The following is a 144,179-nucleotide window of genomic DNA, read 5'->3' as shown; positions in this document are numbered from 1 at the left end:
ATGTAAAAGGTCAGAATTGAGGAATAGGGAAACATGAAGGGGGGTTGCCAGGGAAGAATTTGCAAGCAAGCATGACCTCTTTGAAACAGGTGAAATTACTACTACTGAGTCAGTAAGAGACAAACCACTCCATCACTGAGAGAGAGGAGTTTCCCATCTTTTGTTAAATCACATTAAGAGGTAATTTGTGAGCCTGGGCAAGTTTCTTGGCAAATCAGAGACCACAGCACTGGCATCCCAGTTTGCCCGACATTGCTGGCCAATCAGAGGCTGGTAGCTGTGAGATAGCCTCCACTAGGTATTAAGCTAATATGGCAACACTTATATTATCTCCCTAACATAAGACACTAGGCATGAATATTGCAACATTTAAGAACCCAACAGACATTTATTACAACTAATGATCATGTACAAACATTGCATTCATCAGACGCATGAGTATCTGGGCTAACATTGAGCAACAACAGAGAAGAATGCTTCCAGTAAAGAGTCAGGGTTCAAGATATGATATGAAATCTTTATACTCTCAAGTCAAATGTATGATGCAGTATTATTATCATTGGCATGTCTCTTAAAGATCTACTAATATACTCTCCATGCAACATAGCACAATATCCCCCTATTTCCAAAGATAAAAATTTATCCTGAACAAAACTGCATGATTGTACATAGGTAAGTATTGTCAATTCAATAATTATACAATCAGCTAAACAGAGTTTATAAGGTGGGATGTTCTTTGGCGGGTTTGTGTGGACCTGATGGGCCGAATAGCCTGCTTCCATGTGTAACGATGCTATGATTTTTTATGATAATTGCACAACCATCTGGAGAGGTATTTTTTGTTCTGTGTTGCACTTATTTAGCAACTTGGTTGTTGTGCTGATGATTGCTGTCAGTCAACATGTCAGCAGAGTCAGCTTCATCCTTATTCACTTCATGCATGAGTGGTGTGCTGTCTGCTAGCCTGACATGGCTCATATTCCTCATAGAACCTTGATCAGTAATTACTTTGCATCACCTGGGCAGATTGCATATTCTACAAACATTTGCTAGTATCCAAGTATTTATATTTTATTTCTAACTCTCACCAATTGCACTGATTTGATAGTTCTCTACCATCATATAAGTCTTTAATACTCCTCTTTATGAAGAAGAATGCCTATGTCCCAGAATTGCGAGACAATTAGTTGCTGAAAGAGTTAATTCACACTTTCCTCCTGAGCATAATCAACTCTGGGAATGGTAGTCTCTTCTCCATTAGTATTGCATGAAAATGTGGCATAGTGCTATGAAACTCCTGCTTTGCTGCTTGACATTTAATGATAATAGCATGTCCTATATGCTTTGCTGGAACATATAGGCATGGATAAGGGAGTGATAATATGATACTTGGTCCCAGTGTTCTGTAATGGTTTGTCTATGTATTGTAATTTATAGTCAAACACTTTCAGATCCTGAACACGAATAAACTGGAATTAGTGTTCATTGTGTCAATGGCAGTTGCGCTCATTCTGTTGTTAAATTTTCAAAACATGGGAAATATATAGAAGCAATTCATTACATCCTTGTGATGTTCCCTGTGCAATGAACAGTTCTACTAAGATTATTGTCCAATGAGTGGATGAAATATCATGAGGATGTAAAGCTCCCTTTGCTGCTACCTTGCATGTATGAAGAAGCATCATGTCAATTATCAAAGTTAATGGTTAATACCAGAGCGCTCTTTATTGGATTAGTTGGCTGTTGCAGATGACAAGATTTTTGAGTCAAAGACAATAGATTTATCATCTTGCAAAAGACAGGTAACTTGGTCTTTTTGTGATGCATCCGCTTCAAGAATCATGTCTTTCCTGTTGTCATAATATTGAGGTAGGCAACATTTTGCTTACAGAACCTGCTTGGAAGAATTGAAGATGTATTGGTGATCATTTTGTCACACATAGAGGACATCCTTCTTTGGAAAATCTCTCAGAGGAAGTCCGTGATGTTGGGAATACATGGTTGGAGGAAATTATAAAATATAAGGCAATGTGCAGTTTTTTTTAGCTTGCAGGGCTGGCACTTGTTTAATATTCTCTATTTTACCAATATCAGGATAAACTCCATGGGCAAAGTAAACAGACGAAAATAAGATTATTTGGCAGACGTTGATTTGCCACTTTGTGTTGTTCAATACTAATGCTTATTAGTATGCTATTGTAACCAGTAGGTGAAGAATGTGGTCACGCTTTTGCCTTTTTCCACAATATCATCAGCTACGCAAATAAAATCAGGTACATTCTTAATAATCTTCTCCATGTGCTATTGAAATATGTCTTAGCTAATTAATTATTCAATTGGCAACCATTAGAAATGGTACTTTTAAAAATAGCGTCCTACATGTTTCAGCTCTTGGCATTCTTCTGGTAAATGGACAAACAATTATCAATGTTACACATCTAGCTTGGAAAAGAATCTTGCTCTGGAAGATTTAGGATTTAATCTTCTCAATATAAGTTTTTTGTAAGGTTTTGTTTTAAATACAAGATTGAAGCTCTTGGATCTAAGCATACACTTCTGGTGTAACCTTTCTTTAAAATGCACAAGTTGAAGCTATACCATTATATGGTTGACGTCTGAATTACATGATTTCACTTTTCATTAAATTCTCCTAACTGTATACATTGTATTTCCTTCAAGAATTAATCAATTGGAACGGCTTTATCTTTACAATATAATATTGCACCACCCTTCAAATTGCCTATCACAAGAATGTCGGCATTTGAGACTGTTGATTGATTCAATTGTATCACTTAAAGTCCATTCTGCTGCAATATGTGGGTTTGTGTGACAAAATTTGTGTAATTTACATATATATTGGATTTTGATTTTGAAATGCAGGCTGATGGATGTCGGTAAGTTCTATGATGCTTGGTTTTTTTTTAAGAGGTCAGAAAGTCAATTCAGAACAGTGATCTAAAGAAAGCAGACAAGCACAGATGAGTGATTGAAAGTTCAAAATTTTAGTTCAGAAGTACCTAAAATTCTGCTTAGAATATTTTAATGTGGAGCTTGGACAAAGTATTTAAGTTGTTAGACCAAAAAAAAAGGCTTAGTCATTCAGAATTGTGAGATAAATGACAGCAGACTCAGAAAGCATTATAAAATTCAGTCTACAGTACAAAATAAAGAAACTAGAAAAATCATTTAAGTAATGATTTTATATAACTGAGATAGGAGTGATATTTCTCTCGGATTGATTCTCTTTAAAGTGTCCTATCACCATGGTAGCCAACTGAATAGGTTACAAATATGGTCAATTAAGCCATATTTCATTCTAGGATCGGGCTTGTCAAGTATTACCAACAACAGGGATCATAACATTTGAATGTCTTGAACTGTGAATATACCAAAACTTTGTGCAGAGTGGTAATCCTGCCACTGTTAGACCATTAGTATCTACCAGGCAGAAGATTTCCTGACATCAAGTTGACCTTGTATATTGTGTATTGGCACTGCAGTGTGGTAATGCAAGTGCATGGAACTGATGACCAGTTATATGCTGTGAGATGGTCTCTCATAGAGAGGAGGTGTGTCAGGGGTATCAGAGGCTAGGGCAGGGAGTTCGCTTTCAGAAGCCATCACTTATCCTACCATTGAAGACTCTGGTTGCAGGCAGGTGGAGCAATTGCAGCACACTCCCCTGACATGGCAGGCAGGTCATTTGGTTTCCTATTCGGGAAGCTAGACACTTTTCTCAATCGCCAGGGAGGCAAAAATCAGGGTGATACTGAGTTGATGCCCTTAAGCAGTCATTAATTTATCACTTAAGGGCCTTAATTACTGGCAGGTCAAGTCATCCATGGACCTTATCCGCCAGAGCCTGAAGGGACTGAGTTTTTCTCCAGGGCCAAAATATCCAATTATTCCTCTTGGTTGGAACCTCTCTCTCCACATCCAGAAATTGGAAAGTCACCCTTTCAATGTCAGACATTCTGACAACACAGCAATGATTATAGAATCAAAGAAACTGTCATTATGCATTTGATAATTAGCATGCCTGTGGATAATGTCAATGAATGGAGGGGGGGGGGGGGGGAACATGCTGCTGACGATGTGAGTTAATCTCTGAGAACTCCAGAGAGCATGGTGTGAGGGTGTAGACAGAAGCTATTGCTGCTCTTATGCTGCATTACAACAGGTTGGATAGAATCAAACAATGTCCATCCTACAGAGCTAGACCACTGATGAAATGGATGCACCATCACTAGTGAAGGTATTCTCATTGTTCCTCAATGCTTTGGGAGGGTTCACACATTGATGATTCACCAGCTTTTCAAGATTTAACTGGTTCAAATTCTGAGTTGATTTTCAGTCCAATAGCACTGGATATGTGACCTTCCTGATCTGTTTTCCCTTGTCTTCTATATGAATGTTCTTGGAATCTTCCATGTGAATATGCTTGGCATTACAAACTTAGTGCAATGGAATTTATATTGACAGAGCACTATTTTCAATTTATAGGAAAATATAAGCCCAATCAAGAGATTGGGTAGAAAGGGAAAATAAGATGCCCTTTATTAAACCTGCCAGGCTTCCTATTTATTGATTTAAATGCTTCTGCACAAGTCATGCAATTAGCTCCTCAGGATTATTGTCCAGGCAATGAAGATGAAAATCTACCCTGTATGCATACTATGCTAATTAGATAAAATTCAAGCAAATCCATTTTATGTGACAGGAAGGAAAGACAAGCTTATGTGATGTTACTACAAGATTTAATAATTACAGTGAAGTTTTTGATGGCTGACGACTCTAAGAGGTATTTGCTGTTCATTAGCCTGAATAAATAATTAGCAATTTGATCGGAAATACAAAAGAAATTGTAAAAACAATTGTCAAAATTAATTTTATAGCATCTTTAATCAAAGTAATTGAAAAAGTTTTTTTTTCAAAAAATAGGTTTGGCACTTGCTAGGTAGCTCTCCAATCTGAAAAAAGTGCAACAAAAAGTGCAAGGATTTAACATTTTGTAATTTTGGTTTAAAACATATCAGTTTAAACAAAATTACATAACCTCGATAGACTATTATGTTTGACCCCAACAAAAGCACATATTATTAGAATTGCATTGTTGATTAGAGATCCATAAAAGGAATGTAAAATATTAGCTGTCTCCAAATAATTCTGATGAAAGCACTTATTTTAATGTGTAAGCAAGTGGCTGAGCAATAATTAAATTACTGTGATTATAGTAACCAATAATTGTTTTAATTTAGACTAAGAGGAGAAACCAGTTCCAAAAACTGAAAGTGGATTTGAGTAATTAACCTTAAAGTTGTCCTTAATGTAAAATATTGGTTGAAAAATCTGGCACCATAGTGCCTGGTTTCTCAGTGCTATGAGAGCTAATTGTGTCTAAAATGGAAGCACATGTGAACATTATGTGCTAGCAATACAGGGCATGACTTTAGTGACACTGTTTGAGGACTGTTGTGGTGCAGTGATAGTGTCTGTACTTTGGAGGCAGAAGGTCCAGGTTCAAGTTTCATCAGCTCCAGAGGTGTGTGATAACATCTTTGAACTGGTTTATTAGAAAATATCAGGTGATATTGTTAGCTTGCACACAAGTAGTGTCAATCAAATCCAAGTAGTCAGATCATCATTTCAACCAGTGGACAATGCTGATTTGATGTCAGTGCTGCCATTTGGAGCTCAGAACTCCAACTAAGACTCACTCCTAACCTCACATAACTGATCATGTATTCAGCAGCAGAAAGGACCCCTCACCATACCACTCTTTAAATCAATCATCAACTGCTGTCAGGTTAGTTGTTTGTTACATTTATACACTGCAATTATGTAATGGTTGATGTATCCTGGAATGGTTTACAGTTGCTGAAGTCTGGGGTGGGGTGGTCCAGAACTAGTGGGCATAGGTTTCAGGTGAGAGGGGAAGGATTTAAAATGGGTCTAAGGGGCAACGTTTTCATGCAGAGGGTGGTACGTGTATGGAATGAGCTGCCAGAGGAAGTGGTGGAGGCTGATACAATTACAACATTTAAAAGGCATCTGGTTGGATATATGAATAGATGGATATGGGCCAAGTGCTCGCAAATAGGTCTAGATTAACTTAGGATGTGTGGTTGGCATGGAGGGGTTGGACCAAAGGGTCTGTTTCCATGCTGTACATCTCTATGACTCTGGTCTTGTCAATGACATGGGCTGCCTTCAGCATAGCTTACCCATTCTCCCCTACTCTCAGCTCTCATTATCACTTAGTTAGCTTCCCTTCTCTCTCTGGGCTCCATCTTCATCCCCTACCATGTCTTCAGCATAAATATCAGATTTTCTGAACTGCTATCTGTTCTGATGAAGAGTCACTGGATTTGAACATTAATACTGTTTTCTCCCCACAGATGCTGCCAGACCTGCTGAGTTTTGCTGGTAATTACTGTTTGTGTACCCAATAAGATATTCACAAAGAAGAATCATCATGAACAAAACTGTACCACTTTCATCAGTCTCTGCACATGCAATTGTCCATTGTTTTTAAAGTGTTTGGATCTTTTAATGACACGTGTATGGGTTGTTGAGTTTTTCTGGTATCTGCTCATTCCTGAAGTTATATTCCTGCCTGAGGCAATGCCATTCCTATAGTGAGTGTTTGATCAGATGCCTGTCTTTCAGATCCAATGTCTGTGCTGGGTTAATGATGTCTGAAGCATGTTGAGCCATTATTATTGGTTTCTTGAATCATGTGAAATCTGCTTCTAGCTCCGTTCCCCAATATCATTGCACACCATTATCAGTGAGCTTGCATAGATAATCACACACTGATACAAATAAGGAAAAATAATCTGCTAAGTTCAAAAATGCAACAAATCTTTGCAATGCTTTCATACCAGTTGCCCAATGAATCTCTGCTACAGCTCTCCTTTGTCAAGATCTGGCTCTGAGTTGTGATGTTGAACACATATTGTTCATAAGTGACAATAATATGGGGTTCAAAGTGTATCTTAAAAGCCATAAACATTACTGTAGATGCCTTCTCAGTGAGATCTCAGCTGCAATACAACTTGGTAAAAAATAGAAGAAAACTTCATTTCTATTCCATATTTCCTTTTTTTATTTCCATAGCTGCAGCGAATGGAACGTTCACGGCCATTCAGCTTCACTCTGTAATTCAAGGTTGCTGATTGTGGTTTCAATTCTTCCTTGCTGTTTTGTTTACAATAGTCTCTAGCTCTGAGAATTCACTCAAATTCAGCTTCACACTGCTGACATCATGTTTCAAATGATACGTTTAATAATTGCAGCAGACTAAAATGAAGCAAGTTAGAATACTGGTAGAGAACACATGATTACAAACTAGGTTGTACACATTTCTCCAAACAGTGATTATAGTGATGACCTGTTATGTAGCTAGTGCCTTACATAAATATTGACTTCTCCACCTCCTGGTACTGCCTGGCTTGCAGTGTTCTTACAGCCTCCTGCTTGTCTACCTTGGATTCCAGCATCTGCAGGTCTTTTTGTCTCTTCACATGATAGAATAGGCAATATTTGTAATGTCTCTCTGTTTGCCATCCATTGTTGAACTAACAGAGGTCAGCGAGGCCCTATCTCCCTGTCTTTTGTTAGAAAAGCAACAGTGTGAGAATGCAACATTAGAAGAATTGTTATTATCTTCGAAGACCCCTCCCACCCCAGTTATACTCTCCTTCATCCTCTTCAGTTAGCAGAAGGTACAAAAGTTTGAAAACGCATGCTAACAGATTCAAGAACAGCATCCTCCCTGCTCTAATCACAGACTTTAGAACAGAGCTCACATAGGCAAGAGTTGGTTTTTCCCTGCACCTTCTCTGTAGCCATAACACTATATTCCGCATTCTGTTCCATTACCCTGAAGTACTTGTGTAAGGTGTGATTTGCCTGGGTAGCATGTAAACAATATGTTTCACTATATCTCAGTATGTGACAATAATAAATCAAATCAAATCAGGATGCTACTGCCATTGACACAACACTTTAAAGGTCAGACATAAATTACACCACTACCAAAAGGAATATCCCTTCATCATCAGAAGTGGGAATTTTCCTGATGACTGTGTAATGTCCAGCATTATTCACTACTCATCAGATATGCAGCAGTGCAGCTCAGCTGATGTTCAGAAGGACCTCCATAATATCCAAATATGGAGTGATAAGTAGCAAATAACATTCACAGCACAGAAGTGTCAGACAATGACCATCTCGAACAAGAGACTATCTGATCATTATCACTTGACATTCAATGTTATTAACATAATTGGATTCCCCATTATCAACATCCTGGAAACTGAACTATATAAATATCATTGCACAAGACCAGGTGAGAAGCTACTAATTCTGTAGCAAGTATCTAACCTTCTATATCCCCATTGCCAGTCCATCACCTTCAAGACATAAGTCATGACTGTAACGGAATACTCTCCATTTTGCCAGGATTGGTGCAACTCCAATTATACTTAAGAATTTTGAAAACATCCAGGACAAAACAACCCAGTTGACAAGCACCACATCCACCATTTTAACCATAAAGTCCATTCACCACTGATGTACCAAGGCGAAATGTGTAACATCTGCAAGAAGCACTGCATTACCTACCAAGACTTTTTTTGACAGCACCTTCCAAATCTGTCACAACTATCACTGGAAGGACAAGGGCAAAAAATACATAGGAACACGATTAGCTGCAAGTTCCATTCCAAGCCACACTCCATTCTGACTTGGAAATATGTCACCATTTCCTTTACTGTTACTGGATCAAAATCCTGGGACTCCTTTCCTAATAGCACTGTGATGTCCTATGGTTCAAAAGAGCAGCTCAGTACCACCTCCTCCAGGGCAATGAGAGATGGATAATAAATTGTGGTCTAGTCAGTGATACTTGCAACCTATGAACAATTTTTCAGAAGAGATTTTTAGGATCCCCTTTACCAAAGTGTTCCTTTTTGTTTTCCTTAAGAGTTGATCACCCATACCCATCAGCCTTTATCCTTTGGCCACCCCTGCAAATCGTACATTTTAATCTGCTGCAGTAGAACTCATATGTGACCTCACTTCCTGGTTGGTTAGCACATACTAACCTTGTCTCTCACTCTGGCTGCAGGCTACCTTTCTCTCAGCATGTGCAGATCCTGCTTCTAAGCTAACCTTTAAAATATGTGTAACTTCAGTATCTGAGTTAGTGGCTGCAAGTGTAACAACTACTGATGGTGTTTCTTTTTATCATCTTCCTACTCATTCATCTTTTGCTGCTCCATCACTGCCTGGCCAAGTTGCAGTTTTTGTGCACTTGAAAAACAAAAGACAGAGCATTAAGAATTTGGTGAGAGGACGTAGAAATTCAATTACTCTCTGCCAAATGCAACATAACCGCTGTCATATTGTGTCACCCTTGTGTGTTTTCTAAGTCGGTACAGATACTTTTGGAATTAACCTGCTACAGAGATGGTATTACATAACTCTGGTGCAGATAGAACCTGAACCCAAGCCTCCTCAGAGGTAGGGACATTACCACTGTGCCAAAACAGCCCACCAAATAGCAGGAACCTTCCCATCAAATGGCAGAATACATTGAAAATCTTTTAATCACCATTTTCAGACACAGCCACTGCACCACAAAAGCCCACAAGTTGTAGAATGACTGCTAGTAGCTGTTACAGACAAGCTACACCTCCTCGCAAAAGCTGTAGCTTCAAGAAGCTTTGTCTAGTTTATACAGGTTTTCTCAACTTTGTGTCTCCTGTTCAAATGTGCACTCACTCAGTTGTCTATTTAGGGCCATCAAACCATGAAGTAAAACTATTAAAAAAGTGTTCTCTGTTATCTATGAGGAAATGATCAATGCAGGTTTTTCATTGAATGGCATTGATTCTGCTCTGCATTCTGCAGACTTAACTATGCAAGTAAGACAAGACAGTCAATATTGTCTTGCTTCCACCAAGATAAATCACATTAATTCTGCTAAATGTCCGATGGATTAATGCATAGACAAGTGATGAAACATATTCAATGAGAGAAGAAATTTCAAATGGTTGGCATCTTAGAATTAATTTAGTAAATGATCTTTCTAGGTGATAATGCAGTATTGTTAATAAAGTATATTTTAGGATGTGCTTCATTAATCCTAACACAGCCACCTGAATATTGTAATGGAAGGCAATTTTCCAGTTGTGCCCATTAACTATTCCATTATCATCAAGATGTCTCAACATTAACTTGAACTGATGACGGAAGTAGCTCTATCAAAATTAGAATCTAAATCTAACAAGCTTCTTGATTTGCCATTTCTTCAGGAAGCCATCAACATTAATCTGTGTACTATCTGTTCATCACTCCATTTGGGAAATATGATCCCAAAACAGCTGGCACTGACCAATGAGCACCGCACGAAAAATACTTTCAGTAACTCTGAGCTTTCAGTTTCCTGTTATCTCAAAGTGTAATATAGGAAGGGAGTGATGATTCAGCCACTGACTTAAGTGCTCTTCAAAATGAAAGTTTACTTTTTAACTTTAACAGCACAACTCATCAGACAATTCTGCAAGCTAGATTTGACTTGGGTTAACTGTACTGTACTTCCCAAATTTGACAAAAATACTTTTATTTGGAATTTTCCCCATTGTTTTAGTCTTCTCCTCACATCTGCAATCAGTCACAGTTTAGGACAAGTACTCCTCTAACACAGAATTATTCATATGCTTTCAAAACATTATAAATACACCTATCATTACACACCAATGTATAGCATATAATTTCAGGACTCAATTTTAACATTCAAAGTGGACGATAAAGTAGTGGTTGCCAAGCAGTTACCTGTTTGATGTCATGCCTGGTTTCCTGTGCCAATGGAAGCCAATGGAATGAAAGATGGGTTGATGCATATAGCAGGTTCGAAAAGTGTGGTGCTGGAAAAGCACAGCAGGTGCAGCATACGAGGAGTAGGAGAGTCGACGTTTCGAGCATAAGCTCTTCATCAGTATATAGCGGGTTGCCAAACCTTATCTGAAAACTTCTGTGGAGAGAAAGCAAAGTTGACGTTATGGATCTAGTGACCCTTCTCTCTTCACAGATGCTGCCAGAACTACTGAGTTTTTCTAGCATTTTCTGTTTGATTTCCAGCATCTGCAGTTCTTTTTTGTTCTTTAACTGGCAGCTGACTGGCCAAGTTGAAATTGTATATTATTGTCAATAAAACAGTCCACCTGTCCATACAATGGGCAATATAAGTTTACAATGTACATCAAAAGGAAAATTAAGCTCCTGTACATTTTCCTTCCTTTTAACTTATATAGTGTACAAATTGGGCAGAGCCTTAAGTTTCCACCCACTCATGCCATTATTATACATTCAGGCTGTGAAAAATTCAAATGCCACCTCTAGGCAGCGCAAAGAGCGAATCAACATTATTCAGAACCAATGGAAAGCTGCAGTCAGTCTCGAAGATGGCACTGCAGGATGTATACAAATCACAGAGAGGCAGGACAATTCCAGACAGCTGTTAAATAGCAGCATTGAGTGAAATAGTTTGGAAGTTAGATTGAACAGTATTTCTGCCCAAACTGAAATATTGTGACCAACTCCATGCTGGATTTGTTACCCTTGAGTCATTCCCTTCAGAATAATTTTTCTATTTTCACTTTATTTATCAATGTCAAATTGAGTACGTTTTTATATTTCAACATTGCATACTTCGATGTGTCAGTATGGGATTAGTTTCATGTCTTACCATCTCTGCTGCCTGGTGCTGTTCATGAATGATGGATTGTTTAAATATCACTCTCCAATACTGGAAGAATGATGGATTAATTCTGCATATCAAAGTCTCTCACACGGTACAATAGCATGAAATGATGTCACTGTGCATGGAATGAAATGAGGTGAGCAGCACCTGAGTGAACATGTCCTGAAACATGTTGCAACCAGCTGACTACACCGGCCCCATCGGTATACATTATTGGCCATTTTGGTGATGAAAGTAACTACTTCATATTATTCATGATCTAATAAGAAAGTCATACAAGATCTGGCTTATCATGTTACAGAATAGAATAGAATCCTTACAGCGTGGTAACAGGCCATAAGACCCAACAAGTCCACACTGATCCTCCAAAGAGTATCCTACCTAGACCCATTTCCCCTTCCCTAGTACGTAGTCTACACATCCCTGAACACTATGGACAATTTAGCTTGGCCAACTCACCTAACATGCATATCTTTGGACTGTGGGAGGAAACTGGAGTATCTGGAGGAAACCCACGCAGACACAGGGAGAATGTGCAAACTCCACACAGATAGTCGCCTGAGGTTGGAATCGAACCCGGCTCATTGGTCTGTGAGGCAGCAGTGCTAGTCACCGAGTCAGCATTTGTATGCTGGTAACTTTTGTATTGCAAAAATATACTTCATTCATTAAAAATTTATCTATAAGTACATACAGAAAGGTTCTCATGTTGTCATATAGAACCTTTCCAACAAGTTAAAAAAAACACAATAATACGTTGTAATTTTGCATCTCACAGAGCTAACGTGTAGTTGAAAATAACAACGGCATTTTCAACTCATGCAGGAAGAAAATATTTACACTTTGAGGCAACGAGGGAGGCTGACAACTAAATGGATCTTGGTATAATCTACCAACTTTTATGAGTCCTTCAGAACAGTCTTGGACCTTGGAATGTACCAGTTTACAGCACTTGGTCAAGGTCAACTCTTTAAGCTGAAAGATCAACAGGTTTTGGCCAGACCAAAGAAGTTGATGGTCTTTCTGGTGCAGTCAATATTTGTCTCGGTGTGCATCCCAGGGAACAGCCTGTTGAGTACATTATGTAGTTGACTGGGACAAACCTTGACAAAATCCAAGCATTTGTCCTCCAAGCGACACTTGGTTTGATTGCCCAAGTCCTTTGGAATTCATTTGTATAGAAGCACTAGTCATTTAGTGTTGCTGCACTTGGTAATCTCTTGCTTTCATGCCTCAGTTGCATTCTGTAGAAGCTTTACCCATATAAAGCAGATTGAAGTTGCTCTTGCTGATTTCTCACAGCATAAATGTTCCAATGATCTCTGTTTTCAGACTTGCTTGCCATGCCTTTTGTGTTTACTTTGCCATCGTGTGACAACTGTTCCCAACTTAAATCCACTGACTTCCCAGAGACACAAAATGACTTTTAGTAGGCATGACGTTCTGCTTGAGAATACTTCTTATCCTTGTTGATAAAGACAGAAGAACAGTACTTAAAAAATAAAGAAGACAGCATAGCCCAAGTCCAGTAGTCCATGTAAGTCTTACGATCCATACCATTTCTACATTGAATTGAATTGAATTGATTTATTATCATGTGTACTGAGGCAGAGTGAAAGGTTTTGTCTTGTGAGCAATACAGGCAGATCACAGAGTTAAGTAGCATAGATAAGTCAATAATAGGTAAACAGCGGCAAAAACAAAAAACACAGGTACAGGCGAATACAAAGAGTTTGTGAGTCCATTCAGTATTCTAACAACAGTAGGGTAGAAACTGTCTCAAAACTGGCTGGTGTGTGTGTTCAGGCTTCTGTACCTTCTCCCTGATGGTAGAGGTTGTAGAAAAACATTGCCAGGGTGGAATGGATCTTTGAGAATGCTGGTGGCCTTTCCTTGACAGCGGACCTGGTAGATGGATTCTCTAAATGGGAGGTTGGCTTTTGAGATTGTCCAGGCCGAGTTCACCACTCTCTGTAACTGTCTGCGATCTTGAATAGTACAGTTGCCATACCAAGTAGTGATATATCCAGACAGAATGCACTCAATGAGGAGTGACTGCTGCAGAGTCCTAGTGGAGATGAAATCCCATCTTCACATTGAGAATACCTTCTATTGTATTGTATGGCATTACCACTATGCAAAATGGGACTTTGAATAGAGCTAGTAATTCAAGTCTGGGCAGCTGTGGCCCAGCATCAGCAGCAACATTGTACTCTAACATAAACCTCATGTTCTAGCATATCTTCCTCTTTACTATTACCATCAGGCCTGGTACAAGGAAGACTGCAGGAAGATACGCTTGACCCAGCGCCAGACATATCTAACCATGAGATGTCAACCTAGTAAAGCTACAAAACAGATTATTTGCATGTCAAACAGCATTAACAGCAAGTGATAGGAAGGCAATTCCATAATGAACAGACCAGATCTAAGTCCTGCCACATCTAGTCTTAAATGAGCTAGACAATTAAACAACTCACTAGAGAAGTCTCCATGGACTTCCCATTCATCAAAGATTGAGGAGGCCAGGACGTCAGCACAAAAGATAAGACCAAACAACTTAATAACAATCTTCAGCCAGAAGTGCCACGTAAATGACCCATCTTTGCCTCAATTCTTCATTTGAGAGTTATCAGACTGCAGTCAGAGCAAAAGAACATACAAAGTTGTCATTTGCTGTGCCCAATAGGGAGGCTTTATTCACAAACACTGCTCCCTGTAAGAATCTAAAACATGTTTGACCAAGCCCTCAAACCTGGTTGATGACTCACCAGTCTTACTGACCAGTGCTCATGTCAATCATTCATTGTCCCAACATAGTATATTCCAACTATAATACATAGCAGCCTCCTCCACAGATCCCCAATATCACAGATGCCAGTCTTCAGCTAATTCAATTCATTCCACATGACATCAAGAAATATCACATGGCATTGGATAATGCAAAGGGTATGGGCTCTGACAACATTTCAGCAATAGTACTGAAGATTTGTACTCCAGAACTTGACATGCCCTTAATCAGGCTGTTGCAGTATAGATACAATGCTGGCAACAAACATAAAAGATGTGAAATTGCCCAGGTACATCCTGAACATGCAAAGCAGAACAAATCCAACCTAGCTGATTACTGCCCCATCAGTCTAGTCTCAAGGATCTGTAAAGTGCTAGAAGGGATCGTAAAAAGTGTTCGTAAGTAGCATTTGCATTGTTCAAGAATGTGTGATGGAATACTCCCCGCTTGCCCATATGAATGCAGTTTGACATTAATCTGGACAAAGCAGCTCCCTTGATTGGCACTATGCCCATAAGCATTCACTTCTTGTGCCACTGATGCACAGTAGGCAAGAAGGAGGCTGGAAGAACACAGTAAGCCAGGCAGCATCAGGAAGTGGAGAAGTCAACATTTCAGGTGGAACATTTCTTCAGGACTGTGTCAACGTTTTGGGTGTAACCCTTCTTCAGGACAGTAGCAGCAGTGTGGACGATCTACAAAAAACTCATCAATGCTCCTTTCACTGCACCTTTCATACCCATTACCATCCAGAAGGGCAAGGGCAGCAGATATATGGGAACAGCATTACCTGCAAAAGCCACTGTTCATCTCAACTTAAAAATACACTGACATTTCTTCAGTGTCACTGAGTCAGGTCCTGGAACTCCCCCCATTATGGTCTGTCTACACCAAATGGCTTGCTGGGGTTCAACAAGGCAGTCCACTTGCCTGAAGGTATTAGATGGGATGCCAATCAAGGAGGCCGCTTTGTCCTGGGTGGTGTCAAGCTTCTTGGGTGTTGCTGGAGCTGCACCCACCCAAACTACAGGGAAATACTCCACCTTGATCACACTCCTGACTTGCACCTTATAAACAATTGTATTTGCTGCCTTATCTTTGGAGTTGGAAATTCAAGGCCTTTGCTGTTATTGGAAATGCTGAAAGAAGTATTTTAACTCAGACAATAACATAGTAATTGCAAATTTGACCTCCTCTCCAGCATTTAGACCAGTTTAAGGATTTTGGGAAGACAGGATACTTTTATTGAAAATACAGTATCATTTCTAATTAAGGAAAGTTAATAACTTGTATCTATATGTCTTATAAAAGAATACCAACTTCAGGAGTACCAGAATAGTAGGAGATAAATACATCATAAATGACAAAAGAGGTCACTTTAAATAAAGTACAACAATTTGACTTGCTATGATGAGGTCTTCTTTAATGTGGAGGAGCTGGTGTTAGACTGGTTGGACAAAATTGAAAATCAACTACGCAAAAGTGAGTACTACAGATGCTGGAGATTAGACCTGAGAGTGTAATGCTGGAAAACCACAGTAGGTCAGGTAACATCCGAGGAGCAGGAAAATCGATGCTTTGGGCATAAGCTCTTCATCAGGAATTGTCAAACAATTTTACTTGTAAGCACTAGCTTTCGGAGCACTGCTCCTTCATCGGGTGATTGTGGAGTATCGGGCCATAAGACAAAGAATTTAACACAAAAGAATAGAGTGTCATGCAACTGAAATGACATATTGAACAAACCTGGATTGTGGTTGAGTCTTTCACCTTTTAGAATGGGTTGCAGGTTTCGATTCACTAATATGTAAATCCCAGGACTTCTGGGATTTACATATTAATGAACTGAAACCTGCAACCCATTCTAAAGGATGAAAGACTTAATAACAGTCCAGGTTTGTTCAATATATCATTTAAGTTGCATGACACTGTATTCTTTTGCGTTAAATTCTTTGTCTTATGGTCCGATACTCCACAACCACCTGATGAAGGGACAGTGCTCCGAAAGCTAATGCTTATAAATAAACCTGTTGGACTATAACCTGGTGTTATGATTTTTAACTGAGCTGTTCTTTGTCCTTCTCTAATCTTTGATTCTACTTGAATTACAATGAGGATTGCAACAAAGACTACAATTAGTGTGGTAACTATTTTGTCATCCTTTGTCTCGGGAGCCACCTTTTATGTGCTTCTGTGGCCAACCTATACAAGGTTATCAGCTGTTCCAAGATTCAAAATCTAATATCTCACACCCTAGTTCCAGTATCATATCTTGCTTCTATTTTATTTTAAAATGTCAATTCACACACTTCATATTTCAGGCTTGCCATCTCACTGGTTAGGTAAAGAAACAAATGCTTGAAGCATTAGAATCATCGCTACAGGAATTCCTACAAGAGGCTGCAATTTACTGCTTCACTGACATTTTGAGCTGTTGATAAATGAGATGGGCCATTTTTATACTAAATATGACTATATCGTATATATTTGTTTTCTCTTCATCAGTTCTTGTCCTTTCGTTGGCATTATAAATACTGCATTTGTTGCCTATTTTTCATTGTCTTGTAAAGGTGGTGGCAAGCTACCTTCCTAAATTCCTGGTAGTGTTTATTGTGATGACTCTCCCACAATGTGGAGCAATGTTAAGTTAAAAAGAAACACAGGACTTCAAGTCAGCAATTCAGTAATGTATTTGTTTGATCAAATAAAGATGTTGTGCATCTTTGTCAATTGCGTTGTAACCAGAGATGAAATACTCAGTACCCACCCAGATAAGTGCATACAGAACAATATTCAAGAATCTCAATTCTATTCAAGGCCAAGTTATTGACTCATTTCATATCCCTAACACTGGATTTTATATCAATCCCTTCAGTACTGATGTTGTGATTTGTGTCAACTACAGGACATAATGCATCCATTCAGCAAACTTGCATACGCAACAACTTCCTCTTGCTGACTTTAAAATTATTTGTAAGACACCTCAAAATGAAAGAACATTTTGATTTATATATATATATGAATCTTTCTTTAATTACTAATGAGTGATCTGATAATTACAGCACAGAAGAAGACATTTGGCCCATCAAGTTCACAGTAGCCTTTAGGTTATAAGACACAGGAGCAGAAGTAGGCCATTCATCCCATTGAGTCTGCTTTGCCATTCAATTTGATCATGACTGATAATCTTCAAATATACTTTGCTGATTATTCCCCATAACAATTCATTCCCTTTAAAATCCACCTATCTCAGCTTTGAATATGCTTAATGACCCAACCTGAACAGAGCTCTGTGTAAAAGAATTTCACAGATTCACTATTTTCTGAGAGAAGAAATTCCTCTTCATTTTCAGTCCTAAATGTGTAACATATTATTCTGAGATTACACTCTCTAGTCTCAGATTCTTCTATAAGGGGAAACAAACTTTCAAGTCTACCCTGTCAAGTCCATTAAGAATCCTGTGTGTTTCAATAAGTTCACCTTGCATTCTTCTACATTACAACAAGTACAGGCCCAATCTACTCAAGCTCTCTTCATAAAACAATACCTCCATGTCTGGTGTCAGACTACTGATAGTCTGTGGTCTGCCTAGTGCATTGTACAATTCTAGCAAATCCTCCTTACTTTTGTATTCCATTCCATTTGAAATAAAGGCCAGCATTCAATTTGCCTTCCCTATTACCTGTTAACCTTGGATGTTACCTTTTTGGGATTTACGAATGAGGGACTACCAAATACCCATGAACCATAACTTTCTGCAATCTTCCTCTATTTAAATACTACTCTATTTTTCCTAGCAATGTACATAACTTCACAGTTCCCTACATTATAATCGACCTGCCATGTTTTTGCCCACTTAACCTGCCTATATCCCTTAGCGGACTCATTGTGTCATCCACACCACTTGCCTTCTCACCTATTTTTGTGTTTACAAACCCAGTTATTTCCTTATCAAAGTCAATTATATATTAAATAATTGTGGACCCAGCTTTGGTGGCTATGGCAAACCATAGGTTACCATATGGAAAATATCCTCCTCATCCCAATTCTCTGATTTCTACTAGTCAGCCAGTCCTTTGTTCAAGCTAATATACAAACTCCAACACCATGGGCTCTTATCCTAAGTAACTTAACATGTGGTACCTTATCAAATGCCTTTTGAAAATCCAAGTATTCTACATACACTACATCTCCCTTATCTACCCTGCTTTTAACTCCTCAAAGACTTCTAATAAATCTTTCATATATGAGTTCTCCCTTATGAATCAGCCATGCTGATTCCATTTAATAATTTTATGTATTTGTCAATGTTCTGCTACTGCGTCCTTTATAGTAGATGAACAGATGCTATTCTATGTAAAGAAATTCTGCAAATTTCATGTTCCCACTCTGACTATAAATTTATTTCCCTAATATCTATCAAGATACTTACACTCTCCTCATAAACACCATAATGGAATTTCCATCACTATAAAATCTACAGTGGTCCAAAGGAACCCCCCCCCTCCCCGACCTTGTCACAACACCTCTTTTGCCTCCTGTGTTTCTCCAAGTCAAGTTAAATTGGTTGGAGATGCTCTAGAAATTTATTCCAATGTATAAATGGAGTTTTAGGGGACAATTGGAATTATTCCTTTAAATTTGATTCTAAGGTTTACTGATTATATGATACACTTGCATTTTTAAAAAAGATCTTTGCAATTAAAGGGAGATGTGTGAATGCAATTTCTGGATGCAATGTCTGTAAGAGCATTCATTGAGCAAAAGCTAACAGCAATCTTTCTCTCACCAGATTGATTGCATCAGGATCCCATATAATCTAGACTGTTCTGCTTCTAGTGTCTGTTATGCTTATAGTACACTAAGGTCCAATTCTTCTGTCACAACATAGGTTACAAGGCATAATATACAACAACTAATCTTTTCATCCTCACTATGGAGTATTGGATGTAACCCTCGTTTGGAGTGAGTTTACGAAGGTAGTATATTTTCAGCAGACAGCAGAATTCAAGGCACATGACAATTTATTCATGCATGTACCAGTACAATGCTGGGAGAGGCCAAACCCCTTAATCTTCAGCTCAGATCAGAAGAAAAGTCAATGATGCTCTAATTTTAAACACAAGTACATTGTCTTTTACACATTTTTCTTATAACATTAGCTTGGTGGCACATACTCCTGCCCCCTGTTCACTATTGGTTAATTGGTGCTGGGTTGTTCAACTGTGATTGGGTTTAGAGTCATCGAGTCATAGAGATATACAGCATGGAAACAGACCTTCAGTCCAACTCGTCCATGCCGACCAGATATCCTAACCTAATCTAGTCACATTTGCACTTGGCCTATAGCCCTCTAAACCCTTCCTATTCAAATACTGATCCAAATGCCTTTTAAATGCTATAATCGTACCAGCCTCCACCACTTCCTCTGGCAGTCCATACACCTCCTACCCTCTGCATGAAAAGGTTGCCCCTTGCAACTCTTTTATATCTTTCCCCTCTCACCTTAAACCTATACCCTCTAGTTTTGGATTCCTCTACCCTGGGGAAAAGAACTTGGCTATTTACTCTATCCATGCCCCTCGTGATTTTATAAAACTCCACAAGGTCACCTCTCAGCCTCCGACACTGCAAGGAAAACAGCCCCAGCCTAATCAGCTTCTCCCTATAGCTCAAATCCCCCAACCCTGGCAACATCCTTGTAAATCTTTTCAGAACACTTTCAAGTTTCACAATATCCTTACAGTAGGAAGGAGACCAGAACTGCATGCAATATTCCAAAAGTAACCTAACCAATGTCCTGTACAGCCACTACATGACCTCCCAACTCCTTTATGCAATGCTCTGTCCAATAAAGGAAAGCATACAAACACCTTCTTCACTATCCTATCTACCTACGACTCTACTTTCAACCTGTACTCGAAGGTTGTTTTGTACAACAACACTCCCGTTGACCTTATCATTAAATGTATAAGTCCTGCTCTGATTTGCCTTTCCAAAATGCAGCACCTTGGATTTATCTAAATTAAACTTCATCTGCCACTTCTCAGCCCATTGGCCCATCTGATCAAGATCCCATTGTATTCTGAGGTAACCTTCTTCACTGTCCACTACACCTCCAATTTTGGTGCCATCTGCAAACTTACTAACTATACCTCCTACGTTCGCATTTATATAAATCATTTATATAAAGGACAGAAAGTAGTGGGCTCAGCACCATTCCTTGCAACACACCAGTGGCCTCAGGCATCCAGTCTGAAAAGCAACCCTCCACCACCACCTTCCGTCTTCTACCTTCGAGCTAGTTCTGTATCCAAATGGCTAGTTCTCCCTGTATTCCGTGAGATCTAACCTTGCTAACAAGTCTCCCATGAGGAACCTTGTTGAATGCCTTGCTGAAGTCCATATATATCACATCTACTGCTCTGCCCTCATAAATCCTCTTTGTTACTTCTTCAAAAAACTCAATCGAGTTCCTGAGACATTATTTCACATGCACAAAGCCATGCTGACTATCCCTATCTCTCAACTATGATGTCCATGTCTGCTATTTCGCACAAGACTGTAACACCATTCCAATTCTCTTAGTCACTGTCCTTGATAAGAGATAGGAAGGCCTCTCTCCATTACTTGTAATTAGTTTTTAAACCTTTTCTTCTAATGTTTTGTTTCGTGCTTTAAATGTATATGTGTGTACGTGTGTGTGTTAAATCTATGGAAACTATATCTATGATTATCTTGATGAATCTTAATTAAAACCTTGTGGTATTTTAACAGATTGTTTAGAAAAAACTTAAGAGAAATAAATCATTGGTATGAAATGTTCTTATCTTTAGGATAGCAAAGGATGTTGCACATACAATCTTATTTCAACAGATAGCTGTTGTTTTTAGCGCTGAGAACACAAGCCTTTCCCACTCTAATTCCTGTTAAACATACTGCAAAGCTTGTTGGGACTTTCATTGACCATTTTTGCTGTACTGTCATGGACAGCCCTAACAACCCTCAAATCTGTTCAAGTGCCAGAATGGGTTTTTAAAGTATCCGTAATTGTCTCAAACACCTAAGTGGACAGCTCATTGATTAGTTGTATCTCTACTCAGATTCTAACTGTAGTGTGCAACGTCATCATCAGCGATGGCAGAAAGTAAGACAGTGAGCAAGCCTGATTTTCAAGGATGCATCCTTCCATTCACCCTGATTCCTTTTCATAGCCATTTGTTGCAGAAATCTATTTCATTTCATCTATTTCTGAGAGATGACCAGTGTGATACGTGCTATATTGGATTAGATTAGATTTAAATTAGATTACATTACAGTGTGGAAACAGGCCCTTCGGCCCAACAAGTCCACACCGACCCGCCGAAGCGCAACCCACCCATATCCCTACATTTACCCCCTACCTAACACTATGGGCAATTTAGCATGGCCAATTCACCTGACCTGCACATCTTTGGACTGTGGGAGGAAACCGGAGCACCCGGAGGAAACCCATGCAGACACGGGGAGAACGTGCAAACTCCACACAGTCAGTCGCCTGAGGCGGGAATTGAACCCGGGTCTCCGGCGCTGTGAGGCAGCAGTGCTAACCACTGTGCCACCGTGCCACCCACTAGTTGCCTCAACACTATGGAAGCCAACAGTAATACAGAAAAATAAGCTTCTTTGCCTTTTCTCCAACGTGGACACATCAGATTGGTGTGAAATCACATCAAATACAGGGAGAGCTAGCCATTTGGATACAAAATTGGATGAATGGTGGGAGACAGAGGGAAGTGGCGCAAGGTTGCTTCATGGACTGGAGGCCTGTGACCAAAGGTGTGCCACAAGGCTTGGTGCTGAATCCACTGCCTGTTGTCATTTATATAAATGATTTGAATGTGAATATAGGAGGTGTAGTTAGCAAATTTGCAGATGCCACCAAAAATGGTGATGTAATGGACAGCAAAGATTACTTCAGAGTACAACAGGACATTGCTCAGATGGGCCAAAGGGCCGAGGAGTGGCAGGTGAAGTTTACTTTAGATAAATGTGAGGTGTTGCATTTTAGTAGACCAAATAAGGGCAGGACTTATACACTTAATGGTAAGATCCTGGGGAGCGTTGCTAATCAAACAGACTTGGAGTGCAAGTTCATAGTATCTTGAAAGTGGAGTCACTGGTACACAAGGTGGTGAAGAAGGTGTTTTGGTATGCTTGCCTTTATTGATCAGTGCACTGAGTACAGGAGTTCGGAGGTCATGGTATGGCTGTACAGGACATTGGTTAGGCCACTTTTGGAATATTGTATCCTATTCTGGTCTCCCTGCTACAGGAAAGACATTGTGAAACGTGAAAGCATTCAGAAAAGACATACAAGGATGTTGCCACGGTTGGAGAGTTTGGGCTATGGGGAGATGCTGAATAGGCTGGGCTTTTTTCCCTGGGGGATTGGAGGCTGAGGAGTGACCTATTGAGGTTTATAAAATTGTGAGGGGCATGGATAGGGTAAATAGTCAAGTTCTTTTCCCCAGGGTAGAGGAATACAAAACTAGAGGGGAATAGTTTTAAGGTCAGAGGGGAAAGATTTAAAAGGGACCTAAGGAACAATTTTTTTCATGCAGAGAATGGTGCATGTATGGAGTGATGGAGGCTGGTACAACTTTTAAAGGGCCTCTGGAGGGGAGCCTGAATAGGAAGGGTTTAGAGTGATAAAAGGTAAAAACAATGACTGCAGATGCTGGAAACCAGATTCTGGATTAGTGGTGCTGGAAAAGCACAGCAGTTCAAGCAGCATCCGAGGAGCAGTAAAATCGACATTTCGGGCAAAAGTCCTTCATCAGAAATACAGGGGCAGAGGAAATGATCTGGGCTTTGCAGTGGGAGAGGGACTCCCTGAGATTCTTGTAGAGAGAGGAGGAAAACTTCTTCAAGGCAGGCAGTATTCCTGATGAAGGGCTTTTGAAACGTCGATTTTACTGCTTCTCAGATCCTGCCTGAACTGCTGTGCTTTTCTAGCACCACTAATCCAGAATCTTAGAGTGATATAAGCCAAGTGCTGGCAAATGGGACTAGATTAGGTTATCTGGTCAGCATGGACATTTGGATTGAAGGGTCTGTTTCTGTGATGTATAGCTCTATGAAATATGATGAATATTTTAACACTTGGACAAAGATATTAACTACTGACTAACAGCATACCACTATGGTTCTGCACCAACATTTTGTCTCTGGCCTGATGCAGTGCTCCAGCAAGCCTCAGTGTATGTTCTAGGAACAGCATTTTATCTTTTGTTTGGGGACATTGCAGCCTCTAGGACTCAACATTGAATTCAATAACTTTAGAGCCTGATTACACACTTCCATTCTTTGCTTACCCATCCCCACACCCTGGTCCTGTCATGACATGGGTTGCTTTCAACACCACTTACCCTTTCTCTCCTACTTTTAGGCCTCATTCTTTCCTTATTCAGCTTCTCTTCTGATCCTGGCTTATTATCAATAATTCCCTTGTCTACCGACTCCTTTTCTATCTCTCTCTATTTGGGCTCTCTCCACTGATCTGCTGAGCTGTTGTCCCTGCCCCCAACCTCATCTCATCACCCCTCGCAACCAAGTCTTCAACAATAACTACCAGATTTTCCTAACTGCTATCAACTCAGATGAACATTCATCAGACATGAAACATTAACTATGCTTTCTCCCCACGGTTGCTGCCAGACCTGCTGAGCTTCTCCAGCAATTATTTTTGTTTCCGTTACTGGTTAATCGAGATCCTCAAAGTGTCTTGACTAATTAGCTACGGTCTCCTGTGGTTGTTCAGAAGGATTCAGTAAATGTTGAGGGCCCTATTGACTTGCATTTCTCTAGCGATGGTGATTTTAAGTTATTATTGACTCAAATTGCAGCATTGACCAATAGCATGCTTTGCAAAACGTATTTTGTTCTTTCATGGAAATGAAGCAAGGACAATGTGAGAACAAAACATTTTTCAGACAGGGTGTGGTTAGGGTATGGAATGCATTGCCTGTAAGTGTGGAGATTGGCTCAATTGAGGCACTCAAAAGGGCATTGGATGATTATTTGGGTAAAAATGGTATGCAAGGATATAGTGTGAAAAGCAGGAGATTATAAGCAAAATAGGCCAAATAGTCTTCTGGTGCACCGTAGCAATGCTGCAATTCATCACCTCTGTATGGGACAAGAAGAAATAGTAGTGCCAACTCCATATCTTTTGTTTCACCATTATCTTTATTCAGCTCAGCTCTCTGTGACTGCACTGGTTACTCAGGAAACAATGGCAAAAAATATGGATGAACAGAACACTCTCAGATGAAGGAGGCCTTTGAATGAATTGTGAGGCTGAGTGTGCATGGTGCTGCGAAGGGTTGTCAAGGCATTATAATGGGGACTAAGATACTAACCTTACAAAAGCAATTGCCAATGACCTTGAAGTCTGCCATAGCAATAGTTGCAAGCGTACCTACGAAGTGTATGAGATCTAGCAGTTATGATATTGAATGGGACGATATATCTTGAATCATTTTGCATCAACCTTTTATGAAATGGAATAATTAATTATCATTTGACTTGCAGCTAAAAGGCCCATGTGGTATTTTCCCAAATGTCCATTTTTGGTACCTTGTGGTATTTTCCATTTTTATCAGTGTGGGATGCTGGATCAGTGTTGTTTTAGGTAATCCCTGCCACCAATCCTCCCTTGTCTTTGCCTTCTTGGGCCTAACTGGTAATTATTAGCAGAGGATACATTAACATAGAGTATCTGCAGAAGAGGCACTGTTCTTAGAAAACAAGAATGTCTACTGCATGATAGCAGTAAGTACCTTGGTGAAGTATAATTACTAGGAACTGATGGAGTTTGTATAGATACATCTGCGCCCTCCAATAGCTGGCAGAGGAATTATTTTCTCCACCCAAAAGCTGTGAATAGCTGTGTCAAAAGGTGTAGCACTGGAAAAGTACAACAGGTCAGGAAGCAGCTGAGGAACAGGACATTTGACACTTTGGGCATAAGCCCTTCATCAGGATTGTGGAGCATGGGGTGGTGCAAGGGGGCAGGGAGATAAATGAGAGGGGGTGGGGGGGGGGGGGGGGGGGGGGGGGGGGCTGGAGGGAAGGTAGCTTGGAAGGTGATAGGTGACCTTAATTGAATAGGTGGAACCTATATAGTCTGTACATCACCCCTTCAAGACAATTACTTTTCTGACAGTGTACAGCAAAAGCTGTGCAAGAGATATATTAAGAGATGTAAGGTTATTGATATGTTGGAATGAGGTTGTAAAGTGTAGTCACTATTTACTAGGTGTGTTCTGGATGCTGGATAATTAAGTAGAAATGCATTTAGCTGTGTGCAGAATTAGGTGACACACCTAAGGAATGGCAGTGGTGGAATGGGAATGGGAATGGCAATGGCAATGGTAATAGTAATGGCAATGTCAGTATATGAGTGTAATGTCTGAGGGATGTGGATTTGAATCCCATCTTGGCAACTGCTGAAATATGAATTCAATAACAATCTGGTGATAATGCAACCATTGTCATAAATAGCAATCAGATTCCCTTGTGTCCTTTAGAGGAGGAAATATTCCATCCTTACTTGTTCTGGCATACGTATGACTTCAGACCCAGAGCAATGTGGGTAACTGCCCTCTGCGATGGTCTCATAAGCTATTCAGTTCCAGGGCAATCAGGGATGGACAAGAAATACTAGCCCAACCAATGACACCCACACCCCATGAATAGATTAAAAAGAAAAGGTCAACAAAGCTGAGGTGTCCAGCATGAACAAGGCTGAAAGGGCCAGTGTGCAAATTTGTCAAACTTGGTTAATTTATTTTAATTCACTCATGCACTGTGAACACCAATGGCCAAGCTAGCATTTATTGTCCATCCCTATTTGCCCTTGAGAAGGTGATGGTGATCTAACTTCTTCAACCACTACAATGCATTTGGTGTAAGTACACAAATAATGCTAATTGGGAGGGTGTTCCAGAATTGAACATTGAAGGGACAGCGATATATTTCCAGTTAAAAATGACTAGTGGCTTGGAGGGAAATGTGCTGATCAAGGTGTTCCTATGTATTTGTTGCCATTACCTTTCCAAATGTTAGTGGACATGTGTTTGGGAATTTCTGCCTAAGGAGTATTAGTGAATTTCTGCAGTGCATCTTGTAAATGTTACACACTGCTGCTACTGAGCATTAGTGGTGAAGTGACTGAATATTTGTGTATGTGGTGCCAGTCCAGTGGTCTTAGAACTGCACTCATCCAGAGAAGCCAGGAATATTCGCACTCCTGACTTGTGCCTTGTAGTTGGTTGACAGGCCCTGGGAGTTGGGAACTGTGCTCCATGCTGCTTTTGTGGTCACAGTATTTAAATGGCTAGTCCAGTTCAATTTCTTTTGACACTGCTCGGTATTCCTTGAAGTGAAGGAGCTGGCAGTCTCCAGATAATGCAACTAAAATACCTGGCTGGCTTGATGGATTTTAGAGTCAGGAGTCTGTTCATCTGGGTTCAATCTCATTCAAGAATTCTCAGAGATCTTCAGAGAAGTTCTGCAACATTCTCCTTGTTGTAGCTCGGTTCTGCTGCTTACTGGACTCAGATGGCCATTTGCAGATTCATAACGCTGCAAAAACCTTACTAAGCTATAGGTGAGAATTATGTTGATGTAACCTAGAACATTAATTAAAGATTGTGACTTCCTTTTTGTGTTTTATGGTATTAACCAGGGCAGCACAATTACTTAGTAGTTAGATCAATTGTGTTCGGGGACTCTCTAGTCCGAGGTACAGACAGACATTCCTGTGGCCAGCAGTGAAAAATCAGAATGGTGTGTTGCTTCCTTGGTGCCAGGATCAAGGATGTCTCAGAGAGGGTGCAGAATGTTCTCAAAGGGAGAGGGGCCAGAAAGAGGTCATTATCCACATTGGAACCAAGGAATAGGAAGGGAAAAGGTCGAGATTTTGAAGGGAGATTACAGAGTTAGGCAGGAATTTAAAAAGGAGGTCCTCGAGAGTAGTAATATCTGGATTACTCCCGGTTCTACGAGCTAGTGAGGGCAGGAATAGGAGGATAGAGTAGATGAATGTATGGTTGAGGAGCTGGTGTATGAGAGAAGGATTCACATTTCTGGATCATTGGAATCTCTTTTGGGGTAGAAGTGACCTGTATAAGAAGGACAGTTTACACCTAAATTGGAAGGGGACTAATATACTGGCAAGGAGATTTGCCAGAGCTGCTTGGGAGAATTTAAACTAGTAAGATGGGGGGGTGGGACCCAGGGAGATAGTGAGGAAAGAGATCAATCTGAGACTGGTACAGCTGAGAACAGAAGCGAGTCAGTCGGGTCAGGCAGGGACAAGGTAGGACTAATAAATTAAACGGCATTTATTTCAATGCAAGGGGCTGAACAGGGAAGGCAGATGAACTCAGGATGTGGTTAGGAACATGGGATTGGTCTTAGATTTTTTTTAGATTACATTACAGCGGGGAAACAGGCCCTTCGGCACTTCGGGATATCATAGCAATTATGGAAACATGGGATGGGCAGGACTGGCAGCTTAATGTTCCAGGATACAAATGCTACAGGAAGGATAGAAAGGGAGGCAAGATACGAGGAGGAGTGACATTTTTGATAAGGGATGCATTTTGGTTGTGCTGAGGGAGGATAATCCCAGAAATACATCCAGGGAAGTTATTTGGGTGGAACTGAGAAATAAGAAAGGGATGATCACCTTATTGGGATTGTATTTTCGACCCCCTAATAGTCAGAGGGAAATTGAGAAACCAACTTGAAAGGAGATCTCAGCTATCTGTAAGAATAATAGGGTGGTAACGGTAGGGGATTTTAACTTTTTGAACATAGACTGGGACTGCCAGAGTGTCAAGGGTTTAGATGGAGTGGAATTTGTTAAGTGTGTACAAGAAAATTTTCTGATTCAGTATGTGGATGTACCTACTAGAGAAGGTGCCAAACTTGACCTACTCTTGGGAAATAAGGCAGGGCAGGTGACTGAGGTGTCAATGGGGGAGCACTTTGGGGCCAGCGACCATAATTTTATTAGATTTAAAATAGTGATGGAAAAGGACAGACCAGATTTAAAAGTTGAAGTTCTAAATTGGAGAAAGGTCAATCTTGACGGTATTAGGCAGAACTTTCAAAAGCTGATTGGGAGCAGACGTTCGCAGGTAAAGGGATGGCTGGAAAATGGGAAGCCTTCGGAAATGAGATAACGAGGATCCAGAGAAACTATATTCCTGTTCGGGTGAAAGGAAAGGCTGGTAGGTATAGGGAATGCAGGATGACTAAAGAAATCGAGAGTTTGATTAAGAAAAAGAAGGAAGCATATGTAAGGTATAGACAGGATACATCGAGTAAATTCTTAGAAGAGTACAAAGGCAGTAGAAATATACTTAAGAGGGAAATCAGGAGGGCCAAAAGGGGATATGAGATAGCTTTGGCAAATAGAGTTAAGGAGAATCCAAAGGGTTTTTACAAATACATTAAGGACAAAAGGATAACCAAGGAGAGAATAGAGCCCCTCAGAGATCAGCAAGACAGCCTTTGTGTCGAGCCGCAGAAAATGGGGGAGTTACTAAACGAGTATTTTGCATCAGTATTTACTGTGGAAAAGGATATGGAAGCTATAGAAAGTAGCGAAATAGATGGTGACACCTTGCAAAATGTCCATATTACAGAGGAGGAAGTGCTGATGTCTTGAAATGCATAAAGGTGAATAAATCCTCAGGACCTGATCAGGTGTACACTAGAACTCTGTGGGAAGCTAGAGAAGTGATTGCTGGGCCTCTTGCTGAGATATTTGTATCATCGATAGCCATAGGTGAGGTGCCGGAAGACTGGAGGTTGACTAACATGGTGCCACTGTTTAAGAAGGGTAGTAAGGACAAGCCGGGAACTATAGACCAGTGAGCCTGACATCGGTGGTGGGCAAGTTGTTTGAGGGAATCCTGAGGGACAGGATGTGCATGTATTTGGAAAGGCAAGGACTGATTAGAGATAGTCAACATGGCTTTGTGCATGGGACATCATGTCTCTCAAACTTGATTGAGTTTTTTGAAGAAGTAACAAAGAGGATTGATGAGGGCAGAGTGGTAGATGTGATCTCTATGGACTTAAGTAAGGCGTTCAACAAGGTTCCCCATGAAAGATTGGTTAGCAAGGTTAGATCTCACGGAATACAGGGAGAACTAGCCATTTGGATACAGAACTGGCTCAAAGGTAGAAGACAGAGAATGGTGGAGGAGGGTTGTTTTTCAGACTGGAGGCCTGTGACTAGTGGAGCACTACAAGGATTGCTGCTGGGCCCTCTACTTTTTGTCATTTACATAATTGATTTGGATCCGAGTATGAGAAGTATAGTTAGTAAGTTTGCAGATGACACCAAAATTGGAAGTGTAGTGGACAGCGAAGAAGGTTACCTCAGATTACAACAGGATCTTGACCAGATGGGCCAATGGGCTGAGAAGTGGCAGATGGAGTTTCATTCAGATAAATGCGAGGTGCTGCATTTTGGGAAAGCAAATCTTAGCAGGACTAATACACTTAATTGTAAGGTCCTAGAGTGTTGCTGAACAAAGAGACTTTGGAGTGCAGGTTCATAGCTCCTTGAAAGTGGAGTCGCAGGTAGATAGGATAGTGAAGAAGGCAGTTGGTATGCTTTCTTTTATTGGTCAGAGTATTGAGTACAGGAGTTGGGAGGTCATGTTGAGGCTGTACAGATCATTGGTTAAGCCACTGTTGGAATATTGCATGCAATTCTGGTCTCCTTCCTATCAGAAAGATAGAACATAGAACATAGAACATTACAGCGCAGTACAGAGCCTTCGGCCCTTGATGTTGCGCCAACCTGTCATACCAATCTGAAGCCCATCTAACCTACACTATTCCATTTACGTACACGTAAGATGTTGTGAAACTTGAAAGGATTCAGAAAAGATTTACAAGGATGTTGCAAGGGTTGGAGGATTTGAGCTACAGGGAGAGGCTGAACAGGCTGGGGCTGTTTTTCCTGGAGCGTCGGAGGCTGAGAGGTGACCTTATATAGGTTTATGAGGGACATGGATAGGATAAATAGACAAAGTCTTTTCCCTGGGGTGGGGAGTCCAGAACTAGAAGGCATAGGTTTAGGGTGAGAGGGGAAAGATGTAAAAGGGACCTAAGGGGCAACTTTTTCATGCAGAGGGTGGTATGTGTATGGAATGAGCTGCAAGAGGAAGTGATGGAGGCTGGTATACTTGCAAAATTTAAAAGACATTTGGATGGGTATGTGAATAGGAAGGATTTGGAGGGATATGGGCCGTATACTGGCAGGTGGGACTAGATTGGGTTGGGATATCTGGTTGGCATGGACAGGTTGGACTGAAGGATCTGTTTCCATGCTGTACATCTCTATGACTGCTACCTCACAGTGCCAGGTACCTGGGTTCAAATCCAGCCTTGGACAATTGTCTGTGTGGAGTTTGCACATTTTACGTGTCTGCATGGGTTTCCTCCGGCTGTTCCAGTTTCCTCCCACAGTCCAAAGATGTACAGGTTAGGTGAATTAGCCATGCTAGATTGCCCATAGTGTTCAGGGATGTGTAGGTTAGGTGCATTAGTTAGGCATAAATGTAGGGAAATGGGTCTGGGTGGGTTACTCTTCGGAGGGTCCATGTGGACTTGTTGGGCCAAAGGGCCTGTTTCCACACTGTAGAGAATTTTGGATTCTAACATTGATTGGCTGTTGAGAGGATGTACAGAAAGCTTGTGGAGTTTCAGCTGTTTACACCTACTTTGTGTAGGATTTACACTAATACAGGCACAGACAACATGCAAATAGCCAGTCCCAGGAGACATCCATGTATCTCCCTCTAGAGGCTAGAGGTAGCTGTACAGTAAAGTCTGGTAAAATTTGGGACATCTAAGGGATTGGTGCCCTTCACTGCAACTGGCCTGATTTTCAAACTGGTCATTGTGTGTACAATAAATCAAACTTCCTGCATTTAGGAGTAAATCTTACAATATTCCTTTTTATCTCTCTCTCTCTCTACTGGGATTGTACCTAATTCTGGGGCAGCCAATGATTGATGCTGAAAATGTGTTGCTGGAAAAGCGCAGCAGGTCAGGCAGCATCCAAGGAACAGGAGAATCGACGTTTCGGGCACAAGCCCTTCCTCAGGAATGAGGAAAGTGTGTCCAGCAGGCTAAGATAAAAGGTAGGGAGGAGGGACTTGGGGGAGGGGCGTTGGAAATGCGATAGGTGGAGGGAGGTCAAGGTGAGGGTGATAGGCCGGAGTGGGGTGGGGCGGAGAGGTCAGGAAGAAGATTGCAGGTTAGGAAGGCGGTGCTTTTCCAGCAACACATTTTCAGCTCTGATCTCCAGCATCTGCAGTCCTCACTTTCTCCAGCCAATGATTGATACCCAGTAATGATAACAATGGCACTCCACTGTTTACATCTTGTCAATTGAAATGGTCTTGTGCCCGTCATATTTGTTTCCTGCTAGCTAGTCAATCTTGGATTCTTGTGAAGCATCCTCTCTAAACCAGGAACCTTATTTTGTGAATAACTTTTGGTGAGGCACCTTATCAAATGTCTTTTGGAAATCCAAGTGGACCTCGTCTACAGGTTCCCCTTTATTCACACAACCTGTTGGTTTCTCAAAAAATTCAAATAAATTAGTGAAACACAATTTCCTTTTTCACAAAACCCATACTAAATCTGCTTGATTGCATTGAGATTTTCTCAGTGCCTCCTGAATACAAATTCTAGTGATTTTCCTCTGACAGTTTTTAATCTAGTTGTAGTTCTGCCTCTGTCTCATCAGTACTTGAATTACATTCACTATTTTCTAGTCGGTTGGGATATCTCCAGAAATTAGGGAACTATGGAAAATTAAAACCAAAATCATCCAGTTTCTCAGCAGCCACTTCTTTTCAGACTACAGGGTGATGTCCATAAAATCCTGGAACTGTGTCAGCCTTTGGTTTGAACAATTTTCTCAATCCCCTTTCTTCATGATCATGATTGCTTTCCATTTCTCCCTTTCACCCCTTGATGCCAGTTCCTATACCATAGATGCTAATTGTTGCAGTGCTTTGGGTTGCGAAGGGCACTGCTGACAGCTCATCAGAACCTGCCATCCTGTTGGAGTGAGTTATAATTCTCCTATTGTAATTTTACCTTTCCATGTTCTCTCTACCCACATGCACATTTTAAGTTGAATTTTGAGTCCTTGGCTTGTCTGCTGCATTTGTTTCTCACAATTTGACTGAAACTACCTTCTAGCATAAAGATTTTCATAATCTCTATCCCTAATTCGTTACTCTACTCTTAAGGATCTTTATCTTGTGGCAAAGCTGTCAATATTCACTATTGTATCAACTGAAATTGCCATTTAATTAAAAACAATTTCTAGCTTCCACACGTAACAGTTAATATAGATGTGAAAACTGGTGAAGGTCTTCTTAGCTTATCCACAGTGTTTGCAGATGGAAATCATTTGAAATATATTTGATTGATATGAAATTCTACCTTGCCAAATTTTTCTTGCTACTGTCACCCTTGAAAACATTTGGCTTTAATGAATTAGGTTTACAATGCTGCACTAAGTCATATTCACTTCTAAACATCATCATTGGTTTTGAACAACTAATTTCACATTTTTGGAATGTTAAGTTTCTCCAAAATGAAGGACATTACACCAGCTATCTTATGCAATAATTTCTTTTTACAAAAGATTTGATATTGAAGTTTCATTAGGTGTCTTAGTTCATGGATTTGTAACAATATTAACTGTTTCTCCTTAAAATCACTGAAGGATGAAAGATGATGAGTGAATTTTCCTCTTGACTTGTTGTCTGTGAGAATTCTGCAATGTAACTGGCTGCTTGTCATGTTTGATTGGCATCAGTGTTGCTAGACAGCAGAAATAATCAATAATTGCTATTTGAAATCAAGTCAATGTCAGGAAATGTGAAATTCATACCAAATGGATCACTATGTCTTTGTTGAAGATTTTTTTTTTACTCAGTCTTGAGCACAATCTCTTCCACGTTCTCCATACCTTGCTGGCAAAGACCATTTTAAATCAGGAAAATGTGGTGAAAGATCCTGTAAATTAACAGACTTCAGATTAAATCTTTTCTGCTTGTGTCCTCCTGGTTCTGCCATAACATTGATCATTTCTCAGTACTGCTTTCACAGTGTTGTTGTTGCTGCTGCTCTTGGCTGTGGAGATAATGATGGTGTCTCCTTATCTCTACTTGAGCTCCAATCTCCCAACTCCAACACCTTTTCCCTTGCAATCTTTCACCACAGCTCCCTACAATTTTGGAAAATCTGTTGAAAAACTGTGCTGTCCCTGACCCAATTTCAGCCACATCCTCCAATTTTAGCAAGCTCTGTTTTCAGAGCTGCTCTCAAATGCAGAAATCTGCCACAAAATGCAGAAACATACTAGATTCTTAGGGGGTTTAACAGGGTAAATGTGGAAAATTTGTTGCCCTTTGTGGGAGAGTCTCAGACCAGAGGGCATAATCTCAGAGTAAGGGTTCACCCATTTAAGAAAGAGATGAAGAGTTTTTTTTCATCAAAGGGAAATGAAATTTGTAGAATTCTTTACCAAACAAGGCTGTCAAAGCTCAGGTATTAAATTCAATCAATGCTGAAGAGAGAATCAAGGGTTATGGGGATACGGCAAGGATAGTGATTGGAACCATGGCTAGGTTGATCTCATTGATTGAGAGACTCTTGACTGGAGTTGTTAACCTGGCCAATCAGGGAGCTCTGGCTGACAAATTTAAGCAGGAGATTCAGAAGTTCTCCTCAATCCATGGTCTGCCTTTGAGCTAGCTAGTCACAGCCCATTTACAGTGCATATGTGAATAAAGGCTGGCTGTTTGATGGGATACCAGCCTCTGTGCAATTATTTCAGTGGGGATGAGGGAAAACAGTACTTGTCTGAAGGAAATTTGCTTGCAACAGTTGTCTTTGAGTTGGGGTAAATATTTCTAGCATCATGCCTTTATTTGGAAAGCTTGAATCATTCAATCCTGCAATCGAAGTCTGGGCCCAGTATCTATTTTTTTCAGGGCAAAAGACATTGCTTTTCATCTCACCCAATGAGTAATCCTTCTGACAGGTTGCTGACCCAAGGCATTTTTGGTTATTACAGGCTTAACTTTCTCCAAAGAATTAGACACTAAAAGCTGTCAAGAGTTGACAGATTTAGTTAAGGAATATTATGATCCTAAACCTCCTCTAATTCTGAGACACTATCAGTTTTATTCGGCTGTTCAGAAACCAGGGGAATTTGTATCGGGATGTTTGACAAGACAACTGGCAGAGGCAAGTGATTTTGGGTTAACCCTGAATGAGATGCCGAAAGACTGTTTAGTATGTGAGATTAATGACGTAACCATGCAAAAGCACCTTCTAGCTCAAGCCTAGTTGAGCTTCAACAGACACTACAATTGGTTTAATCACTAGAAATTGGTGCAAATGGAGTACAGGATCCACTGGGCATCCTAATGGAAGTGGACACCCTCACATGTCCAACTGAGCTTGGGGGAACACCACTTGCGAGTAGGCAATTGGAAAGCCTTACTCAGGGCATATTGCAAGTGGAGGGACCCTAGATCAGCCCACAGCAAAACCCCACAATGATGCTGAGCCTCTGCAAAATGGCTAAAATGTTCTTCAGGATACAGGCCAGTGAGCCATTGTAATTGCTGCCGGTATGTAGACTGAAGACAGCAAATTAGTCCTATGAGGCCTGACTTGAGAGAGAGAGAGCTCATAGACTGGTATCCAGAAGAGCGCACTCCCTAGAGAGTCTATCTACTCTTGTGTTGGAACAGTTAAATTGCTTAGCAACATCCAAATCAGAAACAATTGAATTTAATGACTTGTTAAATGGTTGCCCAGTTCTCATGGAGGTCGACACTAATAGAGCTGGATCAGTGGTTGCTGTATCAGTGGTTGCAGAACCAGTCTTTAACAAGATTCATTCAGGGATCCAACCCTTACATTTGTGCAAAATCTTGGCTAGACTGAGAATGTATGCTGGGGAACCGTTACAAATTAAGGGTATGACTTCAGTTTTGATCTCCTATGAGCAGTTAAAACAGATTGGAGTGACTCAGGGCCAAGCCTATTGGTGTAATTGTTGGGTGTAATTGTTGACAACCGGAAGCGGCAGGGACAGACCACTATAAACACCGGAGGAAACATCAAAGAAGCGCTTCGCAGGAGGCTCCCAAGCACTGATGATGTCGCCTAGCCAGGGGATGAAACGTTTGCAACAAAAACTTCCAGCTCGGCGAACAGAACCACAACAACGAGCACCCGAGCTACAAATCTTCGCACAAACTTTGAGAAAGATTCATCTAGATTGGCTCAACATTTTTTGATTACAAAATGGCTGCCTGAGCGAAATTCTAATGAAATATTTCAGAGTTTTTGAGGAAGGACTTGGGACTATTAAAGGCCCAAGACCACTTTACATGTTGATCAGAGAATAATTCCCCGACTTTGAAAGGCCTGCCCAGTGCCATATGCCTCACGAGCAAAGGTAGGGGTGGAAATCAGGAGGCTGGAGAGCGGAGGAATCATTAAATCAGTGCAGTTTGTGGAATGGGCAGCACCGGTTGTACCGATTGTGAAGTCTGACAGCTCAATTTGCCTTTGTGGGGATTTGAAGCAAACGGTGAAGCACTTCTCGCAGCTGGATAAATACTCAAGCTTTCACATAGGGGTCTTGCGTGCAAAACTGGCAGGGGTGCTGTTCTTCATGAAGCTGGACATGAACCATGCCAACATGCAATTGCAACTAAATGAAGAGTCGCAGGAGTATGCCACCATTAATACCCATAGTGGTTTGTACCAATATACAAGACTCCCATTTGAGGTATCATCAATCAGTGCCCTTTTCCAGTGGACGATGGAGAATATTTTACAAGGGCTATTCCAAATTGCCATTTATCTGGATGAAGTGCTAATAACTGGGAAGACCAATAAAAAGCACTTGGAGAACTTGGTTTCTCCCAAGTGGGTGTACACCTTTGAAGGGATAAACTGTGTTCCAGGCACCCCGAGTGACCTATTTGGGCCGCACAGACAACAAGATCAGGTTATACCCGTCGGGAGATGAGGAGAGGGTGATCAAAGGTGCCCCAGCTCCCATGTCTGTACCGGAGCTTAAGCCTTTCCTTGGGTTAGTGAATTATTACAGAAAATTCATACATGTCCTGCCCGCCATCTTGGCACCCTAACACCGACAGTTGAAAAAGGGTCAGCCTTAGAAATAGTCACATAGCCAAAAACTAGCCTTTAGGGAGATGAAAAAGCAGCTGTCATCATCTAAGCTGTTGGCACACTACAATCTCAAGCGAGAAGTGGTACTGTAATGCCTCTCCAAATGGTATTGGGGTAGTGTTGGCTCACAGGTGGCCCAATCAACAGTGTATGCTTCCTGGCCTTCGGCCGATGTTAAATGCAAATACACCCAGATTTAGAAGGAAGGTTTGGCGGTCATCTTTCGTATAAGCAAGTTCCAACTATGCCTTCATGGATGTAAATTTGTCATAGTAAGGGATCACAAACCCTTGCTAGGGCTACTTAAAGAAGACAAATTTGTGCTGCCCATAACTTCTGGTTGAATTCAACAGTGGGCTCTGATTCTCAGTGCTTACCATTACCAGTTGGAACACCATCCGGTGGCAAATAGAGACAGGCCACCAGTGGTGCCACCCTGGAAGAATGCATTCTGTTTTCAATTTTTCTGCACACCCTCCTCATCACTGATGACAATATCTGACTGTGGACACAGAAATATTCCATCCTGGCAAAACTAAAACAGCTAATGATGTGGGCAGAAGCAGAAAGGCTATCACTACCAGGAATAAAATTTGCTCCATATTACTATATGGAGCAAGAGTGATTGGCCCGAGTAAAGTTTGCTGCCAGATACCAGCTGAATTCCAGCAGGGGATCACCTAGGGGTTTCCAAAGTTAAGATATTGGCAAGAAGTTATGTCTGGTGACCAGGATTGGATGCCAACCTAGCTACATTGTTGAGGCAGTACCCAGAGTGCTAACAAGGACAAGAATTACCACCAGCAGTGTCCCCACATTTGTGGGAATGGCTGGGTAAACTCTGGATTCAGTTATATGTTGACTATGTCAGTCCTATCAAGGGCTCAATTTTGCTGGATGCCCAATCAAAGTTGTTAGATATGCATTGAATTCATTTGGTAAACTCAGGAATGAAAAAAGTGAGCATCATTTGTAATTCCCAGATGTATTGGTCATGGACAATGAGATGTCACTTACCAGCAGAAATTTGAGTAGTTCCAAACATTGAATGGCATTCAGCATGTTCGGACGGGTCCATACCATCCATCGTCCAATGGTCTGGCAGAAAGAGTGTACAGGGATAGGTCCAGCAGAATTGCTGATGGGGAGAAGACTTTGCACTAGGTAAAACCTGGTATTCCCGGATCTCGGCTGGGTGGGTGATGGGGGGAAGTGGTGAAACAGCAGCAGGAATGCCAAGACCATCCACACGCCTTCTCTAAGCGAGAGGCATAGTTCACATCAGTGGACAAAGTTTGGTGCTGGAGCCACGGAAATGGCCTTGCATGGGTACAAAATGAGGTTGACAGGAGGCCAGGTCCTGTCACATACAAAGTTTGGGCAGGTGAGGCACTCCTGAACAAACATGTGGATCATCCAAAATCATGCACACAGGGCAGGAGCAAAGCATACCTGACCCCTCAGAATAGTCAGAAAGACTGTCAGAAACTATGGGTTCTCTGCCTCCATCTAGCATTAAGGAAGCTTCAGAGTCTGAGATCGATGCAACCTTGATACTGTTACTGCTGGAAAGAGAAGGAAACTCTCCCAAGATACTCCAGGTGCAAGAGATGGGCTACAGTCTGGTACATGCTGCCCGAATCTGAATCAGAGTCAGAGGAACCGGAACTGGTGCAAAAATATCCCAGGAGAAGCCACAAGAGAAAGAACATGCCTACATACCTGGACACAGGGGGTGGAGGGATAATCTGATGGGAACAATGGCCAGATGGATCTAATTGATTATGAGATCCTTGATTTGCCCAGGTTAACAATCCTGATCAGGGAATCCTGGATCACAGATAGAAACAGGAAATCCAAAAGGGTTCCTCAGGCAAGGAACTAGTTTTGAGCTGGTTGATCATAGCCCATGTACAGTGCACATGTAAATAAAGGGTGACTTGGTGGTGGGATACCAGCCTCTGTGCAATTAATTCAGCAGGAAAATTGAGTTAAGAATTATCAGATTGGCCAGGATCTCATTAAAAGATGGAGCAGTGAAGCATACTTAATGGGCCAATTGGCCTACTTGTGCTCCTATGTCTTATGGTCTTATAGAAACTCCTCAAATAAGAGACACCCACCAAATACTGATTGGACCCCTGATGATTCATCACATTTGATGCTGCATTCCACATATCTTTGTACAGCTGTGATCATGCAATGTAATGCAGCGCCAGTACTGTGGCTGGTGATTTGACGTTATAATTGTCGTACAGACAAATTTGAAGTGGGCCCTGAGAGACCCAAATCCTACTTTGTAAAATTACTAACCATTTTGGTGCAGGTCCCAGCTTTCAAAGAATGGAGAGGTTTTTTTTAAACTCCCTCATAGCCTCAGAAAAACTCCTCTAGCTGTAGTCACAAGCTATGCAAACACTCAGTCCTAGACACACAGAGGAACTTCACTGCAGAAACTGATGCTGGGTAAAAACATTATATACTGCACAATTAATAGAGTATTCTGTTTGACCCTTTTTGGACCAAAGTGGATGACCTCACATTTAAATCTTTTTTAGAATAATTGAATCATAGATAGATAATAGTACACAAAGGAGCAATTCAGTCTGTGATGCCTATTTGCTATAGTTTTGGCTATCCACTTCATAGATTAGTATTTCTTTGCAATTTTATGCTTTCACCTGTACCACCTACAATGCCACTTACCTCTGTTCCACAGGCAACTATGTGGATTTCTATCACATGATCTAAGTCATCAATAAATACTGCAAATAGTCAAACCCTCCATACAAACTATTTTGGGACACCACTGGGCACATATCACAAATTGGAATGCTTGCTCATTATCCCTACTCACTGTTTCATCATCTGACACAGCTAATTTCTGAGCTAGGTTACCATTTTGTTCATAATGTTACCAGTTTTAAAAAATAGTTTTGGCTGCCACATACAATATCAATAAAGTTAGCAAATATGACAATCAGAGACATATGTTGTGTAACAAGCACTGTTGTAATGATTAGACTTATTGCAAACTCTGAATTAATTTTAGGTGGTAAGGTCAAAGCAACACCTGAATTCATTATGGAGATCTTGGTCTTTTTCAATCAAGAAATAATCAGCCTTTTAGAGTCATAGAGTTATACAGCATGGAAACTGCTTCAGTCCAACTTATCCATGCTGTCCAGGTTTCCGAAATTAATCTCGTCCCATTTACCAGCATTTGGCCCATTCCCCTCTAAACCCTTCCTATTCATATGCCCATCCAGATGCGTTTTAAATGTTATAACTATAGCAGCCTGCATCACTTCCTCCTCCAATACACACACCACCCTCTCCATGAAAAAGGTATCCCATAGGCCCTTCTTAAATCTTTCTCCTCTCACCTTAAATCTATGTCTTCTAGTTTTGGACTCGCCCACGGAAGGAAAAAGACCTTGGCTATTCACTCTATCCATGCCCCTCATGATTTTATAAATATCAGTCAGCCTCCGACACTCCAGGAAAAAAAAACTAGCCTATTCAGCCGCTTGCTATAACTCAAACCCGCCAGTCCTGGCAACATCCTCATAAATCTTTTCTGAAACCTTTCAAGATTGACAACATCTTCCCTATTGCAGGGAGACCAGAATTGAATGCAGTATTTCAAAAGTGGCCTAACCAAAGTACTGTACAGCCACAACATGACATTCCGTAACATGAACTGACCAATAAAGGCAAGCATACTAAACACCTTCCTCACTATCCAGTCTACCAGTGACTCCACTATGAACCTACACCCCACGGTCTCTTTGTTCGGAAACGTTCTGCGGGACTCTACCATTAAGTATATAAGTTCTGCACTCATTTGTAACAGTACACAGTTATCTATATTAAACTCCATCTGCCACTCAGCCCATTTGATCAAAGTCCTCTTGTACTCTGAGACAACCTGTCCACTACATCACCAATTTGGTGTCATCTGCAAACCTACTAACCATCCCTCCTATATTCTCATCCAAATAATTTATATAAATGACAAAAAGCAATGAACCCAGTACTGATCCTTGTGGCACACCACTGGTCTCCTCTGGTAGGAGACAGAGACACCCTCTGTCTCCTACCTTCAATTTTATATCCAAATGGTTAGCTCTCCCGGGATCCCATGTGATCTAACCTTGCTAATTAATCTACTACTTGGAACCTTGTTTAATGCCTTGCTGAAGTCCATATAGACAATGTCTGCTGCTCTGCCTTTATCAATCTTCTTTGTCACTTCTTCAAGAAACTCAATAAAGATAGTGAGACACGGTTTCCCATTCACAGTCATGTGTTAGGAATTATCTAACTAGCCTCTTTCTCCTTCACTTTCCCCATAGACCTGTAATTTGCTTTACTTTGATCATTTAACCAATTCCCTTGGGAATATTACTATTGAATTTGTTTCAACCATCCATTCAGACAAGTGCTGGTCATGGGTTTGTAGCAAAAAGATTAGCAGTTCTAATACTGATTGCTGGCGAATACCACCACTCCCTCAAGTACGAAAAATAACTATTTATTACTTCCTCTGCCTTAAGAATTTTGTATCCATGCTGCCAAAGTTCCTCTAATCCAATAGGGTTTAAATTTTCTAACAAGCCAACCAGGCGGTACTTGGCAAATATCTTTTGAAAGTCCACATTTGTGACATTAACTGCACAATACCGACCAACTCTCTCTGCAACTTTGCGAAAAATCAGTTGTAGATAAAGGGTTAATACTCAATATGTAAATAGTCAACTTTCTTCAGCATTGACATGAAAGATCACATGGCAATATACTCAAAGAAATTATTCTATGTATAAACTCATATTAAGCTTTTAGTGTAAACTATTAACAGCATGTTAAATAATGAAGTAATATTATCAACACTTAAGACTTAGCAGCATTTCTAGATCCTTACCATGGCACAATGTTTTCTGAGACCCATCACCATACTAACAGATAGTGATAGTGACCAAACCTGCAGCAGCGGAAATGCAGCCAGAACAGCACTGATAGAAAAGCCAGCAGCAACAGGTTAGAGCAATGGGAAGATGAAGGAAAAACTCTGTGACTGGAAAACAACCATAAGTAGAGTGATGGCAAACACAGGACACCACAGGAGACAACTTGAGTAAAAGAGAAGCCATGGAACAAACTTTCAGGCATGTGGAATGCCCAAACCAAGCTGAGAATTGATAAAACTGGTGTAAACTGTTCATCAAGTATAGGGATGCTTTGGGAGTACTGGCTAAACTAAACACAGACCCTTCTCCACCTAAATGCTGCCGACTGCAGGTGACATTTTTTTATGAGGCAGTGTATAAGCAAACAAACCACCACAAATGAAGATAATATGGGTCTTCTGATGCTTATTTTAGCCTTAGAAAAAGTATAATCATGGAAAAGATGAAAGATCACAAAAGCCCACAAAACCCTGTAGTATAGATTCCTCACCAATGTCTTGTATCAATTAGCAGATAATTGTGAATATGGAAACATAAAAGTTAATCTGATGAACTGCATCATGGTTTGAAACTTGGATGAGACCATTTTGGATTTTAACAGTCAAGGGAAGATTTGACATGAGTAAAAGTGGTGCAATTAGCAAGGAAGGCAGGTGAGAGAAGACAGAACAGAGTTGCTATTTGCAGCAACAAAGAGGCTTTGTGCAGAAAACCAACTGAGACAGTATAGTTTGTGGAACACAGACATGAAAGTGAACCTAAGCTGAAGCCAGGAAACTGAAAAAAAATGTTGATCACCATTACTTTATATTCTTGCTGCGGCAGGTAAAGCTCCTTCGGTGTAAACGTTGTCCTGCCAAAAATGTGGAATTGTCAGTCCAACAAGAGGAGAGAACTTTTAAAATTATTTGTCATAGCAAAGAGAGTTAATTGCAAAACCAACAAGAAACCCCCCCCAGAACAAGTAATGTTCAAGACTGAACAGCCTAAATGCAGTTAAATAAAATTCTTGAGAGAAATAACCAGATACAAGGGAAATTATTAGACAGCTGAAATAAAAGTAAATAAGTATGAAGTAAACTTCAAGACAGGCAGTTAAACAGGTGTATCAGTGCTTTTAGATACAGAAAAATGGCAAAAAGAAGACTTCTTCCAGTCATTCACCATTCAGCTACAGAGACCTGGAGGCATTCCACATGAAGTACAAGATCTCTTGACTGCAACACCGTTATAAAAAGGAAGAGAAATCACAGACAGCCTGTACATGATTCAAATCAAGGGTCTTCATAACTAAGCAGAAAAGTTTGTACAAAATTACAAATCATTTATAAGATCAAGAATTAGAAAGCAGAGAAAAATAAAACTGATTCAGAGTAGAATTCCCAAAAATATTTGATGGCCTTGCAAATCTAAGTAAAACCAAGCTGTTCAGGTTGAGATCAGATGCTAAAGCAATGTGCTTCTTCATTCCAAGGAAACTTCCACATCAAATTATTAAAAATGATAAAGCATGAAATTGAAGTAATGTTACATTAGGAAATGATTTCACCAGTGACAAAACCAAGCTTTGATGTTCTGTCATGGTACCTCTATCAAAATGAAACAGGTCACATGAATTCATGCAGACCTGCTAGAATTAAACAAATAGTGGATAGGAAGAGCCACCCAATGGCACCAATGGTTGAGGTCTGGTGAAGCCAGCAAAAAATTACAATTTTCATTAAACTTGATATACATAGATCGAGAAAAAAGCATTAGCAGCTGCAATGTCATTCATTAACATGTTCAGATTATATTTTCGTGTTGAGGTTTACCATTGAAAGAGATCATAAATAATTGGTAACATTGCTCATTGCCAGTGAACTGGTGAAAATGCTGGTGGAAGTGCAGAGATTTAATTTAGTTTTAATGAAGTACAATACTACAATCCAGTATGCCCAAAGAGAAAACATTAGGGGGAACACATTGCCAGGTATTCCTCCTCAACCCAAGCAGCTCATGGAGACAAAAAATGTTATTAAGAAGTGGTGTTCTGTACTTCCTCAACTAAACTAACAAAGTTGAGAAGAAATTCAGAAATTTTAGAAAACAGATGAAAGGTGTGTGCAAATTTGGCATTGATGAACAGCCAGAATATATAGCACTGCTGCCTCACAGCGCCAGAGACCCGGGTTCAATTCCCGCCTCAGGCGACTGACTGTGTGGAGTTTGCACGTTCTCCCCGTGTCTGCGTGGGTTTTCTCCGGGTGCTCCGGTTTCCTCCCACAGTCCAAAGATGTGCAGGTCAGGTGAATTGGCCATGCTAAATTGCCCGTAGTGTTGGGTAAGGGGTAAATGTAGGGGTATAGGTGGGTTGCGCTTCGGCGGGGCGGTGTGGACTTGTTGGGCCGAAGGGCCTGTTTCCACGCTGTAAGTAATCTAATCTAATCTAATCTTCTAAATAATCACATTCTCAAACAATTCTTGAAACAGTGAAGACATCTTAGTGACGTAAATGATATGTTGATGTAAAATGAGAGATTAGTCATTCCGAGTATTCAATCTCAACATTATTCAGAGGTTTACATCAAGGTCACTTGGTCATTAAAAGTGTCAAGATAGAGCACAAAATTCTATATGGTGGCCAGAACTTTCAATTTAATTATACAAAAAAATGCACAATCCACTATCATAAACAAAACAAACCACTTAAGTTTCCTGACTTTCATCCAGATTAAAATGTCTCACCATGGTTCTTTTTGAGCTATGGGAAAATATCCCTCATCATTATCAACTATTAATCAAGATGCATTGAGGTCCAACATTTGCATGGACTTATCATGGAAGCTGTTATTATCTTCCTCAAGGATTTTTTAAATGCATTGTATTCCATATATGGTTATTTCAGATATTAACCTATAGTTTGCCAATTAATGTTTCAAAAGCTTTGCAGAATGCTATAGATTTGTGCATATCACCAGACCATCTAGATACCCTCAGGTTAATGGAGAGGTTAAGAGTGGAGTGCTTGTTGAAGAAAAATTAAGATATTGATTTATCATCTTGCACCACAAAACACGGTCACACAATTCTTTTCTCGGCTGAAGACTATAGTTTGAATTCATTGCTTGTCCACACACCTTCATACCAAATATTGTGGTAATAGCTAGACAGCCAGTTAAAAAAGGTAAAAGGTATATTAAACAAATCAAACAGAAACTACAACCATATTTTAGACATTGCAGAATGTATGAATCTAAGATCAGAATCATGAAGATACATGGAAATGTGGAAATTTCCTGGAATTATGAAAATCCTGGAAATGAAAATTTGGCCACAGAGTTCATATCTCATAGAATTGGTCGATGTACATAGCCTCAATGGTGTAACTAGTTAGCAGAAATTAGGTGAAAAATATTATCAACGAGTCTCTCTAGATCCTTGCCTGGGGCACAACCTCTCACCATGATAACAGGTTAGTCAACACAACATTTTTTCAACACATCTGTGCTGACATTCACTCGTTAGTCACTAATTGCCCCTCAAGAGTTCTCGGCTGCCCAAATTAAAGCGAGAAGCCTGTAGTTGCCGTGTTGGATCTTTCTGCTCCTTTATTGGATGTAACATGCGCACTCCCCCAAGGGCATGTGTTTTCCCCAAAGTGGGATTCGGCGGTTTATTTTGGCTCTTGGAAGGAAGTTTTCCATCCGACGTTCTTCTGCCAGGCCGGCGAGAAACCTACCTGGCTCAGCACCCCTGAGTGGAGGGAGGGGACAGAGAGAAAACGCTGGAGGGAGTTCCCCTGGTCTTGCCGCCGCCAGTGGTGTCAGTACACGTGCGCATTGCCGGGGCTTGAGGGCGGGAAGGCAAGGAGCGAACTGTCAGCCGGGGCCAGGCACCCAGAGAAGAGACAACTGCTGACTCATCTTACAACCAAGTAACACCCACATCCCCCCCTCCTCCCCCCAACGCCGAATGAACAGTGAAGGCAGCTCCAGGCTTCGAGGAGGGTTCCTAACGCCTACGTTGGTGCTGCTTTTTTCCTCCTTCTTCTTCAACAGCCTCATCCTATGTGTCTCCCCTCCTCCTCTGGCGAAAGTACAAATGAAGAGATTCTCACTTTGTGCGTCGCTTCGTTGGGTTTGGAATTACAAAACGCGATGATAAATGTTAAAATAATTGAAGTGTCCGACACTCGTGAAAATGTGGTAATGTCGTTTCGCGGGGACCGTGTTAGCACCTGAAGCGAGAGCTCCCTATTTACAATAAAGGAGGTAGTGGGGGACAAAAAAAATGTTTCAAGGCACGGAAAAAAGAGCCGGCCACTAAAGTGTATTTTACGCCTCCTGAACAGATATTCGATTGTCAGGATGTGAAACATTGAATACTGTACCCAAAAAACAAACAAACCTGTGGACACAAACATAACACGATGCGGCTTTAGAATACCAAGTAAGTGGTTATCTTCAGGTTGTTGTTTCTGCATTGTACAAAGTGACAAAAGGGCTGGGTGGAAATTGTTTGTTTTAAATAAAATTGTTGGATTCTGTCGCCTTCTTCGGACACTTTAGTATTTTTTTCTAGCGCATGTGCCCGCAGAGACCAAAGAGTTGTGTGAAATTGGGGGGGTTGGAGGTTTGGGAAATGGGGGAGAAAGAGAATTTCCATTGCATCTGATGCTTATGTTGAATTCCGAAATGATTTTTTTCCCCACATTGTTCATCCTTAAATACCAGCCTTAGTTTATTACATTTCCCAGTTAACATACGTTCCGCCAAAGGATTAGTTTATCGGAATAATAAATGTCCATTGACTTTATGTCGACATTTCACATACGATTAAACTATGATATCAGTGCGTCAATGTCTGCTGTAAGCTGTATTGTTGGTGAAGGGCGCCACCGTTGGACATTACTGTATCCCGTTCTCAATATTTGCCTTTTTGCCTGCACTGGTAATCATGCTAAATTTGGGGATTCCGTTCAGTATGTTCAGTGACTTAACCAAAGAAGAACGAATGTATACATTATTTATAACGCAGTCCATTAAAATCGAACGACTGTGTCAAATCATGTGCATTTATGAATCAGTTCAGAAAGTTATGAATCAACAGAGGAAACATAAAACAGGACACATTGTGTTTTGAATTGTTTTGTAATATGACAGGATAGACATTGTTGGTAAAATCAAGGAATAACTTTTTGTTTTAAATGGGTGTTGCCTCTGTCAGTCTTTGCTAAATCGGACACATAGTGAGGAATACAAGGCTGTGTTGAAGTTAACTTTGTTAGCAGCCAGGTTCGTTGTTAATTCGTTATTGTATATCTGTTCCCTAAACAATGTCTATATGGGTCTTCCAAGAAACATTTTGCAGAGCTTCAGCGCAATAACTCACTTCCACAGAACAAATTCATTATCGTGTGCAGGACAGAAGCAGTTTACTTGGGAACTGTACAGGGCTATCGTCTCCAGCGAAGAAAGTATTCCAAATTGTTTATTCTTTTCAAAAAACGCACAGTGTAGTAAATAGCTTTACTTATACAAGGAGGCGGGGCGGAGGAAAACCACGGTGGGAATGAAATGAACCAATCTTTTGGATATTTTCCCTTTGGCAAACACTGAATCTTGAAGACAGAGCAGTAACGCTTAAAGCTGTCATTCCTAAACCGGATTAGGTAAAATTTTAGAAACAAAAAAACCCCCAGAAATTGCTGAAAAAAGACTCAGCAGGTCTGGCAGCATCTGTGGAGAACAATCAGAGTTAACGTTTCGGGTCCAGCGACCGTTCTTCAGAACTGAAGAACTCTGATTTCCCACCACAGATGCTGTCAGATCGGAGTTCTTCCGGCCATTTCTATTTTTTGATTCTGATTTCAAGCATCCGCAGTTTTTTCGGTTTTTCTTTAAAGCCGGGATTTCGGCCAGCCATTGGACTTGAAATATCAGACGTGTGCTGGATTATAATATTGGTTTTATCAAACAATTGAAGGATTTTGATATTTAGCCTGGAGCCTATTAAGGCGAAAGTCCATTTTGGAGCATCCAATCTCAATCCCCTGATGTAGTCCAGTGGAAAAAAGCTTAAGTGGCAATTGATGCTATAGGGTTAACATTATTACTGCGTAATGATAATGGATGAACATTTTCGAAGGACCTATTAACCGATTTTAATGCCCTTTAATGTAATAGTGACGAAGAGTTCACTTTTGGAACGTGTTTGATGGTATCTGAATTCCCCTAAAAGCGTTGAGCATTTGTTGCCTAATGTCACTCCGTAATTTCTGGATTGCTGTGTGCTGCAGCACTCAGACTTCTACAAATCACTGTGCACAATTTCAGTGGCTTTCCAATAATCGCAAGGAATGTTTGAACTTAGCGCTGAATGTTACGGATAGCTGCTCATTGCTCGTTGCCCCAATTCTGAGACCCATTAGAATTTCAGAATGTTAGAATTTCGGATGTGGATCCGCAAATAACTCCGGTTTCTGCCCGACCGAAGTGGCCTGTGCATTCACGAAAGTAAGTGCAACATCTTTCTAATACCCCTCACCTTGCACGCAAACTCTCAAAGAAAGCTCGATAAGCGGCGAGAGCGGACCATTCGTAATTTATTGCAACCGTTTGCAAATATAGGGGTGGAGAAATCTATCTAAGTATAATTTCTACACAGCACGCTTTACTGTATTTTATATATTTTCTTAATTCATCGAGGGAATTAGTGCTTCGTGAAGCATGCGTTCAATTGAAAACTCATTTTGAGTACTTGCAGTACCAGTTCTAACCGTAGCTAACAGTGTAATGTATGTTTTCAACATCAAGGGTGCTACACCAGATGGCGGATACTCACAAGTGTATGTGAAACCCTATACATCTACTCATAAGATACCTAGAATAATAAAATCTGACAAACTCCTTCAAAATGGTTTCTGATCGTTTTTTCGATATTTTTTCTGAAAACTGAAATTAACTTTTCAGAATTGTTTAAAAACACACAATTGGCAATGACATTCGCACTGCCCACTGGATCATTGTTGTGCCATTTCATGTATTTACAAGTGTTTTTTAAAATCTTCAGTCTCTCCTAAAAGTCGTGATATAGACTTGGGTCTTTGTGTCTAGTGGTGACTCTGGGTTAAATTTGGATAGTGGAATCTGAGCATGTGCATTGGCTAAATATAGCAATGCCAATGTCCTCCTTTGTTTGATTTTCAGTTTGGGGTCACTACAATGCCAGGTGATCAACCTCCCATATGTGTTCTTCTGTCAGCCGTTCATCTTTCTTTCTTGCTTTGTCTATGATATTCTCTCTCGTCTGGCCTTAAGTTTTCTTCTCTTTCCAGGCAGTCTGATTTCCATGACTCATTTTGCCACATTACTCCTCTTTCTCTCTCTCTCTCACTCACCACAACAGACAACCTAACAATTACAATTTTTTTCTAGATACTTGTTTTTTGGTGCTTCTACAACCTTCAAGGAAATTTGGTTAACCAAGGAAGTTAAGGATAGTATCAAATTGAAAGAAAATCGTTCAATATGTTAAAGAGCAGTGGTAAGCCAGAGGATTATAATTGTTTTAAAAATCAATGGACCATGACCAAAAAAAAGTAGAGGAAGAAAATAAACTCTGAGAGTAAACTAACAGTATTACTGACCTTCTTTAAATATGATAAAAAGGAAGAGAGAGGTAAAAGTGAATATAGACCCCAAAGAGAATGAGACGGGGAAATAACAAAAGACAACGAGGAGGTGGCAGAGGAGTAAATACTTTACAACAGTCTTTATGATACAAGGCAGTAGCTTTCCAAAAATAATAAATAATCATATGACAAAAATCAAGGCGGGCGAGGGGAAGGGGAGAGAATAAATGCAACAGCTCTCAATACAGTGAAAGTATTAGGATTATCAAGGCTGGGATGTACAGATGTTTAATTGTTTGGAAATCAAAGGTGATGGTGAAAAGGTAGGAAAATGGAGTTGAAGGTTATCGAATCATCCATGATCTCACTGAATTGAGGAGCAGACTGGATGTGTGTCTTTGTCTGTGTGTATGGAAACTAGTGATAGTCGTCTTTTGGTGGCTAGTTGGAGTTCATGTATCCTGTTGGCAAGTTTCCTGGTTGTTTGCCCAATGTAGTGTTTTTTTACAGTTCTTGCATGGTTTCTTGTAAATGGCATTAGATTTGCTGGTGGTATCTAATGGATCCTTTAGTTTCATCAGTCACTGTTTAGTATGTTGATGGGCTACCATGACACAAGGTGTCTGAGTAGTCTCGAAATCATTTCTGATATGTCTTTGATGTAAGGTAAAGTGGCTATAGTTTTTGGTTGCATTGTATCTGCTTGTTGGGGTTTCTTTCTGAGGAATCAGCAGATTGTGTTTATTGGGTATCCATTTTTCTTGAAAACATTGTATAGATGTTTTTCTTCTGCTTTTTGTAGTTCCAGGATGCTGTAGTGTGATGTAGCTCATTGAAAGAAAAAACAGAGCTGCATCAAGACATTACTACAATGAGCTACATTACACTGCAGCACCCTAGAACTACAAAAAGCAGAAGAAAAATATCTGTACAACATTTTCAAGAAAAACGGATACCCAACAAACACAATCTGCCAATTCCTCAGAAACAAACCCAAATAAGCATACACAATGCAACCACAAACTATAGCCACATTATCTAACATCAAAGCCATATCAGAAATGACTACCAGACTACTCAGACCCCTTGGCGTCATGGTAGCTCACAAACTTACCAACACACTTAAACAGTAACTAATGAGCCTAAAGGATCCATTAGATACCACCAGCAAATCTAACATCATATACTAGAAAGCATGCAAGAACTGTAAAAAAAATCTACATTGGACAAACAAGCAGGAAACTTGCCAACAGGATACATGAACTTCAACTAGCCACCAAAAGACATGACCCATTATCACTAGTTTCCATACACACAGACAAAGAAGGGCACCACTTTGACTGGGACAACACACATATCATAGGACAGGCAAAACAAAGACACACATGAGAATTCTTAGAGGCATAGCATTCTAACCAGAACTCCATTAATAAACACATCAATTTAAATCCTATCTAGCTTCCCTTGAAAAAAGAACTGGAAATGATATCACTCACCTTAAGTAACGAAAACCTATAAATAGAAACGCAGGGCATACCATTAGTGCTTCACCGAACACTTTCACTGATGACGTTACCTAGTATGGTGACAAAATGTCTGAAAACAAACCTTCCAGCTCAGCAGGGTAACTTACATACTTATAATTGGAAGTAATTCTGAGGGATAGAATTAATCTCCACTTGGTGAGACAGGGATTAATAAAGAAAAGTCAACCTGGTTTTGTTAAGGTGTGGTCATGTCTGACTAACTTGTTTGACTTTTTTGAAGAGGTGACAGATGTGTAGATGACAGCAGCAATTTAGTGATTTGATTTAGTCTACCTGGACTTCACCAAGGCTTTTGATAAGGCCACACTTGGGAGACTGATAGCACAGCTAAGAGCCCATGGGATCCAAAGAAATTTGGCAAATTGGATCTGGAATTGTCACAACGGCAAGAAACAGAGAGTGAAGCATGAGCGTTGCTTTTGTGATTGGTAGCCTGTGTCCAGTGGAGTGTCACAGATATCAGTGCTGTGGCTCTCGCTGTTTGTGGTACATATATAAATGATTTTAGATCTGAATGTAGGAGAGTTGATCAGTAATTTTGTGGATGATACAGAAGTTGTTGGGATGGTAAATAGTAAGGATGATAGCTTTAGATTACATGAGGATATCGACAAGCTGATCAACAGCAAATGAAATTCAATCTGGATAAGTGTGAGGTGGTAGAATTGGGCAGGACAAAAGTGCAAGGGAATAAATTATAAACAGGAGGACCGTAAGAACTGAGGATCAGAGGAACCTTATGTGTATGTCATCCAGGCTCTTAATAACATAATCAAGCAAAGTCAGCATGATTTCATGAAGGAGCAATCATGCCTCAAAAAACATTATTGCATTTCTTTGAGGAGGTAACAATATTTGTACGAAAGACATTCATTAGGGTTTCCTTTGTAAAAATGAAGGATAACTCAGGATATATTATGAGAGATGTTAGAAACCATGACGGTATGAAAACCAGCATAAGGGCACTTTATCTGAATGCTCGTAGCACTAGTAACAAGGTCGATGAGTTAACGGCACAAATCATCGCAAATGCATATGGTTTAGTAGCCATTACGGAGACATGGTTACGGCATGGTCACAACTGGGAGTTAAATATTCAGGGGTATCAGATTATTCGGAAGGACAGACAGGAAGATAGGGGAGGTGGTGTAGCTCTGATATTCAAGGATGACATCAGGGCAGTGCTGAGAGATGATAGAGGTTCTATGGAGAATAAGGTTGAATCCATTTGGATGGAAATTAGAAATTCTAAGAAGAAAAAGTCACTGATAGACATAGTTTGTAGGCCACAAAATAATACCATCACACTGGGGTGGGCCAGAAACAAAAAAATAACTAAAGCCTGTATAAATGGTACTGCAATTATCATGGGGACTTTTAATCTACATGTCAATTGGTTGCATCAGTTCGGTCAGGGTAGCCTTGAGGAGGAGTGTATCCGCGATAGTTTTTTTAAACAGTATGTAAGGGAACTGACAAGGGAGCAAGCTATCCTAAATTTGGTCCTGTGTAATAAGACAGGAATAATTAATGACCTCATTGTAAGGGATCCTCTTGGAAGGAGCAATCACAGTATGGTTGAATTTAAAATACAGATGGAGAGTGAGAGATAAAATCCAATGCCAGGGTCCTGTGCTTAAACAAGGGAGACTACAATAAAATGTGGGAGGACTTGGCTAAAGTAGACTGGAAGCAAAGATTCTATGGTGGGGCAGTTGGCGAGCCATGGAGGACTTTCAAAGCAATTTTCCAAAGTGCTCAGCAAAATTATATTCCAGTGGAAAAGAAGCACTGTAGGAAAAGTGATAATCTGCCATGGGTGTCAAAAGAAATAAGGGAAGCTATCAAATTGAACAGAAGGCAAACAAAGTGGCCAAGAACAACTGGAAACTAGAAGTTTGGGAAAACTTCAAAGGTCAAGAGAATGCCACAAAAAGAGTTATAAAGAAAAGTAAGATAGAACATGAGAAAAAACTATCACAGAATATAAAGACAGATAGCAAATTTTCTATCAATATATAAAATGAAAATGAGTGGCTAAAATAAATGTTTGCCATTTAGAGGATGAGAGGGGGCATTTAGTTATGGGATATGATGAAATGGAGAACACTAATAACATGGCAGTAATTGACAAAGAGACGAAGGTAGGTGAGTCCATGAAAAGATCAGCCATGATCTTATTGAGTGGCAGAGCAGGCTCGAAGGCTGGATGACCTACTCCCGCTCCTATTTCTTATGTTCTTATAAAGGTACAGTACGCAAGGCTGTTTTACAAGATAAGATTAGATTAGATTAGATTACATTACATTACAGTATGGAAACAGGCCCTTCGGCCCAACAAGTCCACACCGACCCGCCACCCACCCATACCCATACATTTACCCCTAACCTAACACTACGGGCAATTTAGCATGGCCAATTCACCTGACCTGCACATCTTTGTGTAAGTGGGAGGAAACCGGAGCACCCGGAGGAAACCCACGCAGACACGGGGAGAACGTGCAAACTCCACACAGAGAGTCGCCTGAGGCGGGAATTGAACCCGGGTCTCTGGCGCTGTGAGGCAGCAGTGCTAACCACTGTGCCACCGTGCCGCCCACACCGTGGTGTTGCGATAGTATATTTGCTTGGAATAGAGGGTTGGCTAACTAAGTAAAACAGAGTAGGAAAAAGGGGGGCATTTTCAGGATGACAAACATGTAACCAGTGGAGTGTCACAAAGATCCCTGCTCTGGCCACAATTTATTTTAATGCTAGGTCAATGACTTGGATGACGAGAGTGTATGTACTATTGTTAATGATACAAAAATAAGTGGGAAGGCCAGTGGTGAGGATTTACAAAGATTACAAAGGAATATGTAAATGGATAAAAATCATGGGAGATGGAATATAAATTGGGAAATCTGAGGTTATGTACTTTGGCAGGAAGAATAGTGGAGCTGAATATTATTTAAATAGAGAAATACTGCAGAAAGCTGAAGCACAGAGGGTTCTGGGGGTCCTCCCTTTCTGCAAGAATCACAAAAAGCTAGCATCTAAGTTCAGCAAGGAATGGGGAAGGCAAATGGAATGTTTGTCTTTATTACAAAGTGAATGAAGAATAAAAGTAATGATGTCTGGTGAAAACAAAGAAGATGCTAGTCAGACCACACTAGCAACAGGGTGGCATTGTAGGGTAGCACAGTGGCTTAGTGGTTAGCATTGCTGCCTGACAGCATCAGGGACTCAGGTTCAATTCCAGCATTGGACAACTGCCTGTGTGGAGTTTGCATGTTCTCCCCATGTCTGCTTGGGTTTCTTCCCACTGCACAAAGATGTGCAGGTTAGGTGGATTGGCCATGCTAAATTGCCCTGTACTGGCTTTAACCATGGTAAATGCAGGAATATGGAGACAGGGTAAGGGGACTGTAACTGCGTGAATGTCCTTCAAAGGGTTGATGCAGATTCAATGGCCAAAATGGCCTCTTCCCATAGTGTCGGGAATTTATGGTTCTGGAATACAAGACCAGTTTTGGCCCTGTGGAATGATATACTGGCATTAGAGGCAATCCAGAGAAGTTTCACTAAGTTGTATCTGGGTATACAGGGATCTTCTAATGAGAGTCAAAGTTATAATCATGAAAATAGACCTTTTGGTCCAACTTTTCCATGCTGGCCATATATCTTAAACTGATCTAGTCCCATTTGCCAGCATTTGGCCCATATCCCTTTAAATCCTTCCTATTCATGTACCCATCTAGATGCCTTTTAAATGTTGTAATTATACTCATCTCCACCAAATCCTCTGACCTGCTGGTTCACCGGTGGGTCCAAACCGGTGAGAGGTCCTTCAGCTGTCCCAAGTGCGGGAAGGCCTTCAGCAATTCCTCCTCCCTGCTACAGCGAACAAGCAAAACTACAAAATACCTTGCAAGAACTGTAACAAATGCTACATTGGACAAACAGGCAAAAACTAGCCACCAGGATACAAGAACATCAGCTAGCCATAAAAAGACATGACCCTCTCTCACTAATATCCTTACATACAGATGAAGATGGACACCACTTCAACTGGGACAACATATCCATCCTAGTACAAGCCAAGCAGAGACATGCATGAGAATTCATGAAAGCATGGCATTCCAACTTGAACTCGATCAACAAACACATTGACTTGGATCCCATTTACCACCCCCTGAGAAAAAGAACAGGAAACGACATCTCCAACCCAAAAAAACCTAACCACATAAATAGAAAGCAAGACATAACACTAGCACTTCACCGGAGGCTCACTGATGATATTACCTAGTACGGTGACGAAACATCTGAAAACAAATTCCAGCTCAGCGAGCAAACTTACATCCCAAACCTGAACCTGAGCTACAAATCTTCTCAAAACTCGCTAATTTATTAATAGTATGCCACCTTGATTACAGAAATATACTGTTTAGCAAAGTACAATTTATATTTTAATTTCAATAATAGTTATACAACATGGAAACAAACCCCTCGTCCAATTCGTCCATACCAACTAGAAATTCTAAATTGATCTAGTCCCATTTGCCACCATTTGGCCCATATCCTATTCATGTCCCCATCCAGATACCTTTTAAATGTTGTAATTGTACCTGCCTGCACCATCTCCTCTGGTAGATTGTTCCATACACAAACCAACAACATCCTTTCTACAACAGGCTGACCAGACCTATTCGCAGTATTCTAAAAGTGGCCTAACTAGTGTCTGTACAGCCTCAAAATGACATCCACGTAATAGTTTTGCCGTTTCTGTGGCAATCAGCAGATCCAAAAAGGAATATACATTTATCAAATCTTATGATCTCTTGCATCTTTTTTCAAAGGAAGTACTTTGCATTTGTTTGTGAAAGAGAAATCCAATGCAATAGGAAGGATGTTAAGCTTGAAAAGGTACAGAAAAATTTACAAGGATGTTGCTGGGATTGGAGGGTTTGAGCTGTAGGGAGATGCTGACAGACTGGGGCATTTTTCCCTGGAAGGTCGGAGGCTGAGGTTATAGAGGTTCATAAAATCATGAGAGGCAGAGATAACGTGAATAGACAAGGTATTTTGTCAGGGTAGGGGAGTCCAAAAGTAGAGGACATAGTTTTAAGGTGAGAGAGGAAAGGTTTAAAATGGACCTGAGGGGCAACTTTTTCATGCAGAGGGTGGTATATTTATGAAACAAACTGCCAGAGGAAGTGGTGGAGGCTGGTACAATTGTTGTGGCATTTGCACTATATAAACTTTAGAGACTGCATTAAGCTGGAAGAGAGTGAGTGGGGTCAAAAAGAATGGAAGAGAGGGAGAGAAAAAGTAACAAAAAAGATTTTTTTAAAAATTAACCAATACTTGAGACTGTTTAATTTTTATCCATGTTAATTGGCTGAAAAGATATTTGCTAATTGCTATCTTATACCTAGTTAAAAATCACACAAAACCAGGTTATAGTCCAACAGGTTTAACTGGAAACACTAGCTTTCAGAGCGCCACTCCTTCATCAGGTGATTGTGGAGTACACAATTGTATGACACAGAATTTATAGCAAATGTTTACAGTGTGATGTAACTGAAATTATACATTAAAAAATACCTTGATTGTTTCTTGAGGTTCTCATCTGTTAGAATGACCATGATAGTTTCACTTCTTTCATTGTAATGCACAAAACTTAAAACCTGTTGGACTATAACCTGGTGTTGTGTGATTTTTAACGTTGTACACCCCAGTCCAACAGCGGCATCTCCAAATCATAATTTATACCCGTGTGACATGATGTTAATTAATTACACTGACAGAAGGAGAGATAGCAAAAGTACTAATTGTCATGCATTTATTTGAAATGAGTGAGGGTGTAAGCACAGTTTTGAAGGGTTTGTGTCTATCTCTGAGGCAGCAGGCCTGTACTTCCAATCCCACCTGCTCCAGTTGTTTGGTGTAATGTTTCTGAATAGGTCGATTTAGAAAAATCTAAGGACAGTTCCAGCAAAAAACCACCGTTAGCTTTATGTTGGGAGGCGGTGTTATAGCAGTAATCTCACTGGTTTCGTCATTCCAAACCCCATGCTAATGTGCTGAACTCTTGGCTTTAAATCTCGCCATGGCAGTTAGTGAAATTTGAAAGCTGGTGGAAAGAGGTAATATCAACTTAATAGCACAATTCGTAAAAAGTGTGCGGGGCAGAGAGACCTGGGGGTGCCTGTTGTAGATTTTCAAAGACAGTGGGAGATATTGAGAGAAGCAGTGAGACATCTTGAAGTCCAAAAATAGGAGCATTGATTACAGAAGAAGGAATGATATGCTGAACCTCTATCAAGCTCTGGTTAGGCTTTGACTACAGTATTGTGTCAAGTTCTGGTCATAGCACTTGATGAGACGTGAAAGATGTCAGGTGATGTAGAGGAGATTTAGCAGATTGCTTCCTGTGATGGCATTTTAGCTACAGGGTTAGAAAGAAGAAGCTAGTGTTATTTCCCTTGGAGGGACTGATAATGTTGAAGATGGGGGAGGCTGCAGAAGATGGGGGACCGGCTTGGAAAGTGGGCAAAGAAGTAGCAGATGGAATTCAATGTCGGAAAGTGTGAGGTTATGCACTTTGATAGGAATCATTGAGGTGTAGACTACTTTCTAAATGGGAAAGGCTCCGAAAATCTGAAACTCAACTGCAATTAGGAATCTGAGTTCAGGATTCTTTTAAAGTTAACATGCAGATTCAGTTGGCTGTTAGGAAGGCAAATGCAATGTTAGCATTCATTTTGAGAAGTCTAGAATACAAGAGCAGGGATGCACTACTGAGGCTGTATTCGGCTCTGGTCAGACTGCATTCGGAATATTCTGAGTAGTTTTGATTCCACCCAATCTCATGAAGGATGTGCTGGCCTTGGAGGGGTTCCAAGGGAGATTTAAAAGAATGATCTGGGAATGAAAGCCATGTCGAATGAAGAGTGGTTGAGGACTATGGGTGGAGTTTAGAAGAATGAACGGGAATCTGATTTTGAAACTTACAGAATACTGAAATGCCTGGATAGAGTGGAAATGGAGAAGATGTTTCTACTAGCAAGAGAGACTAGGACCTGAAAGCAAAGCCTTAGAGTGAAGGGACGACCCTTTAAAACTGAAATGAGGTGATACATCTTTCAAGAGGGTGGTTAATGTGTGGAACTCACTGTTGCAGAGGACAGTGGAGGCTAAGTTATTGAGCGTGTTGAAAACAGATATGTTCTTGATTATTAAGAGGATCAAAGGCTACAGGGAGAAGGCGGGAGAACGGAATTGAGAAGCATACTAGCCACGGACAAATTGCGGAACAGATTTGATGGGCTGAATGACCTGACTCTGCTCTTCTATCTTATGGTCTTTAGTCTTGGAGCAAGGGAGATTGATATTAGACTGAGAAAGGTATGCAAGATTATGACAGATTTTGAGAAAGTATACAAGGAAAAATTGTTCCTATTTCAGATGCCAAGATCAGTGATAGGGAAGCACATTTGAGGTTTTGAGCAAAAGATATTTGGACCATGAAGAGGAAGAACCTACTTATGCAGTGGATTGTAATGACCTGGAAATGACAATGACTTGGAACTCTCAGGCCATGTGGGTGTGGAACCAGAGATGATTGGATTCAAATTACAATTAGGTAGGCAATTAAAGTAAATCTGCAGGAATAGAGTAGGAAATGGGACTAATTGTGTTGTTCTTCAGAGAACTAACATTGTATCAATGGGCCAAATGGTGGCCATCTGTGCCATAATGACTCTCTTGGAGGAACTTGAGCCCTTCCCCCCATTGGATAATTTGATGGTGGGGTAAGATTCTTGCAGTTGGATGGGCAGCTGACTTGTGGGGACATCACTGCCCTCTGGTCTCCACTGATTAAGTTCATGGAGGGAAACTCATGGACAGCATTAATTGAAGCCATGATGTAGTTCATGAATGTCCTCTTCAGGTCCTCAATCTGCCACTGCTGGTATTAACTCAGCACTGAGCACTTCATTAAGGGACGCAATATCCGGAATGTCAAGGTTCACTCTGAGGCACTGTCCTGGTACCTTCTCCCAATCTCCTTCCCTACGTCCACACTTAATAATTCCCATGCGACGACTGACCAACCTCCATCATTTGCATGAATGTGAGCTGAATTTTGATTGTATATAAAGACTGCAGCTGTAGACTGACAAATCTCTGGGACCCTGTGGGCTTCATTCTCAGAGTCTTTAAAGAAATGATAATGTGCAACAAGATGTGTTGATGTTAGCTTTCCAAATTGTATAAATTCAGGAATGCTTTCGTCCGACTTAAGTCGCAAATATAACCCTTTTATTCAAGAGAGAGTGAGACAGATAATAGGAAACTTCCAGCCAGTTAGCTTGAAGGTTCTAGTGGCTGAAGTGTTGGAATTGATCATAAAGGAGTTTATAGCGGCATTAAAAAACAAACTCAAGGTTTAATCAATTTATTAGACTTTTTTGAAGGAGGAACATGCACTGTGAATAAAGGAGGCCCAGTGTACTATATTTGGATTTTCAGAAGGCATTTGATAAGGTGCCATATGAAAGGTTGTTGCAGAAAATAAAAACTCATGGTGTAGAGTAAATATTCACATGGATCGAAGATTCAGCTGACTTGCGGAAAACAGGCTGTGTGCATAAATGGGTCCATACCAAATGTGATATGAATGGAGCCTCTCAGATGTCTGTGCTGAGGCCTTAACATTTTATAATTTAAATCAATGACGTGGATGAGGGGAGAAAAGACATTGTAACTAGTTTCCTAGTTGACACAAAGGTGAGTAGGAAAGTACGCTGTGTAAAAGACTGAGTTTGCATATAGATATTGATAGTTTAAGTGGATCAGCCAAAATATGGCAGATAGAGTATAATATGGGGAAATATGAGGTTATTCACTTTGCAAAGAAAAGCAGAGTATTGCTTAAATACAGTATGACTGTAGAATTCTAAGACACAGAATGATTTAGCTATTGATCATACAGGACATTGGTGAGACCACATCTCAAATACTGTACACAGTTTTTGTCTTCTTATTTAAGGATGTCATGGAAATTAAAGTGACTTGATTCAGATGCTAGCAAGAGCAAAGAAAAAGCTTTATTAAAAACTGCATGCAGGGCCAATGCACTTGGCAGAAATGCCTCGTGTTAGGGCTTCGAACCAGATTCACATATCCTTCTTATACCATTCTTATCACCCACTCAAGGACAAGAGCTGGGAACATTTGAGTCCTTGTTTTTTCCATTCCCTTGCTATGGACATAACTGTCTTTATGTTTTCCTTAGCTCAAATCTGAAATTGACTTCTCACAAGGCCAGTTTGAATGTTTACAAAGTTCTGCAGAGACAAGCTGTCCCTCGACTGCAGACTTCAGCAAAGTTGCAAAGTGTCAGAAAAGTTTTAAATTTAGTAAAGCATTCTGTTTCAGATTTCAGAGTAAATGGATTTCAGAGTAAATGTTAATTTTGTTAATTTACCATTACAAAGGATGGATGTGATATTTTGGAGTTGGTTGAGTGGAAGTTTAGCTGATTGCTTGATACCTTGTATGACTATGTTGTCTTGAGGATAGGTTGGACAGACTGAGCTAGACTCTAGTGGAGTTTAGATGAGTGAGAGGGGGTTTGGTTGTAGTCTGTAAGATACTGAAAAGTCTTGGCAAGGTGGACGTGGATAGGATGATTTCTCTTATGGATACGCCCAAAACTAGGGAAATTGTTCTAAATTTAGTGGTTTTGGGATAGAGATGAGGGGAATTCTTTTTCTCTTAAGGATTGTGTGACTTTAGAACCCTCTGTCTTAGAAGGCAGTGGAAGCAGGATCATTTAATATTTTAAAAGCAGAAGTCTAATGATTCCCTTGACTGATAAAAATGTGAGATTATTACGGTAGAAGTTGGAACACAAATAATTTAGTCACAATCTTCTTGAGTGGTGGAGTCGGCTCAAGGGGTTGAATGGCCTACTTCTGCTTCTAATTCATATGTACACTCATAAATAGGTTGGAGGTGAATGGATGAAGGACACAATGCTTGAGCAAGTACAAGGTATAATTTGTATGGAGCCCTTGCCAATAAGCAGGTCTTTTTCTAGAATATAATTAATGTAAGGGAACTTCCTCAAAGCTATGACCTCAATTTTACATTTTAAAAACTGATAAGCATGTGTTAAGTCCGCCAAGGTTCGGTTTTACTGTTAATCCACTTCAGAGAATCCTTTTTGCTGTTTTCAGCCTCAATTTTTTTTACAATCTGAATTTTTTGTTTAATTTTTGTAAAATCCCATTGATCTTTATGATGCTAAATACACAGTGGAGTGGAGACAATTTTGAGGGTAAACCTACCAGTTTCTAGTTTGCAATGAAAGAGTTTAATGGAGCTGTTGTGTTACTTCTGCTCTTACAGTGGAAGCTGGTGTTGCTTCCATATTTCTCCAGAAGCAGCAACGTCAACTTCAGGAGACACTTCCAATTAAGGTAACCCTGCTGCTGCTTCACTGAACACTCATAGTCTGGGGGAGGCCGGCACAGAGGCTGTAGAAACATTGCATTGTAATGGGAACTCATTGTAAATGTGCTGCATGTTCTGATTTTGTTTTATCTTTTAATGCTTACTGTCAAACTCCAGACTTTATTTTGGCTGTAAGAAGGGAATTGCAGAGCCCAAATCTGCTATTTTATTCCAGGTTCAGCCAATTCTGTGGTCTAGAGAAGAGATGCATGGACAGTCTCTCTTTTAAAGTTATTTTCAGGTATTGCTTGCTGTATTTCTTTTAAAAACATTTATATGATGTGGGCATTCCTGGGCAGGACAACATTTATTGCCCATCCCTAACTGCCCTTGAGAAAGTGGAGGAGATTTGCCTTCTCAAAATGCTATGGTCTGTATACTACATTTGGGAAGGGAGTTGTAGGATTTCAATCTAGTGCCATTGAAGGATCAACAATTATAATTATTAGTCAGGATAATATGTGGCATGGAGGACAATTTGTAGTGCTAATATTCTCTTCCATTTGTTGCCCTTGACCTTGAAGGCTGCAGGTTTGCAATGTGCTGTTGAAAGAGCATGGGTGAATACTGCGGTGTGTGATGTATCTGGGCACCCTGCTGTCAATGTGTCATTGGACGAGGAATTGAAAGCTGAATGGGTTTGATTGGGGGGGGGGGCAGTCAAGCAGGTGGCTTTGTCCTGGATAGTGTCAAGCCTCTTGAATGTTCAAGAGGCACTCATCCAGTGTAGTGGAGATTATTCTATCACACTCCTGACTTGTGCCCTGCAATGTTAGACACACTTTGCTGAGACAGGACGTGAGTTTCTCGCTGCAGAATTCATAGTGTCTGTCCTCCTCTTGTAGCTGTCCTATTTAAATAGCTAGTACAGTTCAGATTCTGGTCAATGGTAACCTTTCAGCTAGTGATACTAACTGTCAAGGGAAGACATTCGAATTTTCTTTTGTTGGCAATGGTCATTTCCTGGCCTTGGATGATGCTTGCAAATTATCAGCCCAAGCCACAGTGTACTTATAACTTTGATCTTGCTGCGTATGAAGTCAGGCTGCTTCTGATGTAAGGAGCTGTGAATAGAGTTCAGCATTGCAAAACCATTATTAAACATCTCCACTTCTAATTTTATGTAGTTAGGGGAAAGGCGTGCGGAAATCATTAATTGACCAGCTGAAGAAAATTGCGCTAAGCTCATTACCCTGCAATATGCCCTGTGACTGAGATGTTTGACTGTCAATAACTGAATTTATCTTCTTTTAAGATCGGTCTGACTTCAACTCTGAAGAGGTCTCCCTGATTCTCATTGGCTCCTTTTGTCACTGTGGATTCTTCATACTGAAATAACTCCACAGAGACTGGTATCCAGTCACCAATCACCCTTTATATACACGTGGAGAGAACACTTCACACAGATCCAACTGGCATGGAGCCAGCTCTCAGAGCAAACAGAACTTTTGATACGCTTGTTAAAACAGGAGCAAGGGCTCCTTGATTGAAACCAGATTAACAGCACCAATCAGGGAACTAATATTCAAAAAGGTCCACCTGGTTGACCTTGTTACAATCACTACAAACCTCCCCCTCTGAGTCCGAAGACAGAGGCCAGATCTTTTTTTGTAGCTCCTCCTGGAACATTTTAGCACCAGGTCAGTTTCCTCCAAGTCTGCCTCTGAAATGGGCTGCACGTAACACACAGTAGCTCACCACATGTACCAGGAGTGTCTTGGGAGAAATTCATTCTCCTCTTCAGGTAGGAAAGGTATCAAGGCAGTGACATCTGCCATGTCCATTCTCAGATTCTGAAGTATTTTTAATGATTGATGGAGAGGGAGAACCCATGGATTCTGGAATAGTTGGATTTGTGGTCGAGGGTCCTGTCATGTTTGTCTCCTGCACCATTTGTAAATTTGCAGCTTTCATATGTTCCAGATGCTCATTCAGAAGTGTTGCACCTACCCGAACTTGATGCGTCACTGGGTGTGACTTCACATCGATCGTGCCTCTTACCCATGCAGGACCATTCCTGGGGTTCCTACACCAAACTTCATCCTTGAAGTAAACTATCTCTCTCGCACAATGAACTGTTGTGTCTGGCATTGGTCTTCCTAATACCGTCTCACACCACCCCCAAGTGTTGATGTGAAGGTGCCAGGATGAAGGCCAGGTTTTGTATGAACTTTCCATAATAATTTAGCAGCCCAAGGAAAGACCTAAGCTCTAGTACTGATGTGGGAGCTGAGGCATCTTTGATTGCCCTCTCTTTATCTTCCAACGGGTGTAACCCGGTCTTGTCAACTCTTTAGCACAAGTAGGTAACTTAGGATGCCTGGAACACAAATGTTTCCCTTCTAATGGATATGCCCACCTGGGAAGAAACATATCCAAGTTCTCTCAGTGCTCCTTATTGTTCTTCCCTGTTATTAGCACATCATCCAATAAATAGCGACTTGGGGTAGAGCTTGTAAAATGTTCTCCATCGTTTGTTGAAAAATTGCACAAACTGACAATACTCCAAATTGTGGTCTCATATAGTGGTGCAAACGTTGTTGGTATTAATTGTAGCATACATCTGGGAATCCTCACCTAACCCCATTAACAAGTATAGAAGGCTCATGTCCAGCTTTGTGAAGGACAGCCGGCCCCATCCACTATTTTTGCATATAAATCCTCTGTGTGAGGAATTGGGTATTTATCCAGTTGCAAGAAGTGGTTTGCAGTTTGTTTAAAATGCCCGTAAAGGCAAACCGACCCATTGCTCTTCGCAATCAGTACAACCGGTGCTGCCCATTCTGCAAACTGTACTGGTTAGATGATTGCTTCGCTTTCCTGCTTCCTGATTTCTGCCTGTACTTTTGCCCCGAAGGCAAATGGTGACCCTTCCAGAATCATGGGAATTGCTTTCTGGTCAATGTGCAAGTTGGCCTTGGCTCCTTTGATAGTCCCTAGATCTTCCTGAAAATCTTCACTCAGGCAGCCATTTCTAACCAAAAAATGTTGACCCAATCTGGGTGAACTTTCTCAACTGATCTCACACCATCAATCTTGGCCTGGGCCTTTTACTACAGTCAGTGATAACTTAATCAGTTACTTCCCATAAGATTCAGAACCAAAGTTGTACCCTTAATCTATGAAGGTTCCTTGATATAGGTTCTCAGTCGAGCTGAGGTCTTGTGCAAATGTAGGGGTTGGTGTCTAGAGTGAATTTTGTTAAAGACTGGCTCTTCAATCACTGAGATGGCCGAGCTGATATTGTCCTCCATTAGTACCAGGTGACCATTTATCCAGATGTTTATTTTGATTGGTTTTGATTTGGATACTGCTAAGCAATTTGACTGTTCCAAGCCAGATGTAGGTGGACTTCCCAGTGTGTGTACCCTCCTGGATTCTGGCCTAGGAGTTCTCTTACTCCATTAAGGTCTAGTGAGACTCTTTTGTTGTCTCAGGTCCACATATCAGCTGCAACTACAGTGGCTTGTCGGCCCAGATCCGGAAAAACGTTCTAACCATTTAGCTGAGACTTGGCTTTTTTTATTGAGGGAGAGGGGTTTGCTGTGGGCTGACAGGAGAGTAAGTTTGAGGGAGATATGCGTGGAAAGGTCTTTACGCAGACAGTGGTGAGTGTCTGGAAAGCGTTGACAATGGAGATGGTAGAGGTGGGCACAATAGCGTCATTTAAGATGTATCTAGACAGATAATGAATGGGCAGGGAGCGGAGGGATACAGATGCTTAGAAAATAAGTGACAGGTTTAGATAGCGGATCTCCATTGGTGCAGGCTTGGAGGGCCAAAGGGCCTGTTCCTGTGCTATAGTTTTCTTTGTCCTTTGTTCTGATCTAGAGTCCTTCTGTTCAGGATAGCCTTGAGTCAAACTATGCAATTACCTTCACTCAAGTGGTTTTCTGCAAGCTCAGTCAGACTGGCAAGGATGTCCACTCCCATTGAAATACCCTGCAACTCATATGCTCTCCTTGTCACATTTTCCAATAATAAAACCACTTGTAGTGACTGTTTGAAGTCCAGTTGGGCTTCAGCTTGTAGGTGCGTTTGCAAGGCTACATCATTAATCCAAAATACCAAATGGTCTCTCAGCATCTCATCAAGCGTTAAACCAAAGTCACGTGCCTCTGCCAGTCAGTTTAACTTAGTCAAAAATCTCGAAGCAGATCCCTCAGCTTCTCGAGTTGCCAAGTAAAACCGATTGCTTATCAGAATTCCTTCACGAAATCTGTCAAATCTTGAAATGTTTTCATATCTGGTACCTTAGGAAAAGTTAGGCTCTTAATAACCAAACATTTTGTGGATCCACAAGCTGTCGGGAGCATGACTTGATGCTTTTCATCTGCACCAATGTCATTTACCCAGAAAAAAAGTCAAGGATCGAACAAGTCAAGCTTCCCAAAGAACAGCATGATGCCAGAAATACTTACCACAACTCGAAGATGACTTTTACAAGTGAATTTCTTCAGGACCTTGCTTTTCTCTCGTCGCCACTGAGAAAACTCCACAGAGGCTGCTATTCCGGCACCAAGTCACCATTTTTTTACACAAGGAGAATGCTTGACACTGATCCACCTTCCTCAGAGAAAAGAGAACTTCTGACACTCCTCTTTATTTCTGTCAGCCAGGGCTCCCTGATTGTGACTGTTAATCTGGTCCAATCAGGGAACTCCTGTTCTGTGAGGTCCAGCTGGCTGATCTCATTACACTGCTGTAATGTCTGGCTCTTGATTTTAATTTAACCTTTGTCCTAGGCTCCCCAGCTAATAGCTGACTACCTTGAAAATTTCAAGCAAATAACCTTTTCACTTTATAATTTCTAGCATACACAATCCTAGTTGAAGCATTATTGTCAATCAACTTGTTAATTTAGCTCTTTCGATGTATAGGGCATTATTCCAATAGCTTTTAAAGTTATTTTCTGTACTTGCTCATGAGATTTTAACAATCTAAGTGCACACGTCTCTAAGTCTCTTTGGAGTTCAAATGTTACAAGATTTTCACCTTGAAAGTAGCTCATTCCACTCTTTTTTAGGTCTCCTAGTAGATTATCTCACAATTACGTCATTTGTCATGTTCTTTTTTCCCATTCATTTAACCTATAAGTATTTCCTTGTAATTTTATGCCTCTACCTACAATACTTTCAAGGTGACCATTGGCACATTTTAGGTATGTTTCCCTCAATCTAAACACCTAATTAATTAACAAATATGATTGATAGTTTTGGCCCAATACAAATTCTTACAGGAAGCCACCAGTCACATTGGTACCTGCTCATTATAGTCTGTCTCCTACTGCTTGGTTAATTCTCTAACCAGGACAGCCATTTGTCATTACCTAACATTGAAGCTTACGGAACTAATGTGTTGAGGAGTGAACTTTCTCAAATGCCTTCTGTAAGTCTATATTACAAACCTCACTTCTTCATAAAAAGCATGCCTTGCCCTTTACTAATCTATGCTGGCTCTTTATAATTTGCTGAAATATCTGAGTGTTCAGTCACTCAACATTTAGTTATGGACTCCAGTAATTTTCTGACAGTTGATTTTGGGTCACCTGATTTACAATGTCCCAGTTTCCCGTTCATAATTTCCTTACATGGTGAAGTGACACATTTCCCAATCTGCAAACTTACTAACTATACCTCTTATGCTCACATCCAAATCATTTATATAAATGATGAAAAGGACTGATCCTTATGGCACTCCACTGGTCACAGGCCTCCAGTCTGAAAAACAACCCTCCACCACTACCCGCTGTCTGCCACCTTTGAGCCAGTTCTGTATCCAAATGGCTAGTTCTCCCTGTATTCGATGAGATCGAACCTTGCTGACCAGTCTCCCATGGGGAACCTTGTCGAATGTCTTATTGAAGTCCATATAGATTTGTCAGAGCATTGAGTACAGAAGTTGGGAGGTCATGTTGCGGCTGTACAGGACATTGGTTAGGCCACTGTTGGAATATTGCGTGCAATTCTGGTCTCCTTCCTGTCGGAAAGATGTTGTGAAACTTGAAAGGGTTCCGAAATGATTTACAAGGATGTTGCCAGGGTTGAGGATTTGAGCTTTAGAGAGAGGTTGAACAGGCTGGGGCTGTTTTCCCTGGAGCGTTGGAGGCTGAGGGGTTTACAAAATTATGAGGGGCATGGATAGAATAAATAGGCAAAGTATTTTCCCTGGGGTCGGGGAGTCCAGAACTAGAGGGCATTGGTTTAGGGTGAGAGGGGAAAGATATGAAAGAGACCTAAGGGGCAACATTTTCATGCAAAGGGTGTCTATATGGAATGAGCTGCCAGAGGAAGTAGTGGAGGCGAGTACAATTCCAACATTTAAAAGGCACCTGGCTGGGTATGTGAATAGGAAGGGTTTGGAGGGATATGGGCCAAGTGCTGGCAGGTGGGACTAGATTGGGTTGGAATTTCTGGTCGGCATGGACGAGTTGGACCGAAGGGTCTGTTTCTGTGCTGTAAATCTCTAATTCTCTCAGGTTTAGCATACAGGATTAGCTGGCAGTTAAGAAGGCAAATGCAATGTTAGTATTCATTTTGCGAGGAATAGAATACAGGAGTAGGGATGTTCTGCTGAGGTTGTATAAGGCTTTGGTAAGACCATATTTGGAATATTATGAGCAGTTTTGGGCCATGTATCGAAGGAAGGATGTGGAGCCCCAGAGAAGTTTGACAAGAATGATTCTGAAGAGGAAGGGCTTGTCATATGACGAGTGGTTGATGACTCTGGGTCTGTTCTTGGAGTTTAGAAGAATGAGGGGGAATCTCACTGGAACCAGTAGAATACTGAAAGGTCTAGATGGAGTGGACATGAAGATGCTTCCACTAGTAGGAGGGCACAGCTTCAAAGTGAAAGGACAACCCTTTAGAATTGAGATGAGGAGAAATTTCTTCAATCAGAGGATAGTGAATCTGTGGAACTCTTTGCTGCAGAAAGCCATGGAGGCTAAGTCATTGAGTGCCTGTAAGACAAAGCTAGATATGTTTTAGATTAGTGAGGGGATCAAAGGTTATGGGAAGGAGGCAGGAGAATGGGGTTGAGAAACCTATCAGCCACGACCAAATGGCTGAGCAGATTCAATGGTTGAATGGCCTAATTTTGCTCCACTTATTGTCAGTTTCATGTTTCTCCTTTTTTACTGTACCAAAGTCAATTATGCTAAGATCACTATTGGGTAAATTTGCAGAAATGTTTAGATTATTAAATACATCTGACTTGTTTCTCATTACTAAATCTAATTTGACATCCCCCTACTCCCTTGTTGGTTCTGGGAAATGCTCAAGGAATGCTTTCTGAAATTCTGACCTGTGAGTGGGACAAGTTAGAAGCAAGAAAAAAGGCAAGGCAGAGATGGAAACAACCACACAAAGTGAACTGAAATAGATAAAAAAGAGAGTCTTTTTTCTGACTCGCTATGCATAATTCTAAGGTAGGTCTGCTAGTACCAGTTATTTATCAATTCCAATGTTAAATTGCATCTGTGAATCCTCAACCCAGTTAATTGTAAAATGTAGGCTCTTCTGCTTCTAATTACACTGTTCCTCAGTATTGTCTGCCTCCCATTTTTGAATCACCTACATATGCATGCCCTTTTTTACATGTGCTTTATATTTGTGTTGTTATGTTTTGGCATGTTTACTTAGTTTGGAAATGTTTGAGCCGGTGTAAATACAGATTGAATGCAGAAAAATTAGGCATGAATTATTAGCAAGCTTATTGTTATTTGTAACCTATTACAAAAGCTAATCACAACAGAGACCTACAAAATCATACCTTGTTAAACAGAGAAGGTGTGGGTAACATGCATGTGTAATGATTCAATCTGTGGCCGGTGATAACTGGAAGCAGAGTTACACCAGCGATGTGGTAGCATCTTCAGTGAAATCAAATGATAAAAAATGATAAAGGAAACAGGGCTTTTAAATTAAATCTCACCTGCAGTTATATCCTTTAATCCAAATGTGTCACTAGTAACTATTTATTGAAATACGTATTCGAAAGAAATACGTTTTGACAGAGCTCCACATTTCCAGAACTGATCAAAGGATGGTGCGGATTGAACGAACCTTATTTTCTTGTTGCTTGCTCATTTCAGAAGTTCCTTCCTGCATTCCTGCTCTCAAATCATAGAATTCATCTGTTCTTGCAAGGATTTTAAAGATTAGAATGACCTTCCTCTAAGTCTTCACATCTCCAGTGAAAACAAATTCAGTACTAGATGTCTACTCTTATAACTTTGAGTTAACCTGACATTATAAAATGTTCAAAGAAAACTGGTATGCGTGTCCTGTTGGAAATACAAGTTGTTTGATGTTAAATAAAATATTCCAGACTGGGTCTCATTGGTGATGTAAAGAATCTGGAATAACTTTACACCTTATTAAAAATATGCTTAATATATCATAGAATCAGACATTACAGCTCAAAGCAGGCTCTTCACTGATCCGGACTCTGTATGTCCCACTTAATCCATCTCCTCTAATTTTGCTGTCTCGTCTACACACTTCTTTATATTTCTCTTTTTCACCAAATTTAAATAACTGAAAAGGCAGTTATTATTGATATTGCCTAATATTTGTGGGAAAAAATTGCCTACTCCAATCATCCGAAAGTTTTAAAATATGTCAATTAATGTTTTTGATAAGAGCTTCACATTGACTTGAAATTATACAGTAAAACGTCAACCCTTTATGTGGAATTGAGGGACATCCATGTATCGTAGATATTTGTTTGGTTATTCCTTGTTCCTGTATTAATTATTAAACATGTACATTAAAACCATCTGGCATTTTTTTAAACTCAGTATGGATGCTCAACTAACTTAATTTGCAGGTTCACTTATTTTCTAAATACCAGGAAAACATTGGCATCCTTCAGTCATTTGACATGGTGCAGTTATTTCTTTGATTCTAATTTATATTCCATATGACCCTTGTTGGCAATTTTTGAGCAGATTTTTATGCCATGCAGGAGTGTTGACACTGATTCACATAAGGTAATTTCATTGTAAACTTGCAGTTGTTATTGGTGCCCATTTTCCATCATAAAGTTAAAAACGGAGTATTGTTTCGTAACACATTTGTTGGTGGGGGTTAACAGGTGGGAGGATAGTGGTTAAGTATTCTGCTATCTTCCTGTCTCTACCCTAAGTAAGCCTATTGTTGGAAAGGCCATGTATGTCTTTCTTGCTCTGCCACCAATGGAGGCATCGTTTATCCTTCCTTTGGAGGTAAGGATGAGATTACTGCAGGGACCATGACAACCAAATACTCATGTAGTTGCTTGTGGTTTCTCTGAGGAGTTGGGGACCTTGGGCAAAGGCACTTACTCCCTGTTTGGGGGACTTTGTATCAAAAGAAGGTGAAGCTGCTGAGACCCAGTTCTGTGTCCTGATTACCAACCCCTTTCCCTTAACCCCATTGCATGACTCCCTCAACCTGCCATTACTTGTGTTGTCTGGAATCCAGTTTGGGTTGAGTGGGGTATTGACAATAGCTTTCATATCCCCAGTGGTGTAGCCATTCAGTAGAGCTGCCAGCCTATAATTGATGGAATGGGTGGAACCTGGGTCCTTGATCCTGGACAAGGCTCACCAGTTAATTGCCTGAATGGTATCTAATGCAGTAGATCGTTGCTAAAAGAGTCAACACAGGGCTCACATTCTCCTCCTGGCAGGTAACCTGTTGCTACCTAAATCTTATTTAACATACACAATCTAATGCCAGACTATCTCCTATACCTTACCCCCATTGCTTGCTAAACAACAGTGTAAACCCAACAGTGCAATGATTTTCAGTATCTTCCTTCTTAAGTCTAGCAATTTCTTTTCTGTGGTAAAACAGTTCTTTTCCCAAATAAGATCAGAATCAAAGCTTAGATAAAATAAAAAGGTACAGCCTTTACACTTTGTTCCTTTTACCAAAGTAGACAATCTCACACATATACCATCTTCCATGCTTTTGCCCACTCAGTCAGCCTGTCTAAATCTCCTTGAAACCTCTTTGCATCCTCCTTTCAATTCTCTTTCCTGCCAAGTTAGAAATATTACAGTTGGCCTGCACATCCAAATCATTGAGACAGTTTGTGAATAGCTGGAGACTAAGCAGTGATTCTTGCAGTACCCTGCTGGCCGTGGCTTGCCAACCTGAGAATGATCCATTTATTCCTACTGTCTGGTTTCTGCCTGTTAATCAATCCTCAATCCATACTAGTATGTTACGCCCAATCCCAAGTACTTTGTTGTTTAGTAACCTCCTGTATTGGAATTTGTCCAAAGCCATCAGAAAAATCCAAATACAGCATATCCACTCATTCCCCTTTATCAACTCTGCCAGTAACACAATTTCCCCTTCATAAATCTATGTCAACTGTCAAATCAAACAGTAAGTTTTCAAAGGCAGCACAATTGCTCAGTGGTTAGCACTGCTGCCTCACAGCACCAAGGACATGGGTTTGATTCCAGCCTCGGGTGACTGCCTGTGTGGAGTTGGCATACTCTCCTGTGTCTGCAAGGGTTTCCTCTCACAATCCAAAGATGTGCAGGTTAGGTGAATTGGCCACGCTAAATTGTCCATAGTGTTCAGGGATATGTAGGTTTGGTGCTTTAGTCATTAGGGGAATGGGTCTGGGTGGGATACTCTTCAGAGGCTTGGTGTGGACTTTTGGACTTGTTTCCAAACTGTAGAGATTCGACAAAATATCCAGAAATCCTATCCTTGATTATAGTATTTTCACTATTACTGACATCACACTAAAAGGTCTGTAGTTCTCTTTTCTCTCTTCATCGTTTCATGAACAGCGGGAATATATTTGCATCCTGCCAATTTGCAAGTACTTTTGCTGAATTCTAACTTTGGAAAAATTATTCACCAGTGCATCCATTGTCTTTGTAGGTCTCTCTTTTCACTATTTCAGGTGAAGGTCATTGTGGCCTGGGTATTCATCAACTTTCATTCCCATTAATTTCTCCAAGACTTTTTTTTACTGATACTAATTTTCTTTTACTTCCACACTCTCACTAGACCCTTTGGTCTTGATTATTTCAGAGTGACTTTTAGTATTTATCTTTGTGTAGACACACACTAAGTACTTTGTAACTTCTTTTTATTTTTTCACATACTATTGTATAATGTTCTCTTTATGTCTGCAGTTGACATACATTTGTATTTATTAATATTTTCAACTTTACACCCCCTGGAAGCTTCCAGAATTCATTTTATGTTTCTTGCTATTTTAATTTTCTATTCTGACTTTCTTTATAAATTTTGTGATCCTCCTATAGTGAATTCTAAAATTCTCCAAATTCTCAGCCTTACGACTTAGTATAAGATGAAAGGATATAATCTGTAGCTTTCCTTGCTAACCATGGCTGTCCAGCTTTTCTTGTTGGGTATGTTTGCCTTAAAGGAATGCATAATTTTTGAAAACCTATCATTAATTCTTTAAGTACTAGTCACTTTCCTTAACATCAAATCTTTTTAATGTCGCTTTCTTATCAACCACAGTCAACATCTGCTTCACATCTTCAGAATTACCCATGTTAGATTTAAGACCTTAATTTTAGAATGAACTGCATTCTTGTTCAAATTTAATGGAAAGTTCCATTGTCTTCTTTAAAGGGTCTTTCACAGCAAGATTATTATCTATCCCCTTTGTCATTGTATAATTCCAGATCTAAAATAGCCTGTAACCCAGTTGGTTCCTCAGTGTTACTCTAGAAAACTAGCTCAGCCATGTTTCAAGAATTCTTCCTCCACAGAGTGGTGCTGTAATGATTTACCCAGTTCATATGTAGATTGAAGTCACCCAGGGTTACTGCATAACCCCTTCAGTTTTGCATTATACCATTGTGTTTTTTATATTAGACCTAATATTATACTTAGATGAAAAGACATTTTAATAATTTAAAAGAATTAACACATTTAATTACTGGCACATGAAAACAGCACATGCATAAAAGAACAGTTATTAAGACTTAAAGATAAATGTATTCGCACTGTTCTGTTTTAATGCTGCTGTAAACCAAATAAATATTTAAACTGATTGCTTCATATTAGCAAAATCATAGAAGGGTTCTTGTAAAATACAGTTTTCTGCTAGAATAAGTCAGGGTATGTAATCATTGCACCACTTTTATGTTATTTCTAATATGTAATGGATCGAGGTGATCCACCTTGTACTAGGCAGGATTTATAAAAGGCCATTTTGTCCTATCAATGACTTATCCTGTAACATTGAATTATGGTGAAATATTTTCAAGAATCATTTAGGACAGAAGTATGGGAATTAATCCATCGTGTCTGGACCATATTAATTAGAAAACTGGTTGGAACTTCTTAAGATTACATCCACAAATATAAAAATCAGTGTTTTTAAATATTTGAATAAATCTATCTGAGTGAAGCTTGAAAGACTTTATATCATATTTTACAAAACCATCTGCACTTTCTTGTTTTGTGAATGGATCTTTTTGAAGCACAGAGTCGACACTGTTCCTTATTAATTAATCCATCATGAAAATTAATTACTTTTGAATTTCAAGTCAATAGGAGTCACTGCCTAACTTTTTAATCAAAAGTGATGGAGACATTTACAGTTTGTGATTAATGGGTAAATTCAATTCATTAAAGCCCCGCTGGAGTGTTGGAATGAGTTGCTCTAAGAAGCATTATAGCCATTTTGTTTTGGAAATGTATTCATTTGTCATGCTTATGAAATCAAATTCCTAGTAAAGTAAATTAAATAACTTACAAAATTGGGATTTAGATTTGTTTCAGCTGATTCAGACATGTTGTCAAGTAATTTAAATTTAGCAATGTGAAGTTACCAGTTTCCAGCTATACATGGATAAACAAGCTGCCAATCCAATTGGGAATACCCATTTGTTCTAAACGTGACTGCCTTGAAGAGGAAAAGTAAAATTTATAATACCAGGTGTCTAACATGGTCTTAAAAATAGCAGTGTTGTATAGAAGGTCGAGGATCTCTAAGAAATCTGTCATGGAAATTTGTAAACATTACAATTGGTGACTTAAGGGTGTTCTTATTGATTCAGGCTATTTTTCCCAAAGCTGCAAAGTATTACAGTTATGTCTTAAATATTTTACTGCTGAATCATTCAAATCACCTGGCTGAAATATCTCAGGTTTTACTGGAAATACAATTGCTTACATCCAAGAAATAACACACCTTTGCAGAGTCACTAGCACATGTATTTCTGTACAGGTTCGGAAAACCAGTTGGAAGCAACATAATTTCATGTTGTAAATAACTTCTGCAATATCCTCCATATCATGATAGTCCTCACATGGAGATAGTCACATGCACTGCCACAGTTTTCTGGGAGATGTCATGGATTTTAAAAAAATAAATATTACAGCTGAAGTCTTATGGTCATGTTACTCTGACAACAGCAGTGTATATTCATGCAAGTGCATATATAGGCATGCCTATAGACAATGTACACATTGCAACAACGTTGATTGTTTCCCTGCCTTCATCATGCCTTAATCATGCAACCATCCTTCACAGCATTGCTTTCATGAAATGTAGCAGTCAGCAGAGGTAGAAGTGCTTACCGGTCCTGGGACCTTCTAACATTAATGTCGTGGATATCATATTTAAATCCTCACTGCACACCATTTCAAATCAGCAAGCCAAGAACAGCGTATTTCTCCACCACCAATCCAAATGAGAAAACTCACAAAGGGAAATTGGAACCCCAGTTCATGGACAGGGACCTGGAATTCCTGGTAGAGAGTACATAATGAGATGTTAATAAATACAAATAGGGCTCTCGCCACATAATAGTGAGATTCCCTTCCAGCTGTAAACGTTTTTAAGGAAAAGTGTGACAATCCTGTCTCTCAGTGTCAAGAAACCAATTTCTCCCATTCTCGTTGTATCTTCTCAATTTTCTCACCATTGCTCTCATCATCAGACACTAGTAAAATTCTGTCAAATGTTTCAGCTGTGGCTTGTTATTTTTCAGTTGCTTGTGACAGCTTTCATGTTGCTTTGAACATTCCTATGTCTCTCTGGCAGTAACATTTTTACAACTTTTCGACCTAAATTTCAGTTCCATGCCTGACACCATGTTACAAGATTGATCTGCTGCTGATATCGCATTACGAGTCTGCAAGACAATAGTCTGGTTTGTCCAGTGACTCTAACAAAAAAGACTGCAAGATAGATCGCCCAATCATTGCCTCTTAGTAAGGTTAGATGACCACAGCAGCTGTGAGGCACATTAGCACAGTGATGCATTTGATTTCAAATACTGGGGGTCAGGAAGGCCACTAATTTCTCCAATTTGTAAATTAATTAATCTTTTGTTTCCATTCTTATTGTTTTATTTGCCCACTCACTCAATCCTTCAACAACTTACATTTATATACATGACAATGTCTCCTCATGCAAGGCTCTGTTTCAAACTACCTTAAACTATTCTCTCCTGTTTTTTCTGCTGCCAAATAGGGGATATTTATATCACTCAGCCCCAGCCCTACATTAGCAATTATCCAGACAGATATGTACTATCAGATCAGGCGGTGAGTTACTCGACGAAACACTTGAAGCACAGAGAATGCATGGTGGCTCAGTGGTTCACAGCACCAGGGTCCCAGGTTCGATTCCAGCCAGTGTGGAGTTTGCACATTCTCCCCATTGTCTGCGTGGGTTTCCTCCCATAGTCCAAAGATGTGCAGGTTAGGTGAATTGGCTGTGCTTAATTGCCCGTACTGTTAGGTGCATTAGTCAGGGGTAAATGTAGGGGAATGTGTCTGGGTGGGTTGCTCTTCGGAGGGTCGATGTGGAGGGTGGTTGGGCTGAAGGGCCTGTTTCCACACTGCAGGGAATCTAATCTAATCTAATCATCGTGTAATATATAATGAAGTGAAGGGAATGCCAATGTTTGCTTACAAACTGCAGTGGCAGCTATGTGCCACTGTGAAGTCCAAATCTCTGGGCTCATGAACTGAAAGGACTCTAGATTTAACTTTACATTTGGCAGGTTGCGCTTCCATTTTCTCACTCTTTGTGCTTCAAGTGTTTCGTCGAGTAACTCACCGCCTGATCTGATAGTACATATCTGTCTGGATAATTGCTAATATAGGGCTGGGGCTGAGTGGTATGAATGTCCCCTATTTGGCAGCAGAAAAAACAGGAGAGAATAGTTTAAGGTAGTTTGAAACAGAGCCTTGCATGGGGAGACATTGTCATGTATATAAATGTAAGTTGTTGAAGGATTGAGTGAGTGGGCAAATAAAACAATAAGAATGGAAACAAAAGATTAATTAATTTACAAGTTGGAGAAATTAGTGGCCTTCCTGACCCCCAGTATTTGAAATCAAATGCATCACTGTGCTAATGTGCCTCTCAGCTGCTGTGGTCATCTAACCTTACTAAGAGGCAATGATTGGGCGATCTATCTTGCAGTCTTTTTTGTTAGAGTCACTGGACAAACCTGACTATTGTCTTGCAAACTCGTAATGCGATATCAGCAGCAGAGCAATCTTGTAACATGGTGTCAGGTATGGAACTGAAATTTAGGTCGAAAAGTTGTAAAAAAGTTTCTGCCAGAGAGACATAGGAATGTTCAAAGCAACATGAAAGCTGTCACAAGCAACTGAAAAATAACAAGCCACAGCTGAAACATTTGACAGAATTTTACTAATGTCTAATGATGAGAGCAATGGTGAGAAAATTGAGAAGATACAATGAGAATGGGAGAAATTGGTTTCTTGATATTGAGAAACAGGATTGTCTCACTTTTCCCTGAAACCTTTTACAGCTGGAAGGGAATCTCACTATTATGTGGCGAGAGCCCTATTTGTATTTATTAACATCTCATTTGGATTGGTGGTGGAGAAATACGCTGTTCTTGGCTTGCTGATTTGAAATGGTGTGCAGTGAAGATTTAAATGCGGTATCCACAGCATTAATGTTGGAAGGTCCCAGGGCCGGTAAACACTTCTACCTCTGCTGACTGCTACATTTCATGAAAGCAATGCTGTGGAGGATGGTTGCATGATTAAGGAGGTGAACAGCAGAGGATTGTGTGAGAAAAGTCAGCAGGGTTCTCAGTCAGAAACCTTCCATGAAATTCCCAGAAACTGACATGCTCAAAAGGCTCACCACCAACTTCTCAAAGGCAACCAGGGACTAGGAATGCTAGCCGACCAGTGAAACCCAGGTTCCAAGAGTGAATGCAAAATCTATTCTGATTTATTTTTCCATCCTTTGTCTATAGGAGCATATGCCTTGGCATTACAACCTCACATCTAAATACTAATTAAGTGTTATGAGGGTTCTGCCTTACAGGCAGTGAGTTCCAAATTCACATCAGCCTCTGAGTGGAAATCTTTTTTCCTGACGTCCCCTCTAAACTTCTTGCCCCTTACCTTAAATCAATGCCCCATGGACATTGATTCCTCCATCAAAAGAAAATGTTTCTTCCTATCTACCCACAATTTTATAAATCTCAATTATGACTCCTCCAGTCTCTTCTGCTCCAAGGAAAATGACCCCAGCTTATCTAATCTTTCTTCGTAACTAAAAATCTCCAGCCCAGGCAACATCCTAGTAAACCTCCAGTGCATCCTCTCAAGTGCAGTCACATTCTGTCCTATAATGTGGATTCCAGAAGTGCAGATAATACTCTAGCTATGTTTTATACAGTTTCAATATAACTTCCTTGATATTAAAATTCATGCCTCAGCTCATAAAGACAAGTATTCAATATGCCAGCTTAACCTCTTCATCTACCTTACTTGTTAGCTTAATGTTGGGCATGCACACCAAGGTCCCTCTGATCTTTGGTTATTCTGTTACCTTGTCTGTCTTGTCCAAATCCATCATCTCACAATTATCCAATTGAATTACTTTTGTCACAGATCCCGTCTGACTAGCCTGCCTATATCCACCTGTCATGTTAGGTTATCTTCCTCTCATCCTTCGTACATTGATCAACCCTCCTACATTCAAGTCTAATATGTGCCATTGACAGCAAGGACCCCAACACTGATCCCTGTGGGACCCCACTGGACACATTCTTCCAGTCACAAAAACACCTTTCCACCATCACCTTCTGCTTTTCACCCAATTTCAAATCCAAAAAGCCAACTTTCCTTGGATCCCATGGGCTCTTACCTTCAATTTTGGTCTCCCATGTGGGAATTTATCGAAAGCTTTGCAGAAGTCTAAGTAGACTCTAAGTAGGCATTGCCCTCATTTACACATCTGTTTAACTCTTTTAAAAATTGAATAAAGTTGGTCAAAAATGGCCTCCTCTTAACAAAACAATGCTGACTGTTCTTGATTAATTCTTCTCTCCAATTGCAGATTAATTTTGTCCTTCAGAATTGCTTCCAATAGTTTTCCAGCACTGCGTATAGGCTGATTGGCTTGTAGATTCCTGGTTTGCCCCTTATTTGTTTCTTGAGCAACAGGACCACATTGACTATCCTCTAATCCTCTGGTATCACCCCTGTGGCTAGAGAAGAACTGAAAGTTTTTGCCAATGCCGCTGCTATTTCTCCCTTGCCTCATTTACAAGACTTGTCTACTTTTAAGTTTGCTCAGCCACTCAGAACCTTGTCTCTGTGCTAGTTTATTTAAGTATATTGCAGTTCTTCTTCCTGATTTCTATACATACGTTGACCATTTCACTAATGAACACCGACACGTCGTATTCATTTAGAACCCTACGTACGCCCTCCAGCTTCCAGAACAAATAACCACTGTGGCCCCTACACTTTCCCTCGTTATTATCTTACTCTTAATGTACTTGTAAAATAACTTAAGAATTTCCTTTATTTTACGTGCCATTATTTTTTCATGCCTCTTTTTGCTCTCCTAATTTCCTTTTTGTAAGTTTCCTCCTGCACTTTCTCTACTCCTCTAGCACTTCTGTTTTGAGTACTTGATATCTGTCACAAGCCTCCCCTTTCCTTTTAATCCAATCTTGTATATCTCTTGATATCCACAGTTCGCTGGATTGTTGTTTCCACCCTTTGTCTTTATTGGCCCTGTACTCTCTCTGCGTCCTTCTTGAATGCTAAGATTCAATGGCTGCTACATTTCATGTTCCAACTCTGATCAAAATGAAAGGTGATATGAAGTAAAACTGACATTTTTCAATATGCAACGGCAAAATTACAATCTTGTGACAGATTAGCTTAACAAGCCAGAGTGACTAAGCATAGCTACAATCCTATCACTGGTTGGGAGAAATTGTTTCAATGATTATTCTATGGTAAACCTCTAAAGAATGAAGTAAGGCAGATGACAGAAATTTTGAAAGCCACGAATGCACACTTTGAACCCAAGTGAAGATAACTTTTGAAAGGTACCATTAAACAACCAAAGATGTTTACTGTACAAAGAAAATCATGTAATCACTAATGAATTGAGAGGAGAATATGCAAGACGCTAAGGAATTCAGTCAAGTCTGAGGCAGCTAAGAGATGTGCTCTACTGGACAAACATTAGCAGTGAAATGAAGGACCACATCAGTAAGTGCAATGCGTGGAATGAGTAGTAAACCACCGGTGACATGCAAAATATCAGACAGACCATGGATAAAGCTGTAAAACTCTTCATTATCACAGGAACTGATTATCTTGTCACCTGACCAGCGGACTTCAGTAACTATTGGTAAGATTGTAGAATGCCTGAAAACACACACATTTTATGGCATTCCTGACATTGTGCTGAGCTAGAGTGCTGCTCAGTTCACAAGTGAATAATTCAGCCTCTTCATAAATGATTGGGAAATAGAACACCATACTTTATCTCTACACTAACTCTGTTCAAATGAAAAAGATGACATGGAAGAAAGCAAACAAAACCAACACAAACGTATAAAAGGCAAGTGGAGAAAAACATTCACTGAAAGCATGGAATGTAGTTCAACACCAGTCTGATGTCACGTGCATACAAACTACTTTTCTAACAGCACAAAAGCAACTGATGCCAGTGGTAGGACCAATCAGTACTGACAAGATCAAGGTGAAATGACAAAAAGCTAAATTTAATTTTGACAACATTGCCAGAGTTGAGCTTTGGCGAACCAGTCAGAGGACAAACCTTCAATGCTGAAGTGGTAACCTGAGATGTGCATGGAGCAGTTTCATGTTGATTGCTTGGGGTGGACGTGAACAATCAGATTTACTGTCGTAACCACAGGCACACGTAGACAACTGGAGAAGCTGCAGGAAGAGGCTGACTCACCACTTGCACAACCCATCAATCACCCATCATCCCCAGAGATCCACAGTACCCAAAATGGAAGTGCAACAACAACAGCAGGTGCTGCAGTAACTGCAAATATTACGGACACAACTCTCGCCAGGAAAGGAATAGCACGCAAATAAACAGCCAGTGACAACATTTACATACCAAGAGAAAACTAGCATGATTTAATGGCTATATGATTTAATCAGTCTCAGCAATGCATGTGCTGAGACTGATGAGAATAGCATATTGCCAAAACATGAAAACAGTTGTATGAATAGTGGATAACTTGGGTATCTAAAAATGGAAGTGTCTTCGTACTTTTTCTGTATGAAGAAGGATATTTGTGATAAAATGCAACACCTTACCCTCTGACTTGTCATAGTCATTTAACCTCCCCTGATAGGATTATGGTGCTAGATGACTCCCTTCTGTTTGCAGAGGTTAGTACCGCTTACATGTGACTCTAGATAGGGACGTATGTTGTTTGAGGAATGTCTGAAAAAATATGTAGTAGAAAAGTTGTGATAAACCTGAGTACACAGGCTAGCATTCACTTTATGACTGTATGTGTGAATATGCATTATGCAGAGATGTGATTTGTTTGCTCTTAATATTGTCATAATTGCTGAGAGACCCAATTCTTACATTTATATAGCACATTTAATAACCTCCTGATATACCAAAGAGCTTCCCAGTTAGTGAAGGACCTGAAGCAGAGTTAGCTTGTTATGAAGTAGGTCAAAAACCTTGTCCTATTGGTAAGATAGGATGTCATAGAAAAGAAGGTCACTTGAAAAATGTATGAGCACTTGACAGTGTTCCATATTATTAATTTGTGCTACAAGAACAAGGTGATACAAGTGCTATTAAGATTCATTAATTGAAAGGGAACATTTTGAAAAAGAAAGAAAATTGCCCCTTTATATAAGCATGTGCTTTCATAACTTCAGGAATGTCTCAATACTTCACAGTCAGTGAAGTACTTTTTGAAGTGTAGATGCTATCATGGTGCAGATCATCACAGCAGACAAACATCATGGAACAGCAAAGTTACAGAATCAGCAGTGAAGTAAATGACCAAGTAATTTGTATTTTTAAATCATGTTGTTTGAGGGACAAATGTTAATCAGGATACGAGGAAATCTCCTCTACTCTTTTTCAAAGTACGTTATAGAAGCTCTACATCAGCCTGAGGAATGGATCAGGCTTACTATGTTGCCTGAATTCCTTCAGTACTTTACCAAAAAATCAATCTGAATTGTGTGTTCAGGACTCTGCACTACTACTGAATCCATCCATTTACATCTGCACTCCTGATCCAAAATTACCGAAAAAACATCCTGCATTTACAGGACTGCCTGCAATATTATTTTCAAAATAGTTATCAACATACAATTCTGTAAATAATAATAAAACAAATTATATGTAAAACATTAACAATAAGATTCTGTTGAAATGTCAGTACTAAATCATTTATGCTGAGGTCTGTGCCTGGTGCTACTTTCTGGAATAGAGTAATTCATCGTGAACTACATTGTTTATCCACATAAAGTAAGACAGTTTCCCCGTCTTCATCTTTGGTGTAGCAGATACATAACATTGCATTAACATCCTTCCCTTTCTCATGTGCCAAACATTCTTCCTGAAGTGAATTTGGTGCTTTTCATTCTTGCACATGATGCTGTATTACATCCCATGTTGAAGCAGGTGCTGCACTGAACATTACATGTTCCCTAAAGGATTCTTGAGGACAAAAAGGGATGGGCAATAACCAATTGCCATGAATGATTTATTTTAATTGTTAATAGTGCAAGAAGTTAGTCCTCATTTAAGTCATTATTTCGAATTCAGAGCATAAGTGACTTCTGGCCGACTAAACTTTTGAAAATTAATGATTAGTTTATTGATCTCTGACTAATTAATAGGCATGGTGTTTTTGACATTTGTTTTTTGAATGGTGAATTAACTTTTATTCACTTTTATCCCACTACAATGCTAAACTATGTTCAAAATATTCTTTGAGCTAACATTAATAAAACATTAATTTAAACACTTTTGCTGACAAATTGGACTCCACTGCTGTGTCTGCTGATGCTGATGCTGGTGGTAGGAAAACTCCAGAGGAGGAATTTGGTAAGGAACACATAGCCTGGAAATTGCAGGTGATGCCTCTAGAATGGTGAAAGTGTGACCATTTTCAGCACTGGTAATGAAGTGGAGGAATCAACATGTGAATGAGCTGTGTACTGCATGTTTTGGGCATCCAATCTGTGCAGATAATGCCTCAACTAAGGTGTCCCTTGGAATGCTTGTGTGGGAAGGCTATGACCCTGTGATTATGCCATTTGTACTAAAAGCCGACCCACCATCCTTAATAGAATAACGAGCTGTGAGGCAGCCTCCAGTAAAATAATTCTCCTGGTCTCCCTTTTGACAAGGATGCTCTTGCGACACTTGTTCCCAAACTCTAGGTATAACCCTGCCCACTGATTCTGCACAATGGAAGCCAAGACAGGAACTAGATAAGGCTGCATTGCAGCAGAATTTTAGCAAGAAGCCACACTTGCATAATGAAAAGGATGGACTCCAATTTTTCCATGACGATCTATGCCACAGTGGAACTGGATTGCCCCACGCTTCTTGATAGTGGTTGGTAGGTCTGAAAAAAAAACAAGCATCTTGGTTTGCACTTTCTTCAGAATTCTCCTCATTCTATGCCACCCCATTCAGACCTCATCTGAGTCCTATAAAAAAGAGGTCATTTACAAACTTACCCTTTGGCACAAAAACTATCCTTTTCCCTGGTTGTACTACAGCCTACTCATTCCCAGAGACCTGCCATGTGTTTCCTAAATTTACTGCCCTATAAATTATGACACCGCAAAAATCTGAGCTGGCAGTGGTGAATGTCAGATCAAACGATGAGGCTTCTTCATCAGTGGTGTGATGTTGCTATCTTGCCCATTGAGGCTGACAAGAAAGATGGTTTTGGGCTCTCTCAAATCAGAAAATCTGAACGATTACACTGCAAAAGGTCTAGAATCACAGGTCTTCAGTTTTCACTTCATGCCAAGTATCAGGATGAGAATAAGGTTGAGAAAGAATAATAACAATCTGTGTTTTTCAGTGAGTCCAGATTCTGTTGCAGCCAGCTACACTTGCAGAATATCTGCCCCTCCATAGGTTCCCACCACCTTTTCTGTGCTCCTTTCTATTGCATGCTACCTTGTTCTGCTACAGAATGAGAAAATTCTTATAGATTCAGATTATTGCACTCTATTTGATATTGCCTTACATGGCTGAAAAAATGGGTAGAGTATTTAGCAAGAATGTATAGAAAGAGCTGGTAGCAACATTGGGATATGTGTGTTATAGAGTCATAGAGATATATAGCACAGAAACAGACGCTTCGGTCCAACTTGTCCATGCTCACCAGATATCTCAACCCAATCTAGTCCCACCTGCCAGCACCCGGCCCATATCCCTCCAAAACCTTCCTATTCATATACATATCCAGAAGCCTTTTAAATGTTGCAATCATACTAGCCTCCACCACTTCCTCTGGCAGCTCATTCTATACACGTACCGCCCTCTGCGTGAAAACATTTCCCCTTAGGTCTCTTTTATATCTTTCCCCTCTCATCCTAAACCTATGCCCTCTAATTCTGGACTCTCCCACCGCAGAGAAGAGACTTTGTCTATTTATCCTATCCATGCCCCTCATGATTTTGTAAACCTCTATAAGGTCTTCCCTCAGCCTTCAATGCTCCAGGGAAAACAGCCCCAGTCCATTCAACCTCTCCCTATAGCTCAAATCTTCTAATCCTGGCAACATCCTTGTAAGTCTTTTCTGAAACCTTTCAAGTTTTGCAACATCCTTCCAATAGGCAGGAGACCAGAACTGCACGCAATATTCCAAAAAGTGGCCTAACCAACGTCCTTTACAGCCGCAACATGACCTCCCAACTCCTGTACTGAACACTCTGACCAAACATTGGTGAGGTGAAATGTCTGAATATAATTCCTGAACCCTGACTGCTTGGGACTACCGATGATGTTATGGTGCATTAAATAGCCATACAGATTGGTGGTGCAGTTAGTATGAGATGACATTTGAAGGTATGTATGCTGACCATGACTACCTGCATAATATCATTGAATCTTTTCTGGCAGTGCTACCAGGTTTTCAAGGCCAGTCTTCTTGCATTGATTGAGATGGTCACTTAATTCCATCAGCGACAGCAATAACGTTCTAAATTTAATGAGGGCATGAGGCCCGAAAGCCATCGTCAAAGTTATTGGCATCCCAGCCAATCTGATTGCCAGGGATCTGAAGGAATTATGCCCTCAGTCAGCAATGGAAACCTTGCTGCTGGGACTTCCAGGGAAGATTTAATTCCAGGCCTTCCCCAGAAGGGAAGACATCCCACCCCTGAGAGCTAACAGCCAAAAAACTGTTGCCCAGGCTGTTGCCAGTAATATGATTGGACTTTCAACATTGTGAGGTAATCAGCATCAATTTTGATCCAAGTGGGATTCTGCTATGTTGCGTTCATGTACAAATATATCATTAATTGAGTATTGTAGAGAATACCTATTTATATGTTCATTTTTTCCATTTAACAGTCCCTGCAAAGTACTTTGAGATATTTTAGTGTATAATTGCAAGTAATTTTCTGTGAGCATTTTTATGATGTTCTAAACAAATACCTGAAACTCAAAAATTAGTGCAAAAATAATATAGGAATCTGCAAGCAAAGTAGTATTTTTTGTAAAGGTGCTGTAGCTTTGGCAGGATTAAACGGTTGCTGGATGTTGCATATCGTGTGAAGAAGCAGTAGTGTGAACATCAAATGGCTCGTGGGTGTTAAGAGAAGCTGCTATTGATGGTGGAATGAAAGGTTGTGAAAGAGGTTAATGCTGCTGTCAGATATTACGTCGGTAAGTCAATGAGTTCAGCATGGCATGGCACAGGGCAAGGAGATTTAAGGCATAATATATGAACACTGGCAAACTAGGTGGATTAAAGAAATTTTAACGGTATTATATTATAAAACCTAGTATTATAGCGATTAAGAGTCCTGAATTTCATTGCAGTTCTCGTTTTTTTATTCCAAAAAGTGGCCTAACCAATGTCCTTTACAGCCGCAACATGACCTCCCAACTCCTGTACTGAACGGTATTATATTATAAAACCTAGTATTATAGCGATTAAGAGTCCTGAATTTCATTGCAGTTCTCGTTTTTTATATTCCAAAAAGTAAATATTCTAGAATGTACTGTTCATCACTATGGAAAAATTTTAATTGACTTTCAGCATGTTCTGTGTCTGAATGCACACTTCTTTAAACATGATATGTTGAACACAATGGCTGGAAGTTTCCGGGCCCATTGGCGATAGGCAGTCATGTGAGAATGCACATAAAATGGTATAGGAAGGTGTGGGTAGCGTCTGAAATGTTCCCATCACATCTTGCCAGATTTTGCAAAATTGACCACCAGTTGGGAGGCTGATTGAGCTAAAAAAACAGTTGTTTAAATGTAGCCCTAGCCACTTTCAACTCCAGAAGCAGGACCATATCTCTCCAGTATTTCAGCGAATAAAATTAAAGCTACATGAAGAAATTTAAAGCAGATGCAATGGTATTTCAAAGCTTAGTTCAAGAAGAATTTAGATTAGATAATATGCCTGGTTATCTTTGGCATTTGTCTAAAGGAGTATTGGTGATGACTGTTTGATCATACTTTCATTCATAAAAATTCAACCTTATAAATAAAAGCATTAAAGGAGAATCATTATTTAAAATAATTCAATGGTACAAGTAAGTGAAAATTACATTTACAGAACATAACAGAGTTAGTAGTATGAAACAATACAAAGATGCTAAATTGTCTGATTTTTACAGGTACTAACTACTTAATATCTACTTAGCTTCAGAAAACTAAGCCATACTTCTTGGAGATTCATGAAAATGAAAATTAAACTGTCCCAGTTGAACTGATATCAATATTCATAAAATTGATAAGTAGTGCTACAACAAATCTGCGATAATTGAATACTGTGATATCGCAAATTCTGTCAATAATATACTGAGTTCATGCTGCTAAATTGATGTTGAATTGTAAATTTGTCACTTGAACTTGGGAATACTTATTGCCAGAACAAGTGAGCCATGTCATTTGTCAGTACTTACAGCTGCAGATCTTAAGAATTGATACATGATATTGGTATAAAGCTGTAGCTTTGCAATTTTGTTCCATGATACAACTTTTGTTTGCCTTTAACCCTTAAGTGATTTTCTTTCAGTAGGAAGGTCTAGTAAAAAAACACACACACAAAATTCTGTGGAGTTTTGTATTAAAATTATTGCTGGTTCTTGGTATTTAGTTTAATATTTAATGAATTGCAAGTTAGTAAATGGAACATGCAATAAAATCACTCAGGCTAAATTTATCACTGGGCAAAAGCAAGATGCTAAAAATGCTGGAAATACTCAGCAAGTCTGTCAGGTTGATGTGCAGTATCCTAGCAGCAGTTTCCTTTACCTCGAGCACATGAGAAACCAGAGGCCCACTGGACAGTCAATGCTATCCTGTGATTCATGGTTCTGGTCTTTCCCCACATTGGTATGAATATAGCACATATTGGTATGCTACACCCATACCAATGTGTGTAGCAAACTTGGACCCATTCTGCCTTACAAAGTGTCACTGTTCAGCCCTTAGGGGTGATTAAGCAATTTTCATTTCAAGACTCATCATGGTCTGCTGCATCTTTCACATCCTCAGAGCAAAGCTTGATGAGCTTCAGAGGAAGGAAGGAGTTTACCATTAGATTCTTCCTTCCAACTGGGTTGTCTGTGATCAGCACACCTGGCTGCAGTGCCAGTGAAAGACATCATAATGCCCCATTCAAAATCAGACCAACACTGACAGCTTGACTCTTGCTGGCCAACACAGCACCCGCTTGGTTCCGATGCTAAAATAAAAGCTACCACAAAATAAACAATCTAAGCTACCATATATACTTGGATGAAAGCCATGTTTTTGAGATAACCTTTTCGACAAACAGTAATGGGTTGACTGATGCATGTTTAATAGGGTCAACAGGTTGAAGTCCATGGTAGGGTGAGAATTGCAGCATTAGGTGCTGTATCTATTTTATGTTTATTATATTCAAGCAACTGAAAGATAAACCAATTTTATACCAGTCTATAACATTTAACTACAGGCATCTACCACTTAACTCAAATGCACCTCAGTTTAAGTAGTGTTTCTTTGTATCAGCTCAAGTCCCCATGAAAGCCCTCCACCTGCTGATAATTAATTACAACTGATATACAATTGACATTGTAGAGGGCTATTGTGGTGCAGTGGTAGTACCCCTACCTTTGAATTATGAGGCCTGGGGGATTCAAGTTCCACCTGTTCTAGAGATGTATAATAAGTTGATGAGTAAATAGGTACAATTGACATTGCTACCTTCCACGCAAAGAACAGTGGAATATATTAGAAGTTCTGATTTTGATGCCATTCAAATTCAACAAAGCAAATGATATGGCTTTGGATGGGATATTAATTTTCCAATTGGCCTTTCTTCATCCATGTTGTATGGAAAAAAGGATGATTAGGATATACAAGCAGTTGGCAGACTATCAGGTAGGAGTGCGAGACTGGGAAGCTAGCAAAATAGCTCCCTTTGATACATTTCACCACTTCGAATGGCTCTAAAGGGTGGCCTAGGGTGGAAGTATATTAACTACCTGCTCAATGGAAGACAGTAAGCAATTTGCATTCTCAAGGCCACTTTAGGCAGGATTTGGGAGGGCTTTTAAGCAGCAAAGTGGCCTTCCACTTATCGCAGAGGATGCAAACTCTCCAAGGATATGGCCCTTTGGCATTCTGGGAATTATCAAAACTTGATGTCCTGTTCGATGAGGAAGATCCTAGTTAGTAAAAAGTTTTAACACTGGTCATTCCCCTAACTGGGGATACCAGAAGCTGAGATGCTGTTCTTAATAAATGTTGAGTGTGAAGGCATGTAATCAGGAGACTATCCCTGGGATAATAACTCCTGCAGTCTGACTCCCAACCAGAATGGTCCTTGGACCACATTTGTCTCCAGTGTCAGGGTCTAAAAAGCCTCCGTATTGTAGTAGACATTTGTTCCGTACATACAGAAATAGGTGCTTATCTCAGTTTGTATACCAAATGTTTTTCTTACTGTAATTTTTTTGAATGAAAATGGTTTAAAAGGTTGCGCTTCACTCTGGAGGCTTTTGGGGGATGTATTTATTGTGGAATAGCAGCAGTTTGTTTCTATGAGATAGAAAGATTAGAATTTGTTACTCAAAGCCTCAGAGGACAACCCATTCTATGTTATGAACAGGAAAGACTTTTGTTTATTGATTTGCACTTAATGGATAATGTCAAGCACCTTAGCCAGTATGTAAATGCCTGACATTCAATACTCTATCAAGATGTTTCCACAATGCAACAATCCACAGTACGAGCCAATATTGTACAATTTATCAATTTGTCCGGTTGGTGATCAGGACAGTCATTACCTCTGACACAATTAAGGTTTCCACACATACACAAAATGAAAACACATTATTAGGTTAATGTCAATACAAGAAATCTCACAAATAGGATGCAAGTGTTCTGACTGCAATCCTGTCCCCAGAATTGAACACGTGAAGCCTTCAGAGTAATCTAGCATGACACTTCAGAATAATTTCAGATTGGCCTGGGTTCCAACAGGTAGCATGGGAAAGATATCAACTACCTGATGAATGAATTAAGAAGGATTAGGAGGCTCACAAGCAGCAATGTGCCCTCCACCAACTGTAAATAAATTATCCAAATGATATATAAACTATCCAAGTCACTGGACCTGAAATGCTAACTCTGCTTTCGCTCCACAGAAGCTGCCAGAGCTGTTAAGTTCCTCCAGCAATTACTCTTCTTTTTCCCTTCAGCTTTCTTATTTTTTGTTTCGTTTGTCTTATATCAAGAATAATTGCAATGAAAAGGGTTTGCTACCTCAGGAAGTCAAGGAGATTGGCATTGAAGACCAAGAAGTGAAGCATCTTGGTCTCTGGGCAAGAGGATTTTGGACTTGAAGGGGAGGATGGGGTTCAGGGCAACTGGCAGCCAGAGAAGCATGATTATAATTGTCATTATTAAGTAAAGTTACTTGAGTCGTGTCTGTTCACCTGACCCTACCATCCCACTTGTTTTCAAAGATTAAGTATCGGTTTACCTTGACTACTTGCAATTATATAGTGCTTGCAACACAAGCATTTCAAAATTCTTCATGAAATATAAGGAAAGGAATCTGAAGCAAAATAATGTGACACATAGACGGGTGCCAAATACTTTGGTCAGAAATGAGTTTTGAGGAAGATGTTCAAGGAGGGAGGTTTGGAGGCAGAAACTTTCACGAAGGTGATTCCAGAATAAGAGTCTGAACAAGGTGAGACATTAAAACTGAGGTTATGTTTGTTCTCTCAGGTAGATGTGAAGGATTCTATGCCACTATATGAAGAAAGAGGAAATTCTCTCTCACATCAATAATTACCATTTGAGCAACACCAATTCCCAATTGTTGTTCTTTATGACCTTGTCTTGTGCAAATTGACTGCTGGGTCTTTTACATTACAAAATTAACTCCACTTCAAAATTAGTTGCAGAGCATTGGCAATATCCTGATGTCGTAAAGGGTATTATGTAAATACAAGTTCTGCTTTTCAACTCCCTCTCCATTTTCTGAATGGTGTAAATGAATATCCAAAAGGTAGAAAATATACCTGCAGTAACACCTGACTTTGGCAACTTCTGACACAATCTCTTTGATGTTTTAGTTCTTCTCATCATTATTTACATCAAAGTAAATAAATTATCCAAGAAAAATCCCCAGTTTGGGAGTAAAATTGTGCCTTGAGCAAAATTGAGTAAATCATAAATTACTTAATTCCCACAGAATTAAAATTATGAAAGAAATGTCACCCCTAATACACACACACAACACAGATACATCACACAAAGTTACTTGCTGAGGTGACCTCTGCCTCAGGAATAATGTTGCAGTTTTGAGTCTGTAATCATTTAAAAAAATACAGTGTGTCTTCATCGAAATATGGCAATTCAGAGAATAATTCAAAACATGCTCAGTCCCTGTTGTGGTTCCTTGATAATAGGTTTCCCCTAGTATATTTTTCCTTTAAATTTATTTTCTTTAAACACAAACAGAAGGTCCTATATCAAACAGTGTTGCTGAGAGTTCAGTTGGCACATTCTTTTTTCAAAATTGGCTTTCTGTTTGGACATTGCCTTTTATATAACTAAGTTTCTCTGACACACAGTTGTTTTGTTCTGAAAAATCCAAATGTTTCATAGGTGATTGCAGGCTTTATTAGTGATAATGGATGTGAATTGCTAACAGTGCTTTGATTTACCATTGGCCATTTTTGTGAAGCTATAAGGCATCTTATCATATTGTCTGGTAACTATTGAGTGATCAAAGATGCATTAAAAGCTTCTGCTGCTGTGTAGTATACAGCTTCAATCACCTTTTATATAGCCATTCCTGTCCTGAATGTTGAACAGTCCTGACTTGATCCAGCAATACAGGGTCGGAGAGCTATAAAGCACAGAAATAGACTGTTTGATCCAACTTGTCCACACCGCCCGGATAGTCTAGTCCCATTTGCCAGCTTTTGGTCATATCCCTCTTAAACCCTTCTAAATCATGTACCCATCCAAATGCCTTTTAAGTGTTTTAATTATACCCACCTCCACTGGCAGCTCATTCCATACACATGCCACCCTCGGCGTGAAAATATTGCCCCTTATGTCCCTTGTATATCTTTCCTCTCTCACCTTAAAGCTGTGCCCTCTAGGTTTGGACTCCCCTAAACAGGGAAAAAGACCTTGGCTGTTCAACCTAACCATTGTCCCTCATAATTTTATAAATCTACAAGCCTCAATCAGATTCCGCCACTCCAGGCAAAGTAGCTCCAGCCTATTCAGCTTCTCTCCATAACTCAAACCCTCCAACTACAGTAACATCCTTGTGAATCTTTTCTGCACCCTTTAAACTTTAACAATTTCGCATGTGTTTACTGTGGAAAAGGACATGGAAGATAAAGAATGTAGGGAAACAGATGGTATCAGCTTGAAAAATGTCCATTCTACAGAGGAGGAAGTACTGGATATCTTAAAATGCATTAAAGTGGATAAAGACCTGATCAGATGTACCCTAGAACTCTGTGGGAAGCTAGGGAAGTGATTGCTGCACCTCTTACTGAGATATTTGTATCATCGATAGTCACAAGTGAGGTGCCGGAAGACTGGAGGTTGGCTAATGTGGTAACACTATTTAAGACAGGTGGTAAGGATAAGCCAGGGAACTGTAGACTGGTGAGTCTGACATTGGTGGTGGGCAAGTTGTAGGAGGGAATCCTGAGGGACAGAATGAACATGTATTTGGAAAGGCAAGGACTGATTGGGTCAATATGACTTTGTGCGTGGGAAATCATGTCTCACAAACTTGACTGAGTTTTTTGAAGAAGAAATAGAGGATTGATGAGGGCAGAGCATTAGACATGATCTATATAGACTTCAGTAAGGCATTCGACAAGGTTCTCCATGGGAGACTGGTTAGCAACGTTAGATCTCATAGAATACAGGGAAAACTAGCCATTTGGATACAGAACTGGCTCAAAGGTTTAGGACAGAGGGTGGGGATGGAGGGATGTTTCTCAGACTGGAGGCCTGTGACCAGTGGAGTGCTACAATGATTGGTGCTGGATCCACTACATTTCTTTATTTATTTGAATGATTTGGATATGAACATAAGCGTTCATATGAACATAGGTATAGTTGGTAAGTTTGCAGATGACACAAAATTTGGAAGTGTAGTGGACAGTGAAAAAGGTTACTTTGGAATACAACAGGATGTTGATCAGATGGGCCAGTGGACTAAGGAGTGGCAGATGGAGTTTGATTTCGATAAATGCGAGGTGCTGCATTTTGGGAAAGCAAATCTTAGCAGGACTTAATGGTAAGGTCCTAGGGAGTGTTGCCTAACAAAGCAACCTTTGAGTGCAGGTTCATAGCTTCTTGAAAGAAGAGTCGCAGGTAGAGAGGATAGTGAAGAAGGCTTTGTTGGTCAGAGTATTGAGTACAGGAGTTGGGAGGTCATGTTGCGGCTGTACAGGGCATTGGTTAGGCCACTTTTGAAATATTGCATGCAATTCTGTTCTCCTTCCTATCGGAAGGTTTTTGTGAAGCATGAAAGGGTTCAGAAAAGATTTACAAGGATGTTGCCAGGGTTGGAGGATTCGAGTTATAGGGAGAGGTTAAATAGTCTGGGGCTATTTTCCTTGGAGCATCGGACACTGAAGGGTGATCTTATAGAGGTTTACAAAATCATGAGGGGCCTGGATATGATAAATAGACAAAGTCTTTTCCCTAGGGTGGGGGAGTTCAGAATTGGAGGGCATAGGTTTAAGGTAAGGGGGAAAGATATAAAAGAGACCTATGGGGCAAATTTGTTATGCAGAGGGTGGTGCATGTGTGGAATAGGCTGCCAGAGGAAATGATGGAGGCTGGTACAATTGCAACATTTAAAAGGCATCTTGATGGGTATATGAATAGGAAGGTTTAGAGGGATATGGGCAGGGTGCTGGCTAGTGGGACTAGATTGGGGTGGGATGTCTGGTCAGCATGGACGAGTTGGACCGAAGCGTCTGTTTCCATGCTGTACATCTCAATGACTCTAACAAACTTCCTACGGCTGGGAGACCAGAATTGAATGCAGTATTCTAAATGTGGCCTAATCAATGTCCTGTACAGCCACAGCATGACGTCCCAACTCCTATACTCAATGCACTGAGCAATATAGACAAGCGTACCAAATGTTTTCTTCACTACCCTGTCTACCTGCAACTCCACATTTCAGGAACTATGAACTTGCACCCCAAGGTCTCTTTGTTTGGCAATGTTCCATGAAGTGTATAAGTCCTGCCCAGATTTGCCTCACCGTAATTGCCACACTTCACATTTATCTAAATTAAACTCACCTACTACTCCTCAGCCCATTTAATGAAGGCCCCAATGTATTGAGATAAACGTCTTCACTGTCCACTATAATTTTGGTGTCACCTGCAAACTTACTAACCATATCTCCTATATTCACATCCAAATAATTTCTGTAAATGACAAAAAGCAGGTAACCCAGCACCAAACCTTGCGGCACACCACTGGTCATAGGCATCCAGTCCAAAGAACAATCCTCCACCACCACCCTCTGTCTCCTACCTTCAAGCCAATTTTATATCCAAATGGATAACTCTCCCTGGATTTGATGTGATCTAACCTTGCTGACCAGTCTACCATGCAGAACCTTGTCAAATGCCTTGCTGAAGTCCAAATCAACAACGTCCACCACTCTGCCTTCATCAATCTTCTTTGTCACTTCTTCAAAAAACTCAATCAAGTTAGTAAAACACAAATTTCCACACAGAAAGCCATGTTGACTGTCCCTACTCAGTCCTTGCCTTTTCAAATATATGTAGATTCTGTCCCTCAGAATCCCCTCCGATAACTCACAGGTCGATTGTTCCCTGGCTTATCCTAACCCAAGATGATTGATACAAATATTTCAACGATGGGCCTAGCAATCACTTCCCTGGCTTCCCCCAAATTTCTGAGATACACCTAATCAGGTCCCAGGGATTTATCCAACTTTATGCATTTTAAGAAGTCCAGCATTTCCCCCTCTGTAATATGGACACTTTTCAAGGTAACACTGTTTATTTCTCCAAGTTGTCCAGTTTCCATATCCTTATCCACAATAAACACTGACACAAAATATTTGTTTAGTATCTCACCCACCTCCTGTGGTTCCACGTGTAGACCCTCTTCCTAGTTACTCCTTTGTGCTTAATTTAGTTGTAGAATCTCTTTGGATTCTCCTTAACCCCATTTACCAAAGTTATCTCATTTCCTCTTTTTGTCCTCCTGATTTCCCTCTTAGTATACTCATAGAGCCCTTATACTCCTTAAGGGATTCACTCAATCCCAGCTATCTATACCTGACAAATGCCTCCTTTTTCTTGACTAGAGCCTCAATTTCTCTAATCACCCAGCATTCTTTACACCCACCAGCCTTGCCCTTCACACTAACGGGAACATATTGCCTCTGGTCTCTTGTTATCTCATTTCTGAAGCCTTCTCACTTTCCAACTGCCCTTTTACCTGCGAATAACCTCCCCTAATCAACGTTGAAAGTTCCTGCCTAATACTGTGAAAATTGGCCTTCCTCCAATTTAGAACTTTAACTTTTAGATCAGGTCTATCCTCTTCCATAACTAACAAATTAATAGTAAAAGAAAAAAACTTCTAGAATTATGATCACTGTCCCAAAGTGCTCCCCCAATGATACCTCAGTCACTTACCCTGTATTATTTCTCAAGAGATGATCAAATTTTGCTCCTTCTCTTGTAGGTTCATCCACATACTAAATAAAGAAATATTTTTGTAGGCGCTTTACAAATTCCTATCCATCCAAGCCAATTATAGTATGATAGTCCCAGTCTATGTTTAGAAAGTTAAAATCCCCTACCATTGCAATGCTACCATTCTTCCAGATATCTGAGATGTAACATTAAGGTTATTTTCTTCTGCTTTTATTCTGAAAAGAATTGTAACTATTATTGTGAAGATTATACCAGTTAGTCTGTTAAAATTATATTTATGCTTTCTTTTCTTTAAGAGACAAGGCTTTGAAATGGCATGAACTATGGCTCAGCTGTACTACAAAAGAAGTGACAATGCACCATACAGAGATCGAATTTCTCTTCGAATTGTGAGAGCAGAAACTGAACTCTCTCCTGCAGAAAAGGCTTACCTGAGTGCTGTTGAGAAAGGTGATTACGCAAGTGTCAAACAAGCTCTTGAAGAAGCTGAGATTTATTTTAAAATCAACATCAACTGTATTGACCCTCTGGGACGGACTGCACTTCTCATAGGCATTGAGAATGAGAACTTGGAAATTATTGAACTTCTTCTGAGTTTCAATGTGTATGTAGGAGATGCTCTTCTCCATGCCATCAGGAAGGAAGTTGTTGGGGCTGTTGAACTACTATTAAATCATAAGAAACCTAGTGGAGAAAAGCAAGTAAGTTGTCTCAAAAATAAAGTGTACAGCATGTATGACATATCTGAATTGAATGTTTCGTGTCTTTTGTTTTTAAAAACAGCGCATTGTTTTTAATCTCGAGGTTCCTCATTATAAAGTGCAGTCAAGATGTTCATAATTTTGAATCAATACTAGAAAATGCATTGCCTAATTTATTCTGCTACCATAATATCATATTTTAAATCTGATCCAAAACACTGATAAATGGAACAATAAATCAACCAAAGGAGTCAATAAGACTTTTGTTAATTACACTCAATGCATAATTTGAATGGCTTTCATATTTTAATAAATAAGGAATCAATTATTTTACAATTATTTATTTTAGTAGGTTATTATTTTGGACCTGAGTTAACAATCAAATTCATTTAAGCTTGTTTGCATATAGCTGCTGTGTATTTAAAGGGTATAAACAAGGAAAGAACAGACATAGACGCAATTTGGGTAGAATTAGTTGTCAGTAATGGAGGTAAGCTATCATATGCATTCACCCACGTAACTGCGAAATGTCTTCAAACTGCTTGTTTTGCATGTTTAGGTTCTTAGGAAGATATACATTGCCCAATGAAATAAAAGTTCCATTGACATTGCCATCTGGGTAGTCTCATGATATGACAATATTAGCAAACAATCTCCAGTAATTAGTTTATGACAGGCATTGCTGAGGTGAGAAAAACCTCCAATTCTGGAAAGTTTTGGGTACCCAAAAGTCAAAATCACCTATTCCACCTTTCTACTCCAAGCATGCCAGACATGACATGTTGTGGAGGCGCCAGTGTTGGACTGGGATGGACAAAGTTATAATTGACACAACATCCAGGTTATAGTCCAACTGGTTTATTTGAAAGTTCTAGCTTTCAGAGCACTGCTTCTTCCACATGTAGCTGTGGTTTGGAAGCACAGCTTAACCTGGTGCTGTGTGGTTTTGGATTTGACATGTGATATAGTAACGACTCATGTACTGTGCTGCAAAATGTAATTTTCAGAATTAAGTCTTCATAACATGCATTGGAATGAATCGATGTAATATCACCTCCTGATGGAGCGTCTTTCATTGGTTTATTGTTTTCTGTCAGTCATAATGGTCTAGCAGAAATCTCATGGAGGGTTACAAGAGTTAGATTTTTTTTCTGCCCACTTTTTGGTTCTAATTCATGAGCTACAAATTGTTGGATGTGTGATCAACAATGTATTTAGAACATCTATGACATTAAAAGATTATTCTCTTAACCAATTAAGTATCAGAATAGGGAATGAAACAATGAATGAGGGAGATGAGGGAAATAGAATGGATTGCAATAAAATTAATTATGGTGGAGAAGTGCAGAGAAAGAAAAACAATTGAATTGAGAGACAATAAAGATACAGAAAGAAAAACATTGGAAACAAACCTTTAGAAACCTGTTGGAGTGACACTCTGAGTTTGAGTGGCATTTCAGTGGCACAGATTTTGTCTCAAAAGGATTCTTAAGTCAGGAAATAGAATTCCTAACTTTCTGCAGTGACTACATTTTTGTGCATTTGTGGTGCAAATCAACAATATTTCGAAACTTGGGGAAATTGAGAATGAGCGGTGTTTGTGTGGCTAACATCAGAGCTTGACAAATCTTTCAATTTGTGATAGTTTACAACCCATTCTGTTCCCCCCTCAGTTGGCATCCTCGCTAATCTCTTCATGTAGATGTCTCCTAAAAATTTCTGATCTCTATCTCTGGCTGTGGCTAGTGTTACAAGTATGGCTGCTAAAAATACCTGCATCTGGGAAATGGATTTCCATAATGCTCATGAGCCACTGCCATTACTTTAGCAGGACCTAAGGAGAACCTTTTTCTTTTAGGCATGGTTCTTCTGCTTTTGTTCTACTTCTCACTTCTCCAATAAGGTTGGTGCAAACATTTCAGGATGCTGATATTTCTCTAATGAGAGATCTCTGGCTAAAAACATTAGCTCTGTTTCTCCTGGATATTGCCTCGGCTGCTGAGTATTTCCAGCATATTTTGTTTTGCTTCTGAAAGACTGAGAGGTTCTTTTTTTTGCTGGAATATACAGTATAAAAATAAAATCTGACCAAGATCTGCAAAGGTATCAAAGTTTCTGATAAGGAGAATAGGGAATAAAACTGATTGGTGTGCTGGGAATTAAGGCATGAGATTGCCACAAAGAGGGAGAAGGGACTTTTTTTTTCTAAATGGAATAGCTACAGTATGGAAATTGTATCAGAAACAGAATTTATTGTAGGGAAATTGAATCAATGCTTAATAAAAATGTATAACATTTTATGGGATAAGGGAATAGGAATAAAAATAAGTTAATAGCTCATTTATAGTATCAAGACATATACAATGCACCAGATGGTCAGCTATTGTAGTGTAAGCTCCTATGTTGATGATTAGTTATAATTCAAGTCATAAAAGGCTATAGATTGAATTCTGTACTGGAATTTAAAGCTTTCAAGGATTATAACCAGTTTAAACATAATTGCCTCATTCAGAGGATAACAAAATGGTCTCACTGGGTCTCTCACTTGAAGTGGCTGATAACTTGTGTGAACAGAATGTCTTTTCATCTCTGAGACAATTAAGTGGCACTAGGTGAAATGGAGAGGAAACATCAATGTAGTTATCTTCAGTATATGAGAGAACGTTTACTCAACATCCAAACATTAGATTTAATCAGTCAGGGGTGAAGCCAAGAGGCAGTTTTTTCACAAAAGCTGGTGGAATTTTCTCCCTAAAAGTTCTGAATGTTCAGTCAATTATAAGTTAATGTAAATGAATTAAGGTGCAGATTAACCATGGTCTCATCGTATGCTGGAACTGTTTTGCAATCTAGATTTTCACTGGTTCAGTGAAAGTTTGTGTTAAAATCCATCAGTAAAATCACAGTTTTAAAATCTTGCGTGAACCGCGTAATCAAGTTGAGCAACAGAACATAACATTTTAATACTTTCTTTCATTACCTTGAGGTATCTAAGGAAAGAAGTCTTTGTGTAGTTAAATAATATCGCTGAAAATGTGTTTATCACAAGCATTTACAATAAGGCTGTCCAGTCCTTCTCCAGAGTGACTCATCTTGAAGTCATTAAAATTCTTTAATTAAACTGTATTGAAATAATTATAATTTCACTGTATACATTAGTCATTTTCTAATAAAATGAACAAATCTTTGGTAAGAGAGAACCCTTGAAACATATGAACCAGTATTTGTGCTTCTAAGAAAATGTGTATCATCTGAAATGTATGCCTTAGTCAGTGCAATGACTGGAGTCATTCAGTTCTGACCTTCAGGGAGGGCCAGTTTTGTTGGGAATTAATTTTGAGCCAGTATGAAAAATTGCAGAATTCAGAATTATTAGCCCAAATCTTCTAGTCAGTTCTACAGAGAATATGTCCAATATTCATTGCTACTTAATCAGTCCACTTACCATTTTACACTGCAACTTGTGTAGCAAGGATGCTTGTGGAGCAAGGGTGTAGGGACAGACACCATCAGGAGGTAAATTGTTGGATATAAATACAGTGTAGCTATGACCCCTTTTCTTGCCATGAAGTAAGACTGTGCCCCTTCATATCTATCTTTAACTCATTGACAGCTTCATTAAAACAATGTAAATCAATCTCTGAATCTGCACAGACTCATACACTGATCAATGCTCACACAACCCCTTCACGATGGGCCATGTTTACACTCACCCTCACCCTAACAATGCTTGTGCCACCCTCTGCTTTCCCCCCAAATCAAAATACTTAACTCATCTGCCTGACACCACACTGTGGAGCGGAGGGCATGCGTACATGGAAGGGTGTGAATAATGTGATGAGGAAGTGTTGGTAGTAGTGGAGAACATGACTGTGGTATTTTTACACTATAGTATAAACTCCTATGTTGAAGATTAGTTACAATTCAAGTCATAGAAGGCTTTAGATTGAATTTGTTATGGGAATGTATAGCTTTCAAGGATTATAACTAGTTTAAATTTAATTGCCTCATTCAGAGGAGAACAAAATGGTCTCACTGGGTCTCCTACTTGAACTGGCTGATAACTTGCGTGAACAGAATGTATTTTCATCTGTGAGACAGTTAATTACATTTGAAAGAATATGTAGGTAAGTTTAAGGACTTTTACATGGTTCCTGAGCAAGCACGTACAGAGAAAACAGTCTAGATCTGTATGGTACTATCTCACCCACTGCAACTAGAATCATAGGGCAGTCTGGGCAGAATAAAAACAGCCGTTGGAAGTTTAAAATTCTTGTATAAGTGCAATACATGTGCATATTTTGGGACTTCATTAGGAACCCAAAATGCATTAATGGTATGAATTAGGTTGAAAGCATCTTCTCATATTGGAAGATTTGGGCCAGTGTAAGTGGCTTTGGAAGTAACTACTTGAAACTTAAAAATCCACAACAAGTTGCATTGGTTCAGCTAATTTCTGCTCCAGTTGCACTGATAAAATGAGAGAAAAACTGATCAGAGTATGTTCTGCTCACAATGATGCATTTCCTGTGTTTTGTTCCACAGGTTCCACCAATACTACTAGATAAACAGTTTTCAGAATTTACACCAGATATTACACCAATAATTCTTGCAGCCCACACCAACAATTATGAGATCATAAAGCTTCTTGTGCAGAGGGGAGTGTCTATACCACAGCCTCATGAAGTTCGTTGCAACTGTGTGGAGTGTGTTTCCAGCTCAGATGTTGACAGTCTACGTCATTCTCGATCAAGACTGAACATATACAAAGCCTTAGCAAGTCCATCTTTAATTGCTTTGTCCAGTGAAGACCCCTTTCTGACTGCATTTCATTTGAGCTGGGAGCTTCAGGAACTAAGTAAAGTGGAAAATGAATTTAAATCTGAATATGAGGAATTATCACATCAGTGTGAATCATTTGCAAAAGATTTATTGGACCAGACAAGGAGCTCCCGGGAATTAGAAATAATACTTAATTATAGAGATGATAATAGCATTCTGGAAGTGCAGACGGCTAATGATCTTTCCAGGTTAAAGTTGGCAATTAAGTATCATCAGAAAGAGGTAAGAATACTGGAAAGCAATCATTTATTATTTAACTTGTGTGCCCTGATCACAAGATTGTGCGCTAGAAATAAGTCTGTAGATGGGTCAGCAACTTCCAAGATTTAATTAAATGTGGATTCATGTAGAATTAAATTGCAGAGGCTCATTTTATTCTCTTCCACCTTCATACTTAATGCCTAGTAAATTGGTATTGTTAAGAGAGAAGTGCAAGTTAAAGAGAAAAGTACTGCAATTGTTTATCTCGGAGTAATTAATATAAAACTATCAAAGTAAGCACACTACAAAAATGGAAATTTTCACCAGGGCTATATAAATTGGATTGTTGTAAGCAGTTGTGGGTTTGAATTTCGATAATTAAAATCTTGAATGTATTTTCTCTCTAGACGCAGTTCAGTAATAGGATGCAGAGGAGAAAGGAGCATTTGGTCCATTGAACTATCATTCATTAATTATTGCTGCTCCCAATGCATTTCACATGATTACTATGGATATCAATCGCTATTTTTAAAACAGAATTATAATTGTCAGCATTCTACATTCAAGACTGTTTATCTGGCATTTTCTCCGGGGGTCTCAGGATCATCTGCCCAATTTAGCCAGGGAATCTTTTAATTCACTCACAGGGATGTAGGTGTTGTTGGCTGGGCCAGTGTTAATTGGCCATTCTTATTTACATTTGAGAAGATGGTGGTGAGCTATCTTCTTGAACCACTGCAATCTATTTAGTGCAGGTAAACACACAGTGCCGTTTGGGATGGAATTCCAGGGTTTTGACCGAGCACTGAAGGAATTTGATATATTTCCCAGCCAGGATAGTGAATGGCTTGGAGGGGAACTTACACGTGGCGATGGTCCCATGTATCTGTTGTCCTTCTAGATGATAGTGGTCAAGGGTTTGGATGGTTCTGTCTCAGTGAATTATTGCAGTGCATCTTGCAGATGGTACACACTGTCAACATTTTGGAAATAGTCCTGAAGCCTTGTGCTCTGGCAGTACTTGTTCAGCAATAACCTGTTCAGCGATGCCCAAATTGTATTCCACCAGGGCCACTCAGCTCCTAACTTCATTACAGCCTAGACAGCTCTTGACATCAAGGCCGTATTTGACCAAGTATGGTATCAAGGAGCTTGATGGCACTGTTTATGGTACCTTCAATCACTTTAATCAGATTAAGGATAGACTGTTATAGCAGTAATTGATCAGGTTGGATATGTATTATTTTTCCCAAAACTAACAGACCTGAGAAATTTTCCATATTGTCAGATAGATGTCAATATCATAGTTTTACAGGAACAACTCGGCAAGGAAGATGTCACCGTCCAGAGCACAGGGCTTGAGGAATATAGCCAAAATGTTGTCAGCGCCTGCAGCTTTTGCAATATACAGTGCCTTCAATCATTTCTTAATATCACGTGGACTGAATCAAATTTGCTGAGAAATGGCATCTATGTTGCCGTGGAAATACCTTAAACTGGGAAGAATCACAACATCAAGAAATGGCCCAATTTAGACTCCTGCCTCAAAGAACAAAGTTTACATAACAGTCTATTTGCAACAAGATCTGGACAACATTCAGATTAGTGCTGATGTAACATGGATTCCACATAAGTGCTAGGCAATGACCATTTCCATCAAGAGGGAATCTAATGATGTCTGCTATATATTCAATAGTATTACTATCATTGAATTTCCACTATCAATACCCTATGGGTTATCATTGACCATAAATTTACCTAGACCAGCCATATACATACTGTAACTACAAGGGAAGGTTAGACACTAGGAATTCTGCAGCCTGCAGCTCACCACCTGACTTTCAATGCCGCTCTACCATGTACAAGGCCCGAATCTGGAGTGTGGTGGAATCCTATCACCTCCTTGTATTACTGCAAGAAGCCTATAACATTTAAGAAGCTTGATGCTATCTAGGACAATGCTACCGACTTGAATGCACCCGCTCCACCCCACATCCATCTCATTCAACTAACTTTAACACTCAACCTCTCACCCACTAGCCTTCCTATCCAGTGTCAGTGATCTGCAAGGAATGGTCAGTTATGGTTTCATATCTTAAGAGACTGCAATGGGCCTGCTTTCATTATGACATGATGGGGCTTTAAACATAGACCTATCATTCTGTGACAGTGAAAGAGAAAACTATCACAAGCTGATCCCTCTCAGCTCACTAGTTTCATTGAGATAACGTTCAACTGAAGCTCCGGGGAGTCATCACAACGATTTGTTGCTCAATCCTATCTTCTTAGAGCACTTCATAGCAGTAGTAGATAGGTGGTACAGCAAATTTAGTAGCTGACATGCACAGAAGGACATAATGTATCTTGATTAATTGGATTGTTTGACACCTTTGTGAATATTGTTCTGTAATATTAGCATAGGCTTAACTATATAGAGCTTTACATTTGTGTATATAGCTTACAACTCTCAGTCCAATTATGGTAATGGCTCTAAACGTTTACCTTACAAATGAAATAATCAAAAGTCCCAACAGTGAGGAACTTTGGGAAGATGTGGGAAAAGAAATTGACTTTATGTGTCAATGTTTGGTTGCCTTTCACTGGACTCACCATCCTGTTCCACTCTTTCCTGAGCACACACTTTGTTCTCCCTCTCATCCAACAACTTCATAAGCAGTAAGAATTTGTTTATTGAAATACAGCAAAACACATCAATGATAGAGACCTTTCCTGAGCTTTATTGAAGAGCAATTGTCACCTCCTGTATGCAATGGTAAATTGACACCAGACTGATTTCATAAAGGTGCCTAGGACAAAACTGTAACTAAACATATGATGGAGGCATTTACGATTGCTTCTTTTACTGGTGTGTTCTTCTGGCTGAAATGAAGTAGAATCATGGAATGGTGCAGTACAGAAGAGGCCTTTCAGCCTATTGAATCTGTATCAGCAAATGCCCACTACTGCCTACACTAGTATGACTTTCTGGCACTAGGCCCATAGCCTTGAATGTCATGACACTTCAAATGTTCATTCAAGTGAAGTTGCCTGCCACAACTACCCTCCCAGTCAATGCATTTCACACCCCTACCACTCTCTGGGTGAGAGAACGTTTCCTCAAATCCCCTCTGAACCCCCTGCCTTTCACTTTAAAATTGCATCCACTTGTTCTTGGCCCTTTGACCAAGGGGCACAATTTTTTTTATCCATTCTATCCATGCCCCTCAAGCAGGTTGCGCCCTCCCCCACTCAACCTTCTCTGTTGTAAAAAAAAACAACCTGAATGTATTCCTTCTTCCTAGCTGAAATATTCCACCCCAGGCAACATTTTGGTGAATCGAAATGAAAACCAACGGAACACCGGATGTTGGAAATTAGAAACAAAAACAGAAATTGCTGGAAAAGCTCAGCAGGTCTGGCAGCATCTGTGATGATTCCTTTGCATTCCTGTCCAGTGCAAATCACATCCTTCCTATAGTGTGGTGACCAGAACTGCACACAGTACTCCAGCTGTAACCTAACCAAAGTTACCCTCCCTGCTCTTATAATCTATGCCTTGACTGATAAAGGCAAGATACCCTATTAACCTGTCCAAACACCTTCAGGGATCTGTGGACAAGCATTCCAATGTCCCTGTGTTCCTCTGAGCTTCCTCGTGTCTTGTCTTGTAAGTTAGCACATATCCTGAGAAACCCACAAAAATAGTGCAACCTTAAGAATTTTGAACGTGTTTTGTTATTTAATAAGATTATAGCCCATTTTGTACTTCAGCTCTGTAACTCTGCACAATGTCTGCAGCCCTTAATTCTACTAATATCTAAAACTCCAAAAGCATTTGTTGAATGGTCTTAATGACTAAACATCTCCATCCCACAGGAGTGTAGAGTAGATTTACAACCTTTGAAGAAAGTTCTTACCATCATAGTTTTTAATGGATTACCCGTTATTTTGATGCTTGACCTCCAGCTCAAGATGCCGAGACAGGGGAAACTTCTTCCCAGAATCTACTCTTTCAACCTTCTTGGAAATTTTATATGTTTCAATAAGATAATGTTTCATTTTCTTAAATTGCTTGAAATCAAGGTACATCTATTTCTTTACTCATCTGAGGGAATCTCTGGTGCAGTTATATACTTCCTTTGACAAAGAGACCAATAATCCCTGAAGCCATCACATGTAGATAGATGCATCGAAATTAGAAGCAAGAGTAGGCATTTCAACCCTTCAAACCTGCTGACCATCTAACTCATTCCTCTGTTGCTGTTTTCTCCCCATTCCCTTGATCCCATTAGCCCTAATAACTATCTAGCACCTGTTTGAAAAACATTCAATTATCTTGGCCTCAGCTGCTTTCTGTAGCAGGAGATACCAAGGCTCACCCCTGTCTGCAAGAACTTTGCAGCATGAATACTGATGAGTGACTATCTGTTTGATTCTGTCATAGAGTACAGGTTATTCAGCTCCAATCGATATTCCTCTTAAGAACAGATGTGTTTTAAGACATCTACCTTCTTCCCTGCCCCCCCCCCCCCCTCAAATAAAGGCCTTGCTCATAAATTCAAATGCTTGGAGGTTGCACTATTCTCTAGAGGTAGTCATGCGAAATAACATAAGAGGAGGATGGCAGGAATGTTGGCCTGGATCCATACATACAACAGCTGGAAAAAAAACATAGGTCTCACTGAAGATGTTACCGTGTATGGTGACGAAACGTCTAAAATCGAACCTTCCGTCTCAGCAGCAAACCTACATCCAGAACCTCAACCTGAGGTACAAATCTTCTCAAAACTCGCTAGCAGCTTCATTGGAATGAAGACAAATGATGCTTATTGAGAGGGTACCACTTTCCTTTGATAAGATAAAAATAGATTTTATTTCAGAGGTCTTAACCTTCGAGACTATTTAATGATGAAGTTGTATCCACAAAGAAGAGCAGAGGAGTAGCATCATTGAATTGTAAAAGTAGGATGTTAGCATCTTGTATGCACAAGTTCAGGAAGAAAGGGTGGATACATTGATGGAAGAATGGCAGAGTAAAAATGCATTTCTTTGAATGCCTCACAGAAGGTCTACTGTAATTCAGTGAAAATCCCTGCAGAGCCCACTGTTTACATTTGAAGATTCACAGCTACACCTGCCAGGCAGCAACTGGAGTAAATATGAAAGGACGAGATAAGGTTTAAAAGGTCAGAGTTTCTTACTGTCTCAACAGACAGGATCACTGGAGCTCAAGACGAAGGATTTTATGGGTTCTCAAAGAAAAGTAGAACATTATTGTGAGGTTTCAGGATTGGTGGTAAATGTTCCTGTTCCAGAGTCGATAAAATGTGGCGCTGTAGAATGCACAGCAGGCAGCGTCTAAGGAGCAAGAGAGTTGATGTTTCGGGCATAACCCTTCACCAGGACAGGAGAGGGTAAAGGAGACTGTTAACAAATGTGGGGAATGGGGCTCAGGAAAAGGTCGGTGGGATGGCGATAATGGACAAAGGTCAATAAGAAGTGTGGAGCAGATAGTTGGGAAGGAAGATGGACAGGTAGGTTGGGTCAAGAGGGTGGAGCCAAATCAGAGGGTTGGATCTGGGATGGGATGGAGGGAAGGAAGATTTGGAAACTGGTGAATTCAATGTTGAGGCCATAAGGTTGTAGGTTCCCAGGGCTGAAGATGAGGTCTTCCTCCTCCAGTATGCAGGTAGTTTTCTGTAGGTGGTGGAGGAGGCCAAGAATGGATATGTCATAGGAGGAGTGGGAGGGGGAGTGGAAATGGATGGCCACAGGAAGGTGGGGTTGGTTGATGTGTGCAGGCCAAAGATGTTCCTTGAACCATTCTGCAGGTTTGCGCTGGGTCTCTCCAATGTAGAGAAGACCATATCAATAGCAACGGATGCAGTAAATGATATTCGAAGATATGCAAGTAAATCTCTGCCAGATTTGGAATGATCCTTTGGGGAGAAAGTGAGGACTGCAGATGCTGGAGATCAGAGCTGAAAATGTGTTGATGGAAAAGCGCAGCAGGACAGGCAGCATCCAAGGAGCAGGACAATCGACGTTTTGGGCATAAGCCCTTCTTCAGGAATGAGGAAAGTGTGTCCAGCAGGCTAAGATAAAAGGTAGGGAGGAGGGACTTGGGGGAGGGGCGTTGGAAATGCGATAGGTGGAAGGAGGTCAAGGTGAGGGTGATAGGCCGGAGTGGGAGTGGGGGCGGAGAAGTCAGGAAGAAAATTGCAGATTAGGAAGGTGGTGCTGAGTTCGAGGGATTTGACTGAGACAAGGTGGGGGGAGGGGAAATGAGGAAACTGGAGAAATCTGAGTTCATCCCTTGTGGTTGGAGGGTTCATAGGCGGAAGATGAGGCGTTCTTCCTCCAACCGTCGTGTTGCTATGGTCTGGCGATGGAGGAGTCCAAGGACCTGCATGTCCTTGGTGGAGTGGGAGGGGGAGCTGAAGTGTTGAGCCATGGGGGTGGTTGGGTTGGTTGGTCCGGGTGTCCCAGAGGTGTTCTCTGAAATGTTCCGCAAGTAGCCGGCCTGTCTCCCCAATATAGAGGAGGCCACATCGGGTGCAACGGATGCAGTAAATGATGTGTGTGGAGGTGCAGGTGAATTTGTGATGGATATGGAAGGATCCCTTGGGGCCTTGGAGGGAAGTAAGGGGGGAAGTGTGGGCGCAAGTTTTGCATTTCTTGCGGTTGCAGGGGAAGGTGCCGGGAGTGGAGGTTGGGTTGGTGGGCGGTGTGGACCTGACGAGGGAGTCACGGAGGGAGTGGTCTTTTTGGAACGCTGATAGGGGAGGGGAGGGAAATATATCCCTGGTGGTGGGGTCTGTTTGGAGGTGGCGGAAATGACGGCGGATGATACGCTGTATATGGAGGTTGGTGGGGTGGTAGGTGAGGACCAGTGGGGTTCTGTCCTGGTGCAGTTGGAGGGGCGGGGCTCAAGGGCGGAGAAGCAGGAAGTGACGAACTGTTGAACAGTTCATCCACTTTACCAACACCTTCCACCCCGACCTCAAATTCACCTGGAAGATATGTGGAACAGTCCATTATCTGCAGCTACACTGGCACCATCCCCCACCTTTTCCTCCGCTACATCGATGATTGTATCGGCATGCCTTGTGCTCCCACAAGGAGGTTGAACAGTTCATCCACTTTACCAACATCTTCCACCCCGACCTCAAATTCATCTGGACCGTCTCAGACTCCTCCCTCCCCTTCCAAGACCTTTCCATTTCTATCTCAGGCGACCGAATCAACGCGGACATTTACTATAAACCGACCGACTCCCACAGCTACCTAGACTACACCTCCTCCCACCCTGCCCCCTGTAAAAACGCCATCCCATATTCCCAATTCCTTCGTCTCCGCACATCTGCTCCCAGGAGGACCAGTTCCAATACTGTACAAGCCAGATGGCCTCCTTCTTCAAAGACCGCAATTTCCCCCCAGACGTGATCAATGATGCTCTCCACCACTCTCCTCCACTTCCGCTCCTCTGCCCTTGAGCCTCGCCCCTCCAACCGCCACCAGGAAAGAACCCCACTGGTCCTGACCTACCACCCCACCAACCTCCATGTACAACGTATCATCCGCCGTCATTTCCGCCACCTCCAAACGGACCCCACCACCAGGGATATATTTCCCTCCCCTCCCCATCAGCGTTCCGAAAAGACCACTCCCTCCGTGACTCCCTCGTCAGGTCCACACCCCCCACCAACCCAACCTCCACTCCCGGCACTTTCCCCTGCAACCGCAAGAAATGCAAAACTTGCGCCCACACCTCCCCTCCTTACTTCCCTCCAAGGCCCCAAGGGATCCTTCCATATGTGCCACAAATTCACCTGCACCTCCACACACATCATTTATTGCATCCACTGCACCCGATGTGGCCTCCTCTATATTGGGGAGACAGGCCACCTACTTGCGGAACGTTTCAGAGAACACCTCTGGGACACCCGGACCAACCAACCCAACCACCAGTGGCTCAACACTTCAACTCCCCCTCCCACTCCACCAAGGACATGCAGGTCCTTGGACTCCTCCATCGCCAGACCATAGCAACACGACGGTTGGAGGAAGAACGCCTCATCTTCCGCCTAGGAACCCTCCAACCACAAGGGATGAACTCAGATTTCTCCAGTTTCCTCATTTCCCCTCCCCCCACCTTGTCTCACTCAAATCCCTCGAACTCAGCACCGCCTTCCTAACCTGCAATCTTCTTCCTGACCTCTCTGCCCCCACCCCCACTCCGGCCTATCACCCTCACCTTGACCTCTTTCCACCTATCGCATTTCCAACGCCCCTCCCCCAAGTCTCTCCTCCCTACCTTTTATCTTAGCCTGCTGGACACACTTTCCTCATTCCTGAAGAAGAGCTCATGCCCGAAACATCGATTCTCCTGCTCCTTGAATGATCCTTTGGGGCCTTGGACTGAGGTTAGAGTGCAGCGATTGTAACTCTTACGGCGACAGCGGAAGGTGCCAGGTGTGGAGACAGGGTTGTGCGGAGTATCGTCCTAATGAGGGGGTCACAGAGGGAACAGTCCCTATGGAATGCAAATGGGGTAAGGGGGGGAATATATTTTTGGTGGTGGGCTCTGACTGTAGGTGGCAAATATGGCGGAGAATGTTACGCTGGATTTGGAAATGAGCGGGGTGAAATGTGAGGACCAGAGAGATTCTATCCTTGCTGTGTTTAGGGGGGGTTTGGTGTTTGAGGGCAGAGACGCAGGAGTAGGAGGAGATTGATTCAGGGCATTATTGATAACAGGGAAGAGGAAATTAGAGTCCTGGAAATAGGAGGTCATCTGGGATGTCCTGGAGTGGAATCACTCATCCTGGGAGCAGGTACAACAAAAGAAGTGGGAGTAAGGGATCGTGTTTTTATTTTGGGGTGGGGGTGGTGGTGAGAGAAGATGTAGTCAAGGTAGCTGTGGGAGTCGGTGGGTTTGAAGTAGATGTCACTATTAAGTCGGTCGCTGGAGATGGAGAGGTCCAGGAAGAGAGGGAGATGTCAGAGATGATCCAGGTGAATTTGAGGTCAGGGTGGAATATATTGGGATAGTGGATAAACTGTTCAAGCTCCTTGTGGGAGCATGAACCAGTGCCAATACAGTCATTGATGTCGCGGAGGAAAAGGTGGAGGATGGTGCCAATATTGCTGTGGAACTCTTCGTGCTCCCATAAGGAGGTGGGACATTTTATCCACTACACCAACATCTTTCACCCTGACCTCAAATTCACCTGGACCACCTCTGACACCTCCCTCCCTTTCCTGGATCTATCCGGGGACTAACTTAATTACTTCAAATCCACCAACTCTGACTCTGCTCTGCCTTCTTGACCTGATCTACCTGTCCATCTTCCCATCTATCCACTCCTGACCTGCTGTGTTTTTTCCAGCACCACACTTTATAAACTCTGACTTCTCCAGCATGTGAAATCCTCACTATTCCCTAATTTTTCTGTTCCATGCAGTTTGGGACAGAATTATAAGGATCTACCTGCACATCCCTGTCAGTGTCATCTCACTGTGAAGCTGAATCCATAACTTCTCTACTTTTTAAGGATTCTGGTCTTTGATCTGAGAGAGTATCACAGTAATCCAGTATATACAATAACCAAAGATCTTGCATTCGACAAGATCTACTTCGTGGAATGATGAAGCTAGGCCATATGGTGGCATATATTCAGGTTTAAGTCTTCAGTGTGTCTGATGGTTAGGAATCTTAGGAGAAGAAAAAGACTCACCGTCATCTCTTACAATTGAAGGGAGTTCACCATACTTAATTCAAACTGGAGGAAAAGCTGAGAGTTTTATTTTACAATATGTGATCTAATCTTCTTGGTGTAGAGCTTCAGTAATGGGAGAAAGCAGTTGAAAGCCTTCACAAACTGACATTTGATGTCCTTTAGATGAAAACTCCTGTTCTTGGGTAAATTGTCATAAACTAGTGTACTCATCATCTATGTATTGTTTTCTGCCTGGACTGAAACTTCTGGTAGATGTTGTAGAAGACCTAACTGTACAAAGCATGTCAACTTAATCAGGGTGTGTTCCATTCCGTAAGATGTGCATTAGCTCCCAAATGACTTTCTTACTGTAGATGAGTGTTGCTTCAAAATTCCCTTTAATTCAAAGGGTGTGGCCACCAAGACCCTGGACTCTCACATTTGATGATCAAAGGCATACCGTGTGAAGCCATTCTAAACTGTTATGGATTCAGTAATAACTGTTCCTGGGTCCAGAAAACAATGTAATAATAAAGTTCTTGACTTGCTAAGTTACTGATTGATCATGTCAGTTCAAATCATCATTTTCAGTAGACCAACATGGGCAGGAGTAAGGCATTCAGTCCTTTGAACCTGCCCGGTCATTCAGTACAACCAATACATCCCACACTCCTGCCCTATCCTTGTAAACCTGTGCCATGGTGACACATGCAATCCCTGAACGTTATGGGCAAATTACCATGACTAATCTACCTAACCTGTACATCTTTGGACTGTGAGAGGAAACCAGAGCACCCAGAGGAAACCCACGCAGACATAGGGAGAATGTGCAAACCCACACAGACAGTTGCCAGAGGGTGGAATCAAACCCAGGTCCCTAGCACTGTGAGACAGCTGTGCTAACCACTAAGCCCTGTGTATTTGAAGGAATGTAAAATTACTATAAACTATCTAATAAATATTTCAAGACTATCCATTGCCTAAGTACCATTATGTTTTTTAATATCTTGCCTCCTTCCACCTCAGCCAGTTTGGCCCTCATATTTTCACAATTTCCTTTGTTCACAATGAACTAACTGGCACCAGTGTGAAATATCCAAATTCTAAACATAATGCAAAATTCTATCATACCATTGTCACTTATCCCTAAAGGTCATTTTACAAGAATTATTGTTAATTATCCACTCAAAGAAAAGGAAAACACTACAGATGTTGGAGATCTGAAGTAAAAACAAAAAGTGCTGGAAATCTTCAGCAGATCAGTGGGGAGAGAAATAGTGAGCTATTTATGAGAAACCAGTCTTATTATTAATTAGCTTTTTTCTACTGCACACTGTAGATCTAGAACAGGCAGTCTCTAATCACAATGTTAATATACTGCTCTCAAAAAAACACACTTCAGAAGCTCATCCTTCACAGTATTAGTGTTCAGTTAGGTTACTAAGTCAACATGCATACTGAAGGCATGCGTCTCTAGTCTCCAGATTAGTACCATTATACATTACAATGGCTAAATAAACAACTGCCAATGTTGGCTGTCATCTGCTGTTTCTTGGCTGCAGCCAAGCAGATTCCACATTTTATTTTTCTGACATGAGACTCTTCCTTTCTAATGTACCTAAGCCACCCCTTAGGAATGCAACACCACTGTTGTCTTCTTGCCTATCCTCCTGACTATTGAATATCCTTCAATATTTAATTTCAATTTTGTCATGGTTCAGTAAGGGCTTTCAGAGCATACTTATGAGTACTCTATCTGTACCTTTTAAATCATCTACCCTTTTGTAAATGCTGCAGATATTCAGGAAGAATGCTCTTCACTTTGTATTTTTGACTTTTCACCTTTTCTTCGCCTACCTGGAATTCCATTTGACATTTTTCTGCTTCTTGTTACCAGCTTTACTTGCCTCCAATTTGAACAAACTAATGTAAACCCTGCCCTTCAGCACTAGCAAATCTCCTTGTGAGGATATTAGTCCTGGTGCTGCTAAGATGTAAATCACACAATATGTACAAGTCCCACCTTCCAACTACCTCAGAAATCTGATGACCTCCCTCCTACCACAGCCACATCCTCTAGCCACATGATTAATCCATCCTGTTAATCCTATGCTCACTAGTGTGTGGCATGGGACTTATACTGAGATCACTGTTCTTGACGTCTCCTTTTTAAATTACCTTCCTGCCTTCAGAACCACATCCTTCTTCGCTCCTATGTCATTGATATCAATGTGGACCATGATTCTGGGCAGTTTACCTTCTTCCAGAGAAATGTCTAACAGTCACTTTATCACAATTTTACCCCTAGTGCAAAGGAGGCTGCACACCTTCCTGGAATCCCATTTACTGTTGCAGAAATACCCGCCTCATCACCATTTGTGGAATCCCCTTTCTCCTTTGCTCTCACGTGCTTCTCCTGCCCTTCCTATACATCATCTATTTGTAGAAATCAAAATCTTTTGTGCTGTTCCACTTCAAGCATTCAATCTATCCTCATCTATTTCTTCATTCCATTTTTTATTGGTCATTCTAGACCCTAGTCCAAAATAATATTTTCTGCAGAGCTGACTCAAACCAATCTCGCTATAAAATCAGGATGACTGCATTCATTCAGTATCAGGAAGACTGGGCCACAGCTCAGACAGTTCATATGTGAATTGAGGTTGATTGGAGCAAAATTTGGAGCAGTAACAGGAGATTAATTATATCTATTTGCTGTATTTAAAAGCAGCGGGTTGGTCTACAAGTAAGTGCTAAATGGCTATGCTGCAATTTCCAAAGGCTTTTGTTCAATGGCTGTTGAAAGTCATATGCACATGTACTGTTTTACTTAATTCAATATCCTCAAAACAGTGGAAAATAAATCAGAACACAATGGAAATTCTTTTGTGTCTGGTTTTTTGGGCCCATCGTTGGATTCTATAACTTATGTCTGATCTTTTAATTCAATATTGATTGTCCTCAAGATTCAACAATGCAAAGTGGTGCTTAGTGCAATAGAGGTCCAACTAACAACATAGAAAATAAATCTCTTGTCAGATCTTCCTCAAAGTACACATTTGCAATTGGTGCTCAGTGCCCAAACCATTGCTTGGTGTCCAGGCATCATAGAAGGTTTGCTCCTGGTTAATAAACAAATTGGGATTTGCCAGGAGGATCTGGCAAATGGGATCAGGGCAATCTTCTACCTGAACTCCATTATCTCACCCAGAACCACAGCATTTGATTTCTTAAAGTCCAGAAAGTTCATCTAGCCTTAAATATGGACAATAAACTCATGTTCACAGTTGTGCTATAGTTAATTCTAAGCATTCGTTTTTGCAATTTAACTTGCTTCCAGTTGACATCTGCATTGTATTACCACACAAAAAAACGAGCTAAGACTAGATTTAAAACATCCAAACCCCTTTTTGTTTTGTTGTCCTACTGAGACAGAAATTCCTCTGGTTACTATATGTGACAATAGTCTTAATTTACATCTCGAGATTTAATCTACTAAACTTCTGAGAAAAAGACCAACTAGAAAATTAATTCATTGAGAATTATGTTACTGTACATATTAGCTAGTGGAATTCTTACTCCGCTTTGTGAAAGGTTTGCTTCATTGTGCACTCAATCCTGGTCATCTGCTAATTTGCTATCTGCAGATTAGTTACGTGCAAGACCGTTTCCAGACCCCATCAGGCTTTCATCCACACCAAAACAATTTGAAATGCCTTCAAAAGAGCAGAACGTGCCTCGATATATTCCTACATTCATCTCTATATTCCTATGTACACTTCTCCCACATCATCTGAGTTTGAGCATCCACAACCCACTGTCTCGCCCAGTTCCGCACATGGTCTGCTTTGTTAAACATGGAGTGGTCATTCTTGTTACATTGGAGAGGGCCTTAGTTGTATGTGCAATTATTATTAGCTACAACAAAATGTACCCCACCCCTCATAGACGGTGAGGACTAAGTGTGCATTGTTTAATGGACCAGTGGAGGCACACCACTTCCTGGTCCAATACATGGTTTAGTATGTTCCCAGATTTATCATTTAATCTGTACTGACTCGATCTTTTAGCAGACTTTAGTTCTGTAAGATTACTCAAAGTAGCCATGTCCCTAGGCAAGGAGGAGGTGAAAACAGGTCATTGTCAATCACAACCCAATGCAGGAAATGTGGGATGAGGTTCAGTAAACTTAGGATCAGATTTTGATGTGATCCTCTCCATGAGTGAATAGATTGCGAGTGCTTAATAGCTGGAATCTCACATGAAGAATTTTGGTGACAGGTTGGTGCCAGTGAAACGCAATCTTAGCCATGAGTCACTAGGGTAACAAGGCAGTACAGTTGAAAATGCTTTTTTGCAAAATTCAGTTTTTGACATACCTTAGGTTGCTAAACAAATGTTACAAATATAATACTATGCTGATTTGTGCATTAACCATCTGAGCTGAAGTCCTGTATGTCTTTAAATTAATTTCAAATGAATTTATCCTACTCAGTATTTTTTCTTCTGAATTATGTTCTACATTTTAAAAGTGTTTAATTCTTGCCTTTTCTTCTAGTTTGTCGCCCAGCCAAACTGTCAGCAACTCCTTGCTTCCCGCTGGTATGATGAATTTCCTGGCTGGAGACGGCGACATTGGATCGTTAAATTCCTGACCTGCATCGGCATCGGACTGCTATTTCCAGTTTTTTCTGTGTGCTACTTGATAGCACCAAAAAGCACATTAGGCCTTTTTATTAGAAAACCATTTATTAAGTTTATCTGTCATACTGCATCATATTTGACTTTTCTTTTCCTGCTGTTGTTGGCATCCCAGCACATTGATCGAACAGATTTAAACATGCAAGGTCCTCCACCAACCATTGTTGAATGGATGATACTTCCCTGGGTGCTAGGTAATTTATTTGCATGTGATGGTTAATGTGTGAACTAGTAGGAGAAATTCCTCCCCATTGCCCACTTTAAATTCCAATCAATGTGTGAATCTCAGATGCATCGAGAGTCTGGGGAGCTGAGGTGTGTAGTCTGTTAGATTCAGTTTTAAAACTTACTGAGTTTACATAAAAAGGACAGCCTTTTGTGCCAGTTACAAGAGGGCACCAAACTTTGTGGATCCAATGACTTAGAGGAGTTTATAGAGATTACACGTTGATCTTCACGACTTTGTAAATCTTAGAGCTTCTAAACACCCTCAGGTGAATATAATAATTGAAGAATGCAGACAGTTAACTGCCAAGCAGTGGCTAAATTTAAAAGGAGTCAGGTTGACTCTGACTGATCAAGACATTCCTGTGAGAAGTGAAACAGAGGATTACAATCACACATTTTGTCAAGTTGAAACAGGTACAGTTTGTGTGTCTATTCATTCTAACTGCAAAGAACAGGGTCCTGTGAACTAATGTTTGTGACTTCCAGTACACATGAGCACAACAGGGCTAACCCAATGGACAAACTAAAATTGTTTATCAGGGTAATTCTTTATACAATCAGGATTATTTAGCAAATGTTGCCTAATCATGGAGTCACATCTAATGTTGGATATTGTGTGGTGAGTTTGTAAGTACAGACTGAGTGGTTTTGGTCAGTACTTTCATGTTGTGAACAGCATCAGGGATATGCTGTTTCATACGATCTGCTAGATTTGGACTCAACTGGCTACATATATACCATCACACTAAGTATATATGTCGCATTACTTATTGGTGTAGTAGGCAGAATCTGTCTTTTTAACATGAGAACTATTTCCTTTTCATCACTACTGATCATCACTGTTGCTGCTGCATTGGACAGTGTAAAACGATTAGCTTTATGTCAAACATTTTTTTTTTAGATTAGATTACTTACAGTGTGGAAATAGGCCCTTCGGCCCAACAAGTCCACACCGCCCCGCCGAAGCGCAACCCACCCATACCCCTACATTTACCCCTTACCTTACACTACGGGCAATTTAGCATTGCCAATTCACCTAACCTGCACATCTTTGGATTGTGGGAGGAAACCGGAGCACCCGGAGGAAACCCACGCAGACACGGGGAGAATGTGCAAACTCCACACAGTCAGTCGCCAGAGGTGGGAATTGAACCCGGGTCTCTAGCGCTGTGAGGCAGCAGTGCTAACCACTGTGCCACCGTGCCGCCCACGGTGAGATATCCTTCTAGTGTGATCAGTCTCAAAGACTGGGCAGAGTCAACCTGCCTCATTTAAAATCTAAACAATATTTGGCAGTTAACTGCCAACCATCAACAACCAGTGCATTCTCCATGGAAATACCTCTACCATTCAGGTTCTACTTGTGAACCCATTAGCACACCCCTCTCATGCAGTATGGATGCTGTTTTCTTATTATGTTGTATTTCTTGCAAATTGTCCAGGTGACTGCAAGGGGAAAATCTTGAAAAAAATGTATTTTTTAAAAGGTGCAGTTAGCTTCAGTGTCATGGATTCAGGAGAAGATAGATTACTCAAGGTACTTACCACTGATCTAGTTACTTCAACTGGGTAGCCTGTTAGCACACAGGCACAGTAATTGATTAGGCTTATATTATAGACAATATCCACTTTAGTAAATTAACAATTTCAAAACGGGAAATGAGAAAATTGGATTTTGAACATGTATAAAAGAGAGTTCAAAAGATTTTTTTTTAAAGTTAGCTATGTGAAAGAAAGAAAGAAGGTAGAATCCTGGAAGCAGGGTGAGAATATAGAATTGGGTTGTTGGCATTTGTGAAAGATAAGCATTATTACAGGCTGCTTTAACTTGCTATGTAATTCAACAGTAAAGATGAATAGATTGAACAATAGCTTTGGAAGTATAAATTTTACATTCCTTAGTCCTAAGTCACATCTTATACATTTTAATTTTCCAGAATTTTTCACTATACTGAATAGATCAATTTAGGTCACAGAACACCGCAGGTTGCAGATATTACAAGGGATAGATTTTAAAATGCTATCAATCACACAGTGCGTACAGGACTTGCATACTATATCTTGATTACACTTAATGACATTAGCATTAAAAACCGCAACTGAATTGCGGAAAGTTAAATTATTGCAATGGTGGCTGCAAACTGGGGTTGTGTTGATAGATTTCATGCTGGGAAATTGAAATTCATCACCTGCCAGGAGCATGCATTTAAAAATTCCATTTAAAAGGCAAAAAGGTAAAACTGAACTACAAACAGCTTGATTTGTGGCTTTATTTTCTCATTTCATTCTATTATTTGTCATTAACAATGTAATCTGTTCTGTGGTTTAAAACCAGGACCTGGAAATTTATGGATGCTCATTTTTAGGCATTACATCTGAATAGTGAGAACCGAGATGTCCCTGATAGTGGATCTTTGGTCATTTTACAAGGCAAGAACAGCCAGTCAGCAAGAAGACTGAGATTACACACCTTTGCATTGTAGCAGTTCTTAAATAAGTGAAGTGAAAGCTAAGGCTGACTGAAGGCCTGAGGCTGGTGGAATGATCAAACCCCAGGGGATGCAATGAATTAGAACTGGGGTGGGGAGGGGGAACAGAGTTGCAAGGAGGGATTCAGCAGCTGAAGAGAGGGAATTGCAGTCTGGACAGGAGGCTGAAAGATGGGGCGTAGTCTTGGGTAAGTTCAGAAATGATAACAGTCTGGAGGATTGTCAGAAACAGTATCAAACTTTTGTCAGGAAGATCCCTGCTCCACTCAGCTCTACAGGCAGGCCAGGTTAAAAAAAATTACTATCATTAGCAGGCAGGTCTGAGGTCTAATTTGACCCAGTCTACCTACATCACACTAATGTGGGTTAATTCAAGGACGTCATATTTAAAGTACCAGCTTCAAGCAGGCATTAGACCTCTTATTTGTATAATGTAAAAGCCCAAACATTTATTTCAGGCATGGATGATAAATGCTTAGTATTCCTTTCCCAGTGAAGTCACATCTAAGTACTCAAATAAGAGCAAAATACAGTGGGCGATAGAAATCTGAAACAAAATAAAAAGTGCTGAAGAAACTCAGCATCCCTGGTAGCATCTGTAGAGAGAGAAACAGAGTTAATGTTCCAATATGACTCCTCTTCACTCTGCCCTTCCCCTGAAGAGTAGTCATATCAGTCTCAGATCTCTCTCTCTGTCTCTCTCCCTGTCTCTCTACAGATGCTGCCAGAGCTGCTTTTCAATATCTGAGTGCTTCCTGATTGCAATATCAGAGATCTGGTATGACAACCAGAATCAGAAAAGTGAGTGCTGCAGTATTTATAGGCCCCGATACTTCATTAGCAAGGGCTTAGAAATAATTCTGCATAGCATTTGGACACGAAGCTTACCATTTTCATATGAAAATCCTTTTTCTGCTATTTTTCTGGTGGGAAATCATTAACTTATCAACTGTCTGTTTTAATTCCATTAGTACAACTAGAAAATAGCATACCTAATTTTCCATGATTAACTTACATAGTTGTATACTATTTCCACTGAAAACTTTAATATAAGTCATGTTCAGTCCCTAAAGGTTTGTAACCAGGTAAACAATACTAATTGTTTCTTTATAGGTGCTGCATAGTTTTCTCTGCAATGTCACTTGCCTGTGTCACTTTGTGGCTTTCTCCTTTCATCCACATAACATTATATTTCCTAATTTAGTGACAATTGTAAACTTGTATATATTACACATTATTCCTTAATCTAAGTCATTGCTAAGTACCGTGAAAAGCCCAGTACAAATCCCTAGGAAATGTTACTCGTCACATCCAACCAATCAGATTGCACCCCTTTCTTCCTTCCTCTCTTAAAACTAATATTAACTCATGTCACACCGTTGCTTTACAATTCTGTGCACTTCCATTCTTGCTGATAATGTCGTATTAAATTACTTACCTGTGGTCTGAAACACAGCAATGATGCTAATCCTCAGGTGTACCAGCATACACACCACTTCCCTGGTGGCACTGCTGTTCAATAAAGCTTCCAGCCTCCAATTGACTGACAGTTCTTGGCAGATGGGTCTTCTGCAGCTGGGAAAACCTGATTCCTGGGAAAGCCTGCCACTGTTCAATTAAATGCCTGAGTGGAACTTAACAGCCGACCTTCCCAAAAAGAAGTGTAGCAGGTTCTTGATGTCTCTCCAGCGAGTGGTTGGGACCTCTGCCACCTCCATTTGCTACTATCTTCCATTTCTCTGGTGATAGATTCCAGTAACTTCCCCACAACGAATGTTAAGGTAGTAATTGATTTTTCTTTTCCTTATATATGGATTGACATTTCTAACTTTAATCCAAAGGCATAATTCCAGAATTTATTATGCTTTGCATAGTTAAGTTTCATATATTCAATTTCCTAACATATTTCTTTTAATATTCTGGGCAGAAATTATCAGATGCTGGAGAGTTCTTTGTCTCCAGACCCATTATTTTCTACATTACCGTTTATTTACATTAAATCCACTAAGTTCCTCCCTTGCATTATTTTTAGGTTCCCTTGTATTGCTGGTATTTTGTCCTCTTCCTTCACTGTGAAAATGGATACAAGGTACTCATTTAACAGATCTGCCATTGCCACATTGTCCTTAGTAGTCTTTGCTGTAACTGCCATTTAGTGCCCATTCTCCTTCACTATGTTCCTTCTCTTAATAGATTTAGGAAATAATTTGCTGTAGCTATGACACCCCTTGTCCAATTTATTTTAATATTTCTTTTTTTTTGTGCCATGTATTACTTGTGTTGTAGTTATTGTTGCTTTTTACAGCTCTCCCAGCCAATTAATTTTCACTTCTCCTTACATTTGTGTAACCCTTTTAGTTCAGCTTAATTGTTTGCAGTAATTGCTTAATTACACAAATGGAAACTATGCCTTTTAGGGGTATGCATGGTTTTGTGTCATCAAAATCTTATTTGAATAGTTCCCACTGCTTGTATGTAGATTTATCCATTAAACATTCAACTCAGTTCATTACTGCTAATTAATTTCCCATTTTTGTAAGGTTCCCTCACTATTAGAAATTTCAGTTTGTGATTCTTGCTTCTCTTTGCAGGTTCTAAAAAATAGATTTTGGTTTTTAAAAATCCTGTTTTTATTTTTTAAAAGTTCAGTTTTTACTATTTGAGCTGTTGAGCTGTTCTTAGTCTTAAGTGAAAAATAAAATCTCTATTTATAAAGATGTTTCCTTGAACTCTGATTATGCATTACCTCGCCCTCCCCCAACAATTCTATCCAATGATGAGACCATTACTAAGAAGTCTGTCATTATTCAAACAGCTCTTTGTATATATGTTCTTTTTCACTTGGCAATAATATCTTTTGTTCATGGCAAAATTCTTATGTTAATTTCCTTTTCCAGTATGTATCAGGAAATTAATTCTTTCTGGCCATTGACTTCAATGCGTGTACACTGCCAACATACACTTGAAAATATTACCCCATTGCATCAAGACCATTGCACAGATCTGCTGGTAACCTGTAGTTGGATGGATGAGACTTGTCATGTATATCACTCCATTCCTTATAGCACAGAGGTTTAGGTTAGAAATATTGATTTAAGTACAATGTAAGATGTCAAACTTACACATTGGAGAACTGAAGAAACTGATGCTTCTACTGATACTTTGCTTGCTAGTGTTGGGTGTGGTTTGGTGGATCTCTAAGTCATAAGAGAGTGGGATCAAGTCTGACACCAGAAACATCGGCACAAAACTGAGTTGACATTTCAGCACAGTAATGCTGAAATGCTGTACTGTCAGAGGTCCTGTCTTTTATATGAGACAATAACATCAAGTTCTGCTTTCTCTCTAGTGAATGTAAATAATTTTATGTAATCATTTGAAGAAAAGGGAAGTTCGCCCTGGTGGTCCTACACAATATTTATCATTCAATATTGAGAAATATTTACTCATGATGTAAACGTATCCTTGCTCCATTATGCAAATTAGATGGTTGTGAACTTCTCTCAGTTATAAGGATCTCCAACATTCTAATACTGGAGTATATTCATAAAGCAGTTTTGCTTTGTTGGCATAATGATAGCAATGTTTGGAAAACTCCAAATAGAAATCCTAATAGAGCTTATACTTTATTATATTGTTGCAAAAACAGTATCGTTTAACTAAAATCTATCTAAATTACTTAAATCAAAACTTTAGCATGGTCTGTTGAAATCAAACTTGGCTTTGCCACAGAAGTGGTAGTCTGGGGGAATGCAACAACCACCTGTTTATAGGGTGCACCTGATTTTCATTTCATAGATTTCAGTGGAATGTAAAACCAGATGGATTTCATGCTGGATAGGAAGCTTTCTCTGCCAGATTACTAGCAGACAGTGAAGACCAACATCTACCTACTGTTCTTAAAATTATTAGCAGAAGCAGACCATTCTTATGCACTAATGTAATGTGTATTTGGTTTTAACCAGTCCGTGATTTTAGATTTATTGCTTGTTATTCTAACAAAAAAAGACCTTTCAAAATTGAATTACTGTGAATAGTCTTTCTGATACCTTCTCATAATTTGATAAATTTCAAGCAGATGGAAAGATAAATACATGCAGGAATATGATTTTGAGTCATTTAACAAAGGGACAGCTGGGTGGGTCATTCGCAGCTTAGAACTTACATTTTCAGATTATTCTTTTTTTCCATTTGGCTACAGGTTTCATTTGGGGTGAAGTAAAACAAATGTGGGATGGTGGACTTCAGGACTACATACATGACTGGTGGAACCTTATGGATTTTGTAATGAATTCTTTATATCTAGCAACAATTTCTTTGAAAATTGTTGCTTTTGTTAAGGTAATTACTTTATTTACTTACTTCATTCTTTCTTAGCAGCTGAACATTGTGATAACTTCTTGGATTATAGATACAGTTGAGTGAAAATATTGATTCCAGCAGGTTACAGATAGGAAAATAAAAATAAATCAGAGCACCAAAACTCTTGCTTAATTTAGCTTGGTAATGGGTAAAGAAAGAGGAAAGGGCAAATGCAATAAAGTAAGAGGAAAGAAACAGGTGAGATTGGGGAATTTTGGTAATGAATGAACAAAAATGAGAATGAAAGAGGAGCTGTAGAGCAAGGAAGATAAAAACAAACAAGGTGAGGAAATGGAATTGAAAAGACGAACAATAAAACAGCTGAAAGGTGTGAAAGTAACACCTGAAAATAAGAATGGAGAGGAGAATGAACAGATATAAAGAATGGGCATGTGTAAATAAAAGTGAAAGAAGAGAGAGACATTAATAATAGACAGGATAAGAAGAAAGCAGAAAGAGAGAGGTATAAGCAGCAAAGAACGTGAAATGTTATTTGGAAGACCTTTCGTGAGAAGCATTGAGCATGACATTTTTAGTGGAATCAGGCAAATAAAAATGAAGTAGTGCATAATTGTGTTTCTAGCCTTTTACCACAACAACATTTTGAAGGTTTGAGGAGAGCCTTTCTGAGTTCCTGCCTGATACATGCTCACAATATGTGTTATATCTCACCACATGCAAATACTTAAATCTTAGCTTTAGTTTGTAATAAACCATGATTATTTATATAAGCTTTAATAAATGAATTTGATCATATTACAAAGCTGAGGATATGTTAACTCACGGGTGGTTAAATTTAATGCTTGGACTTCATTGAATATATTTAATTTATTTTGTTTTTGACCTTTTCAGTTTTGTATTTATCTGAATTGCTAAAGCAGCCAGCATGTCTGTTGTATATTCAACATTCGTTTTTCTTTCATTCTTTGACAACATCTATAGTTTAAGCAGCTTTGCTGAACAGTCTTAAATTTCTAAAATATTAAAAATAAGCAGATTAAGCAGTCCTGCTCAAAACTGTCTATCAAAATATAGCATTATACTTCTGCAAAATCAAACACTCCTTATCTATCAAATGCTTTATTTTGAGCTCTATTTTCCATCTTTAACTTAACAGCATCCAGTAATTAAACAGGAGTTTGAAGAAAAGATTACCCTGCGCATCATTTCCAGATCAATTAAAAACAGTGATTTTTCACAGCAGTAATCATTAGGCTTTCAGAGAAATAAGATATCTTTTTGAATGTAAAAATGTCTAAAAATACAACATATATAGTACCTGTAAGCACCCAGACACTATGCTTAACAGCTGTTCCAATAAATCAGTGAAACAGTAAGAGAAGGCAGTCGTTGAGTCTGTCATTTGTGGTTTGATGCCCATGTCGATGACAATAATTTAGCCGCAAATCATTATGTTCTTGTATTTTGAAATTGATATCTAATATATGATAATAACTGTAGACTTTATATTTAGACTGCATAGGTCAGTAAAACAAAACAGACATTTCTTTAAACAGAGATTATTCCAATCATTTTCTGATTTGTACAATGGAATATTTTATTTTTGTGACAGATAAATAGTTATTGACCTTTATCAAGCTGATTGAAGTTGTTACATGTTTTATACTGACACTATTATTTTGTTTAAAGTACAGTGGTTCACGCCAACGGGAGGACTGGGAAATGTGGCATCCTACCCTTGTTGCTGAAGCATTATTTGCTATTGCAAACATCTTCAGTTCCCTTCGCCTAATTTCACTTTTCACTGCTAATTCTCATCTGGGACCTCTCCAAATATCTCTTGGACGTATGCTGTTGGATATTTTGAAGTTTTTATTCATATACTGTCTGGTGCTACTAGCTTTTGCAAATGGTCTGAATCAATTATACTTTTACTATGAGACAAATGCTACAGAAGAACCAAATAACTGCAAAGGAATAAGGTGTGAAAAACAGAACAATGCCTTCTCAACGTAAGCATATTTATTTTCTTTTGATTTGCAATTTATAGTTAGATATTGATTACAGTCATGAATCTGTACTGAAATCTCCAGTGTTCATTGTTGTCTTACAAGAGAGCATGTATTAAGAAAAATCCCTTCATATCTAGACATCTTTTGCCTTGAAACTGTAAGAGACATTCTGTATTCAAATATTTCATTCTTACTGTTGAATAAGTATTTTAATGGGGTGGGATGAGGTGAGGGTGAGGCTGGGAATTGAGTGAATGATCTCATAAATAGAATTTGTGCCTTATTGGCACAAGGGTAATCCATTATTTTATAGTCAGACCATACTAGGATTGCTGGAGGCTGTCAGTGACAATATGTGAGCATAGTTTACCTTGGAACTGCATATTCAGCATAGTAGGCATGCCAAATGGGTTTATAGAAGGCCATTACTTAAACTGATCTGTTTTTCTACTGCTTCAAATTGATCAATATGATGGAATTTTTTAATGTTTGGACTTCATTGAATATATTTAATTTATTTTGTTTTTGACCTTTTTAGTTTTGTATTTATCTGAATTGCTAAAGCAGCCAGCATGGCTGATAGATTGTTGTTGAAAAATGTTACTGCTGGCTGTGAAACCATGCTCTAATTGCAGCTTTCAGGAGAAAAGAAATAAGTGACTGAGCCTTGTCTTAATGGACTGAATTTTTTAAAAAAATTGTGCTATTTTCAGATGTTTCATGGAAGGTTTCCTGCTGTATCTGATGGTGACTTTAGTTTTGCAATTTTCCACTGCTCACATCATTAATTATTCATCCAATCTGTATGGCACACTCCTCATTCAGTCGTGAGACAATGGGGTAGAATTAGTTGCCACTGCTGGAACATCCATCAATTTGCACCCTGGGCACTATATTTATATGCCAGCTGAGCACCATTTCGTATACTTGGAACCAAAAGCTACCTTTTACAATGTTGTTCTCAGCATTTATCATTAAAGATATGCTTCAGAAAGGGAGACTGTTTCTCCACCAAGGACATAGAGGTGTTGGTGAATGGGTTGGTCAGCACAAGTGAAGTGCTGTTTCGTCAAGGCATAGAAAGGAGGCCACACCACCAGATGTAGCCACCCTGGACAAAAAGAGTGATCTGGTCAATTTGATATCCCAGGTGAAAGAAATGCCCAGAAATACCATAAGGATAAGTGCCCTTTTCTCTTTCATATTTTACGCTTTCTCTAACTTTGTCACTGCTCACAGCTCCCACCAAGTCAACATTTCCTACTATTACATGACAGATCTCCAACCAATGGTTCCGATTCCCCAAAACCATTAATCATTCCTGCCCTCTGTGCTTCCTACTCACTCAGTGGGAACCCTTTCAACACCCACACTGCTAATAGTTCCTACAAACATTTTAATCACGTTCAATCCCTCCTTCAGTCTTCTTACACAAGATCACAAGGACAAAGGCAGACAGTGGGATGGTTGACATTTTTGTGTTCAGTGCCACCATACCCAGAGTGGGCAAATGTGATTCTTTAATCTATGAGGGATAGGCCTCCACTTGTGAGTGAGGTAAGGCCCTTCAAGGAAAAATAGCATTAAACAATGAGGCAACAGGGTGGCTCAGTGTTTAACACTGCTGCTTCAGAGCACCAGGGATACAGGTTTGATTCCACCCTCGGGCCACTGTCTGCGTGGAGTTTGCACCTTCTCTCTGTGTCTGTGTGAGTGTCCTCTGGGTGCTCTGGTTTTGTCCCACAGTCCAATGATGTACAGTTTAGGTGGATTGGCCTTGATAAATTGCCAGTAGTGTCCAGGGATGTATAGGTTCGGTGGATTAGCTATGGGAAATGCAAGGTTATAAGGTAGGAGAGTGGACCTGGGAGGGATGTTCTTCGGAGGGTCAGTGTGGCCTCAATGGGCTGAATGGCCTGCTTCCACGCTGTTGGAATTCAATAAAATACAAACACACAGTTCAAGACATCTGTTATCATTGAATTCTGAATACTGATGTTGTGCAATGACCAACTATCCAGACTAAAAGTCCTAGCCACAAGCAATTTTGGCCATCTTGTTTAACATTTGAAATAAATCGTAGTAATGTATGCCAAATGCAAATAATCTCAGGTGAACTGTAAAATTTCACCTTCAGTCCACATTTCGCACTCACCTTCCATTGTGTTTACACAAGGACCTACACATTTCACACTTTAGACTGGAAAATATCCACACCATAAGCTTATATGCAATGCTATCTTTCTTGCAATATATGCAATGCTTAGGTACTGTGTGGGCTGAGGGTCAAGGAAGGAGTCATTATTAATGCTACATTTATAGTCTGCTGCTGCATGTGTGCCAAATGGCTTCCGCAGCATACACCTGACTCCGGTCACATAGAGACATCCCACTGCCTTTCTTGTCAGAGGCCTTCATGTGCCACTATTGGAATATATTAGTTGAATGGTATTTGTGTGTGCTGCAAGTGCTGTGTGAGTGCATTATTGAGATTCTCTTTTACTTCTGATATTCCCACATTCGTATGAACCATTCCCAAAGGATCCAGGTACAGAAGCTGTTGACATTCCTGTGTCCGCTGCACTCATCCACAGGAATGGATGAGAAACATGGACATCTGGAAACCTGGGACCAGCATTAAACTCTAGTGGATGTTGTGCAGCCTCCTAATGTAGACTCTCCAGCCACAGATGCCTTACTGATGGTAGTGAAATGCAGGAGAGTCACAGTTGCTCGTCATCCATGGGAAGCCATGTGGATGAGAGAGAGACAGTACAGAGAGGCACTGTAATCTGTTTAAAGATGATATTCAGAAGACTATATCGTGATGTCCAGTGTATCTGCAGTGCAGCAATTTCTTCCAATGTTTAAGGCCAATGAAAGGTGTAAGGTGACTCATCAACAACATGTTCCTGGGCAAGTCAGATCTGGGGGGTGTTGTCACCATATAATACAGTCAAATGACACTGCTTAATCTTCGAATATTTTGCTCCACGAAACTGGCAAATACAACAAGGCTATGTGATAGATGATGAGAATCTTCAACAGCACAGCATTGTGCCAACTAGGGAAATTAGGATGTTCATCAGAAGGAACTGCACTTTCGTCACCTTAGAGTGCAGCAGTGTCAATCAAAGTGACTCAGGCTGTATTTCTATGGAGCCACTTTCTATAGTACTGAGTTGTGTAAAGTCCTCCTTCACCGACTGTTAATGTTTTGATACTACAGAGACAGCATCCCCTGTTTAATCCCAACTGTAAGTGCAGTTTAACAATCTTCTTCTGCACTTCCTATTGTTTAATAAGACTCAGTTATAATCTCATGGATGCTTTCATAGCATCTGATTGAATCGTAGTAAAGCTTCTTGTTAGTATAGGCACTAGGGGAAGAATAGCCATCATTCAGACATTGTTAGAACATTGTATGGTCCTATGGATGGCTAGCCTCTCAAGCCTGACTAATTGACAGTCAGCCACAGAGCTAATGATAAAATGTTACCATATATTTTAAAATGTGATAACCTGCTGTCAATAAAGGTTCACCTATGTCACATAGGTGTTGCCAACAGGTTTCTTCTTCCTTTGCCTACTGGTACATCTAGGTACAGTCCTGGGCACCAGAACTGGAGTGGCGAGAGCTTGCCTTATACTGGAGCCTGTCTTATAGTGGAATTTTGGATGGGAGACCATGAGTCATCTCTGGCTAGAGACCCCAAACATTCTGGAAGTGTCCAACCAGATGCAGACTCCTCCTTCTCAGCTTGACCTCTCACAGAGTTGGAGGTGCAGGGACCTCTGGAGCATCTGAGGAGAGACTTTTGGGATACTATGTGTATCTTCCTCTACCTGGGTGCTTACTGGCTTTTCTCATTGTGAGGAAGGGGCACTTGAAAATGAGGTCAAGGACCTTTATTCGCCCTCTGTTTCCATGCTGTTGGTGTTGAGTATCAATTGCTACAGCACTGGAGTGCAGATCTGTGCGTATAATTGGCAGACATTGTATGCTGGAGCTGGGTGTATATGGCAGGCGATAAACATGTCCAGGGAGACAGCCAAATGCATGCATGCTGGAACCAACAAACTACCAATAGCATTGGTGGAATCCTCCAACCTTTAATCCAGGTTTCTGAATGCCTCCGACAAACCTACCTTTGACTCCTTTCTCAGCATATTAATGACTGACACCAGGGGTTCGCTTCTGCCTGGTGCTCAGCAAATACCTGGTGTCCGGCGGTCTTCTCACTACCTGTGGCATTTCTTTCTCAGCCAGCCACACAATCATGGCCATGATTTACTCACCAGAGAGTGTGCACCTAACTTTAATCTCACGAATGTACCCACCAAGGTATCAGTAACTGAGCTGGTGGAGGGTGCAGGACACCAACCTTGACAGTGAATCTTTTGAAGAATCTGTGGCTACTTCATCAGGAGGTGGATGAGGAGATATTGGCTGGAGGATCTGCTCTCCTCAGGATGGAAACAATGTGGAACTATTGGTGTGTGTTGAAACCAAGAGAAGGAATAAGTAGCAGCATAAGTGTGGTAGTTTGGATATCTTGAGAATCCATTCACAATGGTGGTAATGTGATAGTAGTGCCAAAATCTTATTTGGTTGATAGGACATGGAAGTCTCAGCATCCCCATGCAGCTTCCTCAGCAATCGCCATTCTCTATTGTACACTAATGCTTTTCCTCTTTGTATTAGGTGATAACATGAATGTCAGGCACCCAACTTTGGCTCCTATTGTGAGTCATTTTCTTTGTAGTGAGACAAATGTATGGATTGGGTGAGGTAAAAGTGGCTGGCACTGGCTGTCAGTAGTGGTACAGGTGCAAGCAAGTTGTTGAGTGTCATGAATGAGTGAGTAGAAACCACAGAGGGAATTCAGGGTTAGTAGTTTAGAATGTTGGGGTGGATGAGAACCATTGAAGACAGATGCCGCATGCAATGGTGAAAGTGAGAGACCGTGAGATTTGATGGGAGGTGTATGCAGTTGCAGATTTAATGAATATGAGGTAGCAGAGAGAAGATGGTGGCATTCACCCATGTAGAGCACAGAAGATCATTAAACTTCTCGTACATTGCTGGACATTCCTCAAAGTCTTGGACACTGCACCAAACTGCGTAGCAACTTCAGACCAGGCTGTCCAAATCTAGGTCATACTGTCATTTGCAGGTTTTCAGAGAACCAGATGACCCACCTATCAAGCACCTTGTTCACCAGGATCTTCAGGACCCTGTCAGCAATCACAGTGCCACCTAGTTTCAGTTGATCAGCTCTGGGGGTATTGTTCTCACACTGCAACTGTGAAAGGCTATACCTGACTTGTAGCATTTGACCGGGTACACACCTGGAATTTAAATATATTGCCATTGACGTGAATCTTAGAACATCCTGGCAGCAGTGAGCATTTCAGCCACTGGTTGAATACACAATAGCACGAGGGCAGTGTCTGAGAGGCATGGTGTGTACACAATGATTAGATTAGATTAGATTACTTACAGTGTGGAAACAGGCCCTTCGGCCCAACAAGTCCACACCGACCTGCCGAAGCATATACCACCCAGACCCATACTCCTACATTTACCCCTTCACCTAATACTACGGACAATTTAGCATGGCCAATTCACCTAACCTGCATATTTTTGAATTGTGGGAGGAAATCAGAGCACCTGGAGGAAACCCACGCGGACAATGTGCAAACTCCACACAGTCAGTCGCCTGAGTCGGGAATTGAACCCGGGTCTCTGGCGCTGTGAGGCAGCAGTGCTAACCACTGTGCCACCGTGCCACCCAGGTGAGGTGAGGAGCAATCAATTGCATGAGATAACTAATAAGAGCGCATAGGGAGAAACCCTCCATGGAGCTATGAACTTTTAGTTAAATTCACTGCAATTACTTTTGGCCCCCAGCAAAAACTGAATGCCCTATGAGCCAACTCCACTCCTCACCCTGACAACCATCTGATTCTGACAGCTTACAGCTTTACAAAGTGAGCTTGCAACTGCATATTCATGCCATCACTAAGGCTGCCTAATTCCACCTCCTTAGCATCACCAATTATGCATCTTCCTCAGCTCATCTGTTGTTAAAACCCTCATCATGCCTTCATTACTTTTTAGTCTTGTGCTTTAGACCACATTCCTGGCAAGCGTTCACTTTTGATTTTTCATAAAGATTAAGTTATTCAAATTGCTTGTGCCCATGTTGTAATTCACACTAAATCTTATTTACCCATCACCACTGTGCTCACTGGTTCAATTTGTCTCCTCGTTATGCAACTCATCAACTTTAAAATTCTGATCTTGTTTTCATCTTATTCCAAAGTCTCACACCTCACTAACCTTTGTATCTCTCTCGCACCACAAGCATAGAAGGCACCTCCATCTCTCCAATTCTGGAATTGAGCGTCTAATAATGACCATGAAACTTGTTGATTATCAGAAAAACCATTTTGGTTTACTAATGTCCTTTAGAGAAGGAAACTACTATCTTTACCTGGTCAGGCCTATATGTGGCTCGGGACCCACAGCAATATGGTTGACTCTTAACTGCCCTCGGTTTTAGGAATGGGCAATAAATATCAGCTAGTGACATCTACATCCTGTGAATGAATTAAAAAACGTAAACATTCCCAATTTTAATTGCTCCATCAGTGACTGTTATGACTTCAGCTGATGAAGCCTAATTTTTAGAATTCTCTCCCTCAATCTCTCCACCTTTCTATGCTCTACCTTCTTTTGTTTTCCTTGTTTAAGACATACATTAAAACCAACCCTGTGGTTCAAACTTTGGAGCATGTGCCCAGATATTGCCCAATGTGACTTAGTGTAAAATTTTCGTTGATAATACTTCTGAGAAGACAGGTGCCTGAGAAATACTTTATTTCATTAAATATGCAATGTAAATATAAGTTAAACATATATTTTCTTAACAGTGGATTTTGTTTATGGGGCAAGTGTAAAATAATAGCTAAATCTTTTGAAATTAAAAATTACTTTCAAACTCAGTTCAGTAGACAACAGTTAATGCAAGATCAATTGTCAGTTCTGAGATTCATAGAATTTTCTTAACCAAAGAGTCATCAAGGGGCCAGTAATTCAGTTGGCCAACTCAAAATAAGGCTAACCGGCCAGGATGCAATCCGAATTCCAGCTGAGGTAAACTTGGGACCTGTCTCATTGTCTTTATCTGTACTAAAATCATAGCATCTTGTCAGTAATCCTCAAATAATCAGGGGTGCCACCAAAAGAAGACAAAAGCTGAAAAACAAACATGAAAAGATTTGGGACCAAGGCAGGTGAGGAATATGAAATTAATTTGCAGACCAGCCATGATTTTAATGAGCTGCAGAATAAACTCAAGGGGCTAAATGAACTTCTGTTATTCCTACATCTCCCATGCTTATAAGCTCTAGTTCTTCTTCTTTGCAGGCTATTTGAAACTCTTCAGTCACTGTTCTGGTCAATATTTGGTCTTATTAACCTATACGTGACAAATGTGAAGGCTCGTCATGAATTCACGGAGTTTGTAGGTGCCACTATGTTTGGAACATACAATATTATCTCACTTGTGGTTTTGCTCAATATGCTGATAGCTATGATGAACAATTCATACCAACTTATTGCGGTGAGTTCTTTCTGGTTACCTTCTGCAGTTAGAAAGAGAATTAGTTGAAAAATTATATATTTCATACAAGAGAACAGTATAAATCAAGGACTATTTATTAGTTATTAGAAGTGTGAAATAGAAACAAAACTTGTGTTTGGGCAGATTGGCATTTAAAAGAGAAATGACTATTTCCAATGTGACCCACTTGACCATTTTTGATAGTAAGCAAAATATTGACCTTTCTTTCTATTTTATATATTGACCATGCTGTGGACATTTCCCGTACTTTATATTTTATGTATGCTTAAGCTAAATCAATTCAAGCTTGCAGTTAAGGGAGATGTCAAAATTGAATTACCATATAGGTTTAAAATATGATTGAAAATTAAATTGATCAGAATTACAGAAATAATTAAATAATTATCATGAGAAGAATAAGCATTTATTTCTTTGGTGACAGTTTCAAGACCTGTTTATATTTAAATGATGAAACATAAATTTGAGTAGAGGTTTGCAATTCATGTAGGTCCGAACAGTACCAGGTATAAATATCATCATTAAAATTTGTTTGATTTGTTTAGGACCATGCAGATATTGAGTGGAAATTTGCAAGGACAAAGCTGTGGATGAGTTATTTTGAAGAAGGTGGAACTCTTCCAACTCCTTTTAACATTATTCCAAGTCCAAAGTCTGTGTGGTATTTAATATCATGGATGCGAAGACATTTATGTTTCAAAATTCTCTGCAAGCAAAAGCGAAAAAAACCTGAAAGTCTTGGTTCTCTCGGGGTATGTAACTTATTTTCTTGCTGCATATTTTGTTATATTTTAATATGGAGATGGTAAAACATTCTTTGCATTTTCACAGCATATTGCATTATTTACTCACTTGTATGTTTCACCTTATTTTCAAGAGGCGCGCAGCTAACAATTTGAGACGAAATCATCAGTACCAGGTAAGGAAATGTTAAAACACGTTTAGCTTCTTGCAATAGTTAAATTTTTTTAAAAAGCATCTAAGTTTCTGATCATATGATGCCAGATGAGAATGTAAGATGTGAGTAGGGCACACTAAGGCCATAAAGAAATTCATTGTGTGGGCAATTATATTACAGCTGGGGTATACTGTTTTTATTCATTCAAGGGATTTGGCATCACTGATTAGCTGAGTATTTAAAACCCATCTATAATTCCCCTGGAAAAAGTGGTAGTGAGCTGGTTTCTGTAACTGCTACAACCCTCTGGATCTAAGGGCACCAAGAGTGCTGTTAAAAAGGGAGTTCCAGGATTTTGACCAGTGACAGAGAAGAAATGGTGATATACTTGCAATTGAGGGTGGTATATCATTTGGACAGAAACATGACTACGATCGTGTTCCCATACATCTCTTCCCATTGTCCTTTGAAGCAGTAGAGATCATGGATTTGGAAGGTGCTATCAAAAAAGGGTTGGTAAGTTACAGGGAGTGCATCTTGTAGATTATGCACAGTGCTGCTCCTGTATATTGTAGGTGAAGGTAGTGAATGGTGAAGATGGTGGATGACGTGCCAGTCGAGCTGACTGCTTTGTCCTGGATGGTTCTGAATTTCCTGAGTGTTGTGGATCTGTATCCATCCAGGCAAGTGGATGGTATTGCATCTTACTGGTAACTTTTGCCTTGTAGATGGTGACTAGGTATTGGGGGCAGTCAGACAAGGAGTTGGTCATCATAGAATTCTGTGACTCTGACCTGTTTTTGTAGCCACAGTATTTATTCGGCTGGTCAGTTCAGTACCTAGTCAATGGTAATCCCTAGGATGTTAATGAAGGGAAGTATGAGGACCTTAAGAATAGAAAGGCAGAATATTATTTTTTAAAAGTTAAGAAACTTGTAAGTATTGACATTCAGAGAGACTTGAGTGTAGTGTTACAAGAAACACAAAATGTTTGCATATATGGCACAGCAAGCATTTAGGAAGGCATGCAGCTGTATTGCAAGGAGATTAGAGCACAAGAATAATAATGTCTTGCTCCAGTTGAATGGACTTTTAATTTATTTTGCATAAAATTTTGATTTGTTGGACAATTTGCCTGAATTTCTTGTATGAAGACGATAAAACTATAGATGTCAGAGCTCCTATGTATATTCTTTTGGAGGCACAGGAGTTGGACTGAAGGAGGATTGCAAAGGGAGTGCATTTATTTTAAATTTAGAATATTTGTTCTCCCCTTTCCTTTAGCAGGTCTCTAGAGAGATTCAGGTTTCTGCCTTACTTTGTGCCGTTCCTGGAGGTGCTAGACTTTAGCAATATGCAGGACCACTCTGGAGCTACTCCCAGGCTATTTAAACATCTTGAAGCAGGAAGTGGAGACTATTCCTCAAGCAAGTGTTCTTTAACAGTTTAATATGAAAGAAATTACTGCCCCCTTGTCCCGATTGCCTTTAGAAAGTAAATAGTTCCAGAGGTCCACCATGGTATACTGTCTTCCAGTTTAGAGATCAGCTAATCTTCCTGGTATTCAAGTATCCTGTAGTCAAGGGGCTGCAGTAGTGTGCTCAACATTCAACCACAACACACTGTCTTCATATTAATTAAAATTAGCCCTTCAAATGGATTTGACACCCTGTCAGAAACATGAGTTAACCAACTAATTCAATCTGTTGACCAGCCACTCCATAGCAGTGAGTCACATGTCAATATCTTTATCATTGAAATTGGTGTAGCTCAAACTTTCTGCAACTGAAACAATCTTTTCATTTCCCCCCCCTCACCCACTTTTTCAGCTTCACCTGAAAATATGTATCTTCGAACCTGACTGCATTCCTTTTTCTTGATGAGATCAATGAATAAACTTTGACCCCATGTAAGAACATTCACCCAACCCAAAAGACACCACAGTGCAATCTCTACCATGGTCCATCTTCAAATCCACTTTACCTCGACTTGAGAAAGTCTTCATTTGTGGTCTTTGTGATTTCCAGGCTGAGCTTCACTTACTTTTTACTTGACGGTGGCCCAGATTCCACCCCGAACAGATTCTAAATCATTCAGTAACCACATTCCACCCTGCACTGACATTCGTTCAACTTTCAACTCTGCCCTCTGCAAACTACATTAGTTTTGGTGCCCTCCTAAGCTCACCCCACCCTACATCTGCAGCATTCTTGAGCACTAAATTCCTTCATGTGCCATAACTTTTAACTACCTTCTGCAACTCTTGCATCCAGTACAACACTATGGCAGGGTGAATCGTTAGTCATTACATGTTTGATAGCTTTACCTTCTAACATATCTTCTTACTTTTACCGATTCTCTAAAAAGTACCTCTTTATCTCCTTGGATATTCCTACTTGATTTCCAGTCCTTTTTTTATACTGCAGCATTAATGATGCGTTAGATTAGTGGGACGATATAAATGCAGTGCGATGGTTAGCTTAAGGCGCACTGCGAGTTATGTGAAGTGAATAAGAGCAGAATCATGACGTTCAATCACTAGACCATATGGCAATGCACTTTAGAAGCTAATAGAATGCCGGAATACAAAGCCTGAACAATAAAGCCTACAGAAACTTTGCATAGATTTACAATCTGCTTATGAGATCAGAAACTGGAAATTTGTACAAAAGCAAAATACTGCAGATGCTGGCAATCTACAATAAAAGCAGAAAAAGCATTTCCATGTCTGGAAATGCTCAAACAGAGAGAGAAACAGAGTCAATGGCTGGATTCAGTAAAGCCTATCAGAGCGAGAATTATCACAGAAGCCAGGAGCATAGAATTAGAAGTATCTGCAACAGATTCCAGACATGGTGAAAAGTATCTTCAGCTAAGTTATGGACAGGAAGGGCCTGATGAGGGAAATCCAGGTCATCAGTGAACCACTTAAAACCACTGGATACGATCGCACCCTCATTGCTTGGAGGTGGGAAAGGCATTTACTTAGGCAGGATGGTAGCATGCCTTAAGCTTGCCCCCACCTAAATTAAATTCTGGGAGGGAAGGCCCTTAATTAATATTTCTTCCCCACTACCAATTGAGATTAACTGGTTCCTAGCAATTATTTACCTGTGGTTTGGTTCACCGTGATCCTCGGCTCTGCTGTCTCAGCAGCTAGAGCCTCCCTGTGGCAATGAGGCTGCTGGCCTCTGATTGGCCAGCAATTCTCAGTAGGCAAGATTACCACTGTTGGGGTCTTAATTCCAGGGGAAGTCCCTGCTGCTGGTCTTGCTATTGCCAATGGTATGTGAAATGAAAGGCCTTCCTGAAAATAAGTGTATCTAATTGGCTCGTCAGGAGACACTCCTGTTGCCTCAACAAGATTCTGCCCATTTCCCTTGAACCTGTTAGAATTTGATGCTGACTCACAGAATTAGTGGGAGTTGTAAGGCTTTTCATAGGGATTACTCAGTAAACCATGTTGGGTTTCTCTGCATGTACACTCAGGGAGCTAGTGAAGTTTCTGAGGGATAATCAGTCACATGGAGTCTTCTCCTTCGGAATCAATGGCATTCCCATGAGTTCTTCGACTAATGGAGGAGACTGCATCACTGGAACAAAATCCAACCCAATGTTTCAGGTTGATTATGAGCCTTTATCCTGATGACATTGATTGGAAGTTTTCATTCTTGTTGCCCATCCTGAATTTGCTCAGCCATTTCAGAGACCATTTAAGGATCAAGGACATATCTGTGACTCCATATCCACAGCAAAGGATGGCACATTTCCTTCCTGGAAGGGCATTAATGAAAGAGATTATGCATTTTTACAAAACTTGATTGTTTCACGATGGCCATTAGTGAGGCTAGCTTTCAATTCCAGATATTATTAATTGAATTTTCACCCCCACCAGTTGCCTGGCTGGCATTTGAATCTGTCAGAGCAGTAATCTGTGGCTCTGGATTACTAGTTCAGAAATTCATAATTTCACTGTCTTTCCCCAAGTAAAAAACTGGTCTAGATCTCCCTTTACCTGAGTTGGATTATAACAAGGAATTAGGAAGGCGAATAGAATCTTATGATTTACCATAGCAGAGCTAAATACAAAAGCAGGGAAGTTATGCGTGAGTTATAGAGGGGACTGGTGAGGCCACATCTGGAGTATTATGCACAGAATTGGTCATTTTATTTAAGAAAGATGTAGATGTGGGCAGTTTGGAGGCAGTTTTACTGGATTAATGCCTGAAGTAAGAGGGTTGTCTTAAAAGGAAATGTTGGACAAGCTAAGCTTGTACCACTGGACTTTCAAAAGTAAGAGGTTACTTGATTAAAATGTATAACATCGTTGATGAGAGAATGTTTCCTCCTTTGGGAGAATCTAGAACTTGGGGTTACTGTTTAAGAATCGGGATCATCCACTTAAAACAGAGATTAGGCAAGTTTTTTTCTCTAAGGGTCATTAGTCTTTGCCAAACTTTCCCTGAAAAGATGATGGAAGCTGAGACCTTGAATATTTTTAAGGCAGAGGTAGATTCTTGTTAGCAATGGAATGGAAGGTTATCAGGTCTGGACAGGAATGCAAATTTGAGGTTACAGTAAAATCAGCCATGATCTTATTGAGTGGTGAAGCAAGCTTGAAAGGCTGAATGGCCTACTCCTCCTAATCCATATGTTTGTGTGGATGGGTGTGCAGCCATTGGTCGTGCACAATCCTTGCATAAAGAATACTGTACTCATGATAATCACAGAGAGCAAAAAACTGTAACGCTCTTCCAGTATAACTGATGAATTTTTTTTTGTGCACATCCACTAAATTAATGTTTTCTTCCAACATCCATAATTTCTCCAATCTCTGGCTCATAAACTAATGGCATCTTAGCCATATGTGTTTATCAAAGAGATGTAATGGAACCCTTTTATTAATATGTCTATGATGAATAATACACTGGCAAATGATGTACTAACATAGTCATTTGTTTAAGAGTGTTGACAATCTGATATTAAGCCAACTTTGTTTGATCTGTAAAGTGAACTGGTCCCTATTTTACCTGTTCCTGTCTTTCAGGAAGTTATAAGGAATTTGGTAAAAAGATATGTTGCTGCAATGATCAGAGATGCCAAAACTGAAGAAGGGCTGACTGAAGAGAATTTCAAGGTAAATTTTTCACTATGGGTCACCAAATGCAGTACTTAGAAAAGAATTACAGTGAGAGTTGCAATAGTTTAACAGTTTGTAACTTTGACACCAGTTGAAAAGAAATTATGATATCGTACCACCAGAAAAGCAATTTTGTAAAACTAACCGGAGTAGAACAGCTATAGTGTCACTTCACAGAGTGTAACCACTTCTACCTTTGAACTACTGGAATGGAAAATAAGAAATTTTCATTTTTCTAACTTATAAAGTAGCTGACTTGCATGGCATGACCAATTTAGAATTGTTAAAAATGTGTCTATGCAACTGGTTGGATGTGTATATACTATACCTGTAATGCCACCAGACGTCAGTTACTGTGGTACAATATCTTTGGTGTAAAATGCTAAAAAGGAACTTTTAGTTTTTAGTAATTTTTAGTGTTACCTGAAGTTCATTTGCATTCTAGCTGCCCAGTGTGTTTGAGCAACTTGAAGTTTCCTTGATTATTATCAATTTGAGAAGAAAAGTGTTAATGAAGAAGCATTAATGTTTTTGGCAAACAAATATTTCTGGGTTTGGCATCAGAGTACTTTAAAATAAGTTACGTTTGCTGTGATTCTAGGAGCTGAAGCAGGATATTTCTAGCTTCCGCTATGAAGTTTTGGGTCTTCTGAAAGGAAACAAGGTTCCTGGTAAACAGGCCACGACCTTTAGCACAACATCTCGAATTTCAGATCTAAATGAAGTTTTTAAGGCTGAAGATCGAACAACTGACCACATGACTGTGTCAACAAAGAAAATAACATGCGCAAATGAACAGAAGAACAAACTGAGCTTTTATGATTTGACATCTTTAGTTTGTCCAAAGACAATGTCTAAGTTATCAGATAATCCAGCAGCATGTAACACTTTGAGCAATGGGTCCACACCAAAAGCAACTGATATATCCAATGAAAAACAAAACAATAAAAGTATTGTTAAAGACTCAATCAAAAATTTAGGATTCTTTCGCAAAAGAACAAAACCATACAATGCAGAGCAGAATAGCAATAGGATTTACACGGTTTCTGAGGAAATTACTCAAGAGGAAGACCGTCTCAGAAACAAAGAAAGCGACTGTGAGGACAAAAGAAACATGGACCAAATGGTAGTGAGTGAGAATAACTCAGACATAAAAGACCTAAAAGTGAGTAGCACATGGAAGCCAGAAATGGAAGAAAAGATACAAGTACTTTCACAAAAACAGTCTTCAGATGGAAACACCAGTGCTCGCTCATTAGAAACAACAGAGGATACTCTGACACATGATTCAGGGAATGAAGACAGTGCAAATCAATGGACTGTGACACAGGGTGATTATGTGACAACTAGATTATAATAGTATTTATTTTGCAGATTGCTTTTGAGAATATTAATAAAGGAATTATATTGAGAAGACATGGTAAACCTTCATGTTAGCAATGCTTGTTTCTTTAAGTTATTGATTATTTTATCAATGCTCCTAAATGAGTCTGTAAGACTCTGGAACAATGTAATTGACAATCTCTAATTTATATGGGTAGAAATCAGGGAGGAACAGTTGATATTTCCTAAGAAATATTGCAGCCATTGAAAGTGGAAGACTAACTGCTATCTGTAGTACCCAATGTTTTAATCTTCTTTCCATTGCTAAGCTTAACATAATAATTCAATGTAAAATTCTGTCGATTAGTTTTCAGGTGGTGCATATACACCACTTGGAAGTATGCATCTGGAGACTGTACTAGAAATGTAGATGTCTTTTCTAATTTTTTGGATGTTATTTGGCCTAAGCACCAAGTCAAGAGCACATTATGAATGTGCAGCATTGGGTTTGCTAATGTCATGAGCCAAATATCATGGTAAAAAACTAAGCTCAAACATTTACTTAAATATATCACTGTAATATGATCAGAAGACCGTTTAGGTCCTCTGGACTATTCTGCAATTCAGTTAGATCTTTGCTGATTTGTACCTCAGCTATATTTGCCCCTTTGCTCCAAATCTCTTGTTTCCCTAAACTAATAACAACTGATTTTTCTCAGCCTTGAAATCACCAATTGTCCCAATACTTACAGCAATTTTGGAGAAGAGTTATACATTTTTCCTATCCTTTTGAACTAAATGCTTCTCAATTTCACGGCTAAATAGCTTAACTCTCATTTTAAGGTTATGTTCTTTATTTCCCCTGTTAAGGCATTAATAATATGCATAACCAACCAATGAAATTATTTTAACATTTTCACCATCTCAGTGAGATTACAATCTCCTATATTCAGGTATATAGGTGCCAAATTTATGCAACATTTCCTCATAGCTTAAGCTTCCAACAGTATGTTTTGAACATAATGAAGTCTGGCTTTGAATCTGGTACTATGTTGTGTTCCACAATGACAGATTATTAAATGTTATAGTAAAGGATTTAGGTTTTAAATTGAAATTGTGGCAGAAATATTTGCGGATGGAGAGCAAGCATAGAGCAGTGACTTGGATCATGATCTGTATCAACCAGATTTCTCCTTCTTTATATCCATAAAGACAATTTCTCTTGGTGGTAAGGCCACATTCCCAACTCATTCTCATAGCATACCATCACTACTGAAGAATAGCAAGCAAACTTTCTGGACAGGGTCCCACATTGTCAGATTCAAATGGAAATCAATGCAATAAATAATTTTTTTATGTTCATAATAGCATTACTCAGAATACTGTCTGAGTCAGCAGAGTGAGTGTTTGTGGTGCAGTTATTGGTGTAAGCGCCTACCCCATCAACAAAATATTTGTCTCTCTGCAATTTGGGGTAGTATTAATGTAAATACAAATAGCTGGTGGAAGCACTATCCTGTCCACAGCATTTCTAGCTAAAATGTTTGCATACTTAAAAATTCTGAATCTATTATGTGCAATTCCTAACCCAAACTTTGGCAACATTAATATTTTCCTGCTAGCATTAAAGCCGAAGGTGCATAAGAAATACCTCTGAGGCAATTTTACATCACCTTTTTTAATTACATTGTAAATGTTTGGTTGGGAGTAGGATTGGAAAGTTAAATAATTATTTATTTTCCCTGTTTCCATTTGCATCATCCCTACTTGCTGCCTACATTCAGTTATTCCATTAATTTATTAAATTTGGTTAGAGATGCCTCAAGGGATGCATTTTTCTCTACAGGATAGGTCTTCCTGCTGACTTCACCTGAGATGAAGAATCCTGAGAATTCAGACATAGAGGTAGTCATGTCTAAACTAGAGTGAAACTCCACATTGGGCATTTCAGTATATGTCCAGTACACAAATACTGGAGTTACTGGACTATCTAATATAATTGTTCGGTCCTTAGTATTGACTCTGGATTTCTTGAAGTCTCACGGCATCAGAAAAAATTTATGTTCGGAAATTTGTTAGTTATAATCTACCGCCTTCCCTCCATTGATGAATCAGTAATTTTGTATGTTGAACATTACTTAGAAGAAGCACTGCTTATAGCAAAGACACAGAATATGCTCTGGATGCAAACCCTCACTGTAAACAAAAGTAACTAATTGACTCATCTATTGATCAAACTGTCTGAATCCTGAAGAACACAGCTTCACAGTAAATCGAATCATCATTGAATACTGAAATATTGATACATTAAAATACTAGTGTAAGTGAAACAATTATCCATGTCTGTGTATATAAGGATCTCTACCACTGTCTTATAATGTGCAATAGCTTAGTGTAAATTTTGAAATGTCCAAACTCTAAAAATGAATAATTTTCAATAGTATCCCAGAAACCAATTAAAGAAGAACTCTGCATGTCATCCCAAAACAGTTCCTTTAACAATAAAACCAATAAACAGGAACATCTTTCAATTGCTCCATATTATATCATAGCCCTAAAATAGGGATCATCACCTGGACTTTTATTGGGGATTTTTCTGATGATCCAAAATGGCAGGAGAACAGAGAATCCCTGCACAAATTCCTTTGAATATATATGTTTGGTCATCAATCAAATAACTGAGGAGGTCAAGATTGATAAATCTAGGACACTGCGTTTATTTTTAATTAAAGAGTTGTCCTAAAATTGACAAATTTTGACAGTTTCAGCTCCGAGAGGCCTTAGTTTTTACTGAAACAATGAAACAGGATTTAGTAAAAGGTGTCTTAAATGTTACTGATGTAAATTGGAGATGCAAAACAATACTAAAGTTATCACTGGTTTATCACTTTTTGTTAGAATTTATGTTTCAATACTTGCCATCCTCACTTGGATTGTATTTCTTTAAAGCTATTACATCTAAGTTCCCACAAAAGTGCTGGTATTTAAAGAGAAACCTCAACCATCTAAACCAGTACGAATGTTCATATATAATTATTGCACTGCTGTTGGCTAAAAACACATTTTCTAATTTCTGCCTCTATTATAATATATAATTTAATGTAATGTATGATTAGCAGCTGAGCTGCACAGTTTACTGTGGCAATGTCATCTTAATTTTGTGATTTCGTGTTTTGTTCTTAAAACTCAACGACTCAAGTTCCAAGAATTTAATCATGTTAATTCATGAACAGTGCTGAACTTAATACTAGTTCTGTACTGGTTGAAGTGGCTCTGAAGTTGACCAATAAACAGGGGATAAATGTTAACGCACTCATTTAATATTCGTTTAATATGCATTAGCCACTTTAAAATAAATGGACTAACACGTTACAAAAAATGGCATGGAACAAGCTCTTGGGAAAATATATTGGGTGCTCATCCACAAGAATTTCATGGTTAAGTTCGTCCATATCTTGTTACTTTATAATTTTAGTCTCCTTTATGCTTATTGGTAATAAAAACAAAAAAATGCACGCTTGCATTTGACTAAGATTAAAACTGCATTGCTCTGTTAGTAATTGGTCATCAATTTATACAATGTGAACATTACGTGCATGCCCCTCTGAACTTAAAATGCATTCTGTACACCGAACCTAAATGGATTCCTCTGTCAAATACAGTAAATGATAACAGCTATTAGCCCTTTGGCACTTTCCACAAGAAGGTCTGCATTCTCTCTTATCAACAAGTAAAAGTGCCTTAAATTCTACCCTCTGTTGTGCACCTTGCTGTAAGATTCCAACTTGACATTTGTTGTAAGCATTTAAGGACTTTTCAAACTGTAAATGTAATGATAATGTTGGCTCACTGTTTGATTCCAGAGATTGGATTTTCTTATTCCCGACATCGCTCTTGCTAATGTTGCCTGTCTACTACTTATTTACATGCATTAACTTGTTGGTTCAATAATATACATTACTTTTTATTAGATTTTGACCAAACCACAGTAGTAAATTTTATTCATCACACAGGTTTCTAATAAAATTTGGCATGTTGTGAACTTTCTGTACACTGTATTTTAAAAATGGCATTTATACAGCACTTTACCACATGTCTCAGAATTATCCCAAAAGTGCTTCACATCCAATAAATTATTTTGAAGAGCAGTGAATTTTTTTTGTGAACAAACACAAAAGCTTCCTAATAATTTCTGTGTTAGATCATAACATTAAAAGCATCAAGCTATATTTTGGTATTTACAACAGTTTGGCTGTGGCTCTGAGTCACATTTTGAAAAAAAAAATGATTATACTGTACAAAACATTCAATGTGAAATTCAGATTGGGAACATCCATTGTCTGGGTGCTCTTTAATATCCACTGTGTGGTGCGTATCCTCACTTCTAGCCTACATTGGTGAATGTGTCATCATGCATACAATGAACAACTGCTGGAAAAATGCCGGGCAGGCAGATCATGACATCAATCAGTATAGAGGGCTAACTTGCAGTCCATGTTATGACTGAAATGGGAGGACAATGCTACTGTTATTTAGCCACACTGCACCAAGGGTCACAACAAATAATGTAACATCTTACCAAGTTCCTAATTTGGATAATCATGTGCTTTCTTGGTATTAGACGTAAAATAAAACTTGTAGACCTGGCCAGTACAAAATGTTGACATTTACACGCTTGAATCTTCTGGATCCTTACATGCCCTGTCTC

At 39.9% G+C, this 144,179-nt stretch overlaps 1 protein-coding gene across 2 annotated transcripts; it reads left to right on the top strand.

Annotated features, from left to right (window-relative positions):
• Positions 1-45,785: 45,785 nt before the first annotated feature.
• On the top strand, positions 45,786-143,617 carry trpc4b (transient receptor potential cation channel, subfamily C, member 4b). Of its 2 annotated transcripts, none has more exons than XM_043692114.2 (11): positions 45,786-46,283; positions 95,539-95,943; positions 100,489-101,007; positions 115,267-115,603; positions 122,328-122,467; positions 124,139-124,461; positions 131,897-132,092; positions 132,656-132,862; positions 132,988-133,029; positions 138,056-138,145; positions 138,750-143,617. In XM_043692114.2, the coding sequence occupies exons 2-11, from the start codon at positions 95,566-95,568 to the stop codon at positions 139,503-139,505; spliced, it is 2,988 nt and encodes a 995-aa protein (XP_043548049.1). In that variant the 5' UTR covers positions 45,786-46,283; positions 95,539-95,565; the 3' UTR covers positions 139,506-143,617. The 2 variants fall into 2 exon arrangements, with proteins under 2 accessions (XP_043548049.1, XP_043548050.1); XM_043692115.2 differs by lacking the exon at positions 45,786-46,283 and adding an exon at positions 47,425-48,349.
• The last annotated feature ends 562 nt before the right edge of the window (positions 143,618-144,179 follow it).

This window comes from Chiloscyllium plagiosum, unplaced genomic scaffold (genome assembly GCF_037043375.1).
Source record: "Chiloscyllium plagiosum isolate Xiang-an unplaced genomic scaffold, Cpla_swu_hap1 HiC_scaffold_6, whole genome shotgun sequence".
Classification (NCBI taxonomy): domain Eukaryota; kingdom Metazoa; phylum Chordata; class Chondrichthyes; order Orectolobiformes; family Hemiscylliidae; genus Chiloscyllium; species Chiloscyllium plagiosum.
The sequence above is the reverse complement of the archived record's forward strand: the minus strand, read 5'-3'. Positions and strand labels throughout refer to the sequence as shown.

What these genes read in the sequence shown, in the direction of transcription:
- trpc4b (XM_043692114.2), top strand. Translation starts at nt 95,566, where the DNA reads ATGGCTCAGCTGTACTACAAAAGAAGTGACAATGCACCATACAGAGAT. An exon ending in TTAAGTATCATCAGAAAGAG is followed by an intron (nt 101,008 to 115,266) that starts GTAAGAATACTG and finishes CTTTTCTTCTAG; the next exon opens with TTTGTCGCCCAGCCAAACTG. An exon ending in ATTCATACCAACTTATTGCG is followed by an intron (nt 132,093 to 132,655) that starts GTGAGTTCTTTC and finishes TGATTTGTTTAG; the next exon opens with GACCATGCAGATATTGAGTG.